General features: G+C 45.2%; 1 long non-coding RNA gene across 7 annotated transcripts; it reads left to right on the forward strand.

Annotated features, from left to right (window-relative positions):
* The first annotated feature begins 24,723 nt into the window (after positions 1-24,723).
* On the forward strand, positions 24,724-96,977 carry LOC113601339 (uncharacterized). Of its 7 annotated transcripts, none has more exons than XR_008299463.1 (10): positions 24,731-25,615; positions 36,051-36,237; positions 56,388-56,501; positions 57,383-57,514; positions 80,107-81,320; positions 85,554-85,593; positions 86,054-86,180; positions 92,398-92,559; positions 93,814-94,645; positions 95,278-96,977. It is a non-coding gene; the product is annotated as an uncharacterized LOC113601339 (long non-coding RNA). The 7 variants fall into 7 exon arrangements; XR_008299461.1 differs by having other exon boundaries at positions 24,735-25,615; positions 80,107-80,241; positions 81,159-81,320; positions 93,814-96,977; XR_008299465.1 differs by having other exon boundaries at positions 24,724-25,615; positions 86,070-86,180; positions 93,814-96,977.
* Positions 96,978-126,839: the final 29,862 nt, after the last annotated feature.

Below are 126,839 nucleotides of genomic sequence, written 5' to 3' on the forward strand. Positions count from 1 at the left end.
GCATCCTGTGTTGGCATTTCATTCCTTTTTATGGCCCAGTAATATTCCCTTGTACATATATGCCACGTTTTGTTTCTCCCCTTGCCTGTTGAGGAACACTAGAGTTGCCTCTACCTCTCCAGCGGTTGTGAATAATGCTGCTGTGAATGTGGGTTTCCTTTAAGAGACTTTGAAGAGTAGTTATCTCTGGAAAGTGAGATCAGGGCTCGGAGAGTACTGATGTTCCTCACGTTAGACCATTCTGTACTATGTGAATTTTTTTAAACTATGAGCACGTGAGTTTTAAAAATAATTACATCAATATTATATAAAGTTAGGGAACTTAAAAAATCCTACCGTGAAGGATTGGATTAAATGTGTGTGAAGACATCAAGCTTAAAGCTGGTAGATAGAAGGTGCATGATGCTTGCTACTAACATTGGAGTTAGAATCCCCTCCAGGCAAAGGGCATGGGAGTGCTGTAGGCTGGCAAGAGGATAGGGTTCAAAGGCAGGAAATACGGGGCTGCACTAGAATTTGCTTTGGTGACCCATCTGGAGGCGCTCCATTTTCCCAAGAAACCCAAGGAATGGGGCTGCTCCAAGACCATCCCAGCTTCCCATCTGCACCCCATCTGGGCTTGTTTTCCTTCACTGGCAACACCAGCTCTCAGGCAGCCTGCCATCCTCAAACCCCCTCATCAGAAAGTCCCTGTCCTGGGGCGCCTGGGTGGCTTAGGTGGTTGAGCGTCTGACTTCAGCTCAGGTCATGATCTCATGGTTCATGAGTTTGAACTCCATGTCGGGCTCTGTACTGACAGCTCAGCGCCTGGAGCCTGCTTCAGATTCTGTCTCTCTCTCTCTCTGCCCCTCCCCTGCTCACACACTGCCTCGCTGTCTCAAAAATGAATACATGTTAAAAAAAATTTTTTTTAATAAAAAAAAGAAAATTCCCTGTCGTGACTCTTATGCCCTTAGGGCCCTGCTGATAATGGCTGTTAGTCATAACAAGTTCCTGTGTGTTCTATCCCGGCTATAGAGCTGAAACTATAAATGTCGAAAAAAAAATTTTAAGGATAACAATTCTGTAGCAAAAGCCCTGGCTCTTCTTTTCCAGTGCCCACGAAAGACAGTGCTAACTGATCACAAACATCCTACTGCTAAGCCCAGAAAAGGTCTCAGAACCTTTCTGGAAAAAATTCTACTCTCAATTGTTTGGAGTTGGCGCTTACAGTGAAACCCACTTGTCAGCCCTGTAACCCGAAGAGTGACCTAAATTTTGGGTGTCAGGACAAGGGTGTGGAGGGGAGATTTGGGGAGCAGTCCTTGCAGCACCTCAGAACTCATGCCACAGAGCTCGGGGCTCCTTTTTTGCCGCATCCCAACTGTAGAGCTCGAGACACTGCAATCCTCTCCCAGTTGGGAGATGTGAAGGTCGCCTTGTGAACACTGAGCTCAAAGGCAGGGCTTCAAGGGGCCAGGGCTGGACCCACCTCCAGATCCCACAGTTCAGCCCCGAGGCATGAAATGTGTTGTGGCATTTTCATGACTTCTGTGCATATTTCGGGGAGGAGCAGGAAGGCTTATAGCCCCAGGTACAGCCATGAGCAGGCCCGGGGGGACCGGCCATGTTGTGTCCATGCTTTCCCCACGCTTTCAGTAAGATTCTCCAGCCCTTGCAGATCCCATCTGGGAGGAAAGCAGAGAAAATTTACCGTGAGGAAAACAAGAAAGAACGAAGAAATAGGGAAATCAAATTGTCTGCTTTTGTCACAATGGAGCATGTTGGCCGTGGGTCTGGCTACACACTTCCTAGATCAAGAAGTGTCCACTGAAGGCTGTAAATGGAACCATTAGTACACCACCATTAGCAGTTTTTGAATTCGGTTTTCTAGATCTGGTTGTTTTAGGGCTGGACACACATCTTTCATAAAGGCTGGCCGTGGGAAGTGAGGCTCTGTTAAGGCAGATGCTTAGCCACCGCTAATGACAACGGCAATAAATTAAAAGGGGAGTAATTATCAAGACTTTACTGTGTGGCAGGCAAGGTGCTAAGGGTTTTATAAACGTTTCTTCACTTAATCCTTACAACAACGCTCAGAGGTAGGAACTACTGTCATCATTTTACCGATGAGGAAATGGAGGTTTATAGAAGGTAAGACATTTATCTAAGGTGACTCCTAGGGGAAGATATGGAGCACAGATCTGAATCTACGTATTACAGACTCTGGATCCCTCAGCCACTAGGCCACCTGAAAAATGACTTTCTCCTGTAAAGCTTTTTTTTTTTTTTTTTTTAATTTTTTTTTAACGGTTATTTATTTTTGAGACAGAGAGAGACAGAGCATGAACGGGGGAGGGTCAGAGAGAGAGGGAGACACAGAGTCCAAAGCAGGCTCCAGGCTCTGAGCTGTCAGCACAGAGCCTGACGCAGGGCTCGAGCTCACGGACCGCGAGATCATGACCTGAGCCGAAGTCGGATGCTTAACTGACTGAGCCACCCAGGCGCCCCTCCTGTAAAGCTTTTAATGATAACTCTGTGAACATGATGGGCAGCTCTCTGGTGGCTTATGCTGGAAAGCATTCCACTCCACTAACACTGGGCATTGCCTTCGAGAGTCCCTTTCCTTCCTCCTCCATTCTTCCTCCTCCTTCCCTCCTTTCCCTCCCCTATCTCTACCTGTCTCCAGCTTAGACCCCCTAGTCCATCCCTTTCCCCCAAACGTGTGCTGACCCATGTGAATGGGGACCCTCACTCTGCTCAGCTGGCTGGGCAAACCTTGCAGAGTGTGGGCATCCTGGTGCTTGCCAACAGCTTTATGTCCTCCAGGTGCTTCTGATGGACCTTGAGGAGCGAGGACCCTGCCTCTTCCTGCTCCATCAGCAGCCTGGCAAGGTCCACCACAGTGCCCGGGTGCCTACTGGGCTTGAAGCTTTCAGCCTGGGGCTCTGGTGGCATCAGGGAAAAGGGGCCAAAGAGGTAGGTGAGGCCCCTTCCCCGCAGCAGGTGAGCAGGCCTGGAAGAAGTGGTGGTCTTACTCTGTGATCCCTGGGTCTAGGAAGTGTTTGTGGCGGGGGCAGCAGGTAACTTCCTCCTTGGGGTGGGTGACTGAATGAGCAGCAGCCAACAGCGCGGGAGGCCAGAGGAACAGAAGGGTCCGATTTCACTTTCCATGTCTCCACACGCTCTCCAATGTCTCCCAGCTGAAAGCAGTTGGCTGTGGCCTCCCAGGCCAGCCCCTACAAGTAATTGGAGCTTTTTGGCTTGTGGTGCCTTTCACTTTCCCAGTCAGAAGCTGCTTCCCTTGTTCTGCAGCTTTCCTGTTCCGCATGTCTGTGGGTCCTCTGTAACCTGGGCTGGAGACTGGGGGAACAAGCAGAGGTTTATACCTCATTACTATTCCACGCGTCCAAGGGGCTCCGGATTTGGCTGATGGGGATCTTTGACAATTGCCTTGTCCTAACTGCTGTGCTGGCCCCCACATGAGGGATGTGATGATGGCTGCTTCCCACAATGATCCTACTGACCCAACAGAGCTCCTTGGCTCCCAGAACTGGGGGAGGGGCCGGAAGTCTGGTTTCCTGAAGGAAGGACTCCAAGAAGTTGGCAGGGTGACATTGTCTGAGTCACATCTCAAGAGAATTTGGGAGAAGAAGTGCTTTTCTGAAACTTTTCTTGGCGGAAAAGTAGACTGCATTCAATAGGGTGTGGCGGGGCGGGGGTAGGAGGAAATGGTGGGGAGGCTGTACTTTTCCAGGGGTAGCCTCACTGATAGGTGACATCTGAGCTGTACAAAGAAGAGAATTGGAGATAAGGGATGAGCTGGACATCCTGGGTTCTGGTGGTGACCGCTGAAAAACAGAATTAAATTATCCCGGTGGTCTCTGTCCTTGGATTGGTTTTCTGTGTCTACATTGACTTCTGCCCCTGGAAGAGGAGGGCTGTGTGCATGGTTATGGTGGGGGAGCTGGAGGGATCCTGTCCCATTTTGAAGTAGGTTCTGGAGCCCTGGACTGGAATCGGAGAATGCTGTTCTTGGGTGCTGGGACATGAGCCTACAGAGAAAGACGATATCACAAGAAGGTGATGTGCTTCGTCAAAAGCCGGAGATGGCCCAACACCTCACCTAGATGGAAGATTCGATGAGGGGATCCTGGTCAAGAGATGGGAAAAGGCCTCGGGATTAGCCACTTGGAAGCCTAGCTTACGCTGAGGGAAGGGCGGTCCTGGCTGGTGGGCGCTGAGTTTGGAAGGGCCGCTGCAGGACCATGGAAGTTTAGAGAAGAGAGGGCCTCCGAGGGGGGTAGGAGACCAACGAGAACCATCTCTGCCAAGCCCAGCTGATTGTCGCTGCTGCAGCTTTCTTGAGTGTGGCCCTGCTTCAGGAGCTCCTGGTCTCTCAGTACCATTCCCTAAGCACCTGCAAAGCTTTCTTTTACAAACGTCCTCGGAACACACAGCCCCCTCCTCAAGCTCAAGGTAGAGGCACTTGCCGGAGGCCAAAGTTCCAGGGGAGTGATGGAGCTGGGATTCAAGCTGAAGTCAGCCTGGGTCCAAAGCCCAGATTTTCTACTGTGGACACTAGTGACCTCCCACACACATGACGGACTCTCAAGGAATACGACTGGACTTGTCCTCTGGGTGGGGCTGAACCCTCCTTTAGGAGACAGGAGTCACTGAGACCTTTCTCTTGCGTAGCGAGAAGACCAACGGAATGGGTGTCCCTCTCTGCCCCTTGCACTTAAGTGCATCTGGAGAGAAGTGGTGAGAAGCTGCTGCACTTGTACGCATTTTTTTGAATTTTTTTAAAAAATTGTCTTTTAATGTTTATTTATTTTTGAGAGACAGACAAAGTGTGAATGGGGGGACGGGACTGGGGGGGGGGTCGTGGAGAGAGAGATACAGAATCCGAAGCAGGCTCCAGGCTCTGAGCTTGAACTCATGAACTGCAAGATGACCTAAACCAAAGTCAGAAGCTTCACTGACTGAGCCACCCAGGTGCCCCTGTTTGTCATACGCAGTTAAGGGAAGAGGGCTCACCCTTGGTTTTCATCACCATCTAGCCTGAAACATCTGGAGTGGAAATATTTAGCCACAAGCTCGGCTAGCACCTAGTCAGAAGTGACTTTTGGGACTCGGCTCCTAGGACACATTCTCCTAACAATGCACTTTAAGTCCCATGAGCATCTGCCCCTGCCCAGGGATTCAGAGACCTGAGTCTCTAGGTTGGGCTGGAACACTGAAGAAGTGAGGGTGAGGTGGGCTCAGGCAGGAGGCGCCAGCTGCCTGCCACCGTCACTGCAGACGAGAGGAGACCCAGACAGTTTCTGACAGCCAAGAAACACCTGTTTTAGGGCAGAAGCGAGAGGTAATCTCGGTAACGTGGATGGAAAGATGACATTTTGTCAGATACCGAGAGAGCCCAGAGGAGCAAATTTGCATTCTTGTTCTACATGGGTTCCTCTGGTGATTCATGGGCCAGCCACCGAAAGATGTGTGAGGTTTTCAAAAGTATTTCCTACAGCAAATGCAGTTTCACGTTGTAAAGGCCTGAACACAAGCGGTTTAATAATACGGCTGTAGCAGTGGATGCCTTACTAAGCCAAAAGCTTCCCTCCTTTAACTTAAAAAAAATTTTTTTTTAACATTTACTTATTTTTGAGGGACAAAGAGAGACAAACCACGTGCAGGGGAGGGACACAGAGAGGGAGACACAGAATCCAAAGCAGGGTCCAGGCTCTGAGCTATCAGCACAGATGTTTACTACTTCATCTCAAATCACTTTTATTTGAAAACCATTCTATTTTACCCTGTTAAAATGACACCAGCATTCTTCACAGGGATAGAACAAACAATCCTAAAGTTTGTATGGAACCCCAAAAGACCCTGAATAGCCAAAGCAGTCCAGAAAAAGAAAACCAGTTCTGGACTTCAAGCTATACTACAAAGCTGTAATCATCGAGAGAGTATGGGACTGGGACAAGAACAGACACTCAGATCAATGGAACAGAATAGAGAACCCAGAAATGGACCCACAAATGTATGGCCAACCAGTCTTTGACGAATCAGGAGAGACTATCCAATGGAATGAAGACAGTCTCTTCAGCAAGTGGTGTTGGGAAAACTGGACAGCGACATGCAGAAGAATGAACCTGGACCACTTTCTTACACCGTGCACAAAGATAGACTCAACTGAGCCAGCCAGGCACCCCCTGTCTTTTAACTTTTAAAAATTTATTTTGTAAAGGAGGCCAGGCAAACAAGGTGATCCATAAGTGCGTATGATCTTTCCAAACTGGTTTGCAGAGTACAAAGTTTGAAGGTCTCTATCAGGAAGAACAGGTTCTATTTCTAAGATCTCCTCATTTGGGGAGCTAACAGGCCCCTCTGCCTTGTTTCTAGTGAGAGACTAAGTCTGCCTTCTTTCCTATGGCCAGGATGGAGAGAGACACTGTAGCAGGTCGGAGGGTAGGTTAGAGAGGAGGACACTGCCCTGAGCCATAAGTGCGCCCACCCTCTCTGGTAACCAAGGCATAGCTATACAGATAGGAAAAGGAGACCTGGGGAAAATACCAAATGTGCATAGTGGTGAACTCTGAGTGATTCTTACTTATTTTTTTTTATTCAAATGTATTTTTCAAGCCGTCCACAAAGAATTCATGTTCTTTTTAAAATGAGAAAAAACAGAGTGAATACCTCTTTCCAGCAGGAAAATAACCATTTATCTAACATTCTGATTTATGAAGTCTTTTTCGCACACATTTTAATTTCGTTCTCTCGACAGCACTGATGACTATTTCTGTTTAGGCTTTAGAACACAAGCCTCAAGAGGTTTAGAAACATTCTCAAGGGCATACAACTCCAAGTGGCTGAGTCAGAATGGAAGCCAGTCTTCTTCCTTTGGTTTTATTGTCTGCTCAGATACTAGGGTCTTGGAATGGGCGGACTGAGGCTGCAGGCAGAAATTGAGGGCAGATTGGGGGAGAAAGGAAGGGGAACAGCTAATCTCATGGGAGGTGGAGGTATGGGGCTGGTGTTCAGATAGCTGGGGTCATGAGATTTTGGGGTTTATGTGGTGGGCTCCAGGATTATTTCTGGGATGAGTAGAAAGCATGCCTCAAGGGGTGCCTGGGTGGTTCAATCGGTTAAGCGTCCAACTCTTTTCAGCTCGGGTCATGATCTCAAGGTTTGTGAGTTCAAGTCCCGCACTGGGCTCTGTGCTGACAGTGTGGAGCCTGCTTGAGATTCTCTCTCTCTGCCACTCCCCCCTCAAAAACACACATTAAAAAGAAGAAGGAGGAGGAAGAGGAGAAGGAGGAGGAGGAGGAGGAGAAGAAAGCACGCCCTCAGCAGCTGGGTGTTCTGGGGCTCCTGGCAGCTAGCTGGGCTTACCTCTCTAGCTGGGGACATTTGAGAGCTGCTCCCTGAGGCCATGCGTGGACCCACGCATTCCTCCTCCTTTCCTGGGCCCAAGAAAGGCCTTCTTCCTTGGGCTTTATATAAAGTGAGTGGCAGGGGCGCCTGGGTGGCTCAGTCAGTTAAGCATCCAACTTGGGCTCAGTTGATGATCTCATGGTCTGTGGGTTCGAGCCCCCCGTCAGGCTCTGTGCTGACAACCCAGAGCCTGGAGCCTGCTTCAGTTTCTGTATCTCCCTCTCTCTCTCTGACCCTCCCTGCTCGCGCGCACTCTCTCTCTCTCAAAAATAAAAGTAAACGTTAAAAAAAAAAAATAATAAAGTGAGTGGCTTGTAGTCCAGGGTAGGCCACCCTCCTCACACCAGAAAATCCAGGGCTCGGCCAGGAGCCAGGAGGTGCCCTCTGCTGGGGTGGGAGCTTCTGGGCTGAGGCGAATCCAGTCTCTGGGGAGGGAATTTGGAGGCGAAGACAGGAAGGTGATGTCAGAAGGATGTTCTCTTTCAGGGCTGGTCATGATGTTCAGGGCAGTCCCTCTTTCTTTGGTTGATTAGAAATGAGAAAGCCTGAGTCTCTGCGAGAACTGGGTTGAGTGATAGACAAGAAATTTGGGACATGGTGCAAAACCTAGATGTAGTAATTGGTCCCCCAATTACTAACAGGGAAATGGATCTAAACTACACTTAGAACCATTTTGTGGAAGAGCTATTGCTGTTTGGTATTTTCCAGTTAGTCAGAACTATACCTCTTTTCCTTTGTAAGTGTTTTCACTCTGCTTAAAATATACCTCCTCTTTGGTTTTGTGTGTTAATTTTGTATCCACTCAATACAAATTATGCTTGCTCCGTGATGTTTTCCCTTATAGCCATCCTCCGCTCGGGTCTTTCTTATCTAAATGTCTGCACTCTGTAATCAAGTTCTTAAGCAAATGATTTTCAGTTTTCAACAAAGTTGCAAAGACATTACAGAGAGTGCCTGCATGCCTCTCACTCAGTGTCCCTGAAGATTAACTCTTAAATAACGGTGGCACATTTGTCCAAACTAAGAAATTAACAAAAGTAGAATACTATTGACTAAATTACAGACTTGATTCAGAGTCCACTGGTTTTTCCACTGACATCCTTTTCTGTCTCAGGATCCAATCCAGGATACTACATTGCATTTAGTAACCACACTTTTTAAATCTTATGTTGTTAGTTGTGACTCATGTATCACTTTTTATCTTGCATTTGAATAATCTGTAGACATTTATCCATCTACCAGACTACTGTTACCTCGAAGGTAGGAGTCCTGACAGGTCTGATTCATTTTGTTACCCTGAAGTGACTTGAACTGATTATATACTTAATAAATATTTTAAAGTTGTTATATATAAAATAAATTATAGAGAAAAAAAAAAAAAGAAATGAGAAGGCCTGGAAAGGGGGGGGGGGGATGGAATGGAAGGAGAAATGGACTTCTGGCTGGAGCCACCTGTAGATGTTGAGGGGACCTTGGCTGGCACCCCTGATTCTCTGTTTGGGGCCAGCCTTGCTGGGGGGGGGGGGAGGCTGATCTGTCCCTGCTCATTGATGTGCACCAGCTGGAAGTATTCTGGGGTCTAGTTGGTTGGGAAGGAAGATGAGAGGGTGTATTTTCTCTAGACATAAAAGAAGTGGTATGTTGGAGCCAGCTCCTACCAGTTCGTGCAAGGCCAGTTGTTAAATTTTCAAGAACCTTGTGAATCATCATGTTGGTAGCTTGAAATTGGTCATAGTGGGAGTATTTACACCATGGAAATTGGCAAACACTACAGAACATGGCTTCCCTGTGTCAGAGAGCTGGTTGTTAAACATTTACACACATGCCCATGAACGGGAGTACCATGACCTCATGATTTGGGGTATCCTGTGCTCTTTTGAAGGAGATGATGACAACAGCACCTGGCTTTGGTCTCCTTTCCGTGATGTCATGATGGGAAGTGGGGTCACCCTTGCCTGTGGTTTCTCTGCTTTTCTTTTCCTATATTTAAGTCACAGAGGCTCGTATCTAACTAAGCCTTATATCAGCTTATATCTTCTTATATCTAAATCCAGGCTTGGCTGGAAAAGGACCTTCCCTGTCCTCCATTCCTATACTCTAGACCAATGCCCAGGACAAAGTAAGGTGCTCCAGAAATACTTGTTCAAGGGGTCAGAGCGGTCAATGTCCCCTGCAGTTAGAATTGCATAGTTTTCATGACTTGTCAGCAGGGGGCGCTGCAGGACTAATGATGTGTCTTGAGCCCCAATTTCCTTCTACGCTCTCTTTCAAAGAATCAAAATCCATGAATTTGAATGAATTAAAAAATTAAATTTGTGATTTTTAGACAAAGCACCAATTTGGGGGAACACTGTAGTGTTCAAGTGATCACAGTGAACATTGCTGGGCCACTTTACAATTTACAAAAAGCACTTGGCCGACATCACCTTGTGTAATTCTCAAGAGGATCCTGCCAGGCAGGTGGAAGATAAATACACGTGTGTGCTCTGGAGTCAGCGCATCTGGGCTTCAGATCCTGGCTTCCGCAATTCCTGACTCTCTGACTTTGGACAGGTCACAAAACCTTCCTGTGCTCTGGTGATAACACCAGTACTTGACCTCCGGGCTTGGTATGAAATGAAGGGATGCACACGAAGCACTTAACAGGCTGCTTTGTAGGTAATAAGCACTCTGCAGCTGTTAGCTCTTATGGTTCTTGTCACAACACCAGGCACCTGATCTGAACATGAAGGAAACATTCAAGGTCATATCACCAGTAAGGGCAAAGCCAGGACAGAAGGCCCATCTTTCTCAACCCAGGGTCTCTGCCTCTGGCTGCTACCCGTGCCCAGCTGTCACTGCTGACAAACCTCCTGTGCTAATAATGCTCTTCGTTCCTGTTAGTGCTTTAAAAACCACTTTTTAAAGGATTCCATCTTGAAATCCTATTTATGCTATTACTTTGCTTAGTAACTCACTTTTTTTTAAAAAGGATGTATTTATTTTTGGAAGAGTGCAAGCGGGAGAGGGGCAGAGAGAGGGGGACAGAGGATCAGAAGTGGGCTCTGAGCTGACAGAGGAGAGCCAACGTGGGGCTCAAACAAACTGGGAGATCATGACCTGAGCTGAATTCTGACGTTCAACCGACTGAGCCACCCAGGTGCTCCAGTAACTCACTTTTCTTAAAGAGCTTACAGTTACCTGCAGCCCATCCTCTCCAGGGCTCATGATTTGAATCCAAGGGCTCAAAATCAGGGAGGTTGGCTGTCCTGGGGAGTTTAAGCCTGGCTTTATGAACTCAAATGACTTCAGGTGTGATAAGATAGGAGCGGTGGGGATTCGGATCCTGTCTGAAGCAGGAAGTGGACGTGCAGGCAGAGTATGATTAAATTTGCTGATTTTTCAGGAAAAGCAAGGCCTCCAGATTAAAAAAAAATTTTTTTAAATGTTTATTTACTTTTGAGAGAGAGAGAGAGAGACAGAACTCAAGAGGGGAAGGGCCAGAGAGAGAGGGAGACACAGAATCTGAAGCAGGCTCCAGGCTCTGAGAGGGCAGCACAGAGCCCCACGCGGGGCTCGAACTCACGAACCGCAAGATCATGACCGGAGACGAAGTTGGATGCTTAACCGACTGAGCCACCCAGGCGCCCCATGGCCTCCAGATTTTTATGTAAAATATTCCAATCGATAAATCTTGTCAACGAATTTTAAGTTTTATAAAAAAACACTGGGGACTAAAGCAAACATGTTTGTAGGCTGTATCCGGCTCTGTGGCCACCAGATAGCAATCACTGCATACAATTTAGAAAAAGTACTCAGCCTACACCATCCTGGGGGTGGGACAGGTTGTTGTGGCCCAAGGGCAGTGTTCCCAGGAGCAGCAAGGGTAATCCTACTTCAGTTTGGAGATCCTTGTCTAAAGCCAGTGTATTTTGCTCAATTGATCATTTTCTCCCTTCAGCTGAGTTAAGTAGCTGCCTTTGCTCTTTCTGTAAAGAATCAATTCCTTGTGTAAGTAGCATTGGATGCTTCTGGATGGAGGATTAGAATGACTGGAATCTATCTGCAACCCTGTCATGTGACTCCAGACCAGTCTCAGACCCTTCCTACTCTCTCTCCCTCCAACACACTTATGCAACTGGGTTCCCACTCCTGTAAGACCAACAGTGCCATTCTCCCGCCTATTTGGAGTCTTGTGTAGAGAAGGAGACCCCGCTCTCTAAGTGCCAGGCCAGAAGCCTCCTAATTGGTCTACATTAGATCTCCCCACCCCCACAATCGGAGTTAGTGTTTTCCTTGCTCATTTGTTCTTAAACATTCAAGAACCTTCGGAAACATACATACCTGCGGCGTAGCCCATGCGGTGAGTCAAGGCGGGTACAAGAAGTGTGTCATTTCAGGTCCTTTGAGAAAGAGATGCTGAGGTGAAAGTACGTATGTAATACACGTACCTGGAAGAACACCTGAGAAGGCTGAAGGGTGAGGGAGGAGGGCTAGGTAAAGAGAGCCTTCAGGCAGCCATGCAGGCCTCACACTCACCAGAGGAGAGAGGACATGAAAGAGGCTTGGGTAGGAAGAAAGCACAGCTCCAAGAAAGTTATGGCCAGGCAGCTGGGAAGCCCAAGAGCTGGGGAGTCCCCACTGGGCAGGCCTGGCTGGGCTCTTGGACTGCTGCTGTGCTCGGGGAGAGCAAGGCCTCGGTGGGATCCCCAAGGCACCATGTTGCTGGCGGTTGTTAGCTCACCACACCCTTGTAGCACGTCCTCTCTCCAAGGGAGACCTAAGCTGTGCTCTCTCATGACTGCCACAGACGGCCAGATTCCTGCGATTCCATAAATGTGTGATATTACATGTTTCTACACAAGAAGAGGGAGCAGAGCGTGGGGTTTCAGTTAGTCCTAGGTTTGTGGCTCCATCACTGCGCTGTGACCTCAGGGCAAGGACCGGAACTTCTTCACCTGTTCAGTGAAAATAGCGAAAGTGTCTCTCCCATGGAGCTACTCTGAGGATTATGATGGAATTTAGGAAAGCGCTCAACACAGTGCTGAACACCTCGCAAGTGCTAGATAGATATTTTTACTTTGGGACGTACTAGGAGATGAAATGCAGGCCAGCCACCCAACAGCATTTGCTTTCTTTTGCTTTGTAGCAGTTATATCTTCTAAAATGACATTGTTAAGGTGAGTCTGGTCATAGGGTCAAGGGAGGATGCATTTATGGACAATGGCCACTGGAGGCACTCTCCCACCGACCCTGTGAGGTAGCTTCTATTGTTATATGCCCGTTGTACAGATGAGCAAACTGAGGCTCAGAAAGGTCTTGTGATTTGGTGGAGCAAGTGACTCAGGTATGACAGATCAGAGCATTGCATTGCATCCCCAGGGTTCAAGGATGGGCAGAAGATCCAATCAGATGTAATGAGACTGACTGGGGCAACTGCAAAGACGTCGGGCTCTTTCACTAAGGGACTTGGAGGGTGTGAGGCTGGTTTGCTGAAGTTGTCTTAATCTCCACAAAGGTAAGCCTCTCTGAGAATGAGGCCGATGCAGAAGAGGTTGGCTGGCTAACCCAACACCCATTCACATCCTTTCTCTAATAACTGTGCTGGAGGAGGTTGCTAATTGTCCTGCCATACTCCTCCCCTTATTCATTTTAGTAACAGAACTCCCCAAGTTTTGGCTGGGCACATGGCTATGCAAACTGTACATTTCCCAAGTTCCCTTGCAGCTAGTTGTGACCACGTAACTAGACTCTGGCCAATGGGACGGGAGCAGAAGAGATGATGAGCGAAACTTCTGTATCACAGGCTTAGAAGGAAGCTTCTTGCCCTGCTCTTCTATTCTCCCCTCCCAGCTGGGAAAGGACAACAATGGAGTAACAAAGCAGACCCTCTGGTGAAGGGGCTGACCCATCCCACATTCCTGGGTATGGCTTCTCTTTGACATACAAACAAACAAAAAATGGCCTCTACTCTAGCGGCCAGGAAAAACTAAAAATATGCTTTCCTAGCCTTCTGGTGGTACTGATGTGTCAAATCAGCTGGAAGCAGAGATCGACTGGGGGCTCTGGGGAAAGATTTGCTTTTCTAGATAAAAGAATCAGATACAGCTACTTCTTTCTGCCTTGAATGCCTGCAGCCAGAGCAGTCCTCCTGTGACCTTAACGATGGTGGAATTGAAATGAAGAAAGAGGTTGGGTTCTTGGTAAGATTAATGAGCTGCTGCATAGTAATGTCATGGGTGGCTATCCTGGGCTACCTGTTATATGCGGGGGAAAAAACCCCTCTCCCTGGACTTCTTACGTGAGAAAAATAAACCGCACTTCACGGAAGCCTCCATTAGCTGAGTTTTATGTTATGACAGCCCAAATGCCAAGACGTCAGTAGAACTTGGTGTGACACAGAGCCCAGATGTTGATGATGTCACTGGCCCCCGTGAACAGCTGTGCCTGAGACCAGCCCTTGGACTTTTCAGTTACGAGAGAAAGTAAGTTCTCTTTGTGCTTAACAGTTTAGGTTGGGTTTTCTGCTGCTCCAGATGGAAAGGCTCCTGAGACAACTATTCACAAAGAGCCAAGTGGACTGACTGAATGTTCACCTCCGCTCGGTCCCTCCACCAAATTTTAAGGCAAAAAGATGAGAAAATTAAAGGAAGGAAGGAAAGCAGAAGGGATGAAAGAAAAGGAAAGAATGACAAATCAACAGGAGGTCAGTATGCTTTTAGAGTTCCTTGCTCAGAAACCTGGGTCTTAGTTTCCCTCGCTCAGGGGGTTTTCTGCTGCTAGGGAACTGCCCCGACACCGTGTGAGCACCCTGACTGCAGTGAGGAGCGTGACTCGGTTTCCCATTCCAAGCAACCCGGTACCATATTTCTGGGGCTTTTCATTCTCCTTTACTCTTCCTTAGATGCGGCATGGCCCAAGCTAATTAATCCGTGTCCTGACCAAGCCGGTTGTTTCCCCAGGTTACCCTTAAATCCACGGGCCATAACCCTCCTGTACTTACTGATCTCCAGGGCTTTCATCACTTCTGAGAATGGACCGTTTAGTCCAATCTTGGTGCAGGCCAGCATTAATAGGCAATTGCCACAGGGAGACAATACAGGAAGAAAAATGGCTAAAAATATACAGTGAATCACAGAAAATTACATCTCTTAAAACCCACAGTGTATTCCTATTGCCATAGCAACCCCCTGGCTAGTGAAGACAGAGCTGATTTATCACAGGCTTTCCCCAGCACTCAATTCTGCCGGAAGCTCCTCCAGCCTGTGGTGCGAGACCCAGTGAGGAGAGGGAGGGGACATCACAAACCCAGGGTTTTCTCTCCTTTCTTTCCATCCCTTCCAGGGGTGTTGCTGTGGTGAGGAGACCTCAGTTCCTTCCACACAGCCCGTGTTTTCTCCCAGGCTGTTTTCTGAGATGAAGGTGACTGTTCTAACCTCTGACGAAATGTCCTGCATTCTGTCCACACTAATGCCTGTGACAGCAGAGGGTTGCTCCCTAGAGGGGTCAGTGTGCAAGGGGGACATGAGGAAGTTGCAGGTGCCACACCACTCTCAAGGATGACGAGAAAAGAGGCTTTTCTCTCTCCTCTCCTCTCCTCTCCTCTGCTCTCCTCTCCTTTCCTTTCCTGTTTCTCTCCACCTCCCTGACTCTTCTCTCTCCTCTATTTCCTTAGTGGGTTTATTGTGAAGTGGACTGGCCTCACATTGAGACCAGGAGGTGGGAGAAGGAGTCAAGCCTTGACTTACAAAATGAGTCTGGTGTATAGAAAGACAATGAAATGTATGTTCATAAGCCTTTTGTTACTCCATTGGAACTCTAAATGTCACTGGCATATACTGTGTGTTTTATCATAATATTAAAAAATGACATTCTTGTGTGTGACTTAAACTTCCACAATTTAGAGAAATATTCTGGGCCAGAGTTCTGGAGCATCTGCCCTCAAAAATAGCCCTGCCTGGACATGTCACAAGGACAAAAGGAGACAGCTGGAAGGAGCTCCCACTGGCCAAATCTGGGACCATTTGAACTTTGAAAAAAAAAGTAGTAGTGGTTTAAAATCTACGGAATAAAATAAGAAATATACGTCCATACTGATGTAAATGAATACATAAATGGTGGAAAAGAAAAAGCCCTTTCGTATGGTAAAATTTCAACTACTAAGCATGGACAAAATAACAGTGTTAGAAAATTCTCATTTGGCAACTTTCGTAGCAATAATTGATTCAGGCAAGAACTGGCAATGGATGTATAGAGGGTCAAAGTTTGATGAGAAACAGTATATTTATACAATCTCAAAGTGTCTCCTTATAAAATGCTTTTGATTTCAAAGGGAAAAATAATAGCTTGAGAGTGGAGAGGGTTGGCAGACCCCACCCGAATCAGGTATCAAAGTTAACATCACAAGGGGACAGATCAATATCCTGTATCTCCTGATGTGACGTGCTAAGGAGGACATAACATCACCTCTGTGGTATTCCTGCCAAACATGTACAACCCGAATCTTATTGTGAGGAAGCATCAGACAGTCTCCAAACGAGGGACAATCTATTCAATAAATGGCTTAGATTCTTCAAAATATCAGCATCGCGAATGACAAAGACTGAGGAAGTATCCTAACTGAAGGAACCTAAAGAGACATGACAATGGGTAATCTTGGATTGGCTTCTGGAGCAAAACAATTTTCTCTTTTGCTATAAAGAATATTGTGAGAAGAACTGACGACATTTGAAAAAGATACATAGTTTAGATAATAGTATTACATCAATATTATTTTCCTGATTTTGATAATGTATTGGGGTTAGGAAAGAAAATGTCTTCTTTTTTTTTTTTTTTTTTTTTTAGAAATGCATGCTTAAGTATTTAGGGATAAAGGGGCATCATATCTTCAAGTTATTTGCAGCTAGTTCAGAAAAAAGTATATAAAGAGAGAAAATGATAAGCAAATGAGATGAAGAGTATACAGGAATTCTTTGCACTTTTTGTAGTTTTCTGAAAAAAAAAAAAACAAAAAAACTTTGTGCTTTTCCGTAGCCTGAAACGAATTCAAAATAAAGTTTAAAAAAAATAGCCCCATCTGCATACGCAAAGTCCTTTTGAGTGAATTTTCTTCCCACTCGTTTCTTTCCCTCACTCTGATGCTACACCTTAGTATTTAGGTCCTCACGGCTCTCTGCGTTAAGCAAGAGAATCCAACCTTAGTGCAGGAGGCGGGGGTGTGTGTGAGAACGAAAAGACGCAGCTACCCCCTCAAGGGTGTCACAAAAGGCCAAACAGAAAGCTGGGATAAACGTATTTGTTGCAATGTCCAAATCAGACCGGTGAATGAAGTCAAAGTGTCCTTTTAGGTTTCTGAGGGAAGGGAGGGCATGTTCTCAGCAGGATGTACTGACTGACCCAGCTCAGTGAGGGCAGAGAGCCAACACTGTAAGAAAGCCCAGGACTGAGTTCATGTTCTTTCTCAATCCCTCCGTCCCTTCCAATCTCTGTCTCTGTTTCTGTTTCTGTCTCTGTCTCTCTGTCTCTCTCTGTCTCTGTCTCTCTCTCTCTCTCTCTCTCTCTCTCTCTCTCTCTCACACACACACACACACACACACCTCTTTCCTCTTTTTTCCTAGACTTTTTCCAGACACCCTGGCACCTGGTGAAAGGGCCTCTTCTATCAGAGACAAAACATTTCTCTGCAGAAGGGGGCACTTTCTTTCTCTGGAGCCACAGATGAAACTCAGGACTCAGCAGGAAACCTGCTAATTTCAGGCTCAGAAGGTGGTGAGGTGGGGAGGGACATGAGGCCAGTGCCCCATCCGCCTGCATTTGGTCTGGCCCATCCAGAGCCTTGTATCCAGGTGTGAGGACCAGGTATACAAGCTCCAAAGTGCTTACCCCATTGCCTACACAATGGTTACAATATGCAAAGATTCCGGAGGAAGGTCTGCCATACGTTACATTAAAATTCACTCCCCTACTTTCTCTAATAGCCGTTTACTTTAATTCACTCATCTCAATATCATGAGCTGCAGTGAAGCAGAAAGTGATTCTGCTATTTATAAATGATCCTGATCGAATAAAGTAATGTCTTGATTCCTTCCCAATGGTCTAGGGACGATATAACAAGAGAAGCCTAAGGGACTGCGGTGGGGGGTGGAATTCTCCTCTCCCAGGGAAGCAGGCATCTGTCCCACCCCCAGCTTTTAGAGCACTGCCTTATGGTTGGAGGGAGGCATAGGGAAAAATGGAGTCATTTTCAGTTCTGAATAGATGATATTTGTCTCAATTCACCAGCATCAGCCAGGTATGTGGCAGTACAAATCGAATGGGCACAAGGCTTCAGGCTGGACTGTGAAAAAGAAACTTTAAATATTAAAGAGCTGGTCAGCCCTTATCTGATCAGTTTGGAGTGCAAACAGACACTAAGTCTAAGCCCCCCCACCCCTTTTTAAAGTTTATTTATTTATTTTGAGAGAGAGAGTAAGCAGGGAAGGAACAGAGAGAAGTAGACAGTGAATCTCTGTTGTCAGCACAGAGCCCTACACGGGGCTTGAACTCACACACCGTGAGATTGCGACCTGAGCAGAAATCAAGAGTATGAGTTTAACTGACGGAGCCACCCAGGCGCCCCAAGTCTAAGCCCCCTTTAAAGAGGCCACGGTCTGTACATTTCTGCAGAGTAGACCTCCATGGCTTGGCCCAAGGTTGTGTGTAGATGACAATAGACGATGCAACTTCCTGCCCATGATGTGGCCCATTTGCCTGCATAGTATCCCACAGATGGCTTCATTTCAGATAAAGTGGCAAGGAACTGCCCAAGTGGCAGCATCTTTTTTATCAATCCAGTGGGAATCAGGCAATGAATGACTTGATATTAAGTGTGGGCCAGCCCAGCACTTGGACAAGCCTGTAAGAAACTATAGAATCAACAATCAGATGGGAGTAGGTGTGACCAAGAAACTCCCTGTGGCATCACAGTAGTTGTGAGGGGAGCAGTCAGGGTCTTTCCCTGAGTGAGTGGCTGATTTACACAGACCTCTAGAGCCCAAGACGGGCGAGGGATTTTAGCTTTTTCAAGGCCCCCATATGAAAAGAAATGATCAACTCTTACACGGTAAATTCACTATTTTCATGAGGCAACCTATGTCTTCTTTTCTTTTGCCAGTCTGAGGAAGCATATCAACATTTGCAGAACCAGTATTTGTAATTTCAGTGCAAAGGATCTCACAAAGATCTCAAAACCCATATAATGCAGGCTTGGGAAAGAATAACTATACTTAAGGAGTGAGGAATCTGCAAAAGGAGAAGCAGGTGCCTTGCTGGAACCCAGGGGTAAGTAAGCTCCATAGCAGAGGAAGGAGCTGGGCTGAAGAGCCCTCCTCCAGCACTGTGGGTGGGGGCCGTGGGGCAGGATCGGCGTCACTACCGTCTCCTGGGTGTGAGTTCTGCCAAAGATTCCATTTCCCACATGCCATCTGGTAATGGTCTCTTTTGGTTTATTGCTCAGAACCGGGGGAATCTCTTCTCGCTGGATGAGTCCACACTTGGGTCTTAGTGATTTGCAACGCCATAGTGTTCTGTTTCTTAATTACGCAAGAACCTCGTAACCCTTTTGTCTTCAGCAGATTTACTGTAGTAGGTTAAGATGGATGCACATTCTTTGCCTCACCTTCCATCCAGGGGCAGAGCCTATTTCCTTTTTCTTTGGAAAAGACTGACCCTGAGACTGGCTTTGACATATAGAATGCATTGGAAGTAACATTGTGTATCTTCTAAGGCTGGGCCTTAAAGACATCAGTAGCTTCCAATTTTGTCCTATTTGGAGACAGTTGCCATGTAAGAAGTCTGGCTATCCTGAGACTTCCATGTGGTGAGGAAGCCCAAGCTAACCATATGGAGAGAGAGAGGGGTCATGTAGAGAAGTGCTGAGGTGCCAGACATATGAATGTTCTGCTTAGACCTACTGCCCAGCCACCATGTAAAAGGAAGCCAAGTGCTTGCCCCTAGAAAATGGCTTGTAGAACAGAATAACTACCTGATACAGCCCTGTTTGCTGAGCCACAGAATCACAGGCAAATATGATGATTGGTTTAAGCCAGTAAGTTGTGGGGTGATTTATTATCTAGTTATTTACTGAAACATACATAATCAAAGCTAATGGAATTAGTGACCCATCTACCACCACCACATGGAAACAACAGGACCCATATGGATAAGGCTTCTTTATGTCATTCAAATGGCAAAATCTCCACTGAACTGGGAGAGGAGCCCAGAAAAACTCCAGAGTTCCAGCTGTGGTCTGCATGATGTCAGACAGAAATAATATTTTTCTGAGGGCAGTTCTTCTCTCTCATAGCCCCTTTTCTGTACTGTGCCCCTGTTTCTTACGCTAACATTCTTCTTAACACTACCCTACAGTAACCCCATTATCCAGGGGTGTGTTTGTTTTACCTTGACATGACTCCAGAGAACCCCATAATAATAACATTTGTAAACAATCTAGCTGTCCAACAATAAGGGATTGGGTAAATATACTTTATGGTACATCCATATAATTTTTACAAACCCTTGATTTTAATAAAACTGATGCTATAGAAGTGTATAATAGGCATAGAGAGGTATTTTCAATGTACGTTATAAAACAGTATAATTCCACTTAAAAATCGTATATAATATTCATTCATACATGCCTAGAAAAGGACATGAGGGTTTGTAGCAAGGTTGAGCAGGATATGGGGACTCTGTCCTTTATTTGAGTTTCCTGAAATAAGTATGTATATACCTTTCATAATCTAATAAAACAGCACAAGGAGTATTATTTAGGAGGTAGAAATGAAGATGGGATGGCAGGAAGTCGGCCAGGCCCCCGAGGGCAGTGGAATTGGGCTGAAATGATGTGACTTAGATTGAAATACCTGTGGTGTCTTGGGTCCCCCACTTGGTATTTGCTCTCCTGTGCACAGAACCTGCTTCAGCCTGCCAACAACATGACCTCTATTAATAGCAGCTGAGGTCTGGGCTCAAGCAGATTCTTAAGTGGAGTCGTCAGAATCATGGGTTATTGAGTGGCCTTGTCAGAACTTCATCAGCAAATGGTATTTGTTAAATACTGTATTGCCTTCATGAGTCAGGAAATAGGGCTCTCTTTCCCTTTATCACTCACAGTTGTGTTTCTCAGCAAGAGTAGGTCTCCCTTCCTAAAATGGCCCAGGACTTCATTTCCCTGAAGCCATATTACTTAGGCAGAATTTTCCAGGGAAGGGAAGTGTTGATTCAACCACAGAGCACCAAGCAAATGTGAAATGTGTGGTTGTTCCCTGGGACTTTTTGTCTGGCTCTCACTTCTCTTTCCTACATCCTGCCAGAACACACAGTAGCCAAATCTGTGTGCCTGTGTGCTATGGACATCTGTTGTCCGACATCTCCTTCTTTCTTCCTTTTTTTTTTCTTTTTTTTTTTGAGAGAAGGGGAGAGAGAGAAGGAGAGAGAGAGAATCCCAAGCAGGTTCCATGCTCAGCGCAGAGCTCGACTCTGGGCTCGATCTCACAACCGTGAGGTCATGACCTGAGCTGACATCAAGAGTCGGATGTTTATAGGGCGCCTGCGTGGCTCAGTCAGTTGAGTGTCTGACTTTGGCTCAGGTTATGACCTTGCGGTTCGTGGGTTTGAGTTCCACATGGGACTCGCTGCTGTCGGCCTGTCAGTGCAAGGGCCACTTTGGATCTTCTGTCCCTTCTCTCTCTGCCCCTCCCCTACTCACACTCTCTCACAGTCTCTCAAAAAATAAATAAAAGCATTAAAAAAAAAGGGGGGGGTCAGATGCTTAACTGACTGAGCCACCCAGGAGCCCCCAGATCTCAATTTTTCCTTTCAGTCATAATTCTCCCCCCGTGACTGTGGGGCTGTGTTCTCTACAACTCTGTAAAGACACAGTCCCTGCAGGAATCCCGCCTTCTCAAGCTGGCTCTGCCGGGCTGGCCTGGGCAGCACCGAGCTTCCTAGCTTCCAATTTTCTGGCTCCTGCTGGTGCTCAGAAGCCCAGCGTGAAACCATAGGAGGAATAAGGGAAGGATTGACCAGCAGGAGTGAGGCCCTGCAGGCCGAAAACCCTCAGAAGGCTTCTCTCTGTGTCCCCTCCTACCCCACCCCTGCTGCCTACGTCTCCATCCTGCCGGGAAGGGGATACAGCTCGTTATCTATTTGTTTTATAAAGTGCTGCCCTTGGTGTTCAAATCGCCTCAGGGCACAGAACGCACAATTTTAAAACGATTAAAAGATACAAAACAGAAGACTGGCAATGACCGATACCTTTTAAAATTCAGCAATAAAATGCCAATTTGAGGGGTCCTGGCTCACCCTGGGCTCTGCGGATCACTTGCAGGGGTGGAGGGGGGGGGCGCTCTGGCCATGGGAGGGGTAGGGAGTGATTTCTCTACAACCTCCATCTCAGCTGTTTGCTCACAGAGCCAGGACGCTCCAGCCACCTTCCCTCAGACTCTCCCATCCGAGCCTTGATGACTCAGCTCAGGCCGGCATCAACTTGCTTATTTTCTTCCTGTGCCTGCTGTGGGGGCTTGCCGGAGACCTGCAGTGTCTGACAAGGGACAGAGCGGCAGGCCTCCTCTTGGTGCGCGCCATGGGGGCCACCTTAGCTGTTGGTTTGTCACCGCCTGGGCCTAGCCAACAGTTGGCGACCAAATAATGTTAATGACAATATTAATAACTGATAATAGCTGAGCTTGACTAAGTCTTCTGTTGTCTGAAGACAGTCACGTTGGTTTCCTTGCTGAGGTTTCTCCAGCTTTGAAAGACATATTTAGAACTATGGGGGAGGAGGGGAGCCCGGGTGGCTGGTGGGTTAAGCGGCCAACTTCGCTCAGGTCATGATCTTGCTGTTCGTGGGTTCGAGCCCCACGTCTGGCTCTGTGCCGACAGCTCGGAGCCTGGAGCCTGCTTCAGATTCTGTGTCTCCCTCTCTGTCCCTCCCCCACTCACACTCTCAGTCTCTCTCATAAACAAAAATAAACATTAAAAAAAGTTTTGTGTGTGTTTTTTTTTTTTTTTTTTTTTTTTTTTTAAAGAGCTACAGGAGAGAGAACAAGGCTGACGCAACCACATTACTCAGTTGGAAGAGAACTTGGGAAAAAGAAAATTCCACATTGAAGTCATCTGAGCTTGAATGGAGGTCAAGGTGTGGCTGGGGCCCTGACCACAAGAAACAGAACTGCTGCTCATTGTAGACTTGTTTGCCTAAAGAATGAGCAATGAAAAAAAAAAAAAAAAAAAAAAAAGAATGAACAATGAGCCCAGACCTGGGGGATCCGAACAAGGATTCCCAACTTCTTTACTACCGGTATGGCCTTGGGCAAGTCACTTCACTTCTCTGGACTGGTTTCCAGACATGTAAGCAAAGAGATGGGCCTAAATAATCCCCTCTAAATGCTATATTATAGGCTTCTGATGCTCAGAACTCAAATAATCATTGGCAAAAATTTATTGACCACTTTCTCTCTGCCAGCTAACCTGTAGGGATCTCTCAGGACAAGAAACATTTTCCAATTTCTCAGTGTCCCACAGGTTATTCTTCGGTGGCTGCAGCCCAGCCACCTCTCCAGGGCCAGTGGGCAGAGGTGGTAGGGGGTGGGGGGGAGAGAAGCATCTTTTGACTCAATTACTCGTTTACTGATCACCTACCTTTCCTGCCTTCCAAGTTGGTGGTTGTCCCCAATGGCTGTTCCATTTGATCCCACATCGTGGGATTCCCCGAGCACCACCCACCTAGAGAGCGGCCCTGGCCTCTCTCTGGGCAGTAATACAGTTTCCTTCTCAGTCTCATACGGACCTCCTGCTATCTTTCATCCTGTGGAGCTGCATTCGCCTCTATGCCCCGGGTTTATTCAGCTGTGTTCTCCTCTGCTCTGCAGGCTCTCTGTCACAGGATGCTGTCACAGCACCGTCGAAATTCACTTTGCCTTTCCCTCTGCCCTATTCGCTGAGCAAGTGCATTCGGCATTTCGGCCATGGAAATTCTCCGGCCCCCTTCGCTCTTGCCTAAAATGGAAACCTCCGTGGCTTTGCAGAAAAATTCCACAGTCTCCCGCAATCCGAACTCAATGGCTATTTGTTGAGCACTTATGATCTGCTCGGTTGTTGTTATGTCCTCAAGGGGCTTATGATGTTGTGGGTGAAATGAAACAGACACATGGGACACAATGTGAAAACAGCAAAGCACAGTAGTGTCGTCAGTGTTATCACGAGGTGCCAAATGTGTGGTACTAGAAGACCATCTCTACCACTAGTGGGGGCTCCTGCCATGCGCCCACACCTTGCACACCTTGCCAACACCTCATGACAAACCTATGAGCCGGGTAGTATTGTCCGTGATCTACACATCAGCAAACTGAGTCACAGAGAATTTAATTAACTTACAGTCTCATGGACGATAAGACAACCTGGCTCTTTTCAACTCCAAAGTATGTGCATTTGTAATCTTAACTCCATGCTGAACCACTGATCTGTGAGCACCATGAACGGGGGGGAGGGGGGAGTCTCTAGGTGTTTTTGCTCATGACTATTTTCCAGAACCATTTTCTTAGTGCTTACCATAGTAAATGCTCAGTTAAAACAAACAAACAAACAAACAAACCCAAAACAACAACAATATATATATATATGCATGCTACACTTCTTCTGGACAGAAACATCTATAGGAAAAGCTAGACAAAACGGTCTGTTTTCTAGAGTCACGGTGGGAGGAATACTGAAGGGTTTGGAGGATTACCAAGTTCAAGCTCAGCCAACCCAGTAGACTAGGGATGGGCTTAATTAGAAGGCAGAGGGGGAATAGAAAAGGAGAGAAAATAAAACAAAAACAAAAGCCACAGCAATAACAACACACACAAACAACAGCGCTGCTCCTCTCTGAAGGTCTCTTTGAGACCTTCTAGCCATCCCTCGTCCTGCCCTGTTCCTCCTGTGCACACAGCCCCTCTCAATGCTGCTTTCATGCTGCGTATGTCTTGAGTCTCCCACACGGTGGGCCTCAGGAGGGCAGGCTCTGGTTTTACCCTGCGTTGTATCCCCTGTGGTGGGTTGGTTCCTCAGACCAAATGTTTGCTGAAATGAATTGAAATTAGGAAGTGTACCATGCCACCCAGCCTTCTTCTTTTGTTCTTTCTGTTTCTTATGTGATGCTCTTTGGGAAGTAGCAATGATATAGGAAGAAAGAACAGCGGAGAAACCCCTTGGTAGTTATAAGGAGAAACGATTGTGGTGCCATTTTTTTTTTTTTAAAGCCCTGGGTCTGATCTGTCCCAGATTGGATTCCCACTCTTAAAAGAAGGGGAAAAAAAAAGGAAAGAAATGAAGCTGTATCTCCCCATCGAGACAGCCTGGAGGGTCTGCCTCAAAGAGGATTGAGGGGGAAATGTTCAATTTTATTGATGTGTTCTGCTGGGTCCTTCTCTCCGGGACACTGTTTAGTGCACCGAGTGAAGTGGAAAATAAAGAGCAGGTGAGCAATCAGCTGTGAAAAGCTTTAATGGACCCAGTACCCCTTTGGGAATGAGGCAAGGCTCTTGCTGGCACTCAGGACCAACACTATTCCAGTTCAGTGGGCTTTGTTTTTGAAATGGGAATTTAACTCCCTCAGGTGGCCCCAGGATGGAGGAAGAGTACTGCCTTTGGCAACAGCGGCCCAGCGGCCCCTTTAAAGAGAACCAAGGCTGCCGTCCCAGAAGGAACCCCTTGGCTCATCAGGGACCTTTGGGAATTTTGAGCTTTCTGGGTGGGTCACATGACCCCGAGAACAAAGCGATGTTGTGACCACCTGGGCCTTCAAAGTAATGGAGCTGAGACCATCCTGGAGCGGAGGCTACCACGGGCTGGTGTGGATCCAGACCCAGGGGGCTTGGGACTCCTGCAGCATCTCAGCAGGAGCCCCGGGGTGGGCGGGCCTCTTTTAAGGTCTCTGGAGTGTTCTATGGAGAATGAGGCCTTGGATTTGGTCTAGGAGGCTGGGAAAGGAGGTCTCGCTCCGAATATCGAGGGGGAGAAGGATGACGAAGAGCAGGCCGTCTGTGTTTACCGTACTGCAGAGCCTGAGCTAAGTACCGTATATGTTAACGTGTGAGCGATACCTCCACTCCCTAACACTAACAAAAATTTGGTCTTTGCCGGTGAGCTTCTCTTCTCTCCTACCCTTTCAGGTCCTCCTGGCTACTGAGCTTCTGCAAAGGTAGGACTGGGGGAGTGGCTGTAGAGGGAGGACCAGGGAAGCAGGGGGAAAGGGAAGGGTTCTTCTTCCTGGGCCCCCCAAAGCTCTCCCTCATTGTGGAGGATGCCGGTACTGGGCAGAGCGTAGATGAAAATCTGAAAATGAAGTGGGAGAAACTTAGCACCGTCAACCTGTGTCGCAAATATGGGACGGGGAGGAATGAAGAACAGAAAAACAAAATCTGTGAGATGGGTGTTAGGGAGCGTTGCCAGATAAAATACAGGACACCAGTTTCATTTGAATTTCAGATAAACCGGTAATTTTTTTAGTGTAATGTATATGTTTTTTAGTATAAGTATGTCCCAAATATTGCATGGGAAATATTAGTGCTAAAAAAAGATTTGTTGTGTATCTGAAAATCAAATTAAACTGTGCATCCTTTTCTGTTACTTGTTTCGTTTTGTTTGGCTAGACTCGGTAAGTCAAATGCCGTTGGGAGAGTTTTGTGAGATTTCTAGTGGGGGCAGGGCAATTGGGCAGAAGAATAAAAGATATTTTATGAAAGGTTACGGTGGGTTATAGACTGGACCCTCTCTTATGATCTTTGAGTGATACTTCTGTGATCGGAAAGCAGTACGAATTACATTCGCCTCTAGGACTATCTTCTTCAAATGTAACTTCATGCAGAGACTGGATGGCGGGAGACCCTGGCTTAGGTCTGGGGCATACATATATTATCTCATATAATCTTTACCTTTGTGTAAGGTAGGCAGCACTGTTCTTGCTTTACAGATGAGGGAATTAAGGCTCAGAGGGGTTAAATAACTTGCCTAGGGTCACATAGTAGACCTTGTAAGTAGTAGAGCTGGATTCTAAGCCTAAGTTCATGTGACCTCCTGGGCTCTAAACCTAAAGCCTTAAGAGCCCACTTCAGACTGAATCTTTATTTCCCAGCTAAATGCCACTAGGATATGCATGTGTTTTGCAATACTTGAACATACATGACAAATGCAGGTGGAATGGACTCATGGATTTGTAGCATTTGCTTTTCAGTCGAGGAGACAGATATCTAGAGAAGATAAAGTTCACACAGGTAGTAGCAGAACTGAGACCAGAACCTGGACCCATAGAGGGCATGCAGGGAATGAGAGCTCCCGGGGGCAGCTGCAGAAAAGTGAAGCAGGTCCAGCTGACAGCCCCCTTGTTGTCAACCTCCTCCTGCCTCATCACCTCACCTGTCCCCCTCCCACATCCCACCCTCTTCCGGCATTGAGCCGTGTCCTGTTTCCACGTGTTCCGGCTCTGAGCCAGCTGTCATAATCCCTGCAAGGTGTTAGACGATAACAGCTTGGGGGAGGATCATAAAATGTTGGCCCAGTGGAGGACATTAGAGGTTACAGAAGTCTGCAAGGAGTGTGTGCTGGGACAGATATTGCAAGAGATGCCAGAGGGCCTGGGCACCAGGCAGCCTGGCAAGGTGGCATTTACCTTGGGGCATTCACTATGGTCCAGCACCTGGTCTGTTCCCAGCCCTGCTACTCCAGACGCTCCATTGTCTCATGCCCTCAGTTTGACTGGATGAGCGATGATCACTCATAGGAACAAAGCTCAGGGAGCAATACAAATAAAAAAGCCAATTTATTAATGTACAATAAGACATAAAGCTGGTGAAGTGACTGGAGCCCACTCAGTGCTTTGTCTCGCACAGAATGAGAAGCTGCATGAAGTCAAAGCAGCAACTGGCTGTTCAGGGCTTCTGAAATCAGTGCAGAGAGGGTGTCAGGCAGAGAAGCCCAGAATTTAACGGCATTGAGTGCTAAGGTCTGGGGCCACCACTTTTACCAGAAAGAAGTACCTGCCAGAACGGCTGGACGCATGCCCCCATCAAACTCGGCCTACTCACTCTCTTCTGGGCAGTGCTGGAATATGGCAGGCATCAGGCCAGGAGATAAACAGCATGCTCCAAAGAGTGTAGTGATTGCAGAGAGCTGAAGAAGGAATTCTTTTCCAATGTGTTTTGAAGCCAACGAGAGATGATGAAGCACCCCTGATCTAGCCCCAATCTGGCAACCTTGGGAGTAATTACCATCTCCAGGGCAAAAGGAAGAAGCAGTTGTCAGAAGCTGGAGAAGCCGGTAGTTGCAGCCCTGAGGGAGAGAGCAGTTCCACAGGATCCAAGGCCTCGGTATGGGAAGAAACACATCATTGCCAAAGCTATCCAGCAGGGAGGGAACTGAGGAAGAAATACTTGGGCTTCTCGCTCCTCCTGTCCTTTGATTCTGCTCGTGCCTCCCATTGGCTGAACCCAAGCAGAAGCCAGAGAGCTTGATACGATCTGTGGAGGCCAGCCTCTTGGGTCGCAATCTGTGCAGGCCAGCCTCTCGGGTCACAGAGCAATGTAGGGAAGAAGGAGAACAGCTCTAGATGGGCAGAGATCCCTGCTACATGGGCCTGCAAGCATTGTGCTTTTTCTTTCCCACACTTCCTTCCAGGCCACCCTGCTTCTGCTTGAGACCATCCAGAATAATCCCCTTCATCTGGTTACTCAGTGTTCTTCCAGCTGTGAGAGCTATTTTTTTCTCTTTCAGATGACTCTAGGTATCTCTGTTCTGATCAGGTAAATGATGGATTCATAAATGTAATCTTATAATCTTATTTTCTTTGTTTTCTCATGGTTTTAGGGCTAGGGCGGGCGCACCTCACAGGGGCTTCCATAAACCAACATAAGTCAGCCCCAGTAGGTAGAAGAATTAAGGGCAGAAAGAACTCAAGAGCCGGCCAGGGCTCTCTCAAGATGGCTGTCTTGCCATCACTTTACCAGGAGTGTTTGCATTTTAAAAAAGACTCTTAAATATACAAAATGTAAGGCCTGAAAGAAAGTCTCTCAAAAGGCAGCATTTCAGTTTAGTATTGGTTAAGTGCGGCGGGCTAAATAATGCCTCCCTCAAAGATGTGCACGTCCTAATCTGTGAATATGTTGCCTTCTGTGGAAAAAGGGTCTTTGCATGTATGATTAAATTAAAGGTTTTGAGATGTGGGGATTATCCTAGATTATCCAGATAGAGCCAATGTAATCGCAAGGGTCATTATAAGGGAGACAGAAGGGTCGGAAGCTGGGAGAGGAACTGTGACAACAGAAGCAGAGGTTGGATTGATGTATTTTGAAGATGAAAGAGAAGGGGCCATGAACCAAGACATCAGGAAGCCTCTAAAAGTTAGAAAAGGTGACAATTCTTGCCTACAGCCTCTAGAAGGAACATGGACTTTGATTTCAGCCCCACAACACCCATTTCAGACTTCCGACCTCCAAAACTGTAAGAGAATAAATTTGTGTTGTTTTAAGCTGCTAAATTGGCAGTAATTTGTAACAGCAATCATAGAAAATCAACACAGAGGATATCTTTGGGGCAGAGGCTCCTTTCCAACAACCTTTAATCACAGGCTATACCAAAACTTGCTTAGGATGGCATTTTTGCCAACCAATCTTGGGTCTTTGTACAGACACCAGTGGGCTGGAATCCTGAGTGTAAAAGCTACCCTGGTTAACTGTCCCATGACATGTGCAACTGATGTTAACATGGTTTCTGCCCTGATAAGCATATTCCCAGCCCTGTCCTTCACTGCTCACCAGACCAAGGTTGCTTGGGGTCCCCATCTCCAAGACTTTTGAGCCCAGAACTGCATTCCCAGAAAGTGAGAAAGGCAGGCAGAGGTGGTGAGGAGACCTCTCCAGGCAGGGATGGTGGACCAAAAAATTGAGGAGTGACACAAAGGACTTTGTTTTCCTCTTGTCGCTCTGTTTCAAAAATAGCCCAAGGAAATGGTTTTGAATCTGCTTTGAACTGAAATACTTGGGGGGAAAAAATCCATGGCGTGAACTTCAGGTCATTTAGCAGATTTCCTTAATTTTATTCTCCACCCCTGTAGTGACCCCAACAGGCTCTGGGAAAAGGTCCTTCTCTGTAAAGCTGTTTTCTTTCTTCTTCAATTAAGTCACACACACTAAATGGAAATGAAGAGGACATCGCTTAAAATGTGCCTTTAGGATGAAATGGAATATGAAAAGGCTCAAATCCATTTTAGAGACAGCCTCTTCTGTCAGAAATCAATACAGCCCATGCATTCTACAATGTGCCAGTTCATAAAGTAAAAACGGCTCGAACTCTCAATTTAACATTTTCAAAGCTGATATTAAATTCCAAGATTTTATATCTGCTGTTGCCCATTTAGGACCAAGTTATAAATCTGAAGTCTCTCCCCAGCTTACGCGTCTGACAGTGCTCGATAAAAACTTTTATAATCAAGTTCAAAAAAGAATCACAAATCTCCATCTTGTGATTTTTAGCTTACGACAATCTGCGTAAAAAACATCTCCCTGCCTTGATGTTTGTCAATATTTGTCATTTTAAGAAAGGGGTAAAATAGAAATGCTATGTAAACTCTTACCTCTTGGATGAAAATTATGGTTAGTAAAGGATTCAATGAATAAGACGTCTTCACAGAGGCATTTATACAGAATGACAAGGAAAAGCCAGATGGAAATTCCAGTGACAACCATGATTTGCTACCTATGGCATTCACAGTGAAACAGAAGACAGGCCATTATCTGGAAGTAAAAAAAAAAAAACCGCACCCCACAACAACAACTTTTCTTTGCTCATTAGCATTTATTCCAGTCCTGCAGGCCAGCCATGCACCCATCCTTCTAAATTATCCTTAGGCTAGAAATAAAGAGGCCGGTTTTATCCATAAGCCTGTTTTTGGTGATCTTCATTCTTCAGAGCCAGAAACAGAAAAAAAAATAATAATAATGAGAAAGATATTTTATTCAAGCAAGTTGGAGTCTGAGTGTTTTAAATTTTCCTATCTGTAAAGAGACTGGAAACAATACATATACACATATACATATGTAAACACCCACATACGCACAGAAACACATGGATAAATACATATTACTAAAATTAGGAAGATAAGCATGGGAATGGTAAACATCAAATTGAGGACAGTGGTCATCTCTGAAGAAGAGGGAGGGGGACATAATGAAGAAGACACACAGGAAACTTCAGGTGAATCTGCAATGTTTTACTTTTCAAACTGAATAGTTCACAGGTGCTCATTATAGTAATGTCTATGCCTTGGTTATATGCACATCTGCCAAATGTTATCATTAAAACAAATTTTTTTAAAAGATATTTTTAATGTTTATTTATTTTTGACAGAGAGAGAGAGACAGAGCATGAACAGGGGAGAGGCAGAGAGAGAGAGAGACACAGAATCAGAAGCAGGCTCTAGGCTCTGAGCTGTCCTCATAGAGCTCAATGCAGGGCTCAAACTCACAGAGTGCGAGATCATGACCTGAGCCAAAGTTGGATGCTCAACCAACTGAGCCACCCAGAGGCCCCTCATTAAAACAAGTTTTAAAGAAAGGTTAGGGTTGTGTGAGGTTCATTTCATGTGTCAACTTGACGGGGCAAAGGGAAGCCCAGATAGCTGGTAAAACATCATTTCTAGGTGTTTGTGAAGAGAGAGATTAGCATTTGAATTGGAGGACTGAAGAGACCCATTCTCACCAATGTGGTCAGGCTTAATCCAATCTGTTGGGTGTCTGAATGGAAGTAAAGGTGAAGGTGAAGGAGGAATTCTCTCTTCTACAAGACAGAATTGGAATGTTCCTCTTCTCCTGCCCTGGAACTTCAGAGATTCTGGTTCTCAGACCTTTGGGACTCTTGACTGAATTATACCACTGGCTTTCCTGGTTCTCTAGCTTGCAGACAACTTTTTGTGGGACACTGCCTCCATAATCATATGAGCCAGTTCCCATAATCTCTCTGTCTCTCTCTGTCTCTGTCGCTCTCTGTCTCTGTCTCTCTCTTTCCCTCCCTCCCTCCCTACCTATCTCATCTCCCATTGACTCTGTTTCTCTGTTGAACCCTGACTAATATAGGTTGGGTCATCAGAGAAATGGGGAAACGAGGGAACAGTTCAAATGTGATTCAAATTCAACACGGCTTTGTTACTCTGCCCAAGGTCTCTTTGCTAGTTCTACATTGGAGTGGGGACCGAGAGGTCATGTCAGTGACAGGAGAGGCTGGAAGTCCAAATGGTGTGCTGGATTATTTATTTATTTATTTATTTATTTATTTATTTAATGATTTGCTGGCTTATAGTGGCTTATGAAAGCTGACTTATTTTCAGGAATTTTACATGCCATCAGTTAAACACTTATTATTAAACATTAAATTACATAAGCTTGCAATTAAATAAATTATATTGAAAGCAGAGTAAAATAACTACTTAAAACATCACATCTTAACTATTTTACTACTCGGTACTATTATCTATGCTTTCGAAGTTGTTTCTATGTATTGTATCTGTATGGTGGAAATACTCTTCAATTCACACCTTTACAACTTTGCATTCAGTGACACCATGGAAACTAGGAGACTCTACTGATCAGGGCTCCTTGCTGCCCACCCATCCCCCATTTGAGAACCTGTTGTTAACATTTACCAGCATACCACTGGGTGGAACCCAACTTCTTCAGCAGTTTCTTGCCTCTAACTTCATTCTGAACATTCTGAATTCTCAATCACCAAGAAAAACTCACCCCTCTGCCAGGTTTGGATGACTTCTGCAAAACCAACTGGGTAGCTTCTTGAGGTATTAGGCAACTGGGTAGAATTTTCAAGAGAGAAACGGTCTTTTCTTTCTGTACATCCCCAGACCCCAAAGTATCAACTGTCAATGTCTCTCGTAGTCGCCCATCAAAGGTGCATTTGTCTGTTGGGATCATTCCAATACCAGATGTCACATTGTTGGGCCAGAGGCCTCTGTTTGGCTACCCCTGTTCTAATTCTCTTTCCTTTTTCAGTCCTGACTTGTCTTCAGCTGGTCTCGGGCCTTGATTTATGTAATATAAGGAACTGGCAAAGGGGCGGGGCACTGGCCAGCAGAAACCATGGGGTGTGTAGGCTTGAGCAGGTGGCCTGATGGCCAAATTCTCTGCTGGATTGAAGGCGTATCCTTTGGGCTGTGTCCCTGCTGCCAGTAGAGCCTGAGGCATCTGGAGTTTAGCAAGGAACCAACAGGGGCTGGTTGAAGAATGATCTCATCCTGTGCCTTCCTTCCCCGCCTGTCAGCGGCGCCTGGGCCTGGGGCTTCAGCCCCCTGAACACCAGCCAGAGTCAAAGAACAGTATTGGTTCTAAAGGGGGTGGAAGGAACTTGCTTACTATTCAGAGAAGTCAGAGATGCTGCTAAGTACAATCAAAAGTATAGGTTCTCTCTTGAAGTGGATCTTGACTTCTTCCCCATTCCTAGTTCCTCGCCAAGCCATTTCAAAAATCAGCTTCATGAGATATTAAAAAACACTCTAAGTATCCATTAATAGGGAACAGCTTAAGTAGGTAATATTCTGTCTTAAGAAGGAAAATTAAATGTCAATGAAAAATTACCTTTCCTTTTGAATATTGTATCATGTAAAACTTGTTAGAAATGTAACATTTAAAGGAAACGAACTGGGGCCCCTGGCCAGCTCAGGTAGTAGAGCAGGCAACTGTTGACCTTGGGGTTGTGAGTTTGAGGCCTACATTGGGTGTGGAGACTATTTAAAAATAAACTCTTAAAGAGCTATAAAAAATAAAGGAAACAAACTAAATGGTTATGTTGTAGGGATCACACAGCACATGAAAAATCTACCTTCTACTATTGAATCCTGTATTTAAAAAGAAAAACTGAATTGTTTTAGGTAGAACTAACTATATTCACTTGTGGTTTAGGATAAAATTTCCAGTGACTGCAAATAGGTTTAAAAAGTGCTGAAACACAAACAATTTACATGAAAGGGAAGGTAACACCCTCTAGAAAACTGACAGAGAACTCAAAAAGTGGCTCCGGGGAGAAAAGATCTTTAAAATCATAACGTGCAAGAGACATGGGAAGAATTCAAATGAATTATGTCATGCAATGTGAGTGTGGGGAAAAAGCCATATTCCTCCCTTAGAATGTTATTTTATACACTATATGATTTTAAAGATGTACGTGCAACCAAACCAACAGATGGTTTTAAGTTAAAAAACCATGTTTTAGGAGACCAATGGCACAAGGAAAAGGGCACAGCAGTGATTAAATCAGTATACAGATTCTTGGTATATAAAAACTATCTATAAATACAAATACATGTGATATACATAAATGTATATCAATCTGGAAGAAAAGGCACCAAAAACAATTAGTGGTTGTAATTGTATGTAAGATTACAAGTGACCTTTATTTTCTTCTTTATATATTTTTCTAGTTTCCAAACTTTACACAATGAATAGTCATGACTTTTAAAACAAAAAAGAATCTTATTTTAAAAGCAACATGAGGGTGCCTGGGTGGCTCAGTTGGTTAAGTGTCTGACTCTTGATCTCAGCTCAGTCTTGATCTCAGGGTTGTGAGTTCAAGCCCTGTATTGGGCTGTGTTGGACTCTGTACTGGGCATGGAGCCTACTTTAAAAAAAAAAAAAAAGATTTAAAAACAATATGATAGGGGCGCCTGGGTGGCTCAGTCGTTAAGCATCTCACTTTGGCACAGGTCATGATCTCACGGTTCGTGAATTCGAGCCCCACATCTGGTGAGTTCAAGTCCCCCTTTGGGTGAGCTCAAGCCCTGCTTCCAGTGAGCCCCACTTCTCTCTCTCTCTCTCTCTGCCTCTTGCTCACTTGTGCCCTCTCTTAAATACATACATACATACATACGTACATACAATAGATAAGACATCTGCCTGGAGCCCTTGTCTCCAGCTGTGCACTCATGGATCGTCCTTAGTAGTGTGGAGTAGAAATGAAATTATTAATAGCTAACTTTCACTGAGTATGAATCGTGTTCCCAGCAATGTACGGAGTACTTTGGATTATTTTATGTAATCGCCACCCCAGTCCCGCGAAGTTGGGATGTATACTCTGATTTGATAGATGAGGAAATTTAGGATCAGAGGGGATTAGTTCTTTGCCTAAATCATACAACTAGTGAGTGGCGGCGCTGACATTTAAGCCCAGGCAGACTGACTCCAGAAGCCACACTTTCAGCTTTGGCTCTTTGCCGTGCTGCCTCCCACCACTCCAGGATTCCAGAAGCTAAGTGGTCAGCACATGGGGAAATTCCTAGCCAAGTGTCCTGAGTATTTGTTTTCAGCCTCAAACTTCAAGGAGCTGTAAATTTTAATGGAGTCAAGCCAGTTCCTTACCTGGGATTGTAACGTTGGGGTGAATAAAAGTTTGAGATGAGTTTGTTGGGTAACATGTTTTCACCTACTTTAGGGGCAAAAAGACTTCCCAAGGAATGGGACAAAAGGATGCACTGCTTTTCAATGGGGTCTTCGAGGATGCTTCTGGGGCTACTCAGGTAGCAAGGAAGAGATGTAGATTATGAGGGCTGAGCAGACCAGGGATGGAGCACCACTTTGGGCACTCTAAGTAGTCACGGGCAGCAGAGTCAGAGAAGCCAGTGGAGGCTGTGAGAGGGACCAAAGACTAGCTCCATTCAGCAGAAGAAAAGGGATTGGCACTACTGGGCACACACAGTGTGCTGGGCATTCACGTTTGCTCTTCCATTCTATCCACCCCACAAGCCCATTTATGTCATTATCTCCACTTGACCATGGAAGGAGGGGAGGCTCAGAGAGATGGACCCATCTGAGTGATTGAGCAAAAAAGGCCAAGATTTGAATTCTTGTCTTCCTGGCTCCAAAGGGTTTCTGTTCTTGTCAGTCAGTGCCCGGCAGGAGATACTCTAATGGAGTAATTGAGGAGAGTTTAGCAAAAGGGCCCCTGACAAAGGTGTGGGCAAGTGATTGTGTTCAGAACATGCGACCCCAAAATACAGCACCTTGGCAGATTGAATATTTTAGGCTGACGGAGTTTGAGGAAACAGGAGAAGGAGGAAGGTTGCTTTGACCGCCCCTGGGCCCTTGCCCTTCTTCTCTAAAACAGGTCATAAAACCCCCATGTGAAAGGTACCCTACCTGTACCAGGAGGAAGGAAGACATTCTTATCATTATAGGCCAGGGGATTGGGGCTGAGAAATCTGTGGAAACAAACCTTGTTAAATTAACCCTTATCTTCCTCGTGATTTCTTCACCATTTACTACCCCTAGCCTAAGGATTTGTCTTGTCAAATCCTTACAAATTTACTGCTTCTTTGTCTGAAAGGTATAAAGCTTCGTGTTCTGTTCACTTCTTCAGGTCTCTATCTCCTGCGAAGGCTTCCAAGTGCATGTAAAAATTTAATAAAAGTTGCATAATTTTGGAGGGGCCTGGGTGGCTCAGTGAGTCAAGCGTACAACTCTTAATCTCAGCTCATGTCTTGATCTCAGGGTCATGAGTTCAAGCCCCGCATTGGGCTCTGCACTGGGTGTGAAGCATACTTGAAAAAGTTTTTGTATGATTTTTCCTGTCAATCTGTCTTTTGTCAGTTTAATTTTCAGACCCATCCTGGGACCCTATCATTTATCCATAAAAGGCATGGAATCCTGACACGTGCTGCAACATGGATTCCAAGTGAAAACATCATGCTAAGTGAAAGAAGCCAGATGCAAAAGGACAAATACTATAGGATTCTACTTACCTGAAATACGTAGAACAGACACATTTATAGACACAGTAAGTAGAGAAGAGGTTTCCAGGGCTGAGAGGACGGTGAATGGGGAACTATTGTTTAATTTATTGTTTAACAGGTACAGAATTTCAGTTGCGGACGACGAAAAAGTTCTGGAAATGGATAGGGGTGAGGGTTGCACAATAGTGTGAATGTACTTAATGTCACCGAATTGTGCACTTAAAAATGATTAAAATGGTGGGGTGCCTGGGTGGCTCAGCTGGTTAATTGTCTGACTTCGCCTCAGGTCATGATCTCATGGCTTGTGGGTTTGAGCCCCGCGTCAGGCTCCAGCTTGGAGCCTGGAACCTGCTTTGGATTCTGTGTCCCTTTCTCTCTCTGCCCCTCCCCCACTCATGCTCTGTCTGTCTGTCTCTCTCTCAAAAACAAACATTAAAAAAATTTTTTTTAAATAATTAAAATGGTTAACATTTTATGCTATGTATATTTTATGTCCCCTTTCCCCCAACACACAAGCCTTCCCACTGCCCAAATCAGAACTCGCTTTAAGAGGATGCAGATTGCCAGAACTCTCAGGTTTTCATTGTGGGGTTTAATGGCTCTTTGAACTACCTCATCATCCACTTTTTTTTTTTTTTTTTAACCAACAGAAAAACAAAATTCCCTAGCCTGACTCTAAATTTTTCACTGGGGCCCTCTAAGCCTGATGGCTTTTCTGGTAACACAGTTTTTAAAAAAATGCTTATTTATTTTTGAGAGAGAGAGAAAGAAAAAGAGAAGGAACTAGCAGGGGAGGGGCAGAGAGAGAGGGGGACAGAGAATCTGAAACAGGCTCTGTGATGATAGCAGAGAGCCCCGTACAGGGCTCGAACTCACAAAACTTCAAGATCACGACCTGAGCTGAAGTCAAGCACTCAACCAACTGAGCCACCTACGCACCCCTCTGACAGTGCAGTTTTGTGGACTGATGGCTCTGGGGAAGGGATGAATCCTATTTTATTTTCCTTTTTGGTACTGAGACCCCCCACCCCACCCCACCTCAGAACGGCTGCCAGCAGCCATCTGTCCCTGTTGCTGGGGTTGAAGGGAGAGTGGCTCTGAGTGCCTGCCTGGGGACAATTCAGGGCCTCAAGAGGTTCCCAAAGAAACTGTTCTAAGGTTATTCATTTGATGGGAAGACACTGGTGAGACAAGGAATGAGTTTTGGTGGGGTTGAGCCCGAGGCCCGCGTGGAGAAATGGCCTGGGAATGGATTTTGACAGATCTCACCCAGTGGGTGGCTGAAGGGGTGAAGGAAGCTCTGTAACAAACCCAAAGCTCGTTGATGTACCCCCAGCTGCAAGGGTGGGGTTGGGGGCAGGCTGGGGAGCCCCCAGACCTTTATGGACTGAGTAGGCTTCCTGGACCACTGGTTTAATGTTGGGTTGTCACCATTTTGAAAGTCTTCATACATATATATTTTTTTTAACAAGGGGCATCACACTCTTCTTTTGCATGGGGACCTGCACACTGTGTAGCCGGTCCCATCTGTAGGGTATTAGAGGGAGAAATTCCACCTGAAGGCAATGGGCCAAAGGATCAGGTGGGAAGGGACCGGGACCTCCAAGTTGTAGGTCCAGCGACAGCAAGCAGGTGTAGCAGGTGCACAGGAGACAGAATCCCACTTCTCCACCAGTCTCTTTTATGAGAAAGCTCTCCAGGCAAACCCCAGACTCTGGGGCAGGAGGGGGAGGGGTGGGGGGTGGTGAGACCAGTATCTGCCTGTGCAGGTCTACCTTGTTTTCTCTTTTGCTTTGTCCTTGGGTGTCATTCAGTCCTAGCCTGGCCCTGTGTCTATTATTCATGGTTAGCATTTTCATACCTAATATTTCTACGTGTTCTTTACACTTTTTTTTTTAATTTTTCAATGTTTATTTTATTTTTGAGAGAGAGACAGAGTATGAGCAAGGGAGGGGCAGAGAGAGAGTGAGACACAGAATCTGAAGCAGGCTCCAAGCTGCCAGCACAGAGCCTGACACGGGGCTCAAACCCACGAACTGCGAGATCATGACCTGAGCCAAAGTCGGATGCTCAACCGACTGAGCCACCCAGGGGCCCCATTCTTTACACTTCTTGCTTCATCCTGCGTATCTTTTGTCTCTTTATTTCTACTTGAGGCTTGTTTTAGATTCTTGGTCTGTTTGTCCCTGTTCAAATCCTTCTGCTTCAAATCACACGGGTGGCTTGTGTGGTTTGCTGTTGTTCTTCTGAAGGAGTAACAGCGCTCCAGGTAGGAAGCACACATTCCCCAGAAGCGCTGCTGGCTCTGTCCTGTACTGTGTGCCGGAGAGTGCACAAGGCAAGGCCCTGGTGTGAGCCACCTCCCCAGGGGCTTCTCAAGCCTTGTTGCTATAGTCATTGTTGTTGTGTTGGTTCCCGGAATCCCAGTTTCCCTCTGTAGTTCTTCCAGCAGAAATTTGGGAAAGGGAGCCAGTGGCCCTGCTGGTCTGCCAACGTGGCAGATACTGGAAGTCTCTGGCTCACGGCTATTTCTTGCGTAACCCATCCACACAGTATTCTCCCTCCCTTGTAGATGGGTGAAACCTATTCTATCGTAAGTTGCTAGGTATGAGCGTTTCTCCATTTTAATCGGTCCGCTTCAATTCATTTACAAAGGGCCGATCTATTGCTACTGCCATTTAAACAAGATCCTGATAGTGGAGGCTTATATGCAAGGTACGTGTGAGGAGAATGCTATCGTTCCTGAATTCTGATTGGGGGAATTTTCTTGCAGTATCATTGGCCAAAGGTCAGGCAGTTATGCAGGAACATGTTCTCACTTTTTGGAGAAGGTATTTAGGGATGAAATATTATGATGCTATAATTTATTTTAAAATACGTAAGCATTTTGGGGTACCTGGGTGGCTCGGTCGGTTAAGTGTCTGACTCTTGATTTTGGCTCAGGTTATGATCTCACCATTCGTGAGTTCGAGCCCTGTGTGGGGCTCTGAGCTGTCAGGGCTCTGGGCTGACAGCTGAGAGCCGGTTTAGGATTCTTTATCTCCTTTCTCTGCCCTTCCCCTTCTCTCTCAAAATAAATAAATAAACTTAAAAATAAATAAATAAAATACTTCAGCATTTTTAAAAACGTTTATTTATTTTGAAAGAGAGAAAGAGAGAGATGTGGGAGGAGCAGAGAGAGAGGGAGAGAGAGAGAGAGAAAATTCCAAGTAGGCTCCACACTGTCATCACAGAGCCCAATGCGGGGCTCGAACCTACAAACTGTGAGGTGACCTGAGCCGAAACCAAGAGTTGGATGCTTAACGAACTGAGCCATCTAGGTGCCCAATACTTCAGCATTAAAAAAAAAAAAGGAATTTATAAAATGAGAATTGTTAGTCCCTAAATTTACATTCATAAGACCATAGGTTGCAGGAATCATTCTTGTCGGGAAGTATTGTTTCTCTTTTATACTGCACATAATCTGCCTCACATTGTATATAATCATGTTATTTGTTCTATGTAAATGCTATGGTTTGGACATTTGTGTTCTCCCCCCACCCCTAAATTCATATGTTGCAATCCTAATGCCCAGTGTGATGGTATTAGGAGGTGGGGCTGTTAGGAGGTACTTAGGTCATGAGAAGGGAGCCTTTATGAATGGGATTTGTGCCCTTATAAAAGAGGCTCCAGAGAGATCCCTGGCCCCTTCCGCCAAGAGAAGATGCTGTGAGGAGGGACTGACCATGAACCAGGAAGCAGTCCCTTGCTAGAATGTCACCATGCTGGCACCCTGATCTTAGACTTTCAGCTTCCAGAACCATAAGAAATAACATTTTGCTGTTCATAAGCCACCCAGTCTGTGGCATTTTGTTACAGCAGCCTGAATGGATTAAGACAATAAATATCTGGCAATATCTAATTTCATGAATTCTGCAGAATTAATGCCCATTTGACAGATGAGAAACCTCCATTTGGGACTGGAATGGGACTGGAAAACCTGATTGCAAATGGCTTATTCCTGAGACTGTCGACTGGAGGCCTTAGTTCCTCCCCACATGGACTCTCCACAGGACTACTTGACAATGTTCACAGCACAGGGGCTGGCTTCTCCCAGAGCAAGTGATCTGGGAGAAAACAAGGAGGAAGTTGCAATGTCTTCTGTGACCTAGTCTTGGAAGTCCTTTCTGCCACATTCTATTCATCAGAAGGAAGATAGTAAGTGAAGACCACCCTCAAGGGGAGAGGATTTAACTTCTAACTCTTGAAAGGAGGAGAATCCAAGAACTTGTGGGCATATAGTAAAGCCACCACAGGGGTCACCAGTCCAAAATTTTTTTTTTTAAACTAAAATGGGATCATATGGTATGGAGGACTTCATATTCTACATTTTTGTGTTTATAAACTCAGATCTCCTGGATTCAAATCCTGCCCCTCTACTTAGTAATTATATAATCTTGGGCAAGTTACTTAACCTCTCTACCTCAGTTTCCTTATCTACAAAATAAGAGTAAAATTAAAGCATACCTTATAAGGCATTGGTGACAAGCATGAATTAATACATTTAAAGAACTTATAATCATGTCCATCACAGGATAGGCAGTATATTTTGGCTCATCATGTCAGCAAGGGTATTTTTAAAAAATCTTGGGGTGCTTGGGTGGCTCAGTTGGTTAACTGTCCAACTTTGGCTCAGGTATGATCTCACAGTTTGTGGGTTCGAGCCACACATTGGGCTCTGTGCTGACAGCTCAGAGCCTGGAGCCTGCTTTGGATTCTGTGTCTCTCTTTCTCTCTGTCCCTCCCTGGCTTGTGCTGTCTCTCTCTCTCTCTCAAAAATAGACATTAACATTTAAAAAAAATATCTCAATCATTGCATAATGTGTTATTATTTGGTCATATTGTACCTTAATTCCACTATTAGATCTCTTCTAGTTTTTTTATTACTGTGACATGATAAAAAATATATTTGGTCTCTGCTTCCAGTTCCTGACATAGAACTCCAAAATCTCATGAAATTTCCTGATAGGAGTCTCTTTTGTTCTAACGAGGCAATTTTCTGTGGGCTCCTGGATAGCTTCAAGAAGAGGAACTGGTCACCGGAAAGACCAAGTCATGATTATAAGTCTGAAGCTTTCAGCTCCACCTCTCATCCTCCAGGGAGGGGAGGGGCTGGAGATTGAGTTAACGATAGTCAATAATCATGCCTACGCGATGAAGCCTCTGTCCCTAAACTTCGGGGTTCAGAGAGCTTCTGGATTGGTGAGCACATCCACATACGAGGAAACTGACACACCCAACTGCATAAGGACAGAAGCTTCTGTGCCTGGCACCCTTCTGGACCTCACCCTGTTCCTCTTCATCTGGCTATTCACTTGTATCCTTTATAATATTATTTATAATAATATAAGAAAAACGTAAGTAGATGTTTCTTTGAGTTTCGTAAGCCTTGATAACATTATCAAGCCTGAGGAAGGGGCTATGGGAACCTGGATTTATAGGCAGTTGGTTAGAAGTGTAAGTGATGGGGGGGGCGCCTGGGTGGCTCAGTTGGTTAAGCGTCCAACTTCAGCTCAGGTCATGATCTCGTGGTCTGTGAGTTCGAGCCCCACGTCAGGCTCTGGGCTGACAGCTCAGAGCCTGGAGCCTGTTTCAGATTCTGTGTCTCCCTCTCTCTGACCCTCCGCTATTCATGCTCTGTCTGTCTCAAAAATAAATAAACTTAAAAAAAAAATTTTTTTTTAATTAAAAAAAAAAAAAGAAGTGTAAGTGATGGGATGCCTGGGTGGCTCAGTCAGTTAAGCGTCCGACTCTGGATTTCGCCTCAGGTCATGATGTCATAGTTTGTGAGTTTGAGTCCCACACCAGGCTCTGCACTGACAGTGTGGAGCCTTCTTGGGTTTCTCTCTCCTCTCTCTCTCTCTCTCTCTCTGCCCCTCCCCTGCTCATATGCATGCTCACTTACATGCACGCTCTCTTTCTCTCAAAATAAATAAACTTAAAAAAAAAAAAGAAGTGTAAGTCACAGCCTGGGACTTGCAACTGGTGTCCGAAGTGGAAGCAGTCTTATGGATCTGAACCCTTAGCTTGTGTGGTCCGTGCCAACTCTCATAGTTTGTGTCAGAATTAGAACAGTTGGTGCATGGAGAGTTGGAGAATCGGTTGATGTGGAAACCCCTCCCCCCATATTTGGTGCCACAAGTGTTGTGAGTAGAGAAATAGTTTTTCTTTTAATTGCTAATATTAGTAATACTGTACTAAATATTTAGCTACATTTACTGTAGCTAAATATGTGAGCAGAGGATGGAACCCTTTGGAATGTGTACACAATTTTGCATGTATAAAAGGCTGGGGTGCCTGGGTGGCTCAGTCGGTTGAGGGTCCTACTCTTGATTTTGGTTCAGGTCATGATCTCACAGTCATGAGATCCAGCCCCATATTGGGCTCTGTGCTGAGTGTGGAATCTCCTTAAAATTCTTTCTCTCCCCTTCTGCCCCTCCCCTGCTTGTGCACGGACACAATCTCTATCTCAGGGTGGGGGGGAGGGGGAGTCTGTTTGTGGAGAAAGGAGTCCATAGCCTTCATCAAATTCTCAAAGAGATTCCTAATTCAAAAGATGTTAAGAGCTGCTTGTCTAAGATCTAGTCCTCAGCCACCCAGGATGAAGTCCTGGATGAAGGGATTGGAGATGTGGTCATCAAGGTCAGAAGCACACGTTTGCACCAACCAAGGTTCCGGGGAAGGTTCGGAGGCGCCTCAATCACATGAGCGGTACATTCCTATGTTGTATTTCATGGCAGCTTATCTCTAAGATGATTTCTGTAATTGACTAGTCTGACCACCTTATTATTCTTATCATAACATCAAGTAACTTTGTGGTCTCAAGATCTGTGATTCTTCAGTCCATTGTGTCTAGGCTGATCCCATTTGGGGGTTATGGGTATGATGACGCCAGTGTGTATATGCTATGTACTAAGCATTCTATAGCATTTGTTGGATAAATGAATGAATAAATGGAAGCGTTGTCAAAAGTGGAAATACATACAAGGAAATGCAAAGAGGAAGTGGCCCTTGTTTGTCAGGCTTTGGAACGATTGAGCTTTTGTGATGATGAGCTTTTGTGATGACAAGAAACCCTAGAGAGGAATAGGGATCCCAGCATCCTGGTGGAAAAAGGAGATGGCAGTAGATGCTGCAGGGAAATGTTCTAAAGCTTGGGCTCTCAAAGAGCCAGGTTGGGTGTGAGGATAACGGACTGATGTCTCCGACAAGGTGGTGGGGGTGCAGGCAGCAGGAAGCACCTGGTCTCATGCGTGGGACCAGCTCCTACAATGACTGCACTCACTGCCACCCATGAGACCATCACGGGACACATCCACCCTGCAGCTGGGAGCTTAGCGTCCCACCCAGGGCAGCAGCCTGGTGGTGCTTTGGATGCCCACCTCCCACTGGTGGCGGCCTTTCATCTGAGCCTGAGCAGTGGCTCAGAAACTGCCCATCGTCCAGGCCAGTGGCCCTCCAAGTTTGGTGTGCACCTGAATCATGTGGGCACCTCATCTACAATGTGGATCCCTAGGCCTCGCCTCTGAGAGTGTCACTTAGCAGGTGCGAGGTGGGGTCCAGGAGTCTACCGATGGCTCACAGACCACCTGTGTTCATTCAGGTTCACTGAGAAGCAGATGCCAAGATGGGATCGGCCGTAAAAGAGATTTTGGAGGGAAATGCCTATGAAGGATAAAAGGGTGGGAGCCCAGGAAGGGGGTGAGCTCGGACCCCAGTGCAGTTCTGGCCCCAGTGAAGGGGATGAATAGGCAGTGAGGAGACTCAGGGCAATTGTACAGATTAGAGGGAACAGTGACTACAAGACTGCCCTCACTTCAGGCACCAGCTGCAAGTTCAGAGTCTCCAAGACCATTCTCAGGGTTCCATGATTTGCTAGAAGGACTCATGGAACTCCCTGAAAGCTGTTAGACTCATGACTAGTTTATAGGGAAAGGTTATAGATTAAAATCCGCCAAGGAAAGGAACACATAGGATGGAGTCCAGGGACCAGACCCAGAGCTTTCCTTGTCCCCTCCCCCATGGAGTCAGGACACGTTACTTTCCAGGAAACTACCTGAGACTATGTGTGGAGTGTTGTAAACCCAGGAAGCTCACCTAAGCCCTGGTGTTCAGAGTGCTTATTGGGGCTCCGTCATGTAGGCATGGTTGATTGACTGTCCACGTAGGGGATCTCTGTCTGTGGGTGACCCAAAGCTGCACCCTAAACCATATTGCTCTTCCTGGTGTGGCCAGCCCCCACCCTGAGTCACACTGCTGTTATCTGGCCAGCCCAATGCCCCCCCAGGCAAATGAAGATTATCTCCCAGGAGTTAGGGGTAAATGTCAGATTTCTTTTGTGCTAGATTAATTTTTTTATTACACAAGTGGGAAGAGTCTTAGTAGTACGAGAAACGTTCGGGCAGATACATGGGGAGGCCCTGAGCCAAAGCTGCTTGGGAGGAGTCCTGGGTCTCTCAGGAATGCCCTGCGTTAGTCCATCCCCGGTTCCCCAGTGCTCAGCTTGGACTGGGTGTAGGCCTAGGGAGTGTGGCTTCGGTGTGAATGTGGGGGTGGAGCCCATAGCAGGAATGCTGAGTGGCGGCTGTCATCTTCATGCCACAGGGATGGTAGTGGCAGTGGCTGGGTGAAGCTGCCCCCCTCCGCCCCCCCCCACCCCGTCTTCCTGCAAGGCTTCTTTGCCTGACATGTTTGTGTCCCCCCCCCCCCCCCCGCCCCCCAACCTCGTGGCTCCTGCAAAGAGGAAAAGGATCTGCGCAGGGCTCTGGACACAGCAGTGGCAGGTGAGGTCCAGGCCCAGACTGTGTGCTCCCCTCCTGCCGCAGCCTTGTAGGGGCTCCCGCACACAGGACAGAGTAGGGACAAAACAGGAACAAAGGAGGTCAGGGTGTGGATGGCAGCTTAGCTCCTATGAAGGGTCACTCCTGTGGCTTCTGCTCTAGCTGGGGCTCCCCTGGGGTCCCTGCAGCTTGGCCCCAGCCTCACACAGGGGAGTCCCAGGGGCTATGGCTCAGAGTCTCCGGCTCAGGGACAGTTCCGGGGCCCAGAGGCACCGGCTGCGGAGAGCGTGGGCTCAGGGGGCAGCTGGGGAGGGGCCCCCCACCCCCACCCCGGAGTCTCCATGGCCAGAATTTCTCTCATAGTCCTTTCAAGCCTTTTATTGATTGCTCCTCTTAAACTCCACGAGCCGTTGGGGCAAGAAAGCAGGTGGGGAAACTGAGATTATAGAGAAAGTGTGGCATGTGGACCAACCATGTGGAACCAGGAAGGGGATGACTCAGAATGTCAGTGCTGCGGGTATGTTCTCTGCCGGGCACAGCTGGGCCTGCTTCTTATTCCGCAGCCCAGTTCCTACCCCACCTTTGCTTTCACATTGCTTTAGTGCTTTCCTTGCTGGCGGTCAGATCCCAGCCCCAGGGGAAGGCTGCACTGTGCTTCTAATTGAAGAATGAGGAAGCAACTTTGCACACTTAAAAAAAAAATGTCTGGACCTGGGCCAACCCCTACCAACACTGGGCCTCAGGGTAGGGACGGGCGGCCTTGGTAGTCACACAAGTAAGAGAGCCCCACCCTGGAAACACTGTGATCCTGGGGACACGGCATCAGACAAGGAGGCTGGCATCCCCATCCTTAACTGATTATGCCTTTGACAATTATTATTACCCTTCTCAGATTCTAAGGCACCATCAGTTGTAAGATGCACCAACAATTTAATAACTGCTTTTAGGGACAGAAAAAGAAACACACGGCCACATCCAATGCACACATCAACTCTAACATCTGTTCTGATTTCAGGGCTGTGAGCATTTGAAAAATACAGTGCAACTTAAAAATGATTTTTTTTTTAAAGCAGAATTTATAGGGGCACCTGAATGGGCTCCGTCAGTTAAGCGTCCAACATCGGCTCAGGTCATGCTCTCATGGCTTCGTGGGTTCGAGCCCCGCACCAGGCTCTGCGCTGACAGTGTGGAGCCTGCTGGGATTCTCTCTTTCCCTCTCTCTGCCCCTTCCGTGCTCTCTCTCTCTGTCAGAATAAATAAATAAACTTTGAGGGGAAAAAAAAGAATTTATAAAAAAAAATAAAGCAACAGGAGACTTTTCCTAATTCTGGGATTGAGATGCAAAACCAATACCCACATTTTGGGATAACAGTGTTGATAGGCTTTTTACCATGTGTCGTTGCTCTCTTTTTGAGGGGACGAGGACTTGGGTTAACCTGATAGATACCCAATCGAAAAGATGGTACATTAGTGATATTTATAGTCAGAGCAGTGCACGGTTTAAATTGGTTACTAGATATTTGCATCTTTTAACTACACAGCTAAAATAAGAGAACTACAGGACATTTCAGTCTTAGAACAACAACTAATGTTTGTGGGGCACTTTTTAGGTGCAGGCCCTGCTCAAGGTACTTCATGTTTATTGACTCGTATAAACCCACAAAAATCCCATGAGAAGGTGCTAGGACCACCTTGACTTTAGAGATGGGAACACGAGGCACGGAGATTAAGCAGTGGCTCCAGGTCCCACAGGTGGGATGTGGACTTGAACCCAGATGGGTGGCTCCAGAACCCACCTCTTACCTGCACTAGACAACTTCTCTTAGAGCATAAGGGATGAAAAGAAATCAAATAAAACTTAGAATTTCTAGTCACTGTCCGTGGGCAGGGCATGTTGGGTTGGGCCGAAGGCAGTGGTATGCTGGTCAACCCCCCTCAGAAAGCCCTTGTTTCTAACACTTGCCAATGTCCTTGGTGTAAATACTTCTCCCTTGGCTGATTTTAAGACACACCTCGCCGGTAAAATTCCTGAGTGCTTAGCAACTGCATCTCAGGAGTTGGCACGAGCTGGCTCCACCACCTCTGGCTGAAAGTAATTGTTCGTGTCCGTGTGGCACCGCTTGGCCAAGAATGCGTTTTGCATGAAGTTCGTTCAGTGAAGCCAACCGCGGGCGGGACTCGGCGTGTGCGTTCAGGGCTTGGAAATGGTTTCTCCCCTCCGTTTCGCCACCTGCTAACCAGGGGAGCCAGCCCCTTGCTGCACCCCAGATGACAAGTACGTACATGCTCGCCACTCCCCCTGGCCTCCTGAGCATCAAAGACGAAGCTGAAGACCAAAGCTTCCGGGCAAAGGGAGGCAGTTGCCTGGCTCCTGCTGGAGGAGACTCTGCGGCTGGTTGCCTAAGGGCCTCCTTTCTGAAGCAGAGCGGTGGTGGTGAGAGGAGAGAAACACCAGGTTAAACGAGAGGGAAAGGGGCTTCTGAAGCGTTAGAGTTGAGGCATTAGGGGGAGGCTGGTGAGCTGTGGTCAGTGAGGGCAGAGCAGAGAGCAGAGCCATCAGGCTAACTGACTGGACAACATTTAGGTTCCTGTCTGGACGGCTCTAGAGACAAAGCCGTAAAGTCAGATGGCTACAGACGCTGGGCAGATGACTGAGGTGGGCAAATGAGACAAAGCATGAAAAATAGGAGTGGCGGCCACAGTGGTGAACTGTAAGCACACAGCCCGCCAAATGACACTGGCGGGTCGTGGCTTTTTTTGTTTTGCTTGTTAACATCACAGGCCAAACAAAATAGGTCAGTGACCTGGATACGGGCCTCCATTTTGTGAGTTTGGTCAGCAAGGCTTCCTGGCAAGGTTTAGAAGGCCAGACTCAGAGCGTGGCTTGCCAGGGGCTGAAGTCCACCCCCTCCTCTCGTGAGAGGTGGGACACCAGGGGTGTGAGGGCAGTGGGGTCACCCGAAGGCAGGCTATCGGGGGTGCATTATTCAGCAAATTCTCAAACAACCATAAAATTAAGATTCAGTCTGTTTTTTTTTTTTTTTTTTTTTTTTATTGTTCACATGTGCTGGCCAATCTGAACAATGTCAGTGATAAAAATATCCTCCTTGAAAAATTCTTTTGTCGGTCTAAGTTCTACATAATTGCTCTGGTTGCTGTTGAGTTTCACTAATGTATATGTAAGCTTCAATGAACACATTCAAATAGCTTACTATTAACAAGCATTGTATTCTACATGGAAGTTAATTTGAGAATTAACCCCTGACTCCAGTGAATTCACCCATAAGTGTTTGTTTTCAGAATAAGTACCTAATGATTTGGAACCCTTCAGTTCCAAACCCTGTGGAAACACATATTCCTATGTTTAAACCATAAATTCAAAATAAACAATGATAATGCCTGATTGCAAACATGAAGAAATAGACTAAGAGTTAGTAGGATTTTGTCATTCCATGTGCCCATACCAGAAGGACTCAAAAGGGCAGTGTTTATTTATTTCTAATTTTCAAACAGTTTTATTTATTTAAGTAATCTCCACACCCAACATAGGGCTCGAAATCACGAGCCTGAGACCAAGAGTCACATACTCTTCTGACTGAGCCAGCCAGGCACCCGAAAAGGGCAATGTGTTTTGTTTTTTTTTTTCAATATATGAAGTTTATTGTCAAATTGGTTTCCATACAACACCCAGTGCTCATCCCAAAAGGTGCCCTCCTCAATACCCATCACCCACCCTCCCCTCCCTCCTACCCCCCATCAACCCTCAGTTTGTTCTCAGTTTTCAGGAGTCTCTTATGCTTTGGCTCTCTTCCACTCTAACCTCTTTTTTTTTTTTCCTTCCCCTCCCCCATGGGTTTCTGTTAGGTTTCTCAGGATCCACATAAGAGTGAAACCATATGGTATCTGTCTTTCTCTGTATGGCTTATTTCACTTAGCATCACACTCTCCAGTTCCATCCACGTTGCTACAAAGGGCCATATTTCATTCTTTCTCATTGCCACGTAGTACTCCATTGTGTATATACCACAATTTCTTTATCCATTCATCAGTTGATGGACATTTAGGCTCTTTCCATAATTTGGCTATTGTTGAGAGTGCTGCTATAAACCTTGGGGTACAAGTGTCCCTATGCATCAGTACTCCTGTATCAAAAGGGCAATGTTTAAATGCCTTGTTTTCAAGGCATTCAAAGAGCTGGATGCTTGTTCTAAAGCAACATATCAAATAATGCCAATATTCACTGTTACTCAACCATTTTCCCTGATTTTTACAGAAGAAACACCGTAGAAGTTTACCAACTGTAATAAAAATGTATGGTAAATTTTCTGGTGGAGATATTTTAGCAGAAATTTTTTTACTACGAAGACATTTGAAAGCATCTAAAATTGATCCCAAAGAAACAAATACACGGACAGTATTGCAACTTCTAAAGTGAATTGTGACATGGGATTTTTAATGAATCTTTGACAAACCTATTGTTATATTTAAGACTTCTATTTATGTATTTGTTGATTCATGTAGAAGAAGTTTTTCAAAATGAAAATTAACCATGAGTGAAGACTGTCTATTGAACAACGAACTGTCCATTGAACATGAATTATGTGAAGATGAGTTTTGACAAAGTCATTGACAAATTTGTAGAGGTTAAGCCTGGAAAGCAGAAACTATTATTCGTTACTGCAACAGACCAATATGTAGGTATGTTTGTTCCAGTTTTTAAAAGTATTGATGTAATTAAAACAGAAAAATCCATTACTTTTCCTCTTTTTCATATTTTAACATTTATATATTTTTATTGGGATAGATATATATAGGGAGAGGGTTTCCCTCCCATCCCAGTATTTCATTTAAAACCTTTTCCAGGGGGCTTGGGTGGCTCAGTCAGTTGAGTGTATGACTTGATTTTAGCTCAGTTTATGATCCCAGGGTCATGTGATCGAGCCCTTCATCAGGCTTCATGCTGAATGTGGACCCTGCTTAAGATTCTTTCTCTCTCTCTCTCTGTCTCTCTCTCTCTCTCAAATAAAACTTAAGGGCACCTGGGTGGCTCAGTCAGTTGAGCATCTGACTCTTGGTTTCAGTTCAGGTCAGGATCTCATGGTTTGAGGGTTTGAGCCCTGCATCAGGCTCTGTGCTGACAGCATGGGCCTGCTTGGAATTCTCTCTCTCTCCCTCTCTCTCTGACCTTCCACTGCCAGCATGCTCTTCCTCTCAAAATAAATAAATGAACTTCCATTTAAACACCTTCCATTTAAATTTAAAATTAAATTAAAAAAATTAAAAAGACAAAAGCTTTTTCCAATATAGGAATGGTTTTGAGACAACCTGATCCCATATTTACTGGCCTGATTGGAGAGTCCATCTTGGCAGCACAGAATGAGATTTGGAGCAACCATGGAAATCCTGGAATTTGTGAGTTTGATCTCATGGCCAAGGAGGGTGGTCTTGTTCCCACTTGAGAATGAAAATATTGTGAGGGGCTTTCTAGCCACCATTCTAGATGGGTGATATGGGGCTTTCATAGGCACAATGCTCTGACATTGGGCAGAGAGATAGAAGTGACTTTCCTCTCCTGCTGGCTCCTGGCCCTTAGCCAGACCATGTCACTGTTGGCTCCATCATGGTTGTCTTTGCAGAATTTGGAAGTGGAGACTGGGCAGCCTGATGAAGGGGCAGAGTGAAGACAGTGAGGATCACCCTTAAATCAGCCCTATTGTGGCCAGCCCTAAATGGGCAGAGAGGGTGGCATTCTCCGAGGAATAATTGGCAAGGTCACTGGCCCAGATCGGGCCCTCTTCTCCCCCATAAGTCCTGAAATTCTCACTGTCGAGGTATTATTCCTCCTCCTCCTGTTACTAATACCACCATTTTACTCTGCTTCCTAGATATTCTTGTGAATGCACAAAAGTGCCACCTGGAAGGACTACCACATTCACCCTCAAAATGACAAGGAAGACCAGCTCCTGGTCACTCAGACCAGTCTAGTCACTCAGGGCCCTGGAGGCCAGGGATGCAGAGCAGGGATGTGTTTACAAGGAGTCTTAGGCACAGAGAGGTCTGGGAGAGGAGGGAGAGAAGGGTAGGAGGGGAAGGTCTGGACTGCCAGCACTGGAGGGGGTACCGGTGCCCAGGGATGTGACAGGCGGTGGTATTAGTCCTCACCACTTTGCCTGGTTCGGTTCAGGGGTCTAAAATCGTCGTGTCATGCAGAGAGGGCGGTGGCACGGAGACACTCCAAAGGCAACTGATTTCTTCTTGGAAGCTGTTAAGGTTATTGATTTAAGTCATGACAGGCTCAAGGGCACTAAGAGATTCTTTCAAAAGGAAATAAAACTGCTTCTCCAGGTGAGTATTGCTTTTTATTTAGGCAGGGGTCTAAATCTATTGAGGTGAAAGCGACTGGGTCTCACCTCTGGAGCAATCTGGGGAGACCTATAAAGTTTATTGATTGGACTTACTTAACTTACACTGGCTAATAATAAAACAACTAGACCCATCAATCAGTCCCCAGGCCCTCCAAGAAAATGATTACAGGGTGGATTGATTCCTCCTCAGAGATGGCAGTTTACGGGGAAAACACTGAGGGGGTGGGGACAATAGATGCTGCACAATGACATCCTAGGGCAGCACACTGGGGAGGCCACTTCTTGCCCAGGTGAGGGTCCAAGAGGAGGGCCAAGAGTTCTCTAGGAATAGGCTGCCGTGACCTCTCTGGACACCAAAGAGTTAGCCTCATCAGGAAGGTAGTGGGAAGCTGCCAGATTTATGACTGCCAGGTAAGAAAGGGCAAGAAAGTGAGGATATTGACACGGGGCAAGGAAGGAGGGGTATATGGTAAGGGGCAGACAGCCAAGATAACTGAGATTCCAACACCCCAGTCTTCAAGTCTGGAGCAGGGCCCTCTCAAAGGCATGTTGCTGGCCTGCCGTTGAGCCAACAGGAAGGATCTGGAGGAAGAGGAGTTACTCAATCCTACTCAACAGGTACTTCTCTTGCCTTGAAAAGTAAGACATGTCCTTGCCTGTGGTTATATGCATTCTTGTTGGGGAGAAAAGATGTTCCCACTTGAATGAGATAATGACCCGAGACCTTGGATGATAAAGTGCCAAGTCACTGGCACACATTCTACTTGCTAGGGGAATTCAGGGAGAGAGGTGCTCTGTGAAGGCTGGACGGTTGGGGAGGATCTCAGAAGGAATGTGAGGCTTGAACTAGGCTTCCCCAGTTCAAGAAGAGCAGAGGACAGTTGGATGAGTAAATCTATCCTCTACAAATGTAGCATCCACTGCTAATCGGGCAGAGACGTACATAAGGACTGTGCAATAATATATAGAGTAGTTAAATGTGACAGCTCTGGAGTCCATGTTTGGCTTCCAGCCTGGCTTCCACCAATGACTATCCACATGGGCAAATAACATTTACAAGTCTGAGCCTCCTCGTCTATAAAATGGGGATACTACTACCATTTGCATGGTAAAGCAGTTGTAAAGATTATACAAGGATAATGTTTGTAAAACACTTAACATAAAGCCTGGAGATTAGAAAACATTCAGTAAATGATGGTCGCTGCCATTCTTCTTCTTATTAGTGATGGAGGTATTATTAAAGGTAGGCAGTATTCAGACTACCACGAGGTTCTGGACACTCCCCACCCCAGTCCTGGGTGGTATTTCTGCAAGCCCATGTTAGCCTCTTTGAATTGCATGTACCTAGAACCTAAAGGGCAGGGAGGGAAGGCCCAGGAGCTCACTGAGGGGTTGAACAATGGCGTACCACAGCCAGCAGCCAGCTAGTTGAGCACCTGCAGGGCAGAGATAAGTGATCCCTGAACTTTTACAGGGCCTCCCCCAAAGGCACCATTGGAGAGCCAGCAGGGATGTAATGAGGAGAGAACTCAGCCCTGAGTTTTGAATTTAAAGTGGCGGGGAGAATAAATAGGTTGAAGAAACTCTGCGAGAAGACTATCCTTTGGGGACCCAACAGAGACGTATCTAGAAGTGCTGGCTCCCCGCAGCAACAATTATATAAAGGGACTCCTAACACTGTGAAATGAAAAATAAACCAATCTCCAGTGCAATACCAGAGTGCCTCGGGTGATGCTTACAAACACCTTCAGAGCTGGGAAAAGGAGCACGGGTTCCTCACTTACCTTCTAGCTCATTCTCCTTTGCTTTCCCCTGTGCAGCCAAAGGTTGCAGGACTAATAAGCCCTCAGAATGGGGGGGGGGGGGGGGATATGGAACTTCCGTAAACAGTACTTCCAGCAAGTTGGTAGGGATTAGGCAGGATCTCTCAGAAATCAAGAAATACATGGGCTACTTTCATTTTTAAAAGCTCCCGGTATATTTTAAAAAGAATGTCAAAACAGAATCACAAAAATTATGATTTTTTGGGAAACTCTGCATTTAATACATTGGTATAATTTAATGCCCAAGGCACTGAGTTATTCACAAGATAATTATAGGAGTTTTGAAAAATATTAACTTATAATGTACTGCAGGCAGTCTGACTTGGTAGTGGGGATACATGTTTTAGCCGTAGGAAGACCAGCATCTTCCTCAATGCTGTTGTCAGTGTGACCCTGAGACTGTACATAGAACCTCACTCGGAGATGAGTCAAAATATTAATTTTGAGGCCTTTGGCTAGCCTGGGATAAATGGAATAAATGGTTTTCTCAACATAACACACTGCCCCCTCCCGCCACAATGGTAGCCCTGGGTGGAGCGGAAGTAAATAGTTTATATAAGTTAACATTTTATGAAGACTCAGGAGTCTTAGATAATATTTAATAAAGACTGCTTGCTTTGTGACTTAGCGAAGTATTAAAGAAGGGATTATTATGGCTTCTGGGACAGCATTCTGGGGGACCTCTTCGCCTTTAGGGCCCAAATTTCATGAAAGCACTGCCAGTGAGATTCAGTTATATACATGTGTCTCCACAAAAAACCTAAAAAGACCGAGGTAAAATGCTGAAGGAAGGGAAATCGTCCTCCTTTACCAATGTATGTGCATGAGACACCTCCCATGAGACACTTCCAAGGTTTAGGTCTCTCCTGTCCCTTATTCCATCTGTATCCAGTTCTGTGGGGTGCCAGCCAGTTCGCACAGGTGCACTTGACCCTGACCCACCTCAGGTGCACTTTTTGTACCCCTTGCTTTCTGCCTTTGGGCCTCTGAGTGTCGTTATGGGTGGGGCCCCCCTGGAAGCCCATTTGTCACTCACACACGGGCAAGGTAGACAACCATGCAAAGAACCTTTGCCCAGTGGTATGAGGACAATGGAGAGCTGCAGTCTTCTTTCCTCCCCCCTGGGTTGGTGCTGAGACACCTTTCAGACAGCAACGCCATGACCTCCTGGGATTGTACACACAGATGCCTATAGACACGGCCACCTCCATAACATAGTTCTGTACTGATTCTTTTCTTCTTCCTTCTTCACTCCGCCTCACCTCCTCTCCTTTGCTCCTTTGATCACATTCCCAGGAAGGAATTTGCACTTAGGCCTCTGTCCTAGACTCTGCTCTTTGCAAGCCGAAAACCCTTTTCATAAGAACTGTTCATGTATGATCTTCCTTTTACTGTTTCTTGCAATTGATTTTTTGAACCTAAACGTAAGATTTGACATGGAGATTTGTTACATGCCATCTATTGAAATGTGCCTTAATTCTGATTTTGTCATTTTACAATGCTGGCTGTCCTTCTTTGCCTTGAGTTATCCATAAATTTTTTCATAAAACTTGTTGGCTGTTAAAAAAAAAGCCATCAGTGACCAACCTCTGTAACCTCATCTCATGCTTCGCTCTTCTTGGTAACTACCCTCCTGCAGCTTCACCTCCTACAAATGTACAAATGGGCCAAGTTCTTCCTCCTCCAGGTCTCGCATTTGCCATTCTTTCTGCTTAGAATCCTCTTCCCTCAGGCTCCTCACATGGACATGTGTCACACTTCAGGACTCAGCTTAAGTGTCACTTCTCAAAGAGAACTTCTATGACTGCTGTCTTTCAGTCATGGCCTTTATCCCAAACCATGGGTACCATAGATCCATTTTTTTTTTTAAATTGTTCATTGCCCTAATTAGAATGAAATCTCTAGAAAGGCAGGGATGTTGCCTGTTTTCTTCTCTGCTGTGTCCCCAGCATCTAAGTAGATTCTCACACTTGGACACTAGATCCCATTCCATCTCACCTCCTCAAGGACAATTCACCAATTCTCCCTCCTCTCTCCTGTGTCAGTATCCCCCCGCCCCCCTTTACTGGATCATTCCCATCAGCAGACAGACATGCTATAATTTCGCCTGTCTGAAAAAGCAAATAAATAAATAAGTAAAAATGATAGTAAAAATAAAGAAAGAGCAACAGCTAAAAAAAAAAAACAACCCTCTTGGCATGCATCCACTTACATATTTTGTTTGTTGTCTGTCTCCTCCACTAGATGAGAAGCTGTATGAGGAAAGGATTTTTTGTTTGTTTGTTTTGTTTATTATCATATCCCTAGTGCCTCAAAAGTGCCTGGCACACAGTAGGCATTCAGTAAAAATTGTTGGGTGAATGAATAATTTTGCAGATTGAATGAATAAACTTTCTTTTTTTAATTAACAGAGAAAAAAAATCCATCTGTATCTTGAGCAATGTCTAACTAACTGAAAAGATCAACATTCAGCTAAGAAAGCAACTATATGTCAAGTAGCTTTGCAGAGATAGATGGTGGCTATCTGACTGTAAGTGATGTGAGGAAGAATTCTCTTCACTCTCTGGTGCAGTTTAATGGAGAAAGCAAAATCAGCGGTGGACCCCTCTGCATTTAGAGAATGGCCTTGCCCTAGAGATGGAAAAATTGAGGTCTAGAGGTAGTAACTTCTCCCAAACTGTGTTCTCCCCTCTAATGGGATAGAGCATAATCCTTCAACAAACACATCCGGATAACTAACAATAAAAGAGTTCTTCCACTTGATTACAAACCGGGCACCCTGGATTGCTTCCTGGTACATTGGCGTGCGATAATAGGGCCTGCCAGCAGATGGCGACGTGCCTTTCTTTCCGGGAGGGCTACACTCTAGGCAGGTGCTGAAGGGCAGAGAACTGGGGACCTGGCCAGGTCAGCTGGCTTGTCAACCAGGGGCCCCTAGGCAGGAGAGCCCCCCAAACAGGGTTCTGCCTCAGAAGACCTCATTCTTGTTGGCTTGGTCCCCATGAGTAAAATAGTCGTTGCTGAAAAAGGTACATTTTTAAGGCTTCAGATGCCAGAGCAACTAGGAATCCAGGACGGTTGGCAGGTCCACAGTCAGGAAATTTATCTCAAATTCAGGGAGTTTGAAAATCTAGGACAGCTCCTTGGCAACCCAGTACTGACAGTCCTTTTGTTCGACTTTTCTTAGGCTTAGACAACAGCCTCCGAGAGCCAACCAGATTTTCTCCAAGACGAAGACCCACCCTGACCAGCATTCTACCACAGGAATGATTAATCTGGGCTTTGGGGTCCACCAACCCCTGTAAGTGGGTGTAAAACTGTATTCGAGGGTTGAAGGTGGGGGGTGTGCTGATAGATATTTACAGTTCCTAGAGAGAAAGCCCATTGTTTTCATCTGTCTCTCAGAGAGCTCCATGGTTCAAAAACGGTTCAAAAACTAATGCTAAAACGAAAAAACTACTCTAAAAAACTGCAGCTTTCCCTCCTAGAAGCCCCACTGTTTTGTGTGTTTTTTTTTTTTTTTTTTTTTTTTTTTAAGTAGGCTCCACACCCAACGTGGTGCTTGAACTCAGGACCTTGAGATTTGGAGTCACATGCTCCGGTCTACTGACTAAGCCAGCCGGGTGCCCTGAAGCCCCACTGATTCTTTACCCCAGTGAGGCCCCTGAGAGACTCCCCTTCTCACTTTTTTGGCACGAGGCATACCAGTCAGGGACCGGCCAGGAGAGGGAAACGTTGTCAGGTATTTGAACAGAGAAGGTAGTATAATAGTTGTTCAGTAGGAGCGAAGTTATTAACTTGGCAACTGAAAATCAAAACCAGGACACCAGGGTGTCACGGAGGTAGGAACTGCAGGAAGCAGCTGCTGTCTGAGGGGTTAGGTGTGAGGGCAGGTGGGAATTATTAAAAACTTAGCAACCTGAAACCCAGACTTTGAGGAGAAGGCACGGCTGGCGGGGCTGGCACCTCTGAGCTGGAGAGGGGCCCGTGGGGACCTGGGGTCTCCAGGGAGAGGCAAGTGTAATGAAGCTCGTGAGGTAAACGTTGGAAAAACCGCACTGTGTGCAAAGTGCTGGGAACTGCCAGTGCCGGGGTGGAGAGGTGACATCAGAGTGACCACCAAGGAACAGGCACCCCACGGGATGCAGAGAGGAAGGAACGCATTCTTTCTTTCTCCTCCAGCTTTGCTGTCTCCCTCTGGTGCTTCCCATCCAAGAGCCAACAGGGAGCCCGCAGGGAAGCCCACAATGTGGTTTGCAGAGTCTGAACTGCACAAGGCTGAGCCTGGAAGGGCAGGTTTGGATCTGAGAGACGGTAAGTTCTAAAGGTCTCCTAAAACATTTTGTTTGTTGTAATATTCACAGGCATCATCCAATCTGTTCGTCCCAAGAGATTCAAACTCTTAATAGATTCATCCTTGGGTGGTCTCTGGGGGCACATATAGCGGATTTTTAGACCGTGGTCGTGCAGCAATGGGAGCAGTGGTGGCTCTCACCATTTATAATCTCTGGTCAGGATGGGTTTCTAAATCAGATGGGGACCAATGGTACTTCTTGATCATAGCCCCATGGCAACTGTGGGCACTGGCCTATTTATGTGGTTGGTGTCACCTCTCCAGTGATGTTTTCTGGGGTTCTGAACCAGAGTCCAACTCACAAACAACCACCCACTCTTTCCTTGGGCACTAGGAAATCGCCCAACATTGAAAACATGACTCATGGAGTGTAATCAAAGCAAATTTGTTTCGGTCTCCCACTGTCCATTCTCATCCATTCAGGGGAATGAGCTCTTCCCCTGCACCAGATAAAATTTAGGGCGAGCCCCATGACTTTCTGGTCACACTTAGTAATACCCAAGATTCCTCTAGTCACTTCAAAATGTATAGTATAAATTTAATAATTGAAGTATTCTTGCCTTAAAATTGAAGCTCCCTGCCCTGTCCCACCTCAGGATTATTGAAAGATGGAGAGAAAGGGGGCTAAGTATACTTACTAACTATGAGTCCTGAGTCTTTCAGGGCTGGAGTTCTGGAATTGAGAGGAGGTAAGAGGAGTGGGGGAGTTCTTGCTTGATTGGTCTTGGCATAGTGATTTATATCATCTGCTCTCTTTGGACTTGGCAGGTGTTTTTAAGCTGACTCTCACAGACTCTTTTGGATGATCTTTACTCCCAATTACTGAGGATCTTTTTCCTAAAGTTTGTTTCATAGGACAAATACTCTATTCCAGCCACTTGCTTACTTCTTCTTCAGCCTCTGTGAATGTGGTGATACCTCAGGCTTCTCTCTGAGAAGATCTATTTGTCCCCCCTGCAGCCCTCTTAGAGCTAAGATAATCTTTCACTGCTGTGGGGAGTAACCCGAGTGGGGGGGAGGAAGGGGGGGTACTTTTCCTCTACCCTCTTATATTTAGTGACTGGAACCTGCAAATTAAAATGACAAAAGATAGATTAACAGGAGAGAAGGTCTATGTTTGGCCTGGGGGGTGGGGGAGGCTCTCACAAAAAGGAGTGAAAAAAATCCCCCAAAGCCTGGGGGCTTATATACCATTTTAACAAAAAGTGATAAATCATGAAGTGACAAGACAAGTTAAGGGGTTTGGGCTTCTAGGGGTGGTAAATCATGGAAGGTAAAGTACAGGGGAAACTAATGGAAGATAAGAGTTGTTTCAGTTTAGATTCAAGTCAGTGCCTCAGGCAAGAATGCGAAGAGGGGAAGGGGCACAGCACAGGGGAAAGGCGTGTCTCTCTTTTACAAAGAGAGAGGGCAAACAGTTCCTCCAGTGTGTGTCATTTCTTCATTGCCTTCAGCTCAAAATAGCCCTTATGTTACAGAGGCATATTTTGGGGTGGGATGTTCTGATCCCCTTCACTGCCAACCCTATTTTGGGTGAGGCCGCTATCTAGCCAGATACTCACGCTGTTGTAACAAATTTGGAGAGTGCAAGCTGTCACTGGCCTTCCCTTTACTCCACAGTCAAAGCCATAGTCAGCCAGTCACTCGTCCCTCAGATTTTCTAAGTGGAATATTGGATACCTGTGCACTGTGTCTCCTAAACCTCTCAGGGGACATGTTGGATCCCCTTTCTCTAAGCTTGCGACAAGGGCCCTATACTCCCTTCTTTCACTCGTGGGTAAGAATGGGACTCACAACACATCAAAAACTTTGCTCAAAAACCCTCTTCTCTCACCTCCAAACTCTTATCCCCATGATTGAGGGGTACAGCAGTCACAAAACTGGTTTTCCCTGCCTGCCTTCCAAAGTCTGCATGGTGGTCTGGCACCCCATTTTGGAATGTAATCTCTGTTGTCTTTAGGTCTCGGCAGAAATTTCTATTTTGATATCTTGTTACATGTGTACATTAAGAAAAATGAACAAAGTAACTGAGTAATTATTCCAGAAGCATCAATATTCTTAAAGTTTCCAAACTTGAGTAAAATGGCTGGGATGGGTCTTTTTTGGTCCGTTAGGGACTGTTCAGATAGAGCAGAGATACTGCAAAACTTCCTTCAGGCCCTTGGAATCCTCTCCCAACAGAAATCACGGAACTGTTTCTAACCTCTTTTAAAAGGGGGGAGCACTCTGGGACTGCACCAGAGGACTGTCCTCTACTTCACCGGCTTACCATGAGGATTACCTGAGATCATATATGCAAAAAGAATTTTGTAATTTGGTAAACCAGAAGGCACAATGCACGGACATGCAGGGGGCTATCATGATTATGGATACTTTAAGGGGGCCTTGATTAGCTAGAATTTCTCAAGACAGTTCTAAGCAGGCACTTCCAGTTCAAAGAGGAAATTTTGCTCATTAAAACTAGATCCAGAGGAAACAATGGGGCTATTTGGCAAGTGTTTCTGAGGAAAAAAAAATACACCTAGAGTATACATTAGCAACATTGGGAGATTACTGTGTAGCTGGCAGGCAGAGCCCCACCTATATGCCCTTGGCTTACCCCAGGGTCACCTGCCACCTGTTCCCCGGTGACCCACAGCTTCCTGCTTCTTGCTGCCTGCAGGTGTTCTCTGGCCTCTGGAGCATGCCTGCCTCTGAGGTTGGCAGGGATGAATGCTCCAGGAGCAACACTTACCCCATGGGGGTGTGAGGGTCCCCAGGGGCCATTCTGAGATGTGTTCCAACTTCTCAGAGGGTCCCTGCGGCATCTAGCCCCCCTCTTGCCAGTGGTAGCCAGCTCACTACCCTTGCCTCCCTTTCCTGCTTCACCTTCCTCCTTCTCTCACAGAGCATTCTGGGATCACCACCTGAACTACGTGCAACCTGAATCTTTGCCCGAGTCTGCTTTCAGGGGAGTGACTCAAGCTAAGGCAGAAAAGCCCGGAGGGCTTATCTTTGGCAGGAAAATGTAAATTATACTAACTGAAATAGTAGCTTCTCGGTAAATCTAGCTACTGGGTAGAAATTGTTAAGTGGTCATAATAACTTGCAGGTATTAATAGCTTCCTTCATGATCCTAAGCTCTCTTCACACACTTCATTCATAGCAATTGTAGAAGTGGATGCTGTTATTTTCTCTTATTTTATAGATGAGGACACTGAGACACAGTGAATAGTGCAAGGCCACATAACTTGCAAGCAACAGAGCCGGGATTGCGACTCTGGTAATCTGGTTCTAGAAACCACACTCATGTCTCCTCGCTGTGCTTTTTGAACTATTGAACACTGACAGAGCAGGCTCTCCAGTGCATGAGAGGTGGGCCTAACTCAAGTGTTGCTGAGAGACAGAGGGTCTAGGAAGACGAATGGAGATCAGAGATTGGAAGCCTGAAATCAAAGCCACATCTCACCCCACTTACCAGCTGAGTGACCTTGACCAAATCACTTCCCTGACCCTCAGTTTATTTATTTATTTAAAAAAAATTTTTTAATGTTTTATTTATTTTTGACAGAGAGAGAGAGAGAGAGAGAGAGAGAGAGAGAGAGAGAGAGAGAGAGAGAAAGAGCGGGGGAGGGGCAGAGAGAGAGGGAGACACAGAATCTGAAGCAGGCTCCAGGCTCTGAGCTGTCAGCACAGAGCCCGACGCGGGGCTCGAACTCACAGACCGCGAGATCATGACCTGAGCTGAAGTCAGATGCTCAACCGACTGAGCCACCCAGGCGCTCCCCCCCCCCCCACCAACCCTCAGTTTAAATCTTACGTGTAATGTGGGTGGTGGGGGGATTGGTGAAAAAAAACTTATGTCTGAGTCATGGGGTGGTGCTGAGGTTCAAATGAGAGGGCACTTGTGGAGCCCCAGGCAAACTCTGAGCCTGATGGGCGATTTTCGAAGCTGTGATATTGGCCACAGGCTCCCAACTCTGTCCTCTACAGATCTCACCGTCACCTTTATCCCACCTCCCAGGACCCAGGACTCTCACTGCTGCTTCCCTGAAGGAGTTACTATGATGTGGGTGGCAGAGGATGAAACTGCAATCTGACACGAATTCGAATCTCAGAATCCTTACTGTTTCTACTTTACTTTCTTTTTGGAAGTAACCTTGGACAAGTTATTTAATTTCTCCAAGCCTCTGTTTTCTCACCTGTAAAATGGGGATAATAAACAAGACTGTGGAAATGGTTAACTAGACAATGCACAATAAGAGCTTAGCACAGCCAGCACAGGCCAGTGCTCAAAACATGGTAGCTACTGTTGTTACTATGGGTTTTTTGAGAGAAAAACACGAGCCCCATCCAGAGACAGGAAGAAAAAGGGCTGATTTGATGTGATATATAAGAAGAGAGTTATTAATTGTTTCCATCTACTTAAGAGAAAGTGAGAAAGCCTCAATCTGTCATTGTATTCCTGTTTACTTTCAAATTGTATACATCTTGCCGGAGAAAATGATAAAGAAGGTTTGAAGAGGAAGCAATTTTGGAAACCGTTATTAAAAGCAACAATGATGTAACACAAAAGTATAATCTATAGCCGTGAACCCACATGGATTCCTTAAACATAAACAAAGCTTTTATTTCTGAATCTAGCTCCCTCCTCACAAAGAAACAAGCATAGTGTCTGGGGGAAGGGAGCAGGGAATGCAATGTGCTGAATCCGGAAAGAGACAGCGGGGCTGGAATGATAGCCCCAGGCAGCCAGGCGTGGACTTTGGAAGGAGCAGGGCAGGGGCAGAAGTGTGGGTGAGGAGGGTGAGAAGAGTGAAGACACAGTCAAGTAATGGTGAAAAAGAAACCCGGCTCTGGCCTCCTACCTTGAGGCAGGCGCCCTATGGACTGATCCCTCCTCACCCACCCTGGGGGGCTCAGGGAGAGGAGACACCCTGGTGTCTGCTCCTCACCAGGCTTACGTGCCTATCGAGGATCCCGCACTTGTGAATTTGTCAGGTTTAAAAGAAGGGAGAGAGCCCTGACTTTTTCCCACCCCGTGGAAGTGAAAGAAGAAAGAGTTCTTTACTTTTAGGGCCATATCCTGAATGACAGAGGTCAGTGTTTGCAACTGATCTGTGTGGGCTCCGGCTTCTAATTATTTCCTGGATAACCTGTTATCTATTAGCCATCAGGCTGCTTGCCAGAATATGCAATGTCTCCAGAGTTCCTGGTCTGGATTCTGAGGATCGGATTTTGTGTTTTTATTTATTTGTTTTGTTTTGTTTTGTTTTAAGGGAAAGTGGGAGGTGGGGGCAGACGGTTGTGAGTCCCACTGGCAGAAGGGCTTTTCTGTCCCCCTGTCCTTAGCCTGCGCTGAAGGAGCTAGAAGGCGGAGGGGCCCAGGGCACAACCATTCTGATGACCCTGTGGACCCCGGCGTGTCTACCGGCTCCTTGACTCGCACTACTTTGGGAGACTTGGCTTTGTTGTAACCTTCTGGAAAAGCTTCTGAGAGAAATGTTTTTCTGGGCTGATAGCATTTGCTTGGAGAACAAGGAAAGTCTTCAAATAATCTTTTGTTGGGGAAAGGAGGGAAGGGAGGGTATCTGAATTCAATAGGCCTGTTCTCTGTGGAGGAGGGGCAGGACTTGGCCGTCACCCAGGTGAGCTCAGTACCATCAGCCATCAGTTACACCCATGGCCTCTGTATTTGTACTAGGGCACAATGAAGTGTCATCAAATAAGAGGGGCACGCAAATATAGGGCATCGTTCTTTCTCTTGTTATAAAGGTAGCGCATGTTCATTGCTTAGATATTTAGAAACGGTAGAAAAGCAAAAAGAAAAATTTCATTCTTCTGAGATAATCGCTTAGGGTTGAGAGGACAAAAGGAAGTAGTTTGAATTTTTAAAACTTAGAAACTCAGAAGGGAGCTGTGGAGTCTCAGACCCCCTCTGAGGAAAAGGTGCTCCCTGAGGGGTGGTTTCCGTGGGTGCAGAGGAAGGGGCCCTTCGGGCTGGAAACCAGAGCTCCGAGAGGGGTACTTCCGGTCCGTGCCGGTGAGTCTGCAGTGCTGTAATGAGACCTTTGGGAAAACCGTGAGCTGCATCTGGCTGCTGCTGTGAGCAGGGTGACCGGCGGCCGGGGCGAGGCGCCCCTGGAAGGGCAGCGGCCCGGGGCAAGCGGGAAGGACCGGGCCCTTTCTCCCTCCTCCAGGCCCGCAGCCCCGCAGCCCCCGCTCCGGCCTGCCACCGGCTCCCAGACGCAGCAGGCGCGGCGGAAATGTGCTTTGCAGAGCCTCGGCTCCAGCATCAGGGGCAGAGTAGAAAAGGGTGGTTTGGAACCAAGAGAGAGGGTAACAGGTGCGTCTGGGTTTATTTGCCCTTGCTTGTGTTCCTTCCTCCTGTCCTTTATTTAATTCATTTGTTTAAATATGTAGCACATTAACCTACTTCTCAAGAATAAAAAGTGTCCACAAAGGTATACCCAGAGAGGCGTCCTCACGCCCCCCCCCCCTTTACCCGGTATCCCCCACCCCTTGTAGGTATTCCACTTCATGGTTTTCGATTTGCCTTTGATGTGTGTGTGTGTGTGTGTGTGTGTGTGTGTGTGTGGTTTTCTTTTTTTCGCTTTTCAAAATTTAACACTTATGTTTTCTTATTCCCTTTGGTCTTCTGTGCAGAAGTATATTATTTACAATTGTTTGCACTTTGCATTTTTCATTTACTATATTCTGGAAATCAGGTCGTAGAGTTTACCACATTTTTTTTTAAATAGTACTCTATAGTACTCCAGATGTCATCGTTTATGTAACCAATCTTCCATGTCTGGGTATTTAAGGTATTAATATATGTATATTTTTTGAAATTACAAATAATGTTGCATGAACAACCTAGTACATGAATAGTTTTTAAATTGTTGGACGTGTACCTTCAGGGTAAATTCCTAGGAGTGGGACGATTTTGTCAGAGTGACTGTATCCTGGTTTGTTACATATTGCCAAATTCCTCTGCATAGGAGTTGTATCTTTTTTTTTTTTTTAAGTTTATTTACCTATTTTGAGAGAGAGAGAACGAGTGTGGGAGGGGCAGAGACGGGGACAGAGGATCCCAAGTGGGCTCCATGTTAACAGCAGAGAGCCTAGCCTGATGGGGGGATCAGTCTCACAAACTGTGAGATCATGACCTGAACCAAAGTTGGACACTTAACTGACTGAACCATCCAGATGCCCCTCAATTGTACCATTTTTCATTCTCATTGGCAATAGATAAGTGCCTGTTTCATCAGCAGAAAATATTGTCAGGATTTTGAATTTTTGCCCATCTGATGGGGGAGAAATGCTATCTTAGTATGGTTTTAATTTGCCTTTCCCTTATTATGAATGAGGTTGAACATTTGTTCCTGTTTCAGGATCAGTTTTGTATCTTTCTACTGTTGTTAATTTTGCCCATTCTTCTGGAGGATTTTTGATCCTTTTCCCTCAATTGAAAAAACCATTGATATATTAGAGATTTTGATCCCTTATCTGTGGGATTGTGATGTAAATCTGTTCTATAAATGTGTCATTTGATTTTTGATTTTGTTGATTTGTTTGTCCTGCGAAACCTTAAATTTTTTAAGTAATTAAATGTATCAATCTTTTATTTTATTGCATCTTCATTTGGAGACATAATTAGAAAGATTTTCCCCATGCACAGGTTGTAGAAGGTGGTGCCCGTGTTTTCTTCTAGTACTCGTGTTTCAGGTTTGGCATTCGGATCTCTGCCCCATTTGGAGTCCGTGATACCTTTTCCCAAGTGGCTGTTTCGGTTATCTATGGATGGATAACACCACCCTGAAATTTAGTGGCTTAAAATAAGATTTGTTTTATTAGCTTCCACAGTTCTGTGTGTAGATTTGACTCAGCTGGGCAGTTTTGCTATTTTTGCTTGGGTCCTCCTGTATGGTTGCAGTGCTGGGTGGCTGGGGCTGGAGTTGTTTAAAAAGGCTTGATTTGGTGGTGCCTGAGTGGCTCAGTCAGTTAAGCGTTGGACTCTTGATTTCAGCTCAGGTCGTGATCTCACCGTTAGTGAGTTCTGAGCCCCCAGTCGGGCTCCACACTGGTAGTGCAGACCCTGCTTGGGATTCTCTCTCTCCCTCTCTCTGCCCCTCCCCTGCTCTCTCTCTCTCAAAATAAATAAATACAGCTTAAAAAAAAAAGGCTTGATTTGGATACTGGGAAGGCCTCTCTCCTTCCACATGTAGTTCTAGGTCCTCTTCTCTCCATGGGGCCTCTTCATTTGGTCTTTTCAGTAGGGGAGCTGGATTGCTTCTTTGTCTTTTCTTCCTTTTTCTTCTATCTCTCTTTCTCTCTTTTTAAAAGTAATCTCTCCGCCCAATGTGTGGTTCGAACTCAAGACCTGGACATTGAGTCACATGCTCTTCCCACTGAGCCAGCCGGGTGCCCTTCTTCTCCTTTTAAATGTTTTATTGTGATAGCTTTCAAATGCCATAAAATTCACCTATTTAAAGTTCACACGGTTCAGTGGTTTTCAGTACAGAGTCGTACAAACCCATCACCACAATCTAATTTTAGAGTATTTTTAGCATCCCAGAAAGAAACCCTATACTCATTAGCAGTCATTTCTCATTCTGCGGCAGGCTTCATGCCTGTTCCGGCCCCAGACAACCACTGATCCACTTTCTGTCCATATGAATTTGTCTATTTTGGGTATTTCATATAAATGGAATCATACAATATGTGGTCTTTTTTGACCAGCTTCTTTCACTTGGCATAACGCGTTCAAGGTTCATCCGTGTTGTACTGTGTCTCAGAACTTCATTCCTTTTTATATACAAATAATAGTCTGCTACATGGTGATCTCCCAGTTTGCTTACCCAGTCATCTGCTGGGGGACATTTAGATTGTTTCGACATTTTGGCTGTTATGAATATCTTTGTTCAAGTTTTTGTGTGGATGTATGTTTTGATTTCTTTTTTTTAAATTTTCTTTTAATGTTTATTTATTTTTGAAGGAGAGAGAGAGAGACAGAACATGAGCTGGGGAGGGGCAGAGGGAGAGGGAGACAGAATCTGAAGCAGGCTCCAGGCTCCAGGTTCCAGGTTCCCAGCCCGACGCAGGGCTCACACTCATGAGCCGTGTGAACATGAGCTGAGCTGAAGTCGGACACTTAACCGACTGAGCCACGCAGGCACCCCTGGGTGTTTTGATTTCTTGAGTCTATACGAAGAGTGGAATTACTGGATCTTATCTTTAGCCTTTTCAGGAATTGCCACGGTGTTTTCCACGATGGTTGCACCACTTTTTGGATTTCATCGAAAGCTTTATTTATCATTTAGGGTGAAATCACATGTTTTTCTCGTTAGACCCGTTCAAATGGTGCTTTATATGAACGGATTATTTAATAGTGACATATCCTCGCATTTCCAGCATAATCTCAAATAAGTTATTTCTTGATGACCTCTCTCTGAGGTTCAGTTTTGCTATCTGTAAATTGCAGATAATACTAGTATTTACTCTCATAGGGTTGTGAAGATTTAATGAGGTAATGAATGTAAAGTGCCCGTCACCGTGGTCAGCATAGAATAAATGCTCAATAAATATTAGCTATGTATTACCATCTGTGGGTAGATTCCCCCCAATCCAGGACATTTCCCAGCCACAAAGTCTGAGTTTGTGCAGAGAAATTTTCTGTGAGGCACAGTGCACTTAGTAGTTAACAGCTGTGATATTTGTAATATTGAAAGAGGACTTCAACTAACTCCATTTTGACCTCAGTCTGTACTTTCTAATTGATTAAGTTCTTCTTTGTGGCTTATCTTTTAACTCAGGCAAAAGACCCTGTGGGCAAGGCATCCCTTGATAGGAAACTAAACTACCCCCTCCAGCAGTTAAGTACCGCACTGAACCAGCAAGACCCTGCATGACTGACCCCAAGACAATGGCCGACCTGACCTTTACTGCCCGCCTGCACATTCCCACCGACCTTTGCCCCACATTTTCCTCATATAAACCTGGAAGTGTTTTCGGCACTTTGGAGACAGTCTTTGAGACTCTAGTCCACAGTCTTCCCGGTGCTGGCCTTGCTGAAATAAATTCCTTTCTTGTTTCACCACTGCTTTTCTCTCTGCCTTTGGATTTTGTCAGCAGAAGAGTGGCCGAACCTGGTCTGTTTGGGACCCCTGGAGCCATGCGCTCTTGCACACCTGCACCAGGCTACAACATAACCAGAAATTTATACTTGGTCTTCATCCCCAGTTCCTGGGATAGAGCTCCTAAAAAGCTTTGTAAATTCCCTGAGTGATGGGGGTGGCAGGAGAGTCTTTTGTTATTTATAATAAGCCCCATCCAACCACAGCTGAGTTATGCTAATGAGGTGACACCTGCAGGGCGGAGGCTGCAAACCCCAGAAGCTGACCATGTGATCAGAGGGTCAGAATTTTCAGCCCCACTCGTGACCTCCAGGAGCCCGGGGGCTGGAAACTGAGTTATCCACCAAAGGTCAACGATTTAATCAAGCATGCTTATGTAATGGAACCATAAAAACTCTAAATGAACGGGTTCAGAGAGATTCCGGGTTGGTGAATCCAGGCTCCAGGTTCCAGGAGGGTGCCAGGAGGGTGTCACACTCAGGACAGATCTGGACCTCGCTCTACATCCCTCTTATCTGGTTATCCATTTGTATCTTTCATAATAAACCCTTAATAGTACCTAAAGTGTTTCCCTGAGCTCTGTGAGCTATTACAGCAAGTTCTTGAAATCGAGGGTTATGGGAACCTCTGATTTGTTGCCACATGGGCAGAAGTGTGGGCCACCTGGGGACCCTTTACTTGTGAGTGGCATCTGAGGTGGGGGGATGTCTTGTGGGACGGAGTACTTGACCTGGGTAGTGAGAGTTAGAATTGAATTGAATTATAGGACACCCAGTTGATATCCCCAGAGAACTGGAGAATTACTTGTCATGGGAAACCCACACAATCTGGGGTCAGAAATATGGGGTGAAGGACTCGGACACTGGAATTCAGCAGGCATGAGTTGGAATCCTGCGTTTACCGCTACCAGCTCTGTGTCTTCAGGTGTGTTTTGCTTAACTCAGAGCTTCATTTTTGTCATCTGGAAAACAGCAGCATTAATGTCTGCTTCATTTGCTTGATGCATGAATTAACCAAAATCATTTATGCAAAGCACTTAACCCATAGCAATACCATATAGTGAGTCAGAACTTGAAGCAGGGGGAATGGTTAGTCTGACAAAAGAAGAATGTCATGAGGTGGCCATATCCTGACTCAGGAGGAACTGACTTGACCAGGATAACCCATCTCTTTTCTACTCTTCTCTCCTCTAAGAAATAGAATTAATGTTTCCTAACTACTTGAAGCAGTGTGGTATGACAGAGGGAGCATTGGCCAGTGACGCTTGGATTCCAGTTTTGATTCTTCCAGGAATGGCTGCTTCCCCTTGGATGAATCACTAACTACATCAGTGCCTTTCAAAGTTTTGAGCCATCTCAAAACACATTTATTTTGCTGGTTCAGTGCAGTACATTAACCATGGTCTAATATTTATGTATCTGTATACATAACCAAAAAACACTATCAGTGCTAACTTGACTGAGTTTCTTTGGCTCTGGTCCTCACAGAGAACTCCTGTCCTTCCAAGTTGGGAGTTGCTGAGCCTCTCGGCATGCTGGGAAGTTTATCTGGACAACTTCCAAGGGGAGGGTACAATCAGGCCAAACCCAGAAGCAGCCAGCTGTCATGGATTCTGCCTGGCTCATCGGCTCAAAGGAATGCCCAGGAGGCAGGGTGATGTCGGGGAAACAGGAAACGGGTCCCGGCCCAGGCCCAACACAGCCACCAGCTGTGTGACCTGCTCGGGATGTTTCTCCTTTCTGGACCTCAGTTTCCATCTCTGTTACTGGGATGTCTACAGATCCTATGACTCTGCAAGAAAGCAGAATTGCCATGTCTATCAGAGGCTGAGGCAGGAAGGTGGTTTCATGCTGCTGGCCAGTGACCAGGTGTGCGCCAGAAAAGTCTAGCTATGCGAAGCCAGACTGAACTCCCTCGGAGCAAGATGTCTCTACCTTTGGGTTTCTGCCCAGGCATAGAGCCTGGCACCTAAATCTTTGCTTAGCTGAACAAAGGGACTCTGGAATGAGGGTTTTTTGGTTTTGTTTTGTTTTGTTTTTATATAGAGGGAGGGATTGTTTTGTTTTGTTCTGTTTTGTTTTAGCTCTGGCCTCCCAGATCCCACTGTGAGAGGCACCATGTTGGCTCATGGAAAGGATTGATTGTGAGTGCTTCAGCCAGTGGGACTGTGACCTCTGCCTTCTTAAGGAATTTAAAACAATTTAGAATTCTTTCTATTCAGAGGGAGTTGCGACCATGGGATGGTGCCCAAGTCAGGTGACAAGAGACAAGAGTGCTGGTTCCTTGGATCTGTGGGGCATTATAGCCCCTCCTCTCCTGTTAGAACCACCCCCATCTCCTGTCTGGGTGGGGAGGTGAGATAGGAAGCCCGGAGGGGGGAGAGAGAACTTCTGGGCTGAACTGGCAAATGGGGAAGGAGAGGTAGGAATGTGAGAAGGGAAAGGAGGCATTGAGAGAAGAGGGTGGGGGGAGAGAGGCAACGGAAAAAGATTCATTGTAGCAATAGATTTTTTTTCTCCTGGGAATTTTCAAAGGCAAACAACCCCCTAAAACAAAACCCCACAAACACCAAATATCTTCCCCTTCTTTTTCATAACAAGAGCTGGTGAGTTAGTGCACAGGGTGTTGAACAGGGCACCCAACCACTCATTTTGGGATCAATAAAAAGTTTAAGAGACTAACCATCAATGTAGAGGACCTTTCTAGGCTTCAGAATTAGGCAGCCCTAAAGAACAAAACAAAACAAAACAAAACAACAACAACAATTAGGCAACCCTAAGAAAAACACAACCACCAGTGCCAGGGCTCAGCAGGAAAAAATATGCCCTCAATTGGTTAACTCCTGTGTAACCCAGGAGTTGTCAGTTGGCAGAAGCCTGGGCAGGAAACAGGGGTATTATGGACAGGCCCCTTCAAATGCCCTCCCTGGTAGTAAATCCTCCCTGCCTCTCAGGGCTGCCAGGCGGAAGAGGCTTCCCCAGTATGCCCTCATGTAACACAAAAGAAAGTTTGGGATGGCTGTGGGATAAGCGAGTTACTGTGGCTCCTTTTTCTTGAGGGCAGTCCTGCCCCCTTCCCACCCTGCCCACTGTGGGGTGGGTGGAAAGACTGTGTCCTCGCCTCTGTGGGAGCTGCTAAGTCAGCTGTGAGGCCACACAGATTGGTGGAAGAAGCCCTCTCCCCCTGCCATGACTCAGTAGGGGCTATTTCACTGCTCCAAGGCTAGGCCAGGCCAGGAGAAACACACACACACACACACACACACACACACACACACACACGCGCGCGCGCGCACACACACACACACACACACACACACACACACACACACACGGGGGCTCATCACTGAGCTCAGGTAGCCCAGCCTTGCAAGCCCAGAACCCAGGGCACAAAAACCTGAGGAGAAGCGTGTATTCCAGTCTCTCAGTGATTTGGGCATGGTGATTGTGTAGGGGAAGGGGCCCTGACAACACTCTGGACCCCAGGGCTGGTTGTCGACTCCGGGGGCCCACCCAGAAGAACTTCACTCTTCAGTCTTTTTCTGGGTCTCTGGTCTTTGCCACCTGTGTATGCGTTGGGAGAAGCTCATTACTTTTCATATTAGCATAAGGAAAGCTAATTAGAATGGTGAATCTACTGCAAAATAAATGGTGTGATGTGTTTATAAAGGAATGAATTATCTTTTGTTTGGAATTGTTCTGCCTGCTCTCCTTCCATTAGCAAAGCTTATGGTGAGCCAAGTGTGGACTAAATTTGTTGTTCCATAATGGAATAGTATGTGGGAAGGGCCAGAAGAGTGCAATAGACAATAGGCACAAATAAGGTTTAAGGAGGAAGAGGTCGTTTTAGGCAGATGTGTCCAGAAAAGATTTCAGAGTTGAGTATTGAACTAGGCTTTGAGCCTGGGGTGATATTCTCTGATGTACTTCGTCAGGGACTCCTATTTCATTGTATAATTTACCATAATTTAGTCAATCACTTCTCTATTGTTGAACATTTAAGTTATTTCCAGTTTTTGGTAAATAACACTATAATGAACATCCTTTTTAAAAAAAAATTTTAATGTTTATTTATTTTTGAGAGAGAGAGATAGAGCATGAGTCGGGGAGGGGCAGAGAGAGGGGGAGACACAGAATCCGAAGCAGGTTCCAGGCTCTGAGCTGTCAGCACAGAGCCTGACGCAGGGCTTGGACTCACGAACCATGAGATCATGACCTGAGCTGGAGTCAGACACTTAACTGACCGCATCACCCAAACACCCTAATGAACATCCTTATACATACATTTTTATGAATTTAACTTTTTAAAAGGATGTTTATCTTGAAAGGGAGTTGATGAATCAAGGGTATGCACAAATGTTTTAAATCATCATTTCCTTTTCTGATTACTGAATTAATATACACTCACTATAAAATATTCAAACACAACAGGGTATGGTTTTGAAAAATGAAAGTGTCCTGTAATCCCATGTCCCAGAAATATTTTCTGATAACAGTTGGTATATATTTTTCTAACTTTTTCAATGAGACACCAACATATTGTAACAGACACATCTCCAAAGACTGACTTTCCATCACACTTAGAATTGACTCCAGAGCCTGGGCCTGGGTCCAGGTTGGCTGTGTGGCCCCATGTCCTATTACTCTCCTCCCCTTACTTGTCCCAGCTGCACAAGTCTCCTGGCTATTTCTAGGACCACCTAAATTTGCTACTATGACAGGCCTCATGGTGGCTGAGCTTCTGATTGGAATGTCCTTTCCTCAAATATTCACAAGATTCCTGTCCTCACTCTTTTCAGGATTCTGCTCAACTGTCACTACTTCAGAAGGGCCCTCCCTGACCACCCACCTAAAATAGCACATCTCATAACACTATTTGTTTTCTTTTCTTTCTTCTCCTTCTCCTTCTTCTCCTTCTCCTTTTTCTCCTCCTTCTCCTTCTCTGTCTCCTTCTCCTTCTTCTTTTTTTTTTTTTAGTAGGATCCATGCCCAACATGGGACTTGAACTCATGATCCTGAGATCAAGAGTCACATATCCTACTGAATGAGCCAGACAGGTGCCCCAAATGCTATTTCTTCATAGCACTTATCATCACCTGACATTTCATATATGTATAATTGGTTTATTGTCTGTCTTGAAAGCTCTCTAAATGCAAAGACATTGTCTTGGTCTTTGTACACCCCTAGCACCTGGAATAGACACTGGCACATAGTAGATGCTCGATCTATGCATGTTGAATAATTGAATAAGATGAAACGAAACTATATCATTCCGAAACCTGATTTTTTACTTAACAGTATATCAAGGACATCTTTTCATGTCAGTATATAAATCTTTTTAGTCTTTCTAAGGCTCTACAGTAGGATTGGAATTTATTTGCCCAATTCTCTCTTGATGGGTATTTGTGTTGCTTCCAATTTTTCAATATTATAGACAGTGTTACATTACACATCCTTGAATATATATCCTTCATGCTTTTAATGTTTTATATCCTTTATCTGAGGTGATGAAAAAACCCTACAGGCATGAATGTCTAGCATAATGTTGGAAATGCAGACTTGGTGCTCAGAGATATCCAGCATGTGGGTAGATCTGAGACTTCTTCACGCAGACCTGATCATTGAAGTCATAGGAATCAGCGAGAAAGAAGAAAATTGAGCAAAGCTCAGAGACATGAATCTTAAACAATGTCTGTATTTAGAAGGCAGAAGGAGAAGGGCAAGAAATTATTCATTCATTTGACAAATATGTGTTGACTGGTACTTTCTAAAAGTCGGGAATACAACACGACATGTGTGACATAGACCTTGTCGCTACCTTCCTGTTGCTTAAAGTCCAATAGGGGAGGGGAAAGGGCACAGAGAACAACAAAAGAAATAAAAAAATCATCCTATGATGGATAGGACAGGATGGCACTGAAATACAGACTAGAGATTTTAAGGAAAGTGTTCTGGAAGTAACATTTAAACTGAGACTGGAGTAGGTAGCAGTTAGCTAGGTGAAGGGGTGGGCTTCTGAGTGGGGAAGGGTTTCAGACTAGCAGTGGAGCACTTCTGAAGTCTAGGATGTGTGAGGGACCATGGCATACCCAGGCCCTGGGAGAGAAAGTCTGTGTGGCAAGAGAGTTGAGATGGAGGAGGGTAGTAGGAAAAGATGGGATGGAGAGGTAGGCAGGAGCTCTCTGGGCCATGTTAAAGGGGTTGGCTTCTATTTTAAAGGCAACGAGGAATTTTAAGCAGGGAGGTCTTGTGATCAGAGTTACACTAGAAAATGACTCTGGCCATAGTGCAGACAATGGATCGAAGATGGGGTGGGGTGAGGAGATGATCAAGACTGGAGGGACCTGTTGGGAATCAAAGGGGCGGGGATGTTGGCCTAAACTAGAGCAATGGTGTTGGGCATGAAGATCAATGAATGGATTCCAGAGGCACCTCAGATGATTAGAAGGTATAATTGATAGGACTTGCTTATAAATTATATTAGGAGGAGAAGGAAAGTGAAGAATCAACAATAGTGAACAAAGATGATGAGCACTTTGTGGCTTGTATGACTGAGATAGGAAGAGGAGCTGGTCTGGAGGTGGGCTGAGGATAGAAATTTTAGCTTTGGAAATACTGAATGTGAGATGTATGTGGAATAGCCAAGCAGACCAAGTAGACAAAAGAGAGATACCTGGGCTAGAGGCCAATTTATATGTCATCAGTATCCAGATGGAATTGATACCACTGGCAACTGTCAAGTCCATGAGAGCAGGCACTCATGTATCTTTAGGGCTTAGATCAGTGCCTACTTACAGTGGGTGCTCAATAAATACTTGTGGGGGTGCCTAGGTGGCTCAGTTGGTTGAGTGTCTGAGTCTTGGTTTTGCCTCAGGTCATGATCCCAGGGTCATGGGATGAGCTGAGTGTGGAGCCTGCTTAAGATTGTCTCTCTCCCCCTCTTGTCCCTTCTTTCCTGTGTGCACACCCTCTCTCTGTCTCTCAGATAAATAAAATGAAAAATAATTTTTAAATAAATAGTCATGGAGTGAAGGAATAGGTGAGATCACTCAGGGAAACTGAGAAAAGAAGGAAGCCCAGGACAGAATCCAAAGGAGAGACTTGTCCATGGTGCAGAGAGGAAGCTGTCATGGGAGGGGGGATGCAGGAGGAGGAGGAAGTGGTGAACCATGTCAACGCTATCAAGAATAAGTCAAGGGGCCACAAAGGTCCAAGGGATTTTCACAACAAGGAGATCATTGGCAACCTTGGTGAGGTTTTTCTACTGACACACTGGAAACAAAGGTCTCATTTTAGAGGACTGAAGAGTGACCAAAAAGGATGTAAGAGAAGACAGTGGACGCACACAACTCTTTTAGAAAGTTTCGCTGTAAACTAGGTATAAGAGGAAGTGAAAATAAGGCTATTTTTAAAAAAAGAGATGGAGACAGTGTTTTCGTGATGTTGAGAAAGAACAGTAGAGCAGAGGTTTAAGATTCAAGAACAAGTGAAGCTAATTGTTAGAGAGAGGTCCCTGAGAAGGTGGGAAAAGATGGGATTTCCTTCAAGTTGGAGCAACTGCTGTGGGTCAAGGAAGAGACAAATGTTCCATTTTGACCAGGAAATTGATGGTTTTTCAGATCTGCAGGTGGGAAGTTGGGGGTATTTGTCTGATGGTTTCTAGTCTCTCTTGAAGCCACCAAACAATAGCAGGAATGGCTATAAAGGAAGGAGAAGCAGTCACAGGCAGAGAGAGGGCCACCAAGGAGACAGAGAAAGTCACCGGAGCACAGCACCACAGACAGGAGAACCTGAAGACGGATGAATCATTGGGTCTGGTAGATTGGAATTCATAATTGAGAACTTCTGGAAACTGACAGAAGGTGGACCCTCTACTACAAGGTTTAAAGAAATAAGCAGACATGTGGGAAGGGAAGGCAGCAGTTATATGTGACCAGAGAGAATCTGGAAGGGGAAGACAGGGGTGGAAGGGTACTAAAGGTCATTTGAATTGAATTCAAGATTGTAAAAAAAAATTATTTATTTATTTATTTTTGAATAAATAATTCAAATTCAAAATTTGAGAGACAGCATGAGCATGAGCGGAGGAGAGGTGGAGGAGAGGCAGAGAGAGAAAATACCAAGCAGGTTCAGCACGGAGACCAGTGTGGGGCTCGAACTCATGAGCCATGAGATGATGACCTGAGATGAAATCAAGAGTCGGGTGCTTAACTGACTGAGCCACCCAGGCACCCCTGCATTTAATTCAAGATTAAAAAGAACACACACACACACACACACACACACACACACACACACACAGAGGAAAGTGTGAAGACAGGGCAGGAGCCACTGGTGAAGGAGGGCTTGAAATGTTGGAGAAAGAACAAAAGGACAGATAAGCCAGACTGAGATGAAATCAAAAGTTTGGCAGAGGAGTTAGCCCTCAAAATGTGGAGAAATCCTTCCTTTTGTGACAGGAAAGAAGCTGGAGAGGATTGGTACACAAGCAGAGAAACAAACTGAAGTGAAGCATGTTTTTGTAATTTGTAATAAGAAATATGTATTTGGAATTCATCCTGGTTCCTGGTATAGAGCTCTTAAAACCCTTGTAATTCCCTAAATGATAAGAAAACTGGGAGCATTGCCTGTTCTGATGAGGCAATTCTGGGTGGTCTCCTGGGTGGGGGCTGGTCACCGGAAAGACCAAGCCCTGATTAGAAGCTTGGATTTTTAGCCCTATCCCTTGTCCTCCAGAGAGGGGAGACAGGCTAGAAACAGTTAATGATTGAGCATACCTATGTGAGGAAGCCTCCATAAAATCCCAATAGTATGGAGTCTGAAGGGCTTCTAAGCTGGCCAACATGTCCATGCTAGGAGGGTGACACATCGCAACTCCATGAAGACAGAATCTCCTGCCCTCAGGACCCTCTCACATCTTGTGCCAAGTATCTCTTCATCTGGATGTTCATCTGTCTCCTTTAATAAACTGGTAAATGTAAGTAAGTGTTTCCCTGAGTTCTAGCAAATTAATCGAACCTGAAGAAGGGGTCTTTGGAAGCTCTGATTCATAGTGGTCACTAAGAAGCACAGGTTTTAACTGGCATCTGTAAGGGGGGCAGTCTTGTGAGATTGAGCCCTTACCTGATGTTATCTCCAGGTAGGTAGTGTCAGAATTGAGTTAAATTGTAGGATACTCTGCTGGTATCCAAGACTTGCTTGTTATTGTGGGGAAAAAAACCCACACATTTTGTGACCAGAAGTGTCAGACATGAAGTGTTCTGTGTAAAGTAGACTCACAGGGAAGAAAGACATAGTAGAAGAATTGGATTTTTCCTTTTATACCTACCTAGCTCAGTGAAATCCCAAAGTCCTAGTAGGTGTGTGTGTGTGTGTGTGTATGGAAACCAGTTCTAAAGTGTATAAGAAAGCAAAGAATCTAGAATAACCAAAACAATATTGGAAAAGAAGAACAAAATGAGGGAACTCAAGCTGTCTTTGTTCAAAACTTACTTACTTTAAAGCTACAGTAATTGAGGAGCTAGGGTATTGGGGTAAGGATAGGTATATACATCAAAACTAAAAGAAGGTCTAGCAAAAGACCTATATTTTTATGGCTAAGTAATTTTTGACAGTATGGCCAACTCACTTCTATGGGACGATAGGCTTTTCAACAGATGATGCTGTGACAGTTGGATTTCCATACTAAAAACATGGACTTTGGGGCACGTGGGTGGCTCAGTTGGTTAAGCATCCAACTTTGACTCAGGTTATGATCTCACATCTTGTGGGTTCGAGCCCTGCATTGGGCTCTGTACTGTCTCCCTCTCCCTCTCCCTCACTGCCCCTCCCTGACTTGTGCTCTGTCTCTCTCTCAAAAATAAATAAATATTAAAAAATTTAAAAAAAAACATGAACTTTGACCAGCACTTCACACCATATATAAACATTAATTTGAGAGAAATCATAGACCTAAATGTAAAAGATAAGCCATAAAGCTTCTAGAAGGATAAATAGGAGAATATCTTCACAATCTCTGAGTAGTCAAAGGTGTTTTTGGACAGCTTACAGAAAACAATAGCTATAAAAGAAAAATATCAATCTATTAGATCATATCAAAATTAAAAATTTCTGCGCCCTTGAGAAAAATGACTAGGTAGACCACAGACTGGGAGAAAGTATTGCAAAACAAAGAATGTTATCAATAAAGTATAAAACATTTCTGAAACTTAATAAGAACAGTAACCCAATTAAAGAGAATGGGCAGATACTTCATATAAGAAGATATACAAATGGCTGGTAAGCACATCAAAAAGGGCTCACTGTCACTAGTCAGCAGGGAAATACAAATTAAAACAAATTAAACACACCCACTAGAATAGCTAAAAACAAGATACTGACAACACCAAATGTTGATGAGGATGTGGAGCAACTGGAACACTCATACACCATTTTGGAAAACAGTTTGGCAGTTAGTTTTTCATGGAGGAGCTCGTGCTCATACTCTGAACCAGCAATTAAATTTCTAGGCATTTACCCAAGAGAAATAAAAACATATGTCCACAAAAAGACTTATATAAGAATGTTCTGGGCTCTGCTGCCTAACTAGCTGAGTGACCTTAAGCCTGTTACTTTACCACTCTGTACCTCTTTCCTCTAATGTAAAATGGCGTTAATATCAATGTGGTGAATAATCTGAAGGGGAAATCATAATGCCGTATACACAGCCTCCTTCTGAGAAGAGTAACACCACTAGTCTTTCCCTAATGTGGCTGCCATGCCTTGTGCAGCATACTTTGCTAGTGGCCCAACTTGACTCCCTTGGGAGTCAAGATAAGGTCTGGGACAAGATAAGGTCTGGACACAAGCTGGATTCAACCACAAAATGGAGGTCTTGACTGGGCCAGAGCTGAAGTTGGATTTGTCTGGCAAAAGGAGTATGGGTCCCCCAGCTCCCCACTTCCTCTAAGAACCTGTTTCTACCAAAGAATTCTGAGGGAAAGAAAGCTTGAGCAGCATTCGCATTTGGGATTCAGAATTAGATAAGTAAGTCTGAGAGCTTTCCATTCTGTAGGAGATGCTAGGGTCCCTGAGAAAGCATTTAACATAAATGAAGAAAGACCCAAACCCAACCATGGGAAGGGGAGGTGTCTGTGTGACCTTGCAGTGAGCAAGCCTGTATTTGAGAGATGGAAAGTATCAGTGTTGTGATGGACTCTTCAGCTTCCCATCAAGCCAGCGACTCATTTCTCCTTGCCAGAGATTGGCTTAAGAATAGGCATGTACCCAATTCTGGCCAATGAGATATGAATGGAATTCTACAGGACACTTTGGGAAAGTTTCTGTGCTTCTAAGAAGCAGATACAGAAAGAGTGTCCTTTTCTTCCTCTAGATATTATTGTGTCTGGTGAAAACATCTTCTTACTACAAAGGGGACCAGCTGGAGGACAAAGCCAACATCTTGAGGACAGAAAATCAGAGAGATAAAGACAACCTGGGTCCCCAATACCTTGAGCTGCTCATTGTACTGTACCTGGAGCCCACAACTGCTGCAATTCCCTGTAGTGAAATAATGTATTTCCTTATATGTTTGAATCTGGGTTTTCTATTACTTGCGGCTAATGCATCCTAATCAACAGTCCAAGAACTGGACTGGAATTCTTACATTAGCTGAGGAGAGCTTAGAGCTAATAAGATTTGAGTATTAACAAGCTGTAACTGGTATCCTCACAGATTGGTGGCACCAGTACAGTGGGGTCATTCATGCTTCTATACGTGTCAGGTGCGACTCTTACTGTACATCCCAGCTGAGCTAGGAATATTGTACTCCTCTGCTTTTTTCCCTTTAATCAAAGTAAATCTGACTCTGAACTCCCAATCCTATTCAGTGGGCAGATTATTAATCGGTCATTGTGGGAGCTCAACCCCTTGAAAAATTGTGCCTAATTGGGCAAAAGTGTAGAGGCATCTCACTCACTCATCGGCTGATAGTCCACACTTTGGTGCCTCAGGTCTCATCCAATTTGGTGATTTTAGTGTTTCTGAGTCATACTTTAGGGCCCAGGGATCTTTGTTGAGTCTGGAAACCCAATGCCTAAGGCCTTGCATCCCCTGAGATCTGGCCCTTACCCAAGACTCTGATGGACTCTGTTCTCATAATCAGAGTTGTTTTCTAACTCTCTGGTCTTTGAGCACACTGCTTTCTCTTTCCTTGCCCTTCAAAGCCCTCCTTCGTCCACCCCCTTCTCCCTCAGGGTGTCTGCATCATCCCATAAATGAGCCAGGGCTTTTTAGCAAAGACAAGAAGATCTATTAGCTTTAAGCAGCTTCTGTTTTCAGTCCTGTAAGAATTCCTAAGGCAAGAAAAAACAAAAAGCCTGACTAGCAGTGCCTGCTTGTAAAGAGAAGGCAGTGGAAAAATACAGCAAATTTATTAATATGGCAATTATCTTGTCACAGGTACCTCAGAGGTGACAGGGGAGAACTCAGCCCAATAGAGGGCTGGCTCCATGCTGAGTGGCAGCCAGCCAACCAATGGGAGTGGGACAAAGAGAAAGAAGGTGGATCCTGAGCACCGCTGGGGAAACTTTCCTGGTAACTTGCAAAACCTGCCTCACAGTCTGGAATTGAAACCCTGGCAACCAGTTGCCTCTTCCCAGTTGCCACTTTTCTACCTTGTCCCTGGGTGTTCTTGAAAATACATTTTCATTCCCAAAGCATTCTCTCTGTCTCTGCCTTGTGATCACACATGGAGCTACAATAAATGCTCACCTACGAGGGAGTGGGAAGGATCAAATGTGATAATGTACAAGAAAGGTCTTAGAATTGTTCAACAGGTAAGGAGGCGCCGGCATCTCACCCAGGGCTGGAGCCACTCCTGGTCTTCCCCAGCCTCCTTTGTGAAGGTCACCTTTCTTATGGCCCTGGTGGTCCCCATCAGCAGGTATCTTCCATGGCCCTCCAGGTGGCTGTGAGACTCCTGGGCTTCTGCACTTGCCCCCAGGTAAACAAGGGCAGCAGAAGTACATGCTGGATTTAGACAGTATTTTCCCACCTAGCCGAAAGAACCTTTGAGACCCTTAAGGGCAACTCCTTAATTTTACAGATAGGACTCCTGAGGTTAGAAGGCCAGGGGACTTGGCTAAAGTCAGGTGAAGACATAAAGGGACAACATTAGGGTGTGAGCTCTTTGTTCCCAGCCTTCCCTTGTCATCCTAATCTCCCAAAAACGGTTTTTGCCTCTTGATCCTGACTGTCCCCTCTGGTGCCTTTGAATGATTGACCTACACTATCTTGTGGCTGCCTTTGAGGGCAGCACACCTCCTTCAGAAGGCTCTCTCCAGGCTTTGGGGCTGCAAGATGATTAATACAAGGAGAAGAAAGGTATGCAGAGCCCACGGGACTCAGATCTTGGGCTGCATCCTTGCTCCTTCTCACTGTCATCCTCAGAGCATTTTTGGAAAGAAATGGAATTATGGATTACTCAGAAGATAGCTCTGGGCATTTCTCAGTTTACAGGTATCTTCTGGGCATACTCATTGGTGACTTTTGGACCAGAAGCATTTCAGCCTGAAGATGACCTTCAATCAAACCATGGAGCCAACAAGTCTGGGGTTTCTTGACTCCTATTGTCTTGATTGGTCTAACAAACACCTCAGGGAATTCTGATTCAGGTAATCTATAGAGTACACGATCTAAGAAACTCTGTGTATTGGGTTGGTGAGCTTGGGCAAACCCCTTACCCACCATAAAATATGGATGAGAATATCCACCTCATAGCCTGGTTGTGAGGATTACATAAGATGATGGAATGTAAAGTCTTTAGTACAATATCATGCAATGGGAAACACTCAACACAAGTTCACTGTTATGGCTGCTGTGATTATTTTAATTGGGTCACTGTTCAGCTAGGCTCCTTGGTATGGCTGCCTGCTTCAAATCTCTACCTGGTCTGAGAGATCTGTTGGAGATCTCTTCTTCAACCATCTACTTCCCAATCCTATCAGATAGATTTCTCATCTCTTACTCCCCAGGATAGACTAAAATGCCAGGACTGTCTCTGTTCCCCCACCACCCCTCAGCCACACACACACATACACAACCTGTGCTTCAGCTCTGCGCATCGCCTCCTGTAAAAACTGGTTGTCAAGGTGTTGAGGGTGTTAATAGAAGTTGTCTTTGGGTGGGCGAGGTTGTAGGTGGGTTTTTAGAATTTCCTTTCTTTGCTTGTCTGTATTTTCTGATTTGTTTGCCATGGGCATGTGCAGCATTTGTACCAAGACAATATTATTTTTAATTTTTATAAAATCTGCTTGCTGTCTCTAGAAATTTTCCCTGAAGTGTTCTACTGCACTCTGAGCACTCCTTTGAACTCCCTGCCCCACTAGGCACTTCTTTGTGCTCTGTACTCCACTTGCATTCTCTTGTGAGTTGTTCTGTAGATGCTCTTAGAGGGGTTTTGCATCTGTGAACACGCAGTAGGCACCTTGAGGGTAGAGGCTGGATCATCTCTTCCATAGAAACAGCTGCCTTCGACTCTCCATTCTTCTCTCTGAACCACTGAGCCCGTGACTGAGAAGTCAAGGGTGCTTGGTTAGAGCAGGGCTTGATCTAGCCAGCTAAACTTCCCATTGTTTCCATTTTACAGTCCCTGACACTAAGGCTAACAGCAAAGTGCAGTTTCTGGGGAGCCATGATGCATATATAGGGCAGCTTTCAGCAGGAATTGGCTGTGTCATGGAGCTTGGGACAACGTCTTAGCTTGGGCATGAATTTAACCTAGATCTTGCAAAATCTCCACACAGCTACTTGTGTGACACAGAGAGATAACAGCCAGGGACAGGAGAGAATGAGGAGCACACAGTATATGGAAGTTCTGGGAGCATCATATTAAGGGGAACGGTCTGGGAAATCTTCAGAAAGCATGTACGTCTTGGATAGACCTGAAGGGATTGCTGAGGACATGGAGGGGTAGGGTGGGAAGAAAGGCAGGGGTGGGGTACAACACTGAGGAGAGACGGCATCAGGTTAGGAGCTGGCTGGTGGGTTAAGTGGTTAAAAGCTCAAGCTCTGGAGTCAAAGGATGTGGATTTGAGTCATTAACAAACTATGCGATCTTGGGAAAGTTTCTTGCCTTCAACAGGTCTGGGTTTTCTTATCTGTGTAATACAGCTAAAAGCAGTTCCTTTCTATTAGAATTTTTATGAGGAATTAACAAAATAATGCTTATAAAATGCACTTTAAACACACAATAAATGCCAGCTAAGGTTGCTGCTAGTATTTATTATGTATATTTGGCATTTGTTTTCCAGAAGAATCTCATTGCACATTCACCCAGGCCTTTGTTTCCCATGCATTTGTTCACCTGCATTCATTCACTAGTACATATATGTAATAATTATACATAAGTGCACATATTATAGATTATATATAATCATAGTATAATAATAGGTAACATTTAAATAGCATATTCTATGTCAAACATTGTTTTAAGTACTTAATATATGTGAAACTCATTTGATCTTCCCAATAATGCTTTGAAGTAGGTATTATTATCATCCACATTTTATCTAGGATGAAATTGAAATTCAGAGAAGTTAAGCAGTTTGCCCGAGGTCACATAATTCATAAGTGCAAAACTAGAATTTTGGTTCCAAGGAATTTGGTTCGGATTCCGGGCTCTTAACTCCTTGGCTGTTGAACATCCATGCTATTTTCAAAGACTCTGGGAAGAACTGAAGGACAAAGTATGAATTAAACACCAGTCTGCAGGGAGATAGTAACCAGGAGGAGGGACAAGATACTTACAAAAGATCATACCCACCCAAGGGGAATCATGCTGCCTGGAAGTCTAGGTAGAACCCGCGTAGGCCTCTGGACGTGCCTGGATTGTCAGCTGTGACCAACTTGTGTATCAGATGACATCCCTATTGTAGACTCTCCAAGACCCCATTAACTTAGTGCATTGCTGATACCTCCTGGCCACAGTCGGTGCCACCTGTCCCATGAGGCTGGATGACAGAATGTGATTGGTTGGGTATACAAACCCACCCCACTACTGGTTGAAAAAATAACTCAAAGTACAAACCCTCCTGAGTATGGGTTGGGTCATTGCCCCTTTGGGTCATTGAATCATTCACTGGCTGGCTATCTATTTTTTAGTTCTGTGTGCTGTGCTGGATACTACACCGAAACATGTTTTTCTGCCCCTCTCCTGAGCACACTTCCCAAATCTCGAGGATTATTCCACTTAGCCCTTCCCAGCTTTAAACGGCTTATGCTTTGACATAAAGTTTTAGAATGTTGGCACTAAAAAGATTCTAGATAGTGGTATCCTGGAGCTGGCTCATAGTAACTTGTAAGAATTGATTGTTAAATTTTCCAGAATTTAACAAGCCAATTGCTAACACAGCCATTATCAAAAATTACATCATATAAACTTACAGGTGAATAAATTATATTAAAAGCAAAGGTAATGAATACTCAAAACCCATTGCTTCATAATTACTTCCCCACATGGTATGCTATGGCATGCTCAACTCTGCATTCAATGATGTGACATTGGTGGCTTGAGTGTAGCCATGGTGGTAGTATTTACACCACAGAAATCAGCAAACACTACAAATCAGCACTCCCCACTCCCCAGACTATAATTAAACATTTCCTTGCACACTGCCCCTAGAGATAATCACATCTGGCGAATTTCACTATGTGTCAGCCAAGGAGATCCCCTGAGAGTCTTTGGTTGCTGCCTGAATGAGGAAGCAGAGGAGGTGTTGGGCAAAGTGAGAACAGGTGGGGCTCTCCCCATGGCCCCAGACCCGAACTAGGCCAACCGCACAGTTGTTTGTTTTTAATATAAACTTATATACAAAAGTTTGTCTGAGTAAAGTTCTTTCCACAGTTAAAAATAATGGAAAGTGACTAATTACAGTTCAGGAAATGGAACTTTTTACAGTTCGGATCCAGAGGAGGGAAGTGACTTACTCTAGGTCCTGCAAAGCCTAGTCCACTGAGTTATGGGAGGGAGCCAACACCAGGGGCTCCTCATAGCCGGAGATAGCTCCCATAGACACTCATGGGAGCCATCTTCAGGGCTCCTCCCAGATGGGTGGTCCTCCCAAAACAATGTCCCAATCAAGCAAGGACACTGGGTTGTGGACTCCCAACCAAGCCTTGCGATTGCTTTTCTCGCAGAATGGAAATCCCTCTCCATACCTCTGAAGGACTGGCTGCGTTTCTGGATCCATATTCCCGGATTTGAGGCCAAGTTGAAAATCTTACCCTCACAAACAGGTTTTTACATTTGCTCCCAACTTTCAGTTGGGGAAACCTGCTTGAAGCCTTAACAAACCAACCAACAAAACAAAACAGCTGTTTTATTTTTTATGACTCAAAGGCAGAAAGGGATGTCAAGTCTGGCCGGAGAGCAAGTGGATGTGGTGGCAGTAGGGGTGTGGTTGATAGGAGAGAGTGGAAGGCAGGGGATGTGGGGAGAGAAGAGAAAAAGACACCTTTAAAAGAATAATTTTAGGGGTAAGAAAATTTAGCTATAGGTGTCAAGGAGAGTCCAATTTCCTGAGACTTCTAAAGTCTTGCTAATTGCTTCCTTCTTGCAAAACCTGGTCTCATGTGTTATCTGTCAGTTGTGCTTTCTCATGCAATCCGCATTACACAGTGCCCAATGTGGACACGGATGTGTTGCACAAACACATCTTTGTAGTAACACCACAATGAAGAATTCTGCAATAAGTGTTGTATGAATTTTCTAGGGCTACCGTAATGAAATACCACAGACTGCTTTAAACAACAGAAATATATTTTCTCACAGTTCTGGAGGTTAGAAGTTCAAGATCAAGATGTGGACTGGTTTGGTTTTTCCTGAGACCTCTCTCCTTGTCTTTCAGGTGGGCACCTTCCTGCTGTGTCCTCACATGGTCTTCTTCTGTGAGTGGACATGTCTGATGTCTCTGTGTGTCCAAATTTCCTTTTCTAAGGACCCCAGATTAGATGAGAGCTCGTCCTAATGGCCTCATTTTACCTTAATCACCTTTTTAAAAACTTATCTCCAAATACTGTTACCTTTTGAGGTAACTCAGATGTCTGAGGGAATTCATACATTGAAGTCAGGACTCTGACTTATGAATTCAGGGGATACAATTCAGCACATAACAAGTATTTAGGACCCATTTATCCTATACTACATGAAAAGGATCCCAGTCACATACTTGGATATTAATGGTGTCCCCCCATTGACATCGAAAGGTTTTATCATGTACACAGATTCACTGCCATGCATTGGACTGGGAGCTCATCAGGTGAAATGCTTAAAAAAAATAATCTCATGTTGGCTTAAAGAATTTTGAAAGTTCTATCTTTCCTCCAAATCACCGTTTTGTCTATTAAGGAGTTTATTTTCATAGGTGGGAAGTCCTCAAAGGATTTTCAATATTATCAGAAGCTACTGATGACATGGAAACAGGTGTAATGGCTGAACGTGGCTGGAAGTAATAACCTTGGTCAAGGTGAACAGGGTAGGTGAAGGTCAAACTGTTCCATCTGAAGCATGTATTGAGTACTTTGTCTTGTGCTCTATCACCCATTCCTTCATTCTTTCCTGAATCTATTAGTCTTTGCCAGGCATCTAGAATGGGCTGGGCAACTGCAGATACACACGTGAGTGGTGTTATCAAGTCCCTGCTTTTGTGAGTTTACAGATTAGCTATGTTAACTATTAAAAAATGATTCAAACAAACACAGCCCTTACCTTTACAAACAGAAAGGATCCGGCAGGGATTAGGAAATCACTTCTGGAGCCAGACTACGCCTGCAAGATCTGTGTAGGCAAAAATGGGTGCCCACTCCTGATTCTCTGTACCCAGGAAACTGGTGATGGGGTACTGGTCCAGTACTGGTACCTCCAACCATGTTTGCCAGGAAACAGCAGACAAAGTGGACCATAGTCTCATCTCACATCTCAAGAGGGTGCTTCTGTTGTGCATTTTTCCATATGGGAGGAGCTCTGTTAGTGCAACACTCCTGCCCTCCCTGCGTCCCTTCACATTCTCCTTCCCGGGGGAGGTGGAATGACAGAGCCGATTGGCAAGTTGGAAGAAGAAACTTGACATGCATTCAAGAGTCCCCACCTCTTCTCTTTCTTTTGGGAGTAAGTTGCCCCCTGGGAATGTGTCTTCTGCTCGGCATTTCTAGGGACAAGGTTTCCCCTGCCAGGGAGGAATGTGGTTTCCCAGTGTGGCCTGAGCTTGGCTTGGTAAATTGGTCTGATGTTGGAGTTCAGTGTTAGGAAGCTTACTTGCCTACAGTAACACTTGCTAATACACATTTATAGGAAATAAAGGTAATGGTTTGAATTTGATATGCCAACTTTTTCCTTTCTTTTTCTTGTTTCCCTGTTGATTGAGAATCTGGTGAGGAAACTAGATCTGATGACATGGATGCAAACTCTCCTTGTGCTTCTGTCTGCCATGATGCCTGCTGTTGGGATGACTCAGTCACTCTTGAAACATTGCACACCCATTTCTCACGTGATCCTTATAACAACCTGTTGGCAAGGGCAGGACTGGATTTATCAGCTGAGGAGCTAAGGCTGCAACTATTAGTGCTTCCAGCCTATTCCATATTGCGATACACACAGGAAGTTGAAAAAAAGTATACAACTACATGCATATCAATCTATGCATCTGTACCCATATCCATGCCTCATCACGGAGAAGGGATGAGGCTGCTGGCACCAGAGGGGACAAGCTCAGAGATCTTGGCTGTCCAAGGCCTTACCTGCTTATTGAAAGCAGTGAGAAGAGCAATATATCAGCATACCTGTAGACCCATTCTTTGCCCACCAGTTGGAAAGTTCTAGCTAGGAGAAGCATGCTAACTAGTTCAAGGCCACACAGTTAATATACAGAATTTGAACCCAGATCCTCTGAGTCTAACTCTAAAGAATCTCAAACACAGTCTGAAATGGGGGAGGCAGTTGTTACCATCATTCATGTTCCCTCTGGCTTGCTGGGTCAGGGAAGGTTCAAAGCGATGGCCTCTCATCTGGTCTGTGTCGACTGGACCAATCCCTATCTGGGGATGCAGTCTGCCTCCTGTCGGGTCTCCCCCTTTCTGAACTGGAGCAGATGTTTCTAGTTACCTTCTGGAGAAGGGAGTTCAGAGGAGTCTGTATTAAGGTCTCCTGATCTGGTCTAGTGCTCCGCCACGGGGAGACAGTACCTACTGGATAGCTAAGGTGCTTCCCTATTTCTAAATACAGGCAAAGCCCTCATCTCCAATGTGATGAAAACAGTAGATGGAAAACAGTAGATTAATTTAAAATATTATTTAGGGGAGCCTGGGTGGCTCGGTCAATTGAACGTCTGACTTCGGCCCGGGGCGTGATCTCATGGTCCGTGGGTTCGAACCCTGCACCGGGATCTGTGCTGATAGCTCAGAGCCTGGAGCATGCTTCTGGCCCTGTGTCTCCCTCTCTTTCTGCGCCGACCCTCCCGCACCCCCCCCCCCCCCGGCCTCCACTCACGTTCTGTCTCTGTCTCTGTCTCTCTCAAAAATGAATAAACCTTAAAAAACTTTTTTAAATAAAATATTATTTAAAGGGTAACCATGAGAAACATACCTTAAACTTCTTATTTTAACTTAAAACATATACAGGTATGTTCAGGCACCATTTTTTTTTTTTTAAGTAGGATCAAGGCATTTTCTTGGTGCAGGCTTCTATTAATTGGAATTTGTTTTATCTTTCTTGTATTGACTATACTAACAATCCATTTATCCTATATATATTTACTGTGTTCATTCTATGGACCTGGCATATTCTAGGTGCTGGAGATATAGCAGTGACCAACATAAAGTCTCCACACTTGTGGAGTTTACATTCTATCGGAATCTTCGGTAAGTTCCAGTTCAGGTTTCTTTAAAGAAGAGGGAGAACTTAAAGACACAAGACAATCGGAGTACAGAATCATCCTAAGATGTTTATGATTTTTCTCCCCAGTCTTTCTCAAATGTCTCCCATACCAGTTCAACAGGACTTTTTGTGTGACTTGTCCTTAAATGTTAATTTAAGGACAAAACATTAAATGTTTTCATAGGAACAAAACCTCTTTTTTTAATTAAAAATTTTTTAGAGAGAGAGAGAGTACACAAGCAGGGGAAAGGGGCAGAAGGAAAGAGAGAGAGAGAGAGAGAGTCCCCAGCAGGCTCTGTGCAGAACCCAACATGGGGCTCGATCCCACAACCTCGGGATCATGACCTGAGCTGAAGTCAAGGGATGGATGCTCAACTGACTGAGCCACCCAGGCTCCCCAAGCCTCTTTCTTTGTACTCACATTTCATTGGTTTTCACAATAATTAAGTCACACAACCAGAATTGCAAGGACAATGGGCAGAACTGTGGGAACAAATGGCCCTGACCCATTGGAAGCACTCAGCTCAACCTGTGGAACAGAAGCACCTGAGGGAACCTCTCCTAGTCGAGCATCCGGCATGCCGTGGGCACACTGGGTTTTCTAGAGGAAGCAGAGAGCCTCCATTAACCTGGTGACTTGGTCAGGAGGAGGTCAGTTTTAAAAGCTTCTGCCACACTGACTCCCTGGTCCTCTCCAGACCAAATATATACTGAGCTTTGAGACTGCAGTATTTTATTAAAGGGCTCAAGTACTTATTCCAAAGCTTTACAAGGATGGGGGAAACTAGGAGTTATGCTTAGGTTTTACTCTGTTTTTATAAAACTGCATATTTCTCTTATTGCTATGGCTTGGCAACTGTTTTCCTGGCCTGGATTTCACAGCAAAGAGCCCTCCTATTTACTAGCTGAAAATGCCCCGTCCAGAACCATTCATGACAAACGGTGCAGGGCTCAAGTAGTCGATCTCTGATGACCACGTTTCTCCCCGATAGCAGAGGGTAAGTATTCAGTTCATCCTCTGTAGCAAACGCCTGCTCATTGGGAGAGCCCATTGTCCTCTCGTTTGTAAAAGGAGAGAAGAGAGTATGTGCCTGTGTGTCCCGACAACAGCTCACCAGAAAGAGCCATGTGAGGAACAAACAGGCCATCATAATGAGAAGTCAAGGATAAAGGTTGTCCGGTGTCCCACAGTGCTCCTAAAATGACAGTGACGTGATAGAGATTGCTTAATAGATCTGCTTAATGTTACAAACACGGAACCTCAGACACTTGAGGAAAATGACTTGCGGAAGACAGAGCTAGCCTGAGGCAAAGCGGGAGTAAGAAGTCTCTGGCAGTCAGTCATTGGTTCCCTCTACTATACCTGCTGTTCTCAAAGGAGGGTCCACAGACTCCTGGGGATCCCTGCAACACTTCTGAGGGGTTGATGAAGTCAAAATGATTCTCATGGGGGCACCTGGGAGGCCCAAAGCCCCTGTCTCCCTCTCTCTCTGCCCCTCCCCCTCTCGCACTTTCTCTCTCAGAAATAAACATTAAAAGAAAAGATTTTTGGGGCGCCTGGGTGTCTCAGTCGGTTGGACATCCGACTTCGGCTCAGGTCACCATCTCGTGGTCCTTGAGTTCGAGCCCCGTGTTGGGCTCTGTGCTGACAGCTCAGAGCCTAGAGCCTGCTTTGGATTCTGTGTCTCCCTCTCTCTGCCCATCCCCTGCTCATGCTTGCTCTCTCTCTCTCTCTCTCTCAAAAAATGAATAAACATTAAAAAAAATATTTTCATAATAATACTATGATTGTTTTGCCCTTTGCACTATGTTAACATTTACACTGAAGGCACGAAAGCAATGGTGGGTAAAACTCCTAGCTTCTGGGCACAAATCAAGGCAGGCATCAGGGTGTACTAGCCATCCTTGCCACACACTTAACTTAAAAACAAATGCCAGTTTCATTTAAGGATGTCCTTGATGAAGCAGTAAAAATGATTACCTTATTTATTTATTTATTTATTTATTTATTTATTTATTCTTAATGTTTTATTTATTTTTCAGAGAGCACAAGCAGAGGAGGGGCAGAAGATCCAAAAGCGAGCTCTGCTGAGCCCAACGTGGGGCTTGAACCCATGAGCCGCGAGATCATGACCTGAGCCAAAGTCGGACGTGTAACTGACTGAGCCCCCAGGTGCCCCTGATTAGTCTTTTTAAGGACCAACACTTTTCAAAATATTCTATGTAACAAAATGGGGAGTATGCATAAATACTTTTATTGCATTTCAGGGTATGATGGTTACCCCTAGGAAGTGTACTGAGGCGATAAATCTGTGCGTTGAACTAGCCATTTTTTTTTTCATGGAGCATCTTTTCTTTCCCTTTCTCTCTCTCTCTCTCTTTCTTTCTTTGCTTGAAAGACTAAATGACAAAGAGTGCTTTTTCAGACCGGGTATTTGGCAGATATTTTCTTTAAGTGAACAAAGGGAGTCTGTCACTTCGAGGAAAACAACTGATGGTATTTGTTGCCAATGATAAAATTTGAACTTCCAAGGGAAAATGAGAATTTTGGAAAACTCGTATCTATTACTATGGAGCTTGACAGCTTCCTAATATTTGGACTTTTCTAATGAGATGGATGGTGATATTAATGAATGTGATTTTTAAATATTGTATAATGAAATTATGAACATTTAGAATATTTGTATAATTCAATAAACCAGCATTTTCCAACGCACGGTATTACAAATCATACATGGATAAAAGATCCAATCAAAGCTCATAATAAAGCAATGGATTTTAATGTAACAGTATACAAAAACATATTATGCTTTCAGATTTAATACTGCAACTACCCTTTAACTTGCTACATTTTGGTGCAGCATCAGAAAGAATATCTAAAAATATTCAAAATACTATTAAATACTCTGTTTTTCCAGCTATTATCTGTGTAAAGTCAGACTTTCTTCATATACTTCAACCAAAACAACACATTGCAATCTACTGAGTACAAAAGTAGATATGGGAATCCATATTGCAAAAATTGCAAAAAAAGCTGCAAAAATGGAATGCACTATTACTCTTCCCACTAATTCTTTTTTATTTTGGAAGTTTTTTTAAATGAAAATATTTATTTATGGGGCACCTGGGTGGCTCAGTCGGCTGAGCGTCCGACTGGCTCAGGTTGTAATCTCGCAGTTTGTAGGTTTGAGCCCCGCACCGGGCTCTATGCTGACAGCTCGGGGCCTGGAGCCTGCTTCAGATTCTGTGTCCCCCTCTTTCTCTGCCCCTCCCCTGTTTGCACTCTGTCCCTCTCTCAAAAATAAATAAAAAACATTTTTAAAAAAAGGAAAATATTTATGTTATTTCTATTATGGTAAAATGTCATTTATGTTAACATGTAATGGATTTATTTTTGTTTTAATTAATGAATAAACATTTCAGTAAAACTTTTCTACTGATCAACATAATCTACATAAATTTTAAGAGTGTAAAATGGTCCTAAGACTAAAAAGTTTGAGAACTGCTACATCATACCAGGCTGCCTTCCAGAAAGTAGACTGGAGGAGTACTTCTTTTCTCCTTTACACAAATAAGCCCATGCTATTATTGTTTTATTTTATTTTAAAGTTTATTTATTTTCAGAGAGAGAGGGAGAGAGAGAGAGAGGGAGAGAGAGAATCCCAAGCAGGCTCCTTGCTGTCAGCGCAGAACCAGACGAGATCTCACAAACCCATGAGATCATGACCTGAGCCGAAACCAAGAGTCAGACGCTTAGCTGACTGAACTACCCAGACGCCTCCAAAACTACTGGTTTTTTTTTTTTTTTTAAATCCAACCAGCCCTCTTCCTTGAGAACTGTTAAGAAGTAAAGAAAACTGCAAAATAACTACAGATTCCTGAAATCAAAGGAATAAAAACAATGGGAGAAGGCAACAGAAGCAAATAAATGAGTTTCTCCAGAGCTGTGCAAGGTTGACCAGGACTCCCCTCCCTGCAGCCCGGTGGGAGTTGCTACTTCTTTTTGCATCATGGGCCTGGCCTCATGCCCACTCCCTAAGCCTCAACCCTGTCCCAGAATGCTGTTCTCTGGGGCCTCGAAACATACATGGATGTGTTAAAGCCTTGGGCGGCTTGGCACCCCACAGCCCTCGCTCCCAGTACCGTCTCTGGGTTACAATGCAGGGAAAGGCACTAATCAGATTGTGCCTCCACCAGCCCCTGTTGTGAGGTTTAGGCCCAAGATGAGAAGGGAAGGCCCCTGTTTCTGGACTGAAAAGGAAATGTAAATCTCTCACAGGCCACGTGCCAGAAGCTGCCGGGAGACCATTTCCCTGTTAGTAAACAGGGCCTCCTGGGCCATCTTTCTCTTCTTTAATAACCTGTGGGGCACCTATTGATTGCACATGCTGGTCCCTCATAAATTATAACAGGGATGCCTCCTAGTTGCTCTGGAGCTGCGTGGATGGGAAAATTGGTTCACTAATACCTCATGCTCATGGAGCACAGTGTATTGCGCCACATAAACATGAAGAATATGTATCATCAGGCACCGAGAACGCACAGGAAACAACTCTAGCGGCTGCAGAGGCTTCTGGGCATGCTGCAGACTTTAATTAGCCAGTTTCTTCCACTGGTACTGGAGAGTGGCAGAAATGCTGATTACGTGCCTCCTCCTGCAGAATGCTCTGCTTTCGGTTGTGGGCGGGGGGGGGGGGGGGGGGCGCGGGCGGGTCAAGCTCTGGTGGGTGGGTGATGGGTCTGCTCTCATCCCTGCCCCCTCACCAGGATGGGAGCTGGCACATAGGAGGGAAGGTTCATCTTTTGTGCTCGAGCGCCTAGTTAGGAATCAAGACACATCTACACTCACTGCCACCTACAGCTGTATGATCTTGGGTAAATCCCTTAATCCCTCTGAATCTGCATCCCATCTGGGAAGTGGAGAAAGTAATATACCTAGTTGGTTGTGAGGTTTGAGGGAAATAAGGCTGACCTGGTGCCCTGTATGTTCTCAGTAAATACTTGGTGAAACTGAATTCGAATCAGCTAAAGGTCACGGTGGCAGGTATAGGTCTGAAACGATTTCCTTCTCCCGCCTCCAGAATCTGGCATCCACCACTACCTGTAGCCAACACCTGGCTCTTTAAGTAAGAAGTGAGGCCACAGAACTCACAGCTTGACTGGAAATGGTCCTCACATCCCTCTGTCTTCCTGTGCCCCTCCTGACTTGGCTTCTGAATTTAAAATTCACTTCACAGGGCACCTTTCTAAAGTGGACAGTAAACAGAAAAACATGCCAGCATGGTTTACCATTCTACGAAGAAAGCTTGGCATCTACACGCTCACACTTGACAGAAACTTCAGTGTCTCTAACTTGAAGCAGGCCCTGGGCAATTGGGTCCACTTGTGCTTTTCCAAAGTGAGTAACCTTGTCCCTGCAGCTCCACTTTTGCCATTGCGTGAAAATGGACTGGAAGGACAGTGTGTGTGTACCCATGTTTTCCTGCCACTTCCCTGGGTCCTAGAAATGATCTCTGCTGCTCTGGAATACTGTGTAGGGGGCTGAATGGCGGTCCCCAAGAAGATAATCCACAGTCAGAACCCGTGCATGTGACCTTCCTTGGAAAAAGGGTTCGTACAGATGCAATTAAATGAAGGATCTTGAGATGAGATCATCCTGGATTCCTGGGTGGGCCCTGACCCAATGCAAAGTGTCCCTATACAGTCAGGAGGAGAAAACACAGACACAGAGAAGTCCATATGGAGATGCAAGCAGAGAGCTGCAGCCACAGGCCAAGGAGTCGCTGGGCCACCAGAAGCTGAAAGAGGCGAGCCAGGATTATTCTCTAGAGCCTTGGGAGGGAGTGTGGCCTGGCCAACAGTGTTTTCAGACCTTTGGCCTCCAGAACTATGAGAGACTACATTTCTCTTGTGTTAAGCCACTTAGTTTGTGGCAATTTGTGACAGCAGCTGTAGGAAACCACTGCAGACGTGCTCCCAAGGATGGACCCCGGCTCGGGTACTTCTGTCACAGGAGATGCTCCTTCTCTCTCTGGGAGGATTTGCCAGAGCACCAGTCTCAGTGGCCAGGTGGGCAACCAGCTCTTGGGAAGTGCAAACACTCAGATGGGGCTGTGGCTGAGGATCCACACTGGAGAAAGCATGCTGGGATGCTTTTAGCATCTCTTGGCGGCCAAGGCATTGCAGAAATGGCCTAACTTTGGAACTAGACAGACTTTGGTTTAAAACTCAACTCCACTGTGAGCTTTGTGACTCCAGATGAACTACTTGCCCTCTCTGTGTTTCAACTTCCTCATCTATAAAATGAGGATAATAGCTCCTACCTTATAGGCAGGAGCAGATGCAGGATGAAGCCTGCGTATTTTTAGAGACCCTTTTAAAGAAGAAGAAAGCTTCAAATCCAAAATTAGGAGTGGGGCCTTGTGCTAGGGAGGGGCTCCAAGGCTTACACTAACCCGCCTCAGCTTCCAGGGTGTTCCAAGGGTTACAGATAAAAGCATGAAGCCCTAGGCAGCCCTGGCTCCTAGCGAGTGCTTTGCAAGAGGTAAAGCTATCTGGATGAAGAATCCAACACTGAAGTGTCTACTGAAAGGCACACAGATATTTTTGTAACACACAGAAAAATGTATGATAGAATACATTCCATGGAGGGTTGCTAGTTGATGGCTTGATATCCGTTTTTCCTTTCTTTTCTGTAACAGAAAACTGACATTTTGGGGCATGCCCATGTGCTCAGCTAACACCTAGCTTTCCAAGCATCTCTTGCAAAGAGGTGTGGCCAGGAGACAAAGCTCTGGCCAAAGAAGTATAAGCAAATAGAGGTAAGACACTTCCATACAATCTTCTTACGGGAGCGTGTTTGCAACTGAATTGTGCCTCCCTCAACCACCATTCATACGTTACAATCTTAATCCTTAGTATCTAAGACGATGACCTTATTTGGAAATAGGGTAATTGCAGGTATAATTAGTTAAGATGAGGTCATTAGGGTGGGCCATAGTACAACATAAATGGTGTCCTTATAAAAAGGGGAAATTTGAACAGAGAACCACACGAGGCCGAGAATGCAGTGATGCTTGTGCAAAACTAAGGAACATCAAGAATTGTGAGCAGATTCCCTGTAGAAAGGGGAGAGGCATGGAATAGATTTGGCCTTATAGTCCTCAGAAGGAATCAGCCCTGCTGACAACTTAATTGCAGACATTTGGCTTGCAGAACCATGAGACAATAAGTACATTTCTGTTGTATAAGCCACTCAGTTTGCGGTAGGTTGTTACAGCAGCCCCAGCAAACTAACACAGACAGATATGTCCTTCTTCACCAAGCTTCCATATTGCTGCATGGAAGGCAGATAAGAGGGCTGGTCCTCTATTAGCCATCTTGGTCCATGAGGATGAGGGTAGGCAGAGAGCTAAATGCAGTCTGGGACCCTAAAACTTCAAGAAACTTTCAGACTAGTTCTGTTCTGCCTACCTTTGGGCTTTTTTTCCTGAAAAATAAGTAATCTTGAAGGTTTTGTTGTTATGGTTTGTTTTCTGAAACGTAGCTGAACATAATCTTAACTGATACATAGTTTTGATAAATTAGTGATTCTCTGGGAGAGGATGAAGATTGGAATATCAGGTAGGGGAATTTTAGCTTTACCTGTAATGTTTCAATTTTGATAGCAGAATGTATTCATGTATTATTTTCTAATTAAAAATTTTATAATAAATAAGTTACAAAGAAAAAAAAGAGGGATGACAACATACAGATTAAGAGAGGCCTAAGAAATATATCAACCAATCGCAGTGCATGAACCTGATTTGGATCCTGACTTAAAACAAAAAATTTTTTTAAACCTATGAGCTAATCAGGGAAAACTTAATATTAATTGGATAGTTGCCATTATGGACTTAATATTAATTTTTATGCATGCTAATAATACCATGGTCGTATATTTAAGGTGCTCTTATTTTTAGGCTCTAAAACATTGTTTTGCACCCTCAAGACTATTTTTATTTTGGGCCAAAGAATTTTTTTTTGAGTACAGTTGACACACAATGTTACATTAGTTTCAGGTGTACAACATAGTGATTTGACAATTTATATATTATGCTGTGTTCACCACAAGTGTAACTACCATCAGTCATCATACAACGCTTTCATAGTATCATTGATTATATTCCCTACGCTGTGCTTTTTATTCCATATGAATGACTTATTCATTCCATAACTGGAAGCCTGTCTATCTCCCTCTCCCTTCACCCATTTTGTCCTTCCCCCAGCCCCCTAGCCACCATCAATTTGTTCTCAGCATTTATAGGTCTCATTCTGCTTTTGTTTGTTCATGTTGTTGTTGTTGGTTAGGTTGCACTTATGAGTGAAATCATACGGTATTTGTCTTTCTCAGTCTGACTTATTTCACATGACTCTTAACACCCAAGGCCCCGGGCCTTTCTGACTGCAAGCAGGGCAGGCCCTCTCTCCCACATGACTAACGCAGCTCTACTGGGGACATTCCTCAGCCAGGGGCTCCACTTGGGCCTATTTAAATTGCCTGGTGACCTCACACCTGATGCTGCCTGGCACCAGTGCTCTATGGGCCTCCTCCCCAAGTCCCAAAGCTCCAGGCGGGAGGGAGTGTGTTTACAGCCAGATTCGTTAGGGCCCTGTCTTGCTCATCCTGCAGAGAGTCCAGCCCATCGGCTTTCGCTGTTTGCAGACACCTTTCGCCCTGGCCAAGCCCCAGGCCAGCCCACTCTCTTTAAACACGCGCCACACCTGTGCCCATCTCCTCAGCCAGCTGCTTCATTTGACCACCTGCTGCCTCACTTGGTCACCTGATCAGGGTACTCCAGGCCCCCGTGGGGCTCACTCTTCCCTGGGGGTTTCTCCTGAGACGGACTCCGGGGTCCCCCTGATCCTCCCAAGGCTCTGGGCCTCGCGAGGTTTGGTCGGGCCTCCCTAGTGGCTGGGCTACGTTACCACCCGAGTCCGCCTGGGGTCAGTCAGGGTGGAAGGTGGAGGAGGGGCCTCTGAGCTGCAGGCAACTGCTGTCGAGAGTTCTGGGCCGAGGGGGCTTGGCGGGCTGCACGTGGTCTCCAGACACGAGGGTGAGGGGCAGCCTGTTGGGTTCGGGCGGAACCCCCCACCCCCCCGGAGCCCATGGCGGCGGGAGGCGGTGGAAGCAGCCGGGCCCAGGGAGCCCCGCCCGCAGGCCCCTGTAGCCGGCGGAGCCGGGGGAGCGGGAGGGCCTGGCTATTTTTACACGGACCCCGCAGCGGCCGTTTTCCGGGTGGGCGGCAGCTCTCTGCTGGAAGCATCTTTGAGGTGAGAGGGCGGCAGGAGGCCTGAGCAACCACCACTTCCTCTACGTTTCTGAGTGTGGACCACCCGTCCTGGTTCTCCTCCAGGACAGGAGAAGGCTGGCCGCCTTCTTGCCTGGGAGGCAGGCACGGCCGCTGGTGCGTTTCCAGGGGAGCTGTGGACCGACTCAGGTGAGGCGCCCTTTCCCTCCCTTTCGTAGAAACGGAAGGACGTGTGGGTTCACCACAGCACTCAGGAGTCGGAGAGCCCTGGGTTCAAATCCTACATGCTCCACTCACTAGCTGGCAAGGTGGTCAACATCTTTGTGGCTCACCTTTCCCATGGAGAGGTGCACGTGTGAAATGAGAAAGTGCGGCCTACTTCAGAAAGCTATTGTGTGAGCAGTAAATGAGATTATATATGTATTTATAAACATAAACACATATTATCTACACGTATAATGCAGGACAGGAACTAGTAATCTTGACCTCTCTCAGTTGTTCTCACACTACTCTTATTAATGACCCTCCTTTTATGCCAGCGAGGTGGGGGGTTGTCCTCAGTCTACACAAATGGCTTTTCCTTTCCTGCCAACATCTCATAGATACCTCTGATATCAAGGGTACCAATGAAAATTTAGGGGTCAGTAATCCTGCCTGTGCCTTTGGCTGTAGCTGTTTATAACTTCAGTTTATCGAAGGCTTGGTCATGGAAACAAAGACCCTTTTCCTCCTCTGGCCCTGTTGTCAAGCAAGTGATGTAGACCCAGAGAAGGAAGAGAGCAGGCTGGCAAGGGGCAGGGGCAGTGGGGAGCAATTTAAGATGATGGAGCAAGAGCAGCATTGAAATAATCAAATATTGGCACAGTAGGATTAAAACCTTCTGAGGGGGGAGACTTAGTGACTATGTAGACGTGTTTGGGGTTCAGGGATCACCAATAAGGTGCTGTTAGGCTTTAGTTGCCGACACCTGTGGTTTTCACCTACCCCTCCCCTCCCCTCCCCTCCCCCACCCTAAGTACCAAATGGTTTTTGGAAACCACCCACCTTTTATTCTCTTTCCATGTAGTTCAGGCGGAAACCTCCCCACCTCCAGATCCAGGGCGGGTTTGTGACCCAGGCTTGGCTAACTATAGTCATAGTGATTTGTTGAGGACTAAGTCTTTTGTCCAGGGAGGGTCAGTGAGAGTCAACACTGAGACTTTTGCTGAAAGAGATACCCTTTTTTCAGTGGAGTTGCTAAGCTGGGAAGGTGTAAGTGAAAAAGCAGTGGTGGCCATCTTTGTCACTGCATGGGCAGTCTGCCCGAGAACAAAGACAGAGAGAAAAAGCAGATCTGAGAGGTGGAGACACATACATTTCTTATTCCCCTTGCTGAGCAGGTGGAACTAGCCATTCCCGAAGATGCAGGGCTTTAAAATACATGAGCTAACATATTACATTTTTAAAGGCAGCGCTTACATTGGGTTTCTGTTAATGGCAACCAGAGGGGTTCTGACTAATTCATCCTTCTATTTATTTTTTATTCCGATGGAAAATTTGCAATTTTTACACTGTAGCATAAAAACAGAACTCTGACATGTTTGACAACATATTTTTGACAGTTCGATCTATTTCTGACAAAGACGTGCTGGGAAGTTGTGGGAACACATCCCCTGTGTCTGCCCCCCTCCTTTTATTCAGAGCTACATAAATGTATGCTAATGATCTTATGATGACAATCAAAACGGTACTCCAAGAAGACTATAGCAGTCAGGAGTAGGATTAGAGTAGGGAGAGACAAGAGGCAGAAAGACTACTCAGGAGGCCGATTTAATGATTCAAATGAGAAGTAATGAGGATCTTCATGAGGTGGGAGCCCCAGAAATAGAAAGGAAAGACCCTGCAGAGGGCAGATTATCATGGTCTGGCAACAGATTAGAGGGTAAAGGAGTAAAAAGTAAAGCGTTTTCATCTACAAGGCTCTACAGGACCTGACTTGCCTTCCTGCATTGTTCCTCATTTCTCTCTTACTAACTCTTTCCTTTGCCAGTCCGCCCAGCGACTCTGGCTTTTGAATTCACGGTGCCCTCTGCTTGGCACACTTTTACTCCAGATAGTCCCTGGTTCCTGTCTCACTTCCTTCAAGCCTCCACTCAGATGACGTTGCATCAGAAAGGCTTCCCTGAAGTGCCCCCGAACCCGTGAAAGCCTGTGATTATGGCTCTCATCCTCAGCATGTCTTTTTTTTTTTTTTTAAACGTTTATTTATTTTTTGAGAGACATAGACAGAGCACAAGTTGGGAAGGGGCAGAGAGAGAAGGAGACACAGACTCGAAGCAGGCTCCAGGCTCTGAGCTGTCAGCACAGAGCCCTATGTGGGGCTCGAACCACAAACTGTGAGATCATGACCTGAGCCAAGGTCGGACGCTTAACCGACTGAGCCACCCAGGTGCCCCTCATCCATCCTCAGCATGTCTTACACCTGCTTAATCTTTCTCCATAGTGCATAGTTCCTCACTGATTATGTATATATTTCTTTTACATCTCCCTCGACTAAGATGCAGGCTCCCTGAAAGCAGTGACTTTTGTTCACTGCCGAGTCCCCAGAACTTAGGACAGAATCTGGCACAAAATTTTACAGAAAAAGAAATCTTGAACAACTGGGACAATGACGGGGTGCTGGCAGAAACAGAAACACTGAGAGAGGAGTGGGACCAGGGTTGGTGGGGGGCGAAGTGAGGTAGTGAGTCAGTTCAGACCCTGCGGAACTTGAAGTTAGATGTGCAAACAGCTATATCAGGCTTGTGGTTGAAGTGCTGGTCTGGAGCTCAGGAGAAGCCAGAGGTGGAGGTCTAAAGAGAAATTTTGCTTCAAAGGCTGGTGGCTGCTGTGGTGGAGTCCGTGAAGTCCGGCTCTGAGGAGGCCATGATGAGACCTGCAGACAGGGCCCTGGAGAGAGTCTAGGGGGCCAACTAGTCTTTGTTTGACCAGGAGTTTCCTGGTTTAAAAACTAAAAGTCTAGGAGTGCCTGGGTCGCTCAATTGGTTAAGTGTCTGACTTCTGGCTTTGACTTAGGTCATGATCTCGGGTCATGAGTTCAAGCCCCGCATCATGCTCTGCGCTGGTGGCCCGGAGCCTGCTGGGAATTCTCTCCTTCTATCTATGCACAACCCCCTCAAAATAAAAAAATACACTTTAAAAAAAAAGCCTTAAAGTCTAGTGAAGAACCGCTCAGTCTCAGGCAAACTGCAGTAGTTGGTCACCCTAAGAAGTCCCTTCCATTGAGGAAGAAGGAGGGGGAGGACTGGTTGGAAAAGATAGAGGAAAAGCAGCCTGGAGCTTCCTCACAGAACTCAAGGAAGGGGAAGACTTTGGTCAGGAGAGATCTCCCTTCTCCTTCTCTGGCCTTTGACCAGTTTGGTTCTGACCTTCTGAGCCCAGGAAGGCTGAATTACCTCTGAGCTTCCCCCACCCCACCTCTCAGCAGAAGGTGATGGCTTCCTGATAAACTGGGTGATTTGTTTGGTTCCAGGGCTGAGGTCCCAGCTCCAACCAACTGGAGCAAGTATGAGCCCTTAGATTCTTGTGTCTGGGGACTTAAGGTGATGCCCTGGATAACTAGTTCTAAGTCTGTGATCATTTTCTGCTTGTGCCAAGGGGGAGTTTAAGAGGGTAAACAACTGTGCATTTGCCTAGCCACTGTGGCTAAGGAAACAGGAAGCTGCCTCTCCTCTTGTAAACAACACCGGCCAAGATTAGTAGCACTTGTAAGGTGCCACTCTTAGCAGTGGGCACTGAAATGTGCCCGGAACGAAATTTCAAGTGAGAAAAATGGTTGCTGGGGACATAGAAACACAAAAGGAACCCTAAGAGGCATTTGCAAACCTCTTTCTGAACTTGAGTCCTGAACCAAGTATTTGGAGCTTTGGTTATTATAAAGAGCCCATGAGACAATAAATTAGAAAGTACCTCAAGTTGTGTAATTTAATTGAACAATTAAAGTTGTGTAATTATTTAAAATAATTACACAAATACAAGGTCTTTTCACTGGGCCTTGCTTGAAATAAAGGATCTGTAGAAAACATGGTCCCTGTCTTTAGAGAACTTTATGGCTTACCGGTAGAGACAGGACATATACCAAATGTCTGATAAGAACTTAACTATGTTTATTAAGCAGTGTATAAGGAAGTGGAAATAAAAGTTGTGTCAACTCCCTGATTCTCTTACCCCTTCCCAGTTCTCTAACCTACAACACACATATCTACCTTCCTAATGAGCATGGAGAAAAGTGCCCTAATTCATCCAGGCCAGAGCACAGTAGTGTTTCCATCCAACTGTCTTTAGCCACAGACCTGCTCTGGGAAGAAAGGGTCATGGATGTGGCAAGCCTGAGCTTAAATACATTGCCTAGAAAGTTAATTCAGTAAATATTTATAGGCCATCTACTTGAGGCCTAGTGCTGCACTGGGTTTTGTGGAAGTCTAAAAGAGGTCCCCAAAACAAGGCCTCATTATTATCAAGTGTCAGTGTAAGTTGTAAGTGCAATAAAATTCTAGAAAAGGGAAACATTAATATTTTAAGCAGACTATATATTTCATGGAGACGGGGCCATGAACTGGACAGGCTGTCAAAACAGAAGGAAATCTGGTGAGTCAGGGTGTAATAGAATGAGTAAGAGTGGCGTTTGGAAAACTAGGGGCAAGACTTTCTGCCGAGATCCAGCTCCCGCAGGAAGAAAGAGTGTTTTACTGTTCCTTAAAAATGTGGATTGCTTTCAGTGGTATAAAAAACAAAAACAAAAACAAGAACAACCATGGTTCTTAAGAAGTTAAAGGACTTAAATGAACAAACTTCCACACCCTAGTACTTGAGTAGAGAACCTGGCACTCAGCCATTTAAAACCCCAAGTCCTTCTGGAATAGGAAGGTCCACTGTGCTAAGAAGAACAGAGCATCTGAGCTAATGGCACTGCCTCCTACTTGAAGCCAATGATGTCAATGCTGAGTTAACAGCACTGAGCTCAGCTGCCACTGCTGCTGTTCCCTGCAGCTTTAGATGTTCACCAGAGGCACTGTGGTCGCCCATTAAAATTGCCTTGTGCCTCTGCGCTAGGCCACCTCACTGGGCTCTTGCTTCCTAGGATGAGAACCCACCTGCTGAAGTTGCTCCTATTACCCCAGTCCCAAATGACTCTGCAAATTGAGGACTATTCCCTATCTACATTCATTCCCGCTTGTCCCCAGAGTGCTGTTTGTGTACCCCCGATATCTTAAGGAAATTTCGTGTGACTCCGCCTACTTTGGCTCTACACCACCCCATCCCTCTCTTTAGGATTTAGCCACATCCACAGGATGCTGGATGGGAACAATCTGGGAGGCATGCACCAGCTGCTACTCAAAACCAATGCTTCCCCCAGAAGTCAAAGGCATTATCATCAGCGGCAGCTTGTGTTTGCCAGTGTCTCCCTTAGAAAGTGACCTTCTTCGCTGGCCCCTTGGTCCCTCGTACATATAGGTTCCTGACAGGCCTCCCTACTGGTTCTCTAGACAAGCCTGGACATGTCTGAGCCCCAGCATCAAGATGGTGATCCCCAGCCCGGATTTTCAGCACTTTTAAAGAGAAAAAAATAGATAGAAATATCTATTAGACTATTCTATTAGATAGAAATAGAGAAAAAAATAACTTTTAAGTTAAAAGCGTAACTTTCTTGGAAACTTCAGAACCGATCAACAGGCAATTAGGGCTGAGATGACAATATAAGAACCTCTTGGATGAACATGGGGGGGGGGGGGACACTGATTGAGAAAATTGTTAAATGCAAAGATAAAAAGCCCTAGCCTTTGAGAACAGATGGGCAGAATTGCACCAAAACCAGTAAAAAAGGAGTTATCTGCAGAGCCGGCCTCTGTGACCTGCCATTGCTAAGCACTCAGAGGACCTGGAGGAGGCCCTCTTTGGGGCTGTTTGATAAAGCAAGGACAATCACAGTGCTGCGGCCCCTGCTAGGAACTTTTCAGTACACTATCTCTAATCTTCAAACAACCCCATGTTACTGGAAAAAACCACCTGCCCACACCCACTCTCTCCCCTACTCAGCAGACAGGGCCCCTGGAGGAAAAAAGCTTTGTCTCAGAGCGAATGTACCTTCACAAGGGGTAATTTTAGAGTTTTGATAGAGCTTTTGCACACGTTAAGGGAGAGTGGCTTTTGCAGGGAGGGACTAGAGAGAGGTGAATTGGGTGCAGAAGATAATAGGAAGAACCTGTGTTTTCCTTTGAGGGTGGGCGAAGAAAGAGGGCAGAAGAGAGAGAAGAGGAGGCCGGTGAGCATGGCGGGAGATCAGAGCTGGAACCACGGAAGAAGCCTGGTGACCAAGACACTCAGAGAAACGATATTCATTTTAGAGTCCGCTTAACCGGATGTAAATCCCTCCATGCCTTGGGTGAGGGAGTCTTTGTCGAATTTAAGGAAAGGGGCCGAGCCCCACAGCCTGTGGGGTGTGTGACATGGCACAGGTCTGAGGCAGTGTCGGCCTCACATTTGTAAACACTTCCAATGCCATTGGAATCTCTTCAGAAACAACCTTTTAAAATTTACGCACAATTATTTACGCACAGAATTAATTTTCTGAACGGCACAAAATTGGGCGTTCTGGGTGTTTCCAGCCTCGTTTTGTTTGTGCATCCACTTTTACTGAGCAGCACTTTAACCGTCCCCGAATAAAATGAGGTAATCCAGACTAACAAGGATCCTCAAATTCTTGAGAGACTGACGGAGTAAATGAACGATGGCCAGACCATATGTAAAAATTGAACTCTGACCCCCAACCTCTATGGCAACCAGCCCAGGAAGCCAAAGCACAACCTCTGTAGTAATCGGCCCGGAATCATCAACTTCCCTAAATTTTGCCTAAGCTTCCAACTCAGGACCAACCAGAGAAAGCCAAACGGACTCTCTGAACCAATCACACAATGTGCCCCGCTTCTGCTTAGGCTGCCGCCAGCTCCCCCACGCCGGCAGCCTCCAGTCAGAGCGTATCTGAAGCCTTCTCTGTTTTCCACCGTGTAGCTTTTCCACTGCTCCACCTGTCTTTGAGCCTCTGCCAAAAGCAAGTGATGGCAGCTGACCTCATTGCCCCAGCAAGCTGTGCGTGAACAGCCTCTGCTTGTCATATGCGGGTGGTCTTTGTGCCCACATTCCTCTCAAGGTTTGTCTCAGGTTAACCTGGTACCCACGGAACCCGGAGGAATGTCACAGGCCGGACCATTGCATCAGAGCCTTTCCACCGTGAGCCACTGGAAAATACCTGGCTATTTGTAGAAGGATGTGTAAGAGAAAAACACCGCTCCCACACCTCACACAACAGACCCATCGGACGGAAGGGCCCGGGCCCAGTGTTCTTCCTGGACTGTCGGTGCCCTATGGACACGCAGCAGCAGCAGCAGGAAGCCACAGAAAAGAAATCAGCTGTGGAGTTCGGATTGCTCCAGTTTGTCACGCTGCCACGTCGCCAGCCCATGGTGCCGTGCCAATTACCACCGCCAGCGCTGAAGTCACTTTTCAAAACATGGTCAAACAAACTCCGTCGGGGTCAGCCAGGTGTTAAAACACTCAGACACGATTGTCAAAGCAAAGAATTATGTGCCGGTAAATAGAAGTCTGGGCTCCAGTTAAGCAGTCGCCTGGATGCCAGCCTGCAGATTAACCCTTTGTGGACAGACTGGCCGGTCACCCCGTCCGTGGGACAGGGCTAGAGAGAGGGCAAAATGGCATAGGGTGGGAGGGGCCCGGCATGGGGTTCAGTCAGACTGAAACCGGGGTGTTTTTCTCTACTGCCATTCCTGGGCAACCACAACTTTGGGGGCTGTGGGCGATGCTGTCAATTCTGACGATCTATAAGGCAGGTGTAGGTGTTTCACATGCTTTCTGAAGCCCCTTGGCCTGTGCTCACGCAGACACCCAGAACCATCGGGAAACTGATGCATGTGTGCTGACCGCCTACTCTGTGTCAAGCACTGAGTTTCCTTGATGTGTCAGGGCTTTAGTCTTATCTCATCAGGGCTCCTTCTCCAGAGGGTCCTTGTTCCGTGCCACTGCCGATGCTTCCATTCTGGGCTAAAGCTCCTTTTCAGCCCAACATTCTGAGAAACGATGTGGCTAAATTTTGAATAGGCTTTTAGAGCCTATTTAGCACTGTTTACAAAACCCACTTGGTTTAATCTCTGCAAGTTGGTATTATCATTATCATGATCCCTCTTCTGAGGCTCAGAGAGTTTAACTAACTCGTCCATGATCACACAGCTAGGAAGGCAGACAGCCAGGGCTCCTCTGACTCCAAGCTCCAAGATGAATACTTTGGTGGTGGGGGCTTGGGGACCGGAGGTGGCCAGGTAGTGTGGGATGTCTAGATGTCACTAGAGCCTTAGGTGTTTGCCCGAAGCTTCCTGACACAGTGGAGGGTGATGAGTGTGAGGCAGCCATGGCTGGTGTTTACAAAGCTCACAGCTCAGAGGGAGGCTAGAAAGAGCCTCTGGGTTGTCTTCAAGCCCCAGAAAGGGAGTGCCTAAGTGAAACCACCCTTCTACCCTTCTGGTATTTTAATGGAACAAAAAGCAGGAAATACAAGGAGTCAGCTGGTTCCTGGAATGGCCCTAACATACACTTTAACCAACTAGTCATTTCCTGGTTGTAAAAGAAAGGTTTAAGAAAAACGTGACTGAGAAAGGGTCCCAGCCACCAGCCCAGCCAGCTGCAGAGAAGGAAACAAATGAGGTTCTATAGATGGAATCTTTTGTTTCAGTAGAGGTTAATTATGGCTCCTCGGTAACCTGGGGTGGGGGAGCTAACACCATAATGCTTCCCTCAAGGCAGTACCTCTGGAGGGAGCACCATGGTGGGGACTCTGGAGGGATCACTTAGAAGAAAGGTCATAAATCTGGAGAAATTGGGGGATCAAGTCAGATGTTGGGAAGGGTAAGGAGCCCACGAATCTGGGAAAGAAAGGACATTTTCCTGCAAAGAGTTTTCCCTCCCTATTCTCTTTTCATGCCCATTTAGGTGATAAGACCACGTGATGATAAATTCTACCCCCAGCCAAAGTAAGAATGCCCAGGGTAGCAGTGAGCCTGTGCACAGAGTCTGTACTGGCTGAATGCAGAGGCGCCCAGGGAGGGGCAGGCTTGGTTTCTTGCCCCTCCTGATGCCAGAACCACTGCCCACCAATGTGCCTCCAGGGGGCTGTGAAAGCCAAGATCCCACCTAGGTCCTTGCCCACAGCCTCTATACAACTTTCTCCTACCAGTCCCTCACACCCAGGGCAGCCTGTCCCACGCAGAGAACAGCACATGCATTTAGATTGATTCTGTACTTGCTTGCCTTCTAAGTGGCCCAGAACACGCTCCCTTGGGGTACCAGACTCCCTCCTTGCCTGGGAACAAGAGAGGACAAGGAGGCAGAAGTGGAGGAAGCCTTCCTTCTGCTGTCTTATTGTCCAGTCCTATCCTCCACTAGTACCCTGGCCAGGTGGTACCCCACAGGTGGCAATTTCCTGCTGATCAGCTCCCTTTTCTGTGAAACCAGCATCAGGGTACTGGGTGGTGTGGGGGCAATGGCCATCAGTGACACAGGGGAAGGAGAACTCTCAGCTCCGTCCTCACAAGGCATGCCTACGTGCTTCACAGACTACTTGGGATGCTTGAGCAGGGACTAAGTTTTGGCCCGAAGACTTTTGAAATCTTTGTGAAGGGAATAGAAGACACAGGGCAAGTCAATAGTAAACTCAGATTTCAAAGAGTCCAGGGACGCCTAGGTGGCTCAGTCGGTAAAGCATTTGACTTCGGCTCAGATCATCACCTCATGGTTCATGAGTTTGAGCCCCACATTGGACTCTGCACTGACAGCCTGGAGCCTGCTTGGGTTTCTCTCTCTCTCCCTCTCTCTGCTACTCCCCAACTTGTGCTTTCTCTCTCTCTCAAAATAAATAAATAATAAACTTGAAGAAAAAAAAAGAGTCCATAAGAGAGCCTTGGGCTTTGCAAGAAGCAAGACTTGGATACAGCTTTAGGGCAGATGGTTACTTAATTCTGGGAAAACCAATGAAATGGCCCGTTTAATTATGCAAATGTAGAGATACAGTAGTTGGAAGGGAAAAGTGCTCTGGGTGGTAAAGTGAATGAATGTTTTCATGTTGGAGTCTGATAGAAGTCTCTGTTACGCTTCTTTAGGAAAAATTGGATTTGTTGAGAAAGGACAACTTTCTCATCCAAGCTGATGCCCCATCGAAGCTTGCCTGTGTTTTTGTACAGCTCATCGTAGATGAGGGACCTGTGCTTGCAAGGGCTTTGTGGGTACCCTGGGAACAAGCAACACAGAATCAAGGAGATTCTGTGTGGCCTTTAACGCCACCACCGGTTCTGGTATCTCCAGGAGAGAGAGACTCTGTTGGCCAGGACACTGGCATTCTCATGAGGGGCACTGTTAGCAATAAGGCCTTTTGGAAAGCGTTCTCTAGAATCAAACATTTACTAGGCTAGGCGCAGGAGTTTTTATCCTAAGTCTGTGCCTCCCCCCCACCAAAGGTCAGTTTAGAGAATTCAAAGACTCTACTTTATGTTTTTGAATGAAAAAAAAAATTATTTTTCCTAACTTCTAAATGAGTTAGCATTTTCTTCAACAATGATGTAGGCAATAAACTATAGTAGTATTAGCAGATCTTGTGTCCTTGTCACCAATAGAAGTCATAGATATTTCACATCACTTTACTGTTGTGGCTGTTATCTTGAAATATGTTTTATGCTCATCACTGCTTCCAAATTACCATAACTATTAGACCTGCCATTAGAACTTGGCAGGATTAAACCAACCTTCTAGCTGGGATCGAGTCACTGATCATTTGTAGGGTGGCTTAAACTGGAGCAGACTGGATCTTGGTTTGGGGCAGCCTGAAGTGTGGAAGATACTGAGCTGTTTGGGCCAAGGTGCACGTGCATACGCATCCACCTTGAACGCAACTAATTTTGCCAGCAGAAACTAATATCTAACATTTGCCATGCTAATTAAGAAAGCCCTCTGGTGTTAATATACGTAAAGATATATACCTATATATATCTTTGAATATATATATTCAAAGTTGGAATATATGAAGTTGGAACCCTTCTCTTGTTAGAGTCTGTTTTGCTTAGAGTTCTGTTTGGAATCCTTCCTTCATCATCTATTCATCTCTGAAGAGTGAATTTCCTTGTGGGGACTCCAAATGTTAATTAACTGTCCCTCCAGTGTAGATGACATATATCTTAACGATGCTGAAATTTTAAAGCAAATGGTAGCAATATAATACAAATCAAGGCTGACCCAGAAGTTTGGTAGAAACTGTAGGTTATCTGGCCCCCAGTGAATATTTGTGCTTCTCCTAGATAGCTACACATCAAACTTTCCCATCCGTTTACTGTTAGAACCACTTGGGAGACAGCACTAGGTAGATGGGCTCACACACTTACATACTGAACCCCTTGGTCATGGGTGGATGGCCTCCAGATCAGGCTTAGCAAACTCTATAATGCCAGGTCTCTAGAAAAAGAGTTTCCTAACAGCAGGAGACCATTTCTGCCCCTTCTTTGGAAAGAAGCAAAGTATTTCACAGAAAGTCAGCAGGTAAATGCAGAATGGGTGCCTTATCCCACTCTTAGCTCAGTATTGCAAGTGTCCTGTTCCCAAAGGTGCCGGATCTAGCTAAATATAGCCAAGGTATTGAATCCAAGACCAGGGGATGCTAATCTTTACCACCCTCGGTATCATTTTCAAAGGTGAAGAGCTACAGGATTCAGTTTTCTCTCCTAAAATTGAACTACTCTTTGGTCAGAAAAAAGAAATTATTTAAAACCTTAGCATTACTAATGCAGGAAGGGACTACAAAGACTGTTCGGTCCAAGTTCCCCATTTAACAGATGAAGAAACAAAAGCCAAAAGAGACACCTTAATAGCTACCTGACTGGCATGCTGACCAGTATGAGAGGATCTTCCTTCAACACAAAGATCTAGTTCCTATTGACATGAGGCAGTGGGAGAGGATGAAATTGAATCTTCAAAGTAAGCATGTGCTCTATATACTAGCAATAACAACTCAGAAAATGCAGTGGGGGAGGGGTGCCTGGGTGGCTCATGATCTCACACCTCATGAGTTCAAGCCCCACGTCGGGCTCTGTGCTGACAGCTCAGAGCCTGGAGCCTGTTTGGATTCTGTGTCTCCCTCTCTCTCTGCCCTTCCCCCACTCATGCTCTGTCTCTCTAATTCTCTCAAGAATAAATAATAAACATTAAAAACTTTTAAAAAAGAAAAGAAAAATGCACTGGTGAAAATATCTCACTTATAGTAGCAACAAAAATGATAAAATTCTCTAGGTAGATGTCCTCTTCATATCATCCACAAAAAGAATTTCTGGATGGATTAGTATCTAAATATAAACAAAACCAATAATAACAAAAACCCCAAAATGATAAAAAGTGCTAGAAGAAAAGGAGAATATTTTTCATGATTTTTGGGTAGGAATGAAGAACCTTCCTAAGCAAGACACAGAACCCAAAATCATAAATGGACAGCTCTACAGATCTGACTATATACAAATTGAAAAGCACTGTATAGGGGTGCCTGGGGGGCTCAGATGGTTAAGCGTCTGACTTCAGCTCAGGTCATGATCTCATGGTTGGTGGGTTCGAACCTGCCATCAGGCTCTGTGCTAACAGCTCGGAGGCTGGAGCCTGCTTCGGATTCTGTGTCTCCCTCTCTCTCTGCCCCTCCCCCACTCATGCTCGCTCTCTCTCTCTCTCTCTCTCTCTCTCTCAAAAATAAATAAATAAAAACATTTTAAAAACTCAACACTGTAAATAGTTGGTCGGATCTCTAGGTCTCCAGCTGGGCCCCGACAGGTGGCTCTAGCCCCCCGGCCTGGCTGGGGCTCCCCCACACCTGGGGACAACCCACCATACAGCAGAACCAGGAAAGGCACATGGAAACGAGTACCAGCTGAACAACATCAAACACAACACAAGCACAGACACTGCTGGACCCGGCGCTTGAGCACGCCGGCCAGCGTCCAGGTCATCCTTCACTGCTTGCACAAAGGCAGCAAGTCGCTGAGCCATTGAGGAGCACAAAACTGCTGGCGGGACTCCCATTAAAGCAATTCTCTCTCCTGGGACCTCTCCTGCCACTGTTGTTGTGGCAAGCAGAGACACAGACATGAGTGCTCCTCAAATTGTGGGCTTGGCCCAGGGGGAGAAGTCTGGGGCTGGACTGGAAGTGGGAGTACGACGTGAGACCTTGCCTGGTCCCTTTCTATGGTTCTGAATTAGGAAGAATTTCAAACATAGGGTAGTGGTCCACAGAATAGTACAGGCACCCTGTGTACCCATTACGCAGCTCTGACCACCAATTACCCACAACTCACCTGCCCCCTCCTGTGTTATTTTGAAGCAAATCTCTGGTATTGAGTTATTTGTTCTGTATTTCAGAATGCCTCTCTCCAAGAAAGGGCTCTTTAAAACATAATCACAAAACTTTTCACACCTAAAAAAGTGGTTAACAAGTCTTAATGTCACTAAGTGTCTAATAAGTGTTCAAATTTCAAAAAAAAGAGAACACTGTAAAAAGTAAATGAAAATCAACTGATTAAGAGAGAATGTGACATATATAACAAGCAAAGGGTCGATATCCACAATACACACAAAAAAATTTCAACATATAAATACAAAAAAACACACAAATAAGTCAGTAGAGAAGCAGACACAAGATATGAACTAGCCAAAAGATATGAACTAGCCAATCACATAAGAGATACAAAACATCATTGATCATATGAACAGATGGTTTTAGGGAAACAGATTTTAATTGTGGTTTTCAGACCACACTCAGTTGCAGAACCATGCAGACAAGAGTATTAAATCATAGGCAATGGATGGTCTTCAGAGAAATGGACCTTCTTAGAGAGCTGGAAAGGTGTAGGCAGAGCTATTGTCCAGGTAGACCTGGCCGTGTTAAGTTTATTGAAAAACCAAGAAAGCCCAAGGCTGGTATGCCTTCTTTTAACTTTTTTTTAATGTTTATTTATTTTTGACAGAGAGAGAGAGAGAGAAAGAGAGAGACCATGAATGGGGGAGGGGCAGAGAGCCAGGGAGACACAGAATCCAAAGCAGGCTCCAGGCTCTGAGCCATTAGCACAGAGCCCGATGCGGGGCTCAAACTCACAGAATGTGAGATCATGACCTGAGCTGAAGTCGGATGCTCAACAGACTGAGCCACCCAGGCGCCCCTTGTATGCTTTCTTTTAGACAGAAATATGACTTGTGTGTATAAGGTGACAAAAACCCTGAGATGGTAAGGTTAAGGCAGAGTAAGACTTGAAGTTTTCCACATCTGGCATGACTCCCTTTGTAGGCATAGTGTGCCCCACTTGGAGGCCTGAGGGCCAAGGAAGTGCTGGGACCTTTGCTCGATGTGGCCACACCACCACTGATAATATTTTACATCATTGGTTAATGAAATCCAGACTGTAATGTATTCTGCATCAGGGGTGTGTGTTTTGTGTATGTTTTTTCCCATCAACTGATAACTACTTGAAATGCTGCAATGTTTGTCCTAATTAATCTAAAAAATACAGATTAAAATATACATCTATTTGTGTCTAACTGATCAGAAAAAATCAAAATATTTATAATGGTGAGGTAAAGTGCATGCCAGCAAATTGTTGTTAAGGATATTATTATTTTTTGTTTATTTATTTATTTTTGAGGGGGGAGAGGCAGAGAGAGACGGAGAGAGGATCCAAAGCAAGCTCTGTGCTGACAGCAGAGAGCCGGATGCAGGGCTTGAACTCATGAACTGTGGGAGCATGACCTGAGCCAGAGTGGGACCCTTAGCCTACTTAGCCACCTAGGCTCCCGAAGGATATTATTAATAAAGCCACTTTGGGGGGCCAGTTTAGCAGTATCTCTTAAATACCAAATGTGTGATTCCTTTTAACCTAGCAATTATAATTCAGGAATATGTGCACATGCTGAAGCCCCATGGATAAAAATTCCATTGCAGTATTGGGGCATCTGGGTGGCTTGGTCATTTAAGTGTTGACTTCGGCTCAGGTTATGATTTCATGGTTCATGAGTTCAAGCCCCACATTGGGCTCTCTGCTGTCAGCACAGAGCCTGCTTCAGATTCTGTGTCTCCCTCTCTTTCTGCCCCTCCCCCACTTGCACTCTCTCAAAAATAAAGAAAAACATTTAAAAAAATTCCATTGTAGGGGTGCCTGGGTGGCTCAGTCGGTTAAGCATCTGACTTTGCTCAGGTCATGGTCTCACGGTCCATGGGTTCGAGCCCCATGTCGGGCTCTGTGCTGACAGCTCGGAGCCTGGAGCCTGTTTCAGATTCTGTATCTCCCTCTCTCTCTCTGCCCCTCCCCTGTTCATGCTCTGTCTCTGTCTCAAAAATAAAAAAGAAACTGTAAAAAAAAATTTTTTTTAATAAAAAAAATTCCATTGTAGTGTTATTTTTATTGAAAATCACAAACAACTCAAATGGTCATTAATACGAAAAAGATTAAATAAACAAGAGCATACCCATGCTATCTTAGCTTATGTTCCTCTGGAAGCAGATCTTGTGACTAGGATTCAAGGGCAAGATGTTTGGGAAGTGTGAGTAGAGAAAAGCAGAAGTGGTGCAGGGAAACGCAGAGAGCCAATGAATGTGTGTTACTAAGCCAGCCATCATGGGGAGCTGCTAGAGTTTAATCTTTCAGAGAAACTGAACAAACAGTGCAAAGCACATGCCTCAGAAATATCCTAGCCAAGGGGCCAAGGAACTGGGGTATTTGTACTCCTACAACTTTTAGGCATTGTGAAAGCCTGTTTCCCACAGGGATGTTAATTTCCAAGTACTTACAGCCAACTGCCCAAGGGAAAATTGGTTTTAGTGGCTGGAAGGAGCTATGGGACAAATGTGGACACACTGGCCAAAGGAAGTCAGACTGTTCTACGTGTAAGTGATAAAAGTTTCTGAGGGGATATGAGAAGAGCATTGACAGCGTCTGCTATGCGTGCTGACAAATACAAAGAGGCCATTAAAAAGAATAAGACAAACCGAGGAGCAAATAAATATATATTGTATGCTCCCACTTTTGTAATAAAAACAAAGATCACATTGACTACAGTGTTTACCTCTAAAGAGAGCAGAGTAGATGAAAGGATGGGTTTTAATTTTTTATTTTGGACATTTCCCTTTTTTTCTGTTTTACAACAAGCCGATAGAATACTTTCCAAATGAAAGGAAACAAGGAGGGAAAAAAAAATCAGGAAATTCATTCATGAGGAAACAAGAATAAAGATGAAGACACTGAAAAAGGGTATATAGGTAGGATCAAACAACACGTTTTAATTCAGTCACTCAACCATTTTTATCAAATGCCTTCTGTGTAGCAGAATAGATACTGCCTAAATTGGCCAATAAATACTTTGCCAACTAATATACTAAATTCACTGATCTAAGTGTCACCTCTCATGAATTTTTGACATTGGAGGAAACTTAGTTACTTTTTTCTAGAAACATCCATGCCATTTCCAAAGCTTCAGAAGCTAAATATTTATGCTTTAGAGGGGTTTCTAGAGTTGGTGCAATGAGAAAGGGGACAACACAGAGCTTCAGAATACATGTGGATATGCTTCAAAAAAGTTAAAAATACGAATACATAGTAAATTATTTTTTTTTCATGTGCATCCTGAACAGAAGTGAAGTGTTTATTGACAAATGCACAGGGTGGTGGCTCTTTCTTCTACCTGAGAATTTTATTCTTTTTGTTTTTTTTTTTTTTTTTGAGAGAAAGAGTACACGCCGTACAGGAAACGAGGGAGAGAGAGAATCCTAAGTCAGCCCCATGCCCAGCGCAGAGCCCGACTTGAGGCTTGATCCCAAAATCCTGACTCAGATCATGACCTGAGCCAAAATCAAGAGTCAGATGCCTAACCAACTGAGCCACCCAGGCACACCTCTCCCTCCTGGGGATTTTAACTGTGTTTTCCAGGTACATGAGTCTTGTACTAAATGGCTATGCCACTGGAGTTAGAAAACATTCTTCTGAAAAAAAGACTGTATCTCCTTTCCCTGAAACCTGATACCAACTCTGTGAAAAAGAAGAATGTACAAAGAAAACCAGGAAATCCCTTCCACCCTCAGCAGCCTGGGTACCTCTCTCTTCACAGTGGCCTTCTTCATCTCATCAAAGTGAAATACTGGCATCTCCCTTGTGGGTGACCAGAAAGGCCCTCCGTGATCAGCACATGTGACCAGGTAAGAGAAGAAACAAAACTTTTCCCACCAGATTTTCAGCCTAGTCGTTCAGAACCAACAAGATCAGAAAACTCTCCAATGTTTTAAGAACCACAGATCAAAGACTTTGACATTTCCTCTGGGTCGTCCTCAAATTACTTCAAAGTGGTTGTTCACACCTGGCAGGAGGGTAGGAGAGGGAGCTTGAAAGCCATGTGTGGAGATTTGCAGCCTTCACTTCCATGACAAAGCTTCCCCCTCTGAAGAGGTGATGAATTCAGCTATTTCAGGAACAGGAACATAGACCTTACCCTGGCTCAGCTCTGAGTACCCGTCTGCAGTTCCCAACAATATCAAGAAGAAAGGAAAATAAAAGTTAAAATCTCTCCATAAAGTTCATAAACCTGCCAATGCTTAATTGGCATTTTCTTCCAGAAAGTGTCCTAGTAAGACAGCAAGGATATAGGATTTGGAGGGACAGAGAATTTGGTTCTGTTCACAGCTCAGCCACCTATTAGTTGGATGACCTTGGGCAAGCCATTAATTCAGCAAACATTTATTGAGGACTTTATCCTTGAAAATTACAAAAATGAAAGACACAGCTTCTGCCCTCAGGGAGCACACAGAACATAGAGTAGAAAATGATATATGAGCAAATAACTGTATCCTGGTATGATAAATGCCAAGATGGAGAGGTCCTGGGAGGGGATCCTGTTGGAACAGTACCTTGCTGAGCTTGGAGGGGGTGGTCTCCTAACTTCTCTAAGTTTCTGTCCCTCTGCTAAGAAATAGGGAGGTCTATGTATTTGTGAGGGGAAGTATTATATTGGAGCACACCTTGCCTTCCAAGTGAAGCCCATTAGGGACTCGCACCTGTCTCAATATGTGAATGGGAAAGAAAGCCCCCCCCCCCCATGTCCCACCACCCTCTACTTAGGACATTCATGGAGAAAAGTTCTTGCCTCTACCTGTTCCTGCCTCAGTTTCCCACACACACACACTCTGTGTCCTTTCTTGGCTATTCATATGATCCAGACGTGAGTATCTGCAAATGTGCTAAATGGAGAGCGTGGAGATTTACTGGATTGGCAGAAGCTGGAGCTGCTGAAGGAAGAGAGTCAAAACTCAGCAGGGGCAAGACAAAGAACAAGGAGGAGAGGACAGAGAGTAGGGAGGGACTAAAAAAGCTGGAGGCAAATTAAACCAGTTCTCACAGGAATCCCAGGTGCCTGACCTGAGCCCAGGCAAGAACAAAAGAAATGCCTTGATGGCTCTCGACGTTCAGGATTGTTTGACTCATCATGAGGAGGGAGAAAAGCCACCAGAACTGACTCTTTTTAGCAGCCAGATTCATTTAGCAAAAGTTCTGTCTTCTCAGAGGGTAAAATCAAGATGAGGTTAGGACGTGAACACAGACTTCTTGCATAATTAGGGAAATTATACCATTGCTTGCAAAGGCACAGGTTTTCTTCAAAGGCAAATCTAAAACTCTGCATTTCTCATTGATTAATGCCCCATCATTCATTCACTTAGAGCTGGGCACTGAGGGGAAGACAAAATTGTGTAAGACTCAGCTCCTGCCTTCGATTTTCTTCCAGCAAACATCTGAGCATATCCACTACATGCCAGGCACTGGACTCCATCTTAGAATTCAAAAACAAACAGAGCACAATTTCTTACCTCAAGGAGCTTATGATCTAGTTAATTCGATAATAAAATGTCTTCCCATATTCTAAACATTGATTTGAACGGATATTATGTATTTTTCTTTCCTGTGATTCTGTCCATTTTCTGGCCCTTGTTGAGAGAATAAATCCTCTGAATTTATTCTAGAAGCTTGCCAGTTCAGCTCTGAGCTCACAGCATTTAGGACTGAGAGGAAAAAAATGGTCTGTTGCCGTATCTCTCTCCTACAGGTTTAACAATGCACCTGGCTGGATCAGGAGCATCCACTTTGTTCTCCAAATGAGGTGTTACTCACACTGAGTCATTTTTCTGACTTTTTCAAAAGCTCAATTCAACCTTCCAATTTCCCACCTTTCTTTTCCACCTGCTTTGTTTAATAATTAGGCTATTTAATAAATGCTTTTCATGAGGAGGAGGGGGAGAGAGATGGTGATTGTTAGGGTTTACAAGTCCCTGGGGAATACAGCAGCTGCCTCTGCCAGAGTCATCATGTTCTGGGTTGGTCCCTGGACCTCTTGTGGAGTGAAAAGGCCAGAGGCCTTTCCTGCTTCAGGGTCCAGGCTTGACTGACCTCGGGTCATTCTGTCTCCAAGGGCTCTGCCAAGGAACCAGGTTTGGCTCCTGGCTCTTAGCTTCCTTGTTGTTCCTGTTCCTAATTTACCTTTCATTTTACCTGGAGCTTTTACTAACAACTGCTTTTCAAGTACACATGGGGTTTGGAAAATAGAGATTAGATTAGATTGGGAGTAGGTAAAGAACTCCAGGCCAGCCTGTGACAATGCAGATGAGTTAGGAGGCCCCACTGGAGAAGCATATCTCAGTAGGAGGGCAGTAAGGCTTGGACTTCAGGAAAAGGAGGGAGGAGTATCCACCCATAGACAAGAGAGAGAGTTGGAGACAGAGAGACAGGGATTGAGACAGAGATAGGGAAGGAGAGCTGGGGGTGGGGTGGGGGGGTTTGGGGTGTTTGTGCTTCATATAGAGAGGCTACACAACCTGGGGACAAGAACAATGGTTTTGGAATCCTAGAGATATGTGTTCAGATTCCAACTCCACCTTGTAGTACTTATATGATCTCAGGCACATCATTTAGCCTTCTTTGGCCTCAATTTCCCCATCTATAGAATGGAGCTAATGACACCTATCTTGCACAGTCATTGTGAGAACTAGTAATAAAATGTCAAGTTGCTTGCATGCAATAGGCACTCGGCAAGTGGTAGCTCTAGATATTTATTGAGTACCTTTTATGTATTGGGTACTTAGCTAGGTTTGGGGGATATGGGTAGGAAGTATGCTGTCATAAGCAGGACTGACCAATGAATGGCTCTAGGGGCTTTCTCTGGGGTTGCCTGACAATGGGGTAGCTCCCTCTTTCTCCAACTGGAGGGGCTGGCTGTACCCAACCTGAATTTCCTATGAGACTAGGAAACTCAAGGCCTCTGGCTGAACATTTCAAGCACTTCCCTAAGCACTGAGCCCCTAAGCTCATATTGCTTAGTCTCTGAACCCCAAAATATTCCCCTCCATTACCACCATCCAGCAAAGCCCCACTCAAGCTTGGGAAGAGCAACTAGGGATTTCTCCTTGGGAGCACTGCCCTAGGTGTTTTTAGCTACACCCCAAACTGGCCCTGCCTCACCAGGACCAGGGAGAACAGGAATCTATCTGCATACCTCCTCCTTTCTTGAGTTTCATCTGTACTGGTGATGCTTTGAGTACTGAATCCTTTGCCAGAGCAGAAAGGCAGCCTTTTTTTAAGAAAACAACAACTCTAATGCTGTGTGATGAGTACTATGACAGAGTTATTTACCTGTGGTCTGACTGGGGCTCAGAGGAGAGGCATCTAATTGCCTCTTGGAGAAGGTGCTACTTGAGTTAACCTTGAAGGAAAGATTGGCTTGGCAGATGTAGGGTGTTCATGGGGATGGACATTCCATTCAAGGAGATCGTATATGCCATGCATAGAGGCAAGAAAGAAACTCTAAGGAGTTCTGTTTGCCCAGAGTTGCATGAGAAGTGACATGACAGGAGATGCTGCTGGGAAGGTAGATAAGTCGTTGAGGGTTGTGCAGAGAATTTGGAATTTATTTTGGAGGTAATGGAGAGCCACCAAAACACTTGAGGTGGATGTACATTTTGGAAAGATCATTTTGCAAGCTACGTGTAGCATGGTTATGGAGGAGCAAGACTGGAGGCAGTTGCACCGACCCAGGGAGGAGGTGTTGGTTGCATAAATGTACACGGAGCAAGGGGAATACAGGAGCGAAGACTTGAGCGAGAGGATTCTAGATGTAACACGCCAAAACTGGAACAGAATTTGGTAATCCTTAATTCTTTCTTTTACAGCTGAGGAAATGGAGGACCGAAGAGACTACGCAGCTTTTGCAAATTGAATCTTCTTGCACCAAAAGCCTCCTGTTTCTAAGGAATCTCCCAGATTGTTAGGAAGACCCGTCGTGTATTTCAGGGTCTACTTCTCCAGGTATGTTACTCCTGGTCTTTGGAAGTTGATGGGTTAGGGGTGGGCGGAGGACTTCTAATGAAGATTACGTTAGAAAAGGAAAGGGAGCCAACCGTGGGAGTCTTTTTCCCTCGTCTAGTGGTCTCTCAAAGCATCCTTCATTTCACAGGCATGTGGGGTTTATTTGCAGAACCTCAGCCTCTAGTGTGTTCATTTGTTTGTGGAAGTATTGACAAACAGTGCCATTTCCTAGCTGTAAGAAAACACACCCAATTTATTCATATTTGCAAATACCACGGGAGTGACCCCACGATGTACACAAAGAGGTGGAAATTCAATCTGATGCAGTGAATGTGGGATACCGGCAAAGTCTGATTGGTCACCGGGTGTGTGCTTCCTAGCTCTGACAACCAGCAATTCAGCATCATGTCTAGAGAGCGAAACTTGAGATGTGTTTGTGAAACAATCCTGTGATATAGGTATTATTGGTCACATTTAACAGAGAGAGAAACTGAAGCCCCGAGGGCTTAAGACCATGCCCATGCACGTATGTAAGTAAGTAGCGATGCTGATGTTCAATCGCAAAAGTGCCTGATTCGAATGCTCTGTTCTTCCCACGACATCACATTACTTCCCTGGAAATTGGCACAGGACTTGCCATCATTTTCTATTGCAGCTCTAACATATGCAAGCCCCATGATTGTCTGCTAAGCTGGCCAGAGAAAACATATGTAACATCTGATACTTTTGATGCTCTGATTCAGATGTGCACTGGACCACATGTAGATGTGTTTGAGTTGTTCTCAGGAACAGAAGATGTCTTTCTTCAACAACACAGCTCTCATGCTAGCACTCAGCAAGCACAGGGTTTGTATCAGGCGGGGGGGGGGGACAAAACTGCTGGGGTGGGGTCCTCATCTTCCTATTAGACTCCATCCCCCTTCTCAGGCAGCTCTTCTGAGTATGACCTGACCTTTAACGACACAACAACCACCTTACTTCCCTTAATTGAGGGTGAGAAAAAGAAATGCTAACACCAATTTGCTATTTTCTTTCTTTCTTTTTTTTTTTTGCCCCAGATTATTTATCTATTATTCTATTTACCTTTTATGGAGGTACAATTGACATATAACATTATATTAGTTTCAGATCTATAACATGATGAGTCAATATTTGTATGCACTGTGAGCTGATCACCACAATAAGCTTTTTCCTTAAATGTACCTTATTATGTTTAATTATAAACTATTATGAATATGTAACAAATAACATAAAAACATAACACAACAAATATAATATAAATATTATAAATATGTAACAAATAACATAAAAATAATGCCCATTATAAAATTGTACATAAACACTTGAATGTACACACATACACCTATATCTGTATGCTTGTGTATGTGAATGTACACAATTAAACTATCTCTATACATATATAGATATACCCATATATTTTTTTTGCATAAATGGGTTCACACTGTGCAAACTATCTTGTAGTTTTTTTCAGTTATCAAATAAACTGATATTCTGCCTAAGGTAATACCGATGGCTTTTCCTGACTGCAAGTTCTGGAGAACTTCCACACTTCCCCTATTTTCTGATGGCTCATGATAGTCGCTCACCTTGATAAGGCTTGTGGGCAACTGGATCAAATAAGATCATATGTATGAGAGTGTCTTACAAACTGTAGGGTGCTGACCTAAGGTTAGTTATCAAAATATCAGATGTGGTGTGAGGGCTACATTGAAACAGAAGGGGGCTGGACACTCCTCATGATGTTCATGTGCAGTAGCTAAGGAGAAATGTTTGCACTTTGGATGGCGGGAGAACAAACGCTGGTTGATAACGAAGTTGGTCTCGCCTGCTGTCAAGTGCCCACTGAGGAAGGAAGGAGCCTGCAAAGCCTCTGGCTGCCTCTAGCTGTCTCTGTCCCCCAAACCATCCAAGTGACTAATCCGAGGAAATTTTCTAAACATACCTGTAAAAGCAAACCATAAGACCATGGTCGCAGTGGGGGCAGAGAACCTTCCCAACTTCCCCTGGGAGCCCAGAATCTGAGAGCAGACTTCACTTCCACGCAAAGAAAGTTGACTTGGTGGGGAACGTGGGAGCAAATATAGCATCCTCTCAGCTTCTTAAAACCCTCACCTCGAAAAAACTCCACATCTCCTTTAGGTTCAATTTAACATTTTACTTCTCTTGGCTTTCAGCTGACAGCTTGAAAAAAAAACCAAATTGGTGGTTGGCTGGTTGTTGTTTTTTTTTTAACCTGATGACAAGCCTGGCTTAGAACTATGCCACCATTCTTTAGCTCTCAATACTGTGTGTCTATAGATAAACAGACATATATATTATCTACTTTTGTTTACTTCTTCCCAAATGGAAGTCCATTAATTTCCCAATATAGTTTACAGAATGACTTGCCCGTTGCCAGCGCTGAGAGGATATATTAATCCTTAATCCTGAAATGTTTAAGTTAGAAAATAATGGGAAACAGAAGAAATAGAAGGACCAAGATGACTCATTTATCTCAGAGGTTCACCCTAAACTACTTCAGAAATGCCGGCAATGAATTAAAACCAGAATTCTAGAGGAATGGCCTAAATCACACTTCACCAGAAAGTCTAGTTCCTTAGCAAAAATTGCACTTTATCTCTAGAATAGAGGAGCTTGACGGTGTCTTGAGTCAAGTAGCATGAACTTAGCTCCAACTGGTCTGAGGATAAAGAATCTATATGGTCTCTCAATGGGCAAAAACCTCTTTAGTAGACGGCAAAAGGAAACCATAGTCAAGTATAAGATACTGGCACCTTATGATATGTTAGTGTGGAGAAGGAGAGCTGGCTCAAAAAAAAAAAAAAAAGCAAGATGTTTTTCTTTCTTTCTTTCCTTCTTTCTTTCTTCCTTTATCTCTCTCTCTCTCTCTCTCTTTCTTTCCTTCCAAAGATCTTACTTTAAGTAATCTCCATACCCATTGTGGGGTTTGAACTCCCAACCCTGAGATCAAGAATTACTCTATCTACTGACTGAGCCAGCCAGGCACCCCTCTTTTCTTTATTTAAATAAGCTCTATGCCCAATGCAGGGCTTGAACTTGAGAGTTGCATGCTCTACTGACTGAGCCAGGCAGGTGCCCAAGATCTTTCCTTGCTCATTGAATCATAAACCAAATCTGCTCCTCTGCTTCTTCTGCGATCTCTTCCTGCTTCAATTTTCCCTAGGCACAAATGAAGTGGCCCTACAGGGAATAGTCAATTCCCTTTTCTTTAAGGTAACCTGAAGGCTGGGGATCCCAGTGTGCAACGGATTTGGTAAAGGCTAGGGTTGTGATTGAGGCAAAAATAAGGGAAAAAGTAAGACTCAGGTCAAGAACTAGAAAATGTCTTTGTTGAAAGTTAATAAAACATCATATGTAACTAGTTACTGTGAGGAAGCAAATAATCTTGTAACATAATAGATGTTGTTGACAATGTTAATTACCTCCTTAGATGCCACCGAGAAGTGGCTTTCAATTTTATGCATTTATTGTCCACATTGTAAATTTGGTCTTAGAATGAACAGGTGATAAGAGACCGAGAAGCTTAAGGAGGTTAGTTACTTTGTGTATAAATGAAGAGAAGGATTTGAGGGAATAAAGATTATGAGGTGAGAGGGAGACTAAGCCTAACCTTGGACTGGTTACTTAGGTAGGTGCTCTGTTGGGTAGCATTATGTTGGCGGTGGTGGTCTTGGAAACAGCATTGGTCCTCAGCCTTGCACATTTTATCCATCCACCTGGCAGGGGGCTGACTGTAGTAGGGTTGACAGAAAAACTACAGGGAACCCAGTTAAATTTGAATTTTAGATAAGCCATGAACACATTTTTTAGTATAAATAGTCCTATACAATACTTGTCTTTTTATTTGCGGCATCTGGCAACCTTCTCCAGGACACTTCCATTAATCAACTCCTCAGAGACTTACTTCTAAATCAGAACACCGATGTGTGAATTATGGAGCAGGCCACATCTTTCCATGTATCCGAGTCCTGTGCCTACTCTCTTTTGGTGTTTGGAAAACCAAGTTTGTCATTGTTTGGTGAATACCAAATTGTAGCAAAGCAAGTTAAGTAGGCTCTTGGGCTATGCATCCAGGCTGCAGTAGAACATAGAAAACGCTGGGTTTTTGACTGCAGGAACACCACCCAGAACCTAGAATAACAACCCAGTCAAACACAGTGTCTCTCCCCACAGATAGTGCTGCAATAATGCTGGGCTTCAACTCTCCTTTCCCAACGTTTAGTTTAAAAAAATGTTTAAAGTTACCAAAAACTTATTCCTTATCATTGACATACTGCCATGTCCAAGATATCTGCTGATTAAATCCATTTCATATTGTTGTGCTCCTTTGTAGGGAGTCAGAGTAGATGTCTTTCTGAGTTTTAGGAAACTCGATGGTCTTAAATAGTATATGTTAATTTTCCAAGCTAGTTTCAGGTGGGTACATTTGTATCTTTGATTTTCTAAAACAGAACATAATTTTTATCTTACACTCCCATTCTGTTTGATGCAGAAAAATTAATCTAGTAGCTACCAAGGAGATTAATTCCCACTCACACTTTCTCTCTTGCTCACCTTTAGATGAAATCCCAGTGGTGGGGACTGAGAGAGAGAACCATATAACACCATGTGCTCTGAGCTGGTAGCTCCTGAGATGAATAACTGCCCCATTTTGTCTTTGACCATAGGATCCCTCCCCACTGGCATCCAGAGTTATCCTTTAAGGTGGCTGCAGGCCCATCTGGTTGGCTCAGCTTATCCATGGCTGTTCCTCTACAACAGGACTCCTTTGGGCTGTTGGCTGTCACTCTTGGCTAACTAACTTCTGAGCCCTTTTCAGGGTTTGAGAGGGTCCATTTATTCTCCCACACCTCTTGGGGGCCACAGGAAACAAGGCCGTCATTGAGTTCATCTCTCCCATAACCGGTACAACCACCTCTTCTCTGTTGGCTCCATCTCACTGTGGCATAAGCACATCTGCGGGGTTAGCTACCCTCCCTAGATAGGAAGTAGACAAAAACCTCCACCATTCTCAGTTTCCTCAAAGTTTATCTGGTGTTCTATCCCTCACTACAGTCCTCTCTCTTCTGAGGCGGTCTGCCCTGGGAAGATGATGGGGGTAACCTTTGGGAAACCGCACATCCCTACAGTGCAGGTAACACTGCTATGGTGCCTGAGGTATGGTTACCTTGGATGGAGAAGGGAAAGCGTTCTTTTGCACTAGTCTTATTTGTCTACTGGTTAGAGCCAAATAGTTACTGGATGCTCAGAAATAGTTTTCTCCCAAGTCTAGGTCTTGTGTTCAGCACTCTCATTTGAATCTCAAAATCTAAGCAACTGACTTTATTATACTTGGCATTCCAGCTGTATCAACCCCACTTTTCCCTGGGACAGGGCATGTCTTGGACTGCAGGGGGAGGGCAGTGAAGTGTGTGGTGTTGATGGTAGCAGGGAAGACCCGGTTAATGCCTCAAAGTGTTCTTCTGGTGTACTGGCAATGGGCCTGTCACTGTGCTAAGTGCCTTAGACCCATGTCATCCTCAGAACAATTCCCCAAACTACTACCATTCTCGTTTCCAGGTGAGAAATGGAAGCTCAGAAAGAAGATAGGTAACTTGCTCAAAGATTCCAGTTATAAGTGGTGGAGAAAGAACTAAACCTAGGATAATCTAATTCCAAACCCTTCATTTGAAATCCCAACAGTGGTCTCATTACCTTGGTGAACAGCTGGCTCCCCAGCGAGTTTGTTAAAAATAATCTTGGTAAAGACTCACCTCAAGGGATCCTGATCCAATTGGTCAGTGATGGGGCCCAGTCATCTGTATTTTGAATAGTCTCTGTAGGTAATTCAGATGTACCCCGAAGTTTGAGAGCCAGCTCTGCCACTTGTTAATTGTGTGATCTGGGACAAATGACCTCACCTTTCAGTACCTTGGTTTCCTCATTTATTAAATGGGGGGATGATGACAGTACCCATGGCATTGAGTTATTGTGGGAATTAAGTAGGTTAAAATGAAAGCACTAGGAAAAGTACGTGGCACATAATAAGTGCTCGATAAGCATTAAAGATGATTACTTTTGCCGCCTCTTAGCAGCAACTTACTTACGCAACATTTTTTAGGAGTGCTATTTCCTGGACAGATTACATAAAAGGGTAACTGCCTGCATTTACATAAATTTTTGATAGTCTGTGTCTCAGAGAGCCATATTTTTTTAGCCCTTTCCCCCAAATCTAAGTTTAAGCCTAATTTGGATCCTGTGGTCTCCTGTGGTCCTACCTGCCAGAGGCTATGTTATGAAGGTAAATTGAAATTAAGCCGAGGATATAATAACAATGGCAGGCAAAAGACAAGAAGATCAATGATTCTCAACTTTGTGCCTTAGAAATATTGGGAGAGCTTTAAACAATGCCCAAGTCACACCCCATACTGTTAATGTCAGAATCTTGGGGAATAGGGCCCAGCTTTCAGTATATTTTAATTGCCAGGTGATTCCAATGTGTGACCATTGGGCCCCTTCCAGCTCTACTGAATAGAAACTCTGGGGGTAGGACCCAGTAGTCTGTGTCCTAATGAGCCTTCTACAAACCTCAGGACCTTTGGTGTGAACCATTCTGTATCCTCCCCATGTCCAGGCCTCTGTTTCTGCTGCTCTGCTTAGTAGGGTGTTATGTGACAGCGAGAGAGAAGGTGTGTTAACCCTTGGTTAAGGGTTAAGAAGGTGCAAGCAGATCCCGTAGTTAAATCAAATTGGTATCTATCCCAGCCAGACCTGCGCTAGACTGGAGGAATGAGAATCCTTCCGCCTCAATGTCTGTTTCTCAGGGGGCAGTTAATCAATGAAGAGAGGCCCCACTCTCTCAGAATGGACACCCTGTCAATATTTGCCTAAAACACCCCTTCTCTCCAGTCCTAACTGCCCGGGAAGCCTCAGGAGGCCAGCAAAACGTAAACAAGTTCCAAACCAGCCCATCTGCTTTTCATTTCCTGCAGGATGCTAAATTGAGTCTTTTAAGGTTGCTTAAAATATGTCCCTCTCCTCCTGCCCCGCCCCATGGGGCATTTGCTCCGCGTCCTCAGACCACCTTAGCGCCTGCCTCCTCCACCTGGGTCCCTTCTGCACAGACTTGGCTTCAGACAATGCTCACAGTTATTCCTGGCACTTGCTTTTTTGGCTTCGTGTACTTCCAATGATATCTTTTTCTTCTTCTGTTTAAAGCGCTGTCTTCTGTCTCCTCATTTGTCCCTTTCTCCTCTGGCAAATGTAATGCTACCGACATTTGAAAGTGGTCTGGTTCCCTTGAGTCTGGTAATTGACCTTGCTGCTAGAATTAGCGTGGGAGTGCTGTGTGCAGACGTGAGGGCATGGGCTAACAGGATCTCCTCTCCTGGGGCTCAGACACCCCTCTTGGGACCTCCAAAGCGAACTTGGGAGGTTGGAGTATGCTGCAGCTGGGGGGTGGGACCTGGAGTAGGCCAGAGTTTCCTCCCTTAAATTTGA

This window comes from Acinonyx jubatus, chromosome B3 (genome assembly GCF_027475565.1).
Source record: "Acinonyx jubatus isolate Ajub_Pintada_27869175 chromosome B3, VMU_Ajub_asm_v1.0, whole genome shotgun sequence".
Lineage (NCBI taxonomy): Eukaryota > Metazoa > Chordata > Mammalia > Carnivora > Felidae > Acinonyx > Acinonyx jubatus.